The sequence below is a fragment of the Cinclus cinclus genome, chromosome 16, assembly GCF_963662255.1.
Source record: "Cinclus cinclus chromosome 16, bCinCin1.1, whole genome shotgun sequence".
Classification (NCBI taxonomy): domain Eukaryota; kingdom Metazoa; phylum Chordata; class Aves; order Passeriformes; family Cinclidae; genus Cinclus; species Cinclus cinclus.
Genome location: NC_085061.1, coordinates 9,865,676 through 10,009,854, shown reverse-complemented (window position 1 = coordinate 10,009,854; position 144,179 = coordinate 9,865,676). Strand labels below are relative to the sequence as shown.

The following is a 144,179-nucleotide window of genomic DNA, read 5'->3' as shown; positions in this document are numbered from 1 at the left end:
GCTCAGCTGACTATCAGCTCCCATCCCAGATTAATGAATCATGACATAATTTAGGCAAAAAATAGTCCACATTAAATCAAAATTGACTCATCATATTGTGGTAATGTTTTACTACATCATCATCATCCCTTTTTATTGATCAAAACCACAGCATGTATCAAAGAAGCTAAAAGGCTATTTAAAACAAATAGCAGAACAAAATATTAACAGCATGTGGTGGAAAGAAATTGAGAACAGAGTTAATTTGCAAAAATTGTCTCTTAAGGGAAATGGATAAGAAGCTGCATAAAAAGCCCTAATATGAGGCACCTTTATATTCAAAATGAATATATGACTCCTCTAGTAGGGCTACAGGTACTACAAATACTACCAGATCCTAATTTTCTTGATTACATACATGCAGCAAAATACATTAAAAAAAAGCCACACTAGAGAGGAAAAACACGAGTGGAAGTAATGCCTGGAGGTAAGGTACCTTTATAAAGCCAGTTGGAACATTACAAAAATAATCTTAAACTATTCAGTCTGTCCCTCCAGAGACTGTCTAAAGCATTACTGAGACAAAATCAGTATCTATGAAAAGAAATAGGGAGACCATCAGTTGGAAGCTGGGGTAGCTCAGAACTGATATAAACACCACTGTCTCTGTGCTGGATTGAAACATGAACAGCAAAACCTAAGGCACAGGATTAAAAATTTTGTGGTAGGTAACTGCCCAGCATCAATAGACTGAATTCCCATTTGGCTGATGGTAAGAGCCTTTGAGGGAGAAGAGTAGAAATCTGTGAGTGTTTGTTGTGTTATTTTGTTGCTTTGCTGGTGTTTTGTTTTTTTTTTCATTAGAATATGCATGAAGTTAAGAATGCAAATATGGAAATAAATTATTCTTTGGCTTTTTTCTCTATTAAGACACATAATCAGATAATTACTGCAGCTTAGTAAAATGAAAGTTAAAAATCCACAGGGAAAAGAATTACATTACCTCTGATGAGGAAAAAATAAAACGGTTGGGAGACGGTCTGTCATAAATTCCCAGGGAAGGTCATTTCGAGTGACATCAATTCTGTGAGGAAGAAACACACTGATGAAGAGAACAGACAGATGAACAATCTGCATTTTCTTACAAAATGCCATTTTAGGGATTGGGAAGAAGGAAATTTAAGTATCTGTGAAAGTAATTTCTGCCAGAAATACATTGTGTATATGAGTCAGCAGAATTAATTACCAATATTCAAGATGATGACTCTCAGTTTAACAAATATCTGTGCTGCTTTTTTCTCTAGAAAAATACATTCAATACTGCAATGGCTCTCAACCAGCAATTAAACCCCAGTCACTCACTGTGTACACACTGTGTATACACCTTCCTTCTGAGATAAGTATGCCAAACAAGAGACTAGTTATTTTTAGCCATTAATTTGTTCCTCAGTACATCTCTTAATACTGTCCTCTTGAGTAGTAAATTATTTTGCTTCTTCCAAGGACAAGCACATTCTTAAAGGTGCTTTTTTCCTAAAGCTATGAGTAGAAAAGAACACTTGGTTCAACTGTGTGTTATTGTTTTCTTCAGCTTTTAAGGGCTTCTTTTTATATATTAAATTCTTAATAATTACAAATTATTATAGAACAAAACAGACAATGCCATCAGTATCACTGCTGTGAAAATAATGGAATAAAGGAGAGAACTTCAAAATCAGGCAGGAGAATGGGTGTAGCCTTGGGAATAGCGTCAACTGTGGCAATAAAGCCACAATTATAAACAGGGATGAAAATCCAGATTTTTAATTGATTTATTTTTTCTCTACATCCCATGCTGTCTCCTGGTGTAAGGTCAGTCAGAATCAAATAAAGATGCAATCAGAGCAAATGTTTCAAGTATTTATGCATTAGTATCACGCACATGAACAAAAATGTTTCAGTTGCACAGAAACATTAATAACCCTGGAAACACCAAAGAAAACAATATATTTTTACACATAAAATAAACATATATATTAAAATACATATTACACACATGCATATATAAATCTATTTCTATAAACTGGTTTGGCTGGGATAGAGTTAATTTTCTTTATCATAGGATGTAGGTTGCCGTTTTAGATTTGTGATAAAAATGGTGTTGCTAACATACATATATATATGTATATATATATATATATATATACACACACACATATACACACAAATAGCATATTACTATTTGCTACAAATCATCACAAAGTTATGGATTCACTTCCTGAAATTAGGAAGTTTCAAGGTTAATTGCACAGCTTAAAAATTATTTTAATGAAAGTGGATAACTACTGCAGTGAGTATATATTTGGAAACCACCAAATATATACAAAGGAATACATATATACATTGTTTCATATATATACAAAACAATGCATGCAAAGAGAAATTAAGCAGATGACATTCACATCTATATTGCACAGTTGTAGAGAGAACTAGGCTGATAACCTCAGTGATCTTACATTATTCTGGAAAGATGAAATTAGAATATTTTTACCTTGCCACAGTGAAACTGTTGGGAGGCAAAAGCCGAGCAAGTTGAATAAAGATGTGATTAAGAGAAGCACAGAATCCACACCACTGTGCATAATACAGCAGCAAGACGTTCTGGAAAGTGAAATGGAGGAGAGTTTGATTACTTATTGGAGGTAATCTGTAGAAAGGACTAGCTTTCACACCATCTAGCATGGGAACTCTTGCAATATGAAAGCATTTTTTTTTCCTAATATTAATGAAATATAATGAAGTTTATTGTAAGTTATTCACCGCTGCTCTCTGACTACTGAGTTAACACACACAAAAATTCTTGGGGAATTCTCTTTCCATGAAGTCAAAGTGAAAAGATTATTTAGCTTAGGATCATTCTCTTCAAGTGAAAATGCACCAAACTTTACTACACTTCCCAAGATTCTTTTGCAATCTTAAATTTCTATATATCTAACACTGACTGTACACTTCATATGGGGGGAAAATGATGTCCAGACTTCAGCTTTCTGCCTCTAACTGGCAAAGCAGGGGTTGGGTCTGCTGGAAACCAACTGGAGATGAAGACATTTCCTGCAGACTCGAATGACAATGGATATTCCTTATTATCACATATTTTACAAAATCAAGGTAATTTAACTGTACTCAGGATGACATCTGTTGTCATGGCACGCAATTAGAAAGCTTCTGAATTCTTACAAAACACCGTATTTTATGTTACAAGTAAGAAAAGCATATCAATATTAAACACCCTCCCCTTAAAATCTGTGCCATTATCAGTGAGAAAGCTGTTGAGGGACGAGGTGTTACCTTGGCACTCAGGAACACGGTCTCGTGGAAGGTGTTTGTAGTCACTTCAGCGACCACATGCTCTTCATGAAAATGGACCGAAGGGTCATCAACCAGATGCCTTTTCAAAGGACTGTAGAGAACACTGAAATTTTTAATGAAGTTCTCTGAAATGAAATTGATACACAACAAAGTTATTTCAGTTTTGAAGAGGTGATTTTGGCACTTTTTGCTTTAGAATTCAGAAGAACTTACAGAGGAAATACAAACTGAAATCTGGTTTCATGTCATTAAAATTTCTGACAGTTTGGTATCAACTCTTGAATAACCACAACTGATCTGAAAACTTCAGGATAGAACTGGATAAAACGTCACTTTTTTTTTTTTTAAATTTTGCTCACTGCAGTATTGTCACTAGCCACATCAGACTTTAATCTTGTGTCAATATGCCATAATAATAGTAATAATAATAATAATAATAATAATAATAATAATAATAATAATAATAATAATATTCTATTCTCCTAGCCACACACCTCCTAAGTCATAAATAGTAACCTCTCCACTTTTTAACTTCTACATTATATTGAAAGGCTCCACTTAGTTCCACATTTATTTGCATTTTTTCTTCCATTTTAAATTACTTTCTCTGCAATTCTTTTCTTTTGACCTTTAAATATATGCTATTCCCATGCCAGTATGACCAATCCCCTTCTGTCTATCAGAGACCACCTTCCTCTTTGTTCTACTTTCTCCTTAATTTTAAGATATTTAACAAGTAGTCAGCCACTGGTAAAAATTTAAAAATAAGCTCCAAACCCCTCAACTACCTTCAGCTACACTACTCTGAGCCTGAATTACATTCTCTAAATTGCTGCAAGGTATCAGCAATATCCTTCTTTTGAACTTGGATAGAGAAGTATTATTCTGTGCATGAAAAAATAAAGAGTATTTAATAATCAAGACACAAGGTAAAATATTAAAAATAATAAAAATAATTGTTAGATCAACCATAAACAGCTTTGTCCTTGTATTTCCAGCATAAAAACTAGGCCCAAGTAAAACTGCCACTTTTATACAAAGTACCAGATCATCAAGTTTATCTCTGAAATGTGAACAGCAGTACATTTAACTCCTTATTTACTATTCAGCATTTCATTTAATTCTCACACCAGGCAAAAAGAGGCTTTTTTCTTTTCAGATCTCCAGATTTGGAATATAAATGCACAATTAAATAGTAACTGAAAGGAAGGGGTTATATTCCTGAATTTCTAGAAACCATCTGTAAAGACTAATATCTGAAAAGGGTATAAAGCACCAATCTGTTTTGATATTATGAAATACTAAGTTAAGATCTTGTGGAATTAAAACAAAATTAAAATAAAAAGCACAAATCCCAATCATAAATCAGAGACTCCTTGATAAAATATGTAGGAGCAAAAGTTTTCTGGGTGTTCAAATGACAGAACAGAAATGTACTGAGTCTTACTCTGCAGAGAAACCCTCATCATGCCCAGGAAATCCTGTGACCTAAAAGTGTTTGAGACAAAAAGTACGGGAAGCACAAAGGGAAAGAAAATTTTTATGTCCTCATTCTGATCTTAGTATTTCCTAAGTATCCTTTTATGGTCACTAAGGTTTTTGTTTGTTTTTCCAGAGTCTTTTCCTGGGGGTTGGGAAAGAGACAGGATACAGGGATCCTTAAAAAGAACATGGCTATTATTCTATGTTGTACATATTTTTGTACTTAGATTTATGGCAAAAAGGAAATGCAATTGGTGCTATAAGAATTATAGTGATATGTTATTGAGCAATTTATTTTAATAGCTGAAATTTCTTCCATATTTACTTGCTTACCTAAGATTAGGAAACCCAGTATTTTCTGAAGGTAGACTCAGTTTTGCACATCAGCATGACAAGCAAATGTACACAGTTAGGAATATTTTGTCTTATTCAAAAACTTGAAAATAAATCAGAACTGCAATCCTTGAGTTGTTTTGTCAGGGTTTTTTTTGTTGTTTGTTTTACTGGGTTTGGTTTTTTTTTCTCCTCCATTTCGGACAGGAAATAACAATAACTGGCAGATTTGGCCATAACCACTTCAGAGCTCTACCTTGTTACCTTGAAAAGACATTTTTCAAAATAAATTTAAATCAATTTAAGCTGGTTTCAGAGGACAAGAGGATGGGGAAGTCTCTGCTGCTAATTATCTCCCAAATTTCTGTGATATTTTAGTACACAGAACAGCTGAGCAACAACTACACCGCCAGTAATATACAAACGTCTTCTGTAATCAGGTATTCTAGATGAACAGAAATTTTTGTCCACACACAAGTTAATTTAGATTTTACCAATTCCACCATGGCATCAGGAAGTCAAGAATAACACATTTTAAGGTTCACTTGTTATAAAGCAAACTACTTAGGGTATAAGGAACTTAGTTCTTATGTCACCTAGAACATGATTTTGTTCTAGCCAACAGAATCATTCATAAATGCTTGGTTAACTACTAAATAGAATAGAATAAATTACAATTCACAGTGTCAACTTCACAAAGTAGTCTCTCTTTTCAAAATGAATTAGGCTTTCCGGTCCTGCTTGGAAACACAATTTTCTGAATGCAAGCATTTGTATAATGAATACTGTACCCAGGGTAGGTCCAACAAGTGACTGATTCTGGTCCAAGACATAGTGCACTTCCTCCTTCAGGTCAACAATGGCAGCAAATTCCTTAAAATGAGTAGATCTTGATGCTCCTAGTCTCTCTGCATATATCCAAAAAAGATTTGAATCCAGTAGATAGAGATTCAAGGTTTTGTTGGTCCTGCAGCTCAGACCAGTAATGTTTGTGCTACTAATATTAAGGTCAGGAATAAAACAATTCCTATCCTCAATGTGAGGAATAGAAAATTGAGTGTTATCTTTCTTCCCATGGGAAGAAAATGCTACTTTGGGGGTCTGAAAGATGGTCTTCTCAGAACTAATGAGACTTAAAAAATGCCTGTTTACTGTCCTGCAACATGCAGTGTAATAGCTAAAGGGACTATAGAAACTTAAGAAATTGCTGCATTCTATGGTATCTGATATTACTTGAAAAAAGGTATGTTCCTGGAGGTAGAAAGAGTCCAAAGCTGCTTCTATCTCTAAAAAGTTACAGTGTGGCACATGGACTTTATTTGGTTTGACACCAAGAGTCTGGTTAACACAGAGCTCACAGACATTGTGAGTTCTGGAGATGGAGTGCCACTGTGGAAGCACCACCGTGTTACAGCACGGGTACTTGGCTATGGGAAATGTTTCGGAGAACTTCAGATGTGCATCTGTTACTGAGGAATCAAAAGCTGGTGAATCAGAGTCTCCTACATGCTGAAGGTCTGGCTCAGCAACCTGGCTTTTATTACACTTGTGGTATTCCAAGGCCACTTTGGTAATCTATGGAGGAACATAAAAGAGAGAGAAAAAAAATAAAGATTACTGTATATAGTTCACCCAAATGCAGTTTATCTGTTGCAGGTTTAACAATACTACATGCAACTAGAGATGGAATTTCAGAAACACGAAGCTGACTAATCTCTGTTCTTTCGAAAAATTACAGGGGGCTCTGACTTGACAACAAAGTTAAATTTTCAGATATTTCAGCATATAAACACTGAATATACAGAACAAAGTCACTTTAAAATATTATTCAGTCCACCATACTGATTGCAAGGTCTTCTATGTAATATATTTTACAGTGCAATTACACTACATTTTATGGCTAAACCTCACTACATGAAGCATTACTAAGCAGAGGTTCCTGAATTTCCCTCATTTTCTAATAGGAGGAGAAAATAAATGAAAGCATTCCCATATGAAAACGAAATAGAGATTTATTCTGGCATAGGTGGTGCACAGATTTTTTTTACAATCACCAAGAGTATTGAAGCAATGTTTGCATTCTCCCAAGCACAGGCATTTAGCTGCAATACTCCAAATATACCCTGCACATTGTAACTTATCAGGAGAAGAAAGAAAACAGGAAAAAAAAAACAACCTGTCCCTCCATGCAAACACTCCCACGCTACATCACCAGTTTGCTTTTCATAACCAAGGGTAAACAAGCAGAGAAAAAGGCACCTGTATGGACCATACAAGGAATTCCCTTTTTGGGAGACAAGTAACAAAACATGCAAGGAAGAAAAGCAAAAGAGGAAGTTTCCTATCATCCTTATTAACACACTAAAGGAAATACAGATCATATACACACTGCTTACAGAAGAACACTCTGATAGAAACAGTTAAAATTATCAAAGGGATGTTGAAATGTCACATCCAGGAAGGTTGTTGTGTCACAGGACCCTCAGTGTTAACATGTGGTCTACAGCAATACTTTGTAACAGTCTTTTAGAATTAGTTGTTAGAAGTTTTCATCCTGAAAAGGCTCAATTGAATACTTGAAAAAAACTTAGCCCCTCATACTACAACCTAACCTGGAGATTTGAACTACCTAGAGAAACTTGAAAAGAGATTATGAACTGAAAACAGAAAAGAAATTATGAACAGACGTGCAGTAAAAGCCTGATTTCAGTGAGCTGTGATCAGAAAAAAAATTGCTATGAGATCTTTCAACATTCCACTTGAGAGCCTTATTCTCTGCAACTGCCTTAAGTGATTTCATTGCTTGATGAAACCCACAGGCTGGTTGCAGTAAACAGCTTTTCCCAGAGTAAACAAGTTGCATAATATCTCTCTGTCAAAGTGAAGCTATACAAGGAAAACTGGAATATTTTGTATCTTATTTCACATTTTGATAAACACTGTTATTTAGTAGAATGACATTTGAAATGGAACATCCACCTTATGCTGCACTGATTTGATAGAAATAAGTGGTACCTGTTACCATAATGTTTCATCTGTGACAAGCACCACTGAATAAAGCCTGCCAAACAGAAGACAGGTTACTACAAGAGTAATGGCAGTTCTTTTCCAGCCATAGCTTTCTCCAACCCCATTTCACAGCCTCCAATGGACCTTTTATTGTGTCTATTTAGTTTGGTTAAATATTGTATAATAAGTTACTTTCATTTTTTCCTTATTGTTTCAGATACTGCAATATTAATTAGGCCTCCTTGTGGAAACTACATATTGCAGGACACAGATGTCATGTAAGTAAGTCAGCACTGTCAGAAAAACTCAGCCCCGCTTTTGGTCTTTCACAGATGCCTGTCTGTTCCACACTGCTTAGAGCTACATGATCACACTGGGATGTGCAGCTTTGTGTTAGACTAAATGGGATGATGGGTTCCAGCTGAAAAATAGCCCAGGGGCAAAAAACTAGTTTTCAGCCAAGTCAGTTTCCCTATTTCATTTCTGCACAGCTCCATGAACTCCTGTCCTAGGCAGTTCAGAGGAAGAGAAAATTGGAAGGTGGCTAAGGAACACACAGGATATAAAAAATCAGATCGGCTCTGAGTAATTTGATTGGGCTGTATTTCAAGTAACACTGTCTGGTTTTACAAAACATCCATTCTTCCTTGCACAAGCACCTCTGGAAAGACAGGAGAGGAGAAACAGAATGGGGTGGACAAAACACAGGTCTTCAGTTCCAGCTGGCAAAGATCTGCATCTATTACACTGCACCCACCACAAAAAGGAGGAGGTCAAGGAAGAGTTAGATGCTTGTTCTAAACAGCTGTTGAGTGAGACAAAGGCACGTTGTGTGAGATGCAAACCAGTGTAAGGGAGTTGTGATAATATGGCTTGAGAAAGTGGTTTAGAACAAAACCAGATACTTGGAACAGTGACATAAAATGAGGTATCTGTCACAATTAAACTCAGACTACTGACTACAGCTCTCAAGTTTTAGCATTTTTGAAGTAAAAAAAAAAAATTTCACTTACTTCATCTAAGAGAGGATGAATTTCTGCTAAGGGATTATAAGGTATAAATATGAGAAGTGCTGGTCCTTTCTTCAGCTCATTGTTTAGAAGAAGGCTTTTCCCACCATGTGGTCTCAGCCAGCGTATGAGCATTTCCCGATTTTCCAGAGCCCACTTGCAAATGTTCTCAGCAGTGAAGTTCATGATGTCTTTTGGATAGATCTTGGAGGGGGAAAAAGAGCTGTTCTCACTTCATTTCGTAACAAATGCAGTTCTTCAGTACGGCACGCATTGTTACTGTAGTGACTAGAACTCTCTTTCTAAATGCAATGAGTGTCAGCAAACTTCAGCATTCATTTCCTATACCTTTTCCCTTTGGGAAAGCTTTCAAAATGCTCATCAGGTTATAGTAACATCCACAAGCAAAAAGGATTCTACCAGGGAAGCTTCTCTTTCTTTTACTACATCTTTATAATCCTGACTTTTCTCAATAATACAATTTTTCTTTGCAAGTGAATGAGCTCTAAGCTGGTATCATCACATATTTTAATATATGGAATGTCAGAACATTTTTTCCACTATTCAGTCACCATATTAACTCATTTTAAATTAGCTTTTTAAGATTCAAACATCAAGGCTACGCTTAAAACTGATATTTCTCATTCCTGAATGCGAAGAAAATATATCATAAAAGATGCTCACAGGTTCTAGGATCAATTTTAACATATTAAGGTAAATTTATCTTAAATAATTAGCATTAAAAAGTAATTTTAATGTATTTTATGTTATTTCACCCAAAATATCCCTGCTTTCCTTAGTCTCAATTGAATAAAATACACATCACAATATCTAACTTCACAGAGTTTACACTCATGGTGCCCGCGCGTATAGGCAGTGTCTCTATGCCAAATAGTAACTCCAAAAGTTAGTATTTTCAGCCTTAACTTTTCAAAAAGCAGGGCACCTGGATTAAGAGCTATTATAAATTCAATTAATTTAATTTGTGTGATTTTTCTAATCAGTACCATGTTATACATTTAAGCCAAAATGGAAGTTTTCACTGTTCCTACTATCGCCCCACAAAATCTTTGTCAAGATCATCATTCAAGCAGTTTTCTATTCTGATCCCTGAGCATCCCTGTACCAAATCAGAGTCCCTAGAGCACAGAGCAATACTCACAAGAGATGTGTTAGCATGTCTGTGCAAATACACAGTGCCAGAGTGCACCAGGGAGATCTCCTCTGCCACACGTTTGTCTGTGACCACTCCAAAGCGGATTGTCCCAAGGTAATCTGAAAGGGCACATTTGCAATCTTTGAATACAATTACACACACTGAGCTCCCCTGGAACACCACCCTCGAACCAGAACACACAACAGTGCTGTGTAAAGGCACAGAAATCTGTGAAGAGCAACTGCCAACACTGCTGATTAAGGCAGAAGAAAGATGGCAAGAAGCACAAATGTGCTCCCCTTCTGCACTTGAGGCATACAGTCCTGTCTGTGTGACCTCAATTGTCTAAATTATCCATTTTCTTAGGAAATACAGAATCTAGTATCACAGATGCACCTTGCTGTGGTTTATGGAATATCAAAAGCCAAGATGATGCACATAAAGCAAAGGCATGAACATTGTTTACATGATGTACATTTACAGTAAACATATTATTTATAAACCCCACACTTATAAATATGTACACGTAAAGATAGACTGCTTATCTTTATGTTGTAAAGAACTAATACAACATACAAATATGAAAATCACAGAACAAAATATAGAACAGGTTCTTTATCACATCAGTGGCACAGTAAAAAATTAGTATGAATAAGAAAAAATAAGTATTAATCTCCTTCATTTGCTGACAGGAAGGACTATTCACACAACATGTTAATTTTTAACTTTAAGAATGGCCTATCCCAAATTCATGACCCAAAAAGAAGGTATTAATCATCACAAAGGTTGCTTGTTTAAACACTAACAGTAGTGTTTGTATTTTAGATTACCAGTGCAAAACAAGAGTTGTTGCACTGCTGTCCTTGCAGCAGCTCTGTAACTCCACCCAAGACAGCATCACTGAATTCAGTTACCAAGGGCTGACACAGCCCAGCCCATCCTATCCCAGTGACACTGGACATCCTATCCCTCTGACACTGCACAGGAAAAAGACTCCTGGATTCACTTTAAACAACTGTGAGTCTGATTAGGATCCTGGATGGGCTGCAGCTACACATGTGGGGGTTTGAGGGAACTCTATCCTGGTGTATCCAGCCTGATCACATCATAAGCTTTTCATGTAAGCAGTCCTCAACTGTAATGAGACAGTCTCACAGTTACATCAACACCAAGAAACACTCAGAAGGGATTAACTCCTAAGTTACAAAATACTGCAAAAAACTACTGAAGCACTTAGACGTAATTCACAGACACCTTAAATTATGAAAATGGAGCTTTTACCTTTCTTTAATGAATGTAATGCTGATGTGAAGAATGTTAAATAACCAGGCGGTTGAGGTGAAGCATTGAACTCAAAAAATCCCACAACTCCAGGCTGAAACAATAAGAATTAGAGTTAATTAAGCTATTTTCAAGTATAAATAAATGGGACTACAGTAAACACAAAAGACAACATTTACTGAAGAGCAGTCACTTTATGCTGCAACAAAAATTTTAATATTAAAAGACTGAATCGAAATCAGTTCTCATTCAAACAATGAAACTGTCATTCAAAAGCTTATGTAAGAGAAAGGGGCTTTATGGATGCTACATTTCTAATGGTGTTTCCCATGTTGAAGTTCACAAAAAACAATTAATATTTGCTTTGCAACTATATTTTGAATCGGTTTCAGCACCAAGATAAAAACCATACGACTCATAAAGATTTATTTTAGAATTGGAATATCAATTATAATTTTTTCAGAGTATAAAGGGCTTAAGCAGTAACGCTTTGTTTATGTTGCACACAATTAGTATTTACATATGAATTCACACACTTTGTGTGTGAACATTTGAATTGCTAAGGTAAGTGATCATCCCATCTTTAAGCTACAGTCACCATAAATTCTTTCATTATATCCTGCAAGAGCCAGTGAGAGACTAACTGCACAAAAATCTGGAGAACTCCATATCCCACTTGCATATTCATAAAGCTCTTCAAATTGCCAGACAGACACTTCCAAATTTAAAAGACTCATCCCAGAACAGGCCTACTGATTTTTCCAGGTGAATGACTTCCTATTAAATTCAGGAGAGAACCTGGGAGAAGCTGACTTGAAAAAAGAGGTACACACTCTAGATTTTTCTTGTTCCAATATTTCAGTTAAGCTTTGATTTTAAATTTTTAAAAATATAATCCATTAAAAATTACTATTAATTATGTTTTTGATTGATCACTCAAACTGGCTTAATAAACTTTCATGACAGAATAAGTAATGGCATTTGGTGTTGTTTCTCAGTTCCACCAGTGCACACAGAAGGCATTTGTTACACAAAGCAAGAGCACTCCAGGGACTGCTGTGGAACAGAAGATTCCAGACTCACCTAGCACCCATCTGTGTGGCAAATACATCCTCACATGAGGATTTTCATTTGGTACCTCAGAGGCTGCATTTTGGGTTTGGTTTTTTTTTTTTTTTTTTTTTTTGGCTCTACATATAATTTTTAAAATTTCTTTTTAAAACATGAACATACATTTTACCTGTTATTATTAATAATATGAATTCAGTTATTCATATCAGCCTAACACACTGATCTAATTCCGTATGAATTAGCAATCTAAAGATGTTCACCAATAACAACACTGCCCATTCCAGCTCATGAATTCTCTTTTTAGGCAGGAATTCTCTTTCATGAATGAATGCTAAGTATAAAATCCTTGTTCATAAAGATTCTTCATGAGGTACCCCAAGAAAATTATCAATAATAAAAATGAGTTACAAGCAATTAGGGAATTTCCACAAGAATAATTACCAAGAAAAAAACAAAAATAGAAATAAAATAGTAGCAAAAAACCAGAGCAAAATAATATCAGTCAGTGTTCTTTTTTAAACAACATACAGGTTAGTAATTAATGTTGATCTTTTTCTCTTAGTTCCAAACTAAGACAGTAAAAAGAAACAATCCCGTCTAAAAAAACTTCGAATGCATCCAACTGAACCAAAATACGGAGACAGGTAAGATAATAAAAATTTTAGCTTCCCATTTCCTAGGACCATTTTCGAATAGTAATCCTGTACCAAGCGAATTTAGGACACCAAACTGTGAATGAAAGGAGAGTCAAAATGACAGTAAAATGTGACAGGAAGCCAGAAGTCAGATGCAGAACTATTTATAACATGATTTAAACTGTAACATTCTGATTCAGACTACCAGTTCTGCTTTACACTGATAGAAGCTTAAGATTTCCAGATTGTGAATTGTATTTACCAAAGATAATTTTTGTAAAGGGTTTTTTCAATTTAAAAAATTGTAGTTGGAGAATATATGCTACTATACACTAATATATACTACACTATTATATATACTAGTATTTACTAATGTTCTATGCCTAATCAGTAATCTAGTTAATTAATGTCCCTTTAATCATCATCCCAGACCAGTTAAAAGTTTTTGCCCTGTTACAGGGTGCAATTATACACATGAGGAAAGGGACTAAAATACTGTATTTCTTCCCAAGTGCCAAGAACGTTTTCCTGTCTGTAAGAATGAAGTTTTTAACAAGACTGAGGTCTTCCAGGTATTACAACTAATGACAATTCTTGCTCTGTACAAAGTGATGTTCAAGTCTCACAGAAGAGGTACCTCAATGTGAACAAGAGGTTCTTGGTTTGGAATACAAGTAGGCCAAGAAGAGCTGGACAGCAACAACTCCAACCTTCTTTCATGTAAGACCCTCCAAAACTCAGTAACAGCTGCCAGCAAACAGTTTAGGAGGACATCTACAACCAATCTGTTACTGCTGAGCAGCTGCTTGCAGGCACCCACTGGTGTGCAGTTCTGGGTACCCATCTTCATGTGGGCACTTAGGAGTAATCGGCTAAACCTGCTGCTGTCTGAAGTCAGAGGAATAAACACTGACAGATGGCACAGGGGTGCTTAGGAGCATTAGGAGCATGGGCATTGCTAGAGTGGAGTTTGCTGGAGCTTTTCTTTCCATGAAACAATTTCCAGCCCCTGTCTGAAACCAAATGTCAAACCAAGTGTCTGCAGGAAGGGCTTTGGAGCAAACCTGAGGATGTCAGTGAAGACTTCTTAGTGCTATCTCCTAATGAAACTCATATATAGAAATACAAAATCATTAACTGTAGTGAAGCCTATTTCTTGCTTGGTCTCTACACCACAGCAATGGAAAGTGATGTGGGATGCAATTAAATCAAATAACAGACTTACCAAGCATTTCAACAATTACCAAACTGCAAGTTCATGGGAACTTTAAGAATGAATGAGATTTTCAGATTAGTAATTTCTATTGGAAAAAAGTAAGCAGTTTTATTACTGAACCATACCTCAAACCTATCACAGATGTTGGAAGAAATAAGCAAGCATGTGGATGACTCAACACAGCTTGTTGTAATTCCCTGAAGTCTAGAAGAAGTTACCAACCACTCTTGAAGAAACTAAGAAAAGAAATAATATGGAAAGCCCTTTTCCAGATTACTAGGGAAGACAAAACACAGTTAGAAATTAATGTTTTTCAGCTGCCAAAGACAGCTAGCCAGGATGTGTACTGATACTCAAGTAGCTCAATATTTCTATAAGCACGGGAGGAAAGGGAGGAAAGGGAGAGAAACAAAATTTGCAAAGGTTAGTGGAAGTCACTGAAACTATAGCTGATTTGAAGAGTTGTACAAAGGCAGCATTAAATGACTGCAATGAAAAAGCTTTGAAATTTAAAGGCCAAAAAAAAGTGAAATAATGGGAACGGAAGATAGGAAAAATCCCAAAGCTACTGATTAGTTTACAATTGGATAAACAGTTTTAATATTCCAGTTACTTCTATCCCAATTTGTAATTTTAAAAAAAATGTTTTGGCAATATTGCATTGAAATAAGGGAGGTGATTTTTTCAGACTCTTAGACTTGTGCAGGCAGGGAATTCCTGCCTCATTTTATCTGTGAACATGGGAAGGAAAACAGCAAGAAGAAAGGAACATGTCTTCTCTGGGGAAGAGAAGAACCAATATTACATACTACTAAATCTGGACTGTAGAAATGCAAAGAAATTGTTGACTGATACTAGATTAAATTCACATTTAACATAATTTTCCAATTATGTTAAAATCATTGTGAACCCAGACCTGAACGCAAATTTTCACACCACCATTTAACACAGGACCACACAAGAGCCAGCTGAATCTCTGTCTGTGTCTACCCAGCTGGCTGATGCTCAGGAAGCACTCCTGCACAAAGAGAGCAAAGCAGAAAGCTGACCTCATGTTAAGAGACACAGCAGCCACCTCTTAGAGAGACTAGCTCCTCTCCTACTGCTCCTGAAGCCAGAAAATTATTAATTTCCTGAGCACATTTAACTTTCAGAAACGAGTGAAGCTTTTTGTCTTACTACACTGGTTTCCTGTTTCTTCCTCTGTGCCTCAGGAGGCCAAGGACATTTCCAGCAGCTAGGGCAGTCAGATGAGGATTGAGAGATGGCAGTTGGGATTAAAATGAAGCTGTTATATCTCTGCAGCTAAGAAAACAAAATAAATCTGATCACAGGTATTCACAGGTACTTCAAGATATGGAAGGAACTGCACATCTTTATGCTCATTTAACTTAGATGTTCCTTAGCATTCCAAGATTTTAAGTGCTTTCCAAATGGCACATTTTCCTTGCTCTCAAAAATTAATTCTTATCAATTTCTAGTTTTACACTAGTATCATTCCACAACCCCAACGAAAACAACCTCAAATAGTATCAGAGACTGCCAGATCGAGTCTTCAAACAGATTTTTTTCTTGGGATTGACCGCCCTCTAGTGAGAGCAACACAGCATGTCACGACAGTCCTAATGAGGTCGAGGAACGAACAAAGACCAAGTAAATGTAAGAACAGGAGGTGTTTGTTATCTGGATTCTGTTCATCAGCAGTTCTTCTAGTTTGCAGAACCCATTTGCTACCAGAACACAGGACTGAAAATTAGACAGTGATAATACAAATCTTTCAAATTATTTCGAGCTTGAAATTAATTAGCTTTTAAGTGAAATCACAAAACCATGATCCACCAGCAGACAGTGGCCAAAGTGCCCAACAGCAATCCTTGACAGTCTTCTGTCCTTTCCCTTCCGCTAAAAATTAATATTTTTTATACAGCGAAGATCAAAAGTCAGAGGAAGACACTAACCAAGTGTCTAGGAGAACACTAGTCTCAAAATAGCAACTAGTTTGTGCCACAGATGTCCTAATTTCCCATAATCTACTCTATTCCCCAAACTTTCTCACTTCTTAAACACAGGACTAACTCCTGGATTGTGTCTTGTCCTACAAAACGTATCGATTTCCCAACTTGCATAGAAAATACTGTAAAAGTTCATATTTCTGACTGAAGTGATGGAACAACCTATTTCTAGTTTAAAACTAACTTTTCCTTTGTGTCTATGGTTTTCTCTGCATCCATCTTCATAAACAATTCTGTTTCTTTCATCTTATCTGTATCTGTTACTTTTGTATCCCCTCCTTTCCCTCTTGCATAACCTTACAGAGACAAGAAAGACACTGAGCACCTGGAGCCAGGGTCTGGGACAGAACCTCAAGCATGAATGACTGCGAGGCAACATGGCAGAACAGCCTCTGTTCTTGGGTCATTTCAGAAAAAAAAAAAAAGAAAAAAAGACCCAACAAATGCCGAACATAAACAGCAGCTCAGCACTTGGAGCCACAGTATTTCAAGCACAGGAAGGGGGGAAGTCTGAATGAAGAAACAAAAATATCTGTTCAACTGCTAAGCACTATTTTAAAATACTTATTGTTGCCCCCTAAATTTGTCTTTTATCTTAGTCTTTTTCCAGTGGAAGTAAAGCAAATTTGAGCTTATGACAATATGCTCATTAGTTACCTTCTGCAGTCTACTAAGAAATAACAGAAACCAAAAACCAAGCACGGTTTTCTTCAAATCTCTGTAAGAGGCAAAGGAATGTTTTAGAATTTTAGAATAGCAAAACTGAAGCAGTGGAAGGACAGCAGCATTGCTTGTGATCACAGAAAATATCAGCACCAGAGACAGCCCACAACTCACTAGTCCCAACTCACAGTCCCCACTTAAAACACTGGAAAACCAAACCCAGCAATAGTTCCTGGCATCAACAGCACAGCCCCTACCCAGGAGAATTCCCAGTGTGTGTCCCCTACCCTGAACAGCTCCAGTCATGCTCCATCCTGCAGCAGAACCAGGCACTGACTGTGCATCATTCACACAGGATCTGCCCAGGTCCCAGACACTGGAGGGTCCCTCCCATATTGTGCCTACTGCCACAGCACTGATTTGTTGATCAGGTTTTCCACAGTACTCTACCAGCTTGGGCTTTAATAAGATTATGGTACTTCTGCACTGTGCACTTAGAAGAATCAACAGTCATAAAGGGATTTTAAATGGCTCTATTGTAAGCACATTTTGTCCAGCTAGAAGTTATTATTCCACCAGTATTGCTATCAATCTTGACACCCCTGAACGCAAGAGACCAAAATGAAAAAAACACCATGTACCAGTGGATTAAAATCATCAAGTTACTGCATACAAAGTGATTAGGCGTCCTTGTTTCAACTGGTTTCACATTTGTTTTCACTTAAAAGACTTCTCCTATTAGAAAAGCCTACAATTCTTTAAAAGTTAAAGTAATGTTTATATAATTCTCAAATGCTGTCCAAACTTGGACTGCAAGATTTTTGTGAAAAGATTTCTCCCTTCTTTTTTGTTTGCATGTAACAGTTTAGTGAAGTAATAACTTTGAATGTTGTCTCTACATACTAACGTAAAGTCAGAGCATCACTAAAGCATAATGGCAACTACACAGGGAACCAACATGATGAATCTGTCATTTCATACTCTTGTGATTTTAACAAATTTATAGGGAACTGATTTCAGGATCCTGAAAATAAACTAGTACTTTGGAGCAGATCAAATTTAATCCTTGAACAAGTCAAACTCTTTCTGAACCACAGTGGTAAAGCTAGAGAAGAGAGACAAGTACCTCATAATTTGAGAGGAAATCTAGTAATTTTGATCGAGACGAGATGTAGAGTAGTGGTGTCATCACCCGGCGAACAAACTTTTCAATATAAACAGCACTCATAGGGCCTTTGTATTCAATTGGTCCAAAACTAGTACCAAAAAAAATAATAGAACATTAAGACTTAAATTAACAGTAGAGAGTCCCTCCTGGGGGTGGTAGATAGGAGTTACATACAGCATGCTCAGCCTCTGGGGAACTGTTCTCTGTGTTTTACCCGTGGCTTCTGTAACTGATGAGGGAGGTGTGTTACCAGAGGAAAGCACCAGAGTAGCTGTGGAAGGGGCAGTGCTGGTGAGCATGGAGGGATAGAGACCACTTCTGAGTCCCACTGAAGAACTTGGTAAAACTCAAGTATAACTTACATAACCATATATGTATCTTTCTACTTTTTCTGAAGTAAACACACATGACTTAAAAACACAGATCTGAAAAAGTTACTGTTTTCCCTTGTTTTTTCAGTGTTTCAAACACATTCAATCTGAAAAGGGCTAATATTTTTACACAGGCTTTTATGAGCAGCAATCAGTAAAGCAGGGACAAATTCAGCTGCACTGTTGTTGAACAGACTCAGCAAAGCTCCAGCTTCCCCCCAGCCATCAGATAAAACAGCTCACACAATGTTAGGCAGTGCTAAAACATAAGGTGGGCTGGGGCTTGCAGCTGCAAATTCCAGAGGTTCTCCTCCTAATTATCACTGGATTGGACAAAGCATCGTTGTCCCAAATGAAATCAAACATAATGAGCATAAAGAATTAGTCCATTTCCACTGAAGAATTCCATGTGATGCATTTTCAATACAGCTTGTACATACAGACACACTGGAAAATACCCAACTCACACTGACATACCTGTATTGAGGTGCTTCAAAATGAGGTGATTCCTAGAGCCCACAAGATCATTCTACATTCTACATCAGTTTATTACAAACCTCTGTCTTCACAGCAACACTCACTGCTCAACATGTCACATGCCCAGGGCACCACATGTGAGGTTTAGTACCTCAGGCCTGAGAGGTGCACTGCCCCTCAGGATTTTATGAAATACCATTAGGAATTTACATCTCATCTTGTTATAACTCTGTTTAAGGTTATTGATGACACCAAGTGCATCCATCTACTGTGTTGTAATTTCAAGGTCAAGTAAGTTTCAGTCAATGTCCAAGTGGGACTGTAGGGTACTTTCATTACAGTTCAAATTATGCCAGTGTCTCATGTCTATTACAAGTACAGCTAACAAAGACCAGGACTGTTCCTCCTCAATGCATAAATTCCTCCAAAAAACAAAATCAGCCTCTGTAATGAAAGAGAGCTGTAGTTCAAGATTAGCAAAACAAAAAGTAAAATACAAGGGATAGATGCTTTTATGTAGTGTTAGAAACTGTGTTTCATTACCTTCTGTTCCACACAGAGAAAAAAAAAAGGATAATACATACAAATACTAAAAAAATTAAAATGAGAGTGTATATATATATATATATATATATATATATAATTTTATACAATGATATTGTAGCTTTGGGGGAATAAAATAATTTGGGGGAATAAAAAAGTGAGTGCAAAGTTCAAAATTAGAACAAGGTCCTCTGCATGTACTGCAATTTAAATAGGCACTTAAATTTCAATAACTTCAACAACCCTTAGGTACATTCTTTAATGCTGTCATAACTTAGGACCAGTGGTTACAATCCATCCACAGAGCAAGCAGACATCTGAAATTAATATGTAACTCTGAATTATTTTCACTGAAAGCAGCACTTACAAAAGAGGAAGAGGCAACCCAAAATTTCCATAAGGATGAAGAATTGCCCAGCATGTCATTTAACTGACAGTTACAGCCCTACCTGGCACTTGAGTAGCATACAGGATGAGCTCACCTAGAATCTACCTAAAAACTTTTTACTGAAGCCAGAAATGTAACATTTTCAAAATGCAGCACTTTATATGATACCTCTGTTTCCCTAAACAACAATAAAAAGCCTAGACTGCACATATGAAATCTTACCTCCGATGGTACAAGTGTATCACGGGAAAATAAAAGAAATGCTTCTGCTTCCTGCATTTCCCTTGGTTCCACCAGCAATTTACAGCCACAAACAGCACCTGCAAAGCAAGTAAAAATTCACAGCTAACAAAGTATATTACTGTGACCTACTTTATCCAAGATGTACTTGATGTACTTTTTCCAATCCATTTAATCTGATATTTTCAGGGCCTTTTCAACTCAGTATTCCATATCTGTCACAGACAAGACCTTTTTTTTAATTCTTTTTTGTCATTTTGCAACAACAATCCTTTTGGTCACTATTCTTTCTAGCTTTTACACTTCTTAATCTAAATCCTTCAAATTTATTAATTTAATCATAACCCACATTAATTACTTTTTCTGCAGAGTGGAGCTCAACAAATGGAGGTTGAGGACAGCTGTGCCTGTGAAGTGCTCACAGACACCCAACTGTTTGAAAGCACTGCTGTAGTTACAGGTTTTGTATGATTACCAGTGTCTCCAAGGATCCCAGAACTGGAAGCAAATTCTGTAGAATTTCTGTCTGAAGGCAAGTGAATAAATCTGAAAACACTTTACAACAAGAAACTTGTAGGCTTCTCCATTCAAAAGCAGAAATAACAGACAACTGAGCAGGAATCACATGCTGTCTCCATTTATTCTACCACTGTGTATTGCTTAATTAAAATTAAGGTAACTGATGAGTTTCCCTAAAATGTGAGCATTCAAGTCCTACTGTTTCTCATGAGAAGACAGAAATCAGCATCAGCTTGAACACTGAAAAGCTATCAGGTCATATTTAAGACTGGTATCTTCTCTGGAGTTACCTGGTCTGACAATCTGCTGGCCACATGTTCTATTTCTTCTCTTGCTGCAATGGACTGCCCGCACCACGGAGCATAGAAGAAATACAGCACGATTTCTGAATCCTGCCGGAGCTGATCTGCATAGTCTAACTGCCCCCGAAAAAGATCAATGACTGGAGATCTTGTGGAGAAAAAATTCACTGGAAGCTTCGCTGGCATTGTTACATCTTTTGCTCGGCTGCAGGAAGAAAATGAAGAGTGCTTATTGAGACTGTACAGCAGCAGTTTAAAAAGTGTGCCCAAAGCCCTAAGTGTTATTCTTAGCAAAACTGTCACGCAATGACAAAACTCTAGAAACTTATACAAAACAACTACAATTTATGTTATCTGAGTTAGTTTCACAAAATACTTAAAAAATCTAAAGATGACCTTTCACAAGCTTTAGAAAGTCACACATTGATACCATGCACTGTCTTCATGGCTATGTTAGCTCACACTCTTATGGTTGGTTGCTGTAGAGCTTAAAATTACCAGGAAGAGTGATTTCTTTTGACTTCTTCCCTGGCCTTATCCTCTTTTAACACCTGTACTTTAGGTAACAGCACCTTGATAAGAAAAGAGATATTGTCATAAAATTTAGTGATGTGTTGTTTATATAAACAGAGCCTATTATCCTGCCTTACGCTTTGTTCTGCAGTATTCTATACTTCTGTGCTTTTATATTATCGTAGGAAAAGATATCTAACTGTGCACTGGTTTATTTTACTGATCAGAGCAGGGACTGCAAACTGTTCAGGGCAAAACAATGTTTAAGGACAGTATCAACTAATAGAGAGTCTACATTTAAAGAGATTACGACAGATGAAGTTTTAAAAGAGAAATTAGATTTGCCAGTAAGTAAGAACATAAACCAAATATTCAAGAAACCCCTTCTATCCAATCAGCAATCAAACAACCCAGAGTTTGGGACTTCCAAGGTGTTCAGAAGTTTCTATGGCATAATCTGCCCTAAATGAAAGTGAATGATCATACTCTCTTTTTATATTGTCTTAACTTTACAATTTTTCATTCGCTATATTTACACTAGAGTAAGCCAAACAGAAAACTGGACAACACTGTCATGCTCAATTTTGCCACGGTTCATAATGGGACTAGAAGTTTTAGGAAAGACTGTGCATTTCCTTTATTGCAATAAAAAACTAATACAAAAATTTTCTTATCTGATATTTGATCCTTCTCAGGTTAAAATTTTAGTAATTGGGATAAAACTATTGAGCTCTGAATACTGTCAAACTCATGTATTAAGCAACCTCCTAAAAACTCTGCCACAGCTTCAAACTTTACAATCTATCTAGTTTTTAAGAAGTACCTTTGTCTTTATAATACAGCAAAAAACTGTACTGTAGTTTTTCTCTCATTTCCAGGCTACTCACTTAAGCTTTAACATTTTAGAATTGTCCCCCGTTTACATCACAAGTTATAGAAATTAAGAATTTATATATAAGAGAAAGTTGCTTCAAAATCAAATCTGCAAAATCAAATTTTTGAAAATATTAAATGGTTCCTCCTGTTTATAATTCATTAATTCCTCCACTCGCAACATTATGTTTTTACACACACCATCAAAAATCTACTTTCTTCTATGGACTTCTACCTGCATTCCTTCCCTTTTCCCCCAACCACCAACCCAGCACCTCCTTCCCAACCCTTAAGTTCTTCAGTCAACTCACAACCAACACCTCTGGCTCCCTGCCATTCCTGCACCCCATGCTTCTCCAAACTGCAGCTTCTTGCCATGATTTCTGCCTGCCAGCTGGACAGGACACAGTTCCAGCATGAGCTCTGGCACACACAGGCTGATCAGCTGCTGAAAGCACACTTCTTCAGACAGCAGCTCGAATTTCTCCTCTCCATCTAGTTTAATGAAAACAGACAACCTCAATATTTTTTAAAACCTCTGCTTCCTCTACTGAGAGGATGATTGATTCCAGAATTACAGCGTAAGACTTAAAAATTAGATAATGAATTGACTCCAAATTGCAAGAAGGGGTAGACCACATCAGCAGAAGCCCCATGACATGAATGAGTCACAAACTACATAACTACCCTCAAATAAGATAAAAACTCCAGGAATTATTAAAACCCAAAACATAATAAATGAATAGCTAACAGCTGTTAAGGAGATTTGCTGAGCAGTGTCTTCCTCTGCAATACCAAACATATAATAGAGGATCTTGACTGATTTCCTTAAGAAAACCCCTACAATTTAGACGCATATAAACTGAGGATCACGTAAGAAACGATTACACAAACATAACAATCACAAACTGTTTATTAAAACACTGATTGTGTTATTTAGCTGCTGCCAGAGCCTACAGAAACTTTAATTTTCCAGGAGAACACCCCGGTAATAAAGGGAAGCACATGCAAGTGCTGACAGGACCAGCAGCCCCTTTGATTGCACAGTCCTGAGAGTGGGGTTGTCTCAAAGACATTTGCATAGTGCCATAAATAATTCTGGTTCTAGATCACAGGCTTTCCATAACAACCCATGCTAGGTCAGGTCTCATTTGGCTACTCCTTGAGTCCCTATAAACCCACAAGACTTCAAATCCCACTAATGGACTGCCTCTTCCAGTACAGGAATTCTTCCTTTCCGTACTTCCCATCCATTTACCTCAAAAGTTATATATTGTAAGAGCAGTGGTAGTACATACACCCGGGTGCTGTGTCTTGCTAGTAAATCACCCTGACATGTGGTGAGAAACTATGTCCTGTATTTATAGTTAACGCGTGGAATTAACCATGCTCCAAATTGCACAAGGAATTTTTACACCCGAATTTTCTGAATTTCTGACAGCAACCAAACAGGGAACACCTACTTGGTATTAGTTTGTCTATTTAACTACAATCTGAAGAGCCGAACCCCTTTAATCAAACTTGTAGATTACAGGGTGGTGAGAACCACATTCCAATCACATTCCATCTGTGAGCTTTCAAACACAGCTAGCAGTAAAATGAGAGGAATATGCACATTTTAAATAAAGGAGAGCAGGAAGCATCATTGTATGTATTAAAAAAAGTATTAGTTTCTTAGCAGTTTAACACCAGGGATGTGATTACATCCAGAAATCCTTCACCATACATTCTGAAATATGGCAAGAGCTTTACAATTTCATCTGCATTATCTGGTCACTGTGAAATAGTCTCCTGGAATGGAGACACAGCTACTCAGAGGCACTCATTCATAGACTTAAAATTCACTCTGATTCAAGCAATACACCCTTTGTGGATAGGTAGCAAAGAAGGCCTTAGCATTTTTCAGCATTCTCGTGCATCAAGTATTTCATGGAACAAAAATTTGTCAGATGTTGTGGAACAGCGACATAATCAGTACCTTGTAGCCTTCTCCTAATCTCAAAATTAGGAGGTGTTCTTAATATAGTATGACCAGGAGCACATAACAGTCACCTTGACCTAAAACCCACCCAGAAGGTTTAGACCCTGGTTTAGGCTCTAGAACCAAGCAGCCTGTGCTCACCTTTCATTGCCGTCCCTCCCAGCCCCTCCAGTACAAACATCTGCTGGTTCCACGTACACCAGCTCTGGGTAAACAGGAACTGGAGAGCCTTTCGCAAAGAAGGAAGTCCCAGCTCCCAAGAGGAACGCCACCAGACTGGCAGGGAAAACCACGGAACATCTTTCTGTCCTAAGCAGGTGCAGGCAAAGGGGGTGATGACATCAACACACGAGCCAGGCACACTGGTTTGGCCCCCACCGACACCGAGGGCAGGGCTGCAGCCCAGAGCCGCCTCGGCCCTTCTGCGGCAGCACGAGGCCACAGTTATCTCTGGAGATGAGCAAAAGCAGCTCCATCCCAACAACGTGCCTGTCACAGGGCCACAGAATGGCTCAGGCTGGAAGGGACCACAGTAGATCCTTCGGTCCCAGCTCCCCGGTCAGGCAGGGTCATCCCAGAGCACACGGCACAGGATTGTCCAGATGGTTCTGGAATACCTCCAGCGAGGGAGACTCCACAGCCCCTCTGGACATTCTGTCCCAGTGCTCCGTCCCTGACAGGGAAGTTCTTCCTCGTGCTCAGGTGGAACTTCCTGGGCATCAGCTCCTGCCCGTTCCTCCTGACCCAGGGAGCAGAGCCTGGTTCACCCTCAGACACTGCCCTGTATATCTTGATACTGCCCTCAGGACCGGGTAGCCCCGCGAATCTGCAGCCACAGCACGACACCCCCGGTGGGGCAGATGTCTTTTCAAAACACTCCGCTCCCTCCCCACCCACGCTCTTATCGCCCCTGCCCGCCCTGCTGCCATCCCGCTGAGAGGGACACGGCGCCCTCCGACACGCGGCCGGTCGCAGCTGCCCTGGGGACCGCACGCGGTGGGGCCCGGGAGGAGGGTCCGTGCCCCAGCCCGGGGATGCCCGCGCCCGACGCGGCCCGGCCTCAGCGGGTACAGGGCGCCACGGGGCGACCCCGGCCCGCCGGGCCCCGCCGGCGGCTCTGCCCCAGGCCCCGGAGCAGCACCGCTTCTGGGAACGGCGGCGGGCCGGCGGCCGCTCCCCCCTGGCCGAGCCCGACCCCTCCCCCGCCGGTACCTGCAGGTGACTTTGAGGGCGACGAGGAAGGCGCAGCCCAGCACGATGGCCGCGCCGCACAGCAGCTCGGGCCGCCGCGCCATCAGGGCAGCGCGGGGCCGCAGCCGCGGGGCCGCCGCGTCGCCGGGGCCGCCGCACACCGACATGGCCCGGCCGAGGGGGGCAGGGCCGCGGGCCCCTGGCCGCTCCCGGTCGCACACGTCTGCCACCGCCCGCCCGTGAGGCGCGCCGGGCCGGGCGGGGCGGCCGCTCCGTCCGCCAACCCGCCGCCGCCACGTCCGCCCGCCCGAGCAGGCGCACGGCCGGCCCGGAGCTCCGCGTCCTGCCCGCGGCACCGGGGACGCCGCGAGCGGGAGTGCTGTGCTCGCCTCCTGCGCTCGGCACCGTTACCAGTCTCGTGGCCGGGATCAGCGGGTGAATAATCCCCGAGCCCGCCCCCACCCCGGCACCCCAACAGCCCCACCCCGCAGCCAGGAAAGATTTCACACCGGCCTTACAGAACAAGGATGTCGTGTTTTGTCTAGAATTACTTCGAATGATTTACAGAGCACTTACATTAAACAGTGAAAGCATAAAATTGAGAAAACAATTCAGAAAGGCACACGATACAATCAGGTTTTGTCACACAAATAACAGTGTCCATAGTACTCTTGTCTCATGCTCACTTTATTACAAACACTGTAAAAAATCAGCACTGCAGCAGGTGGCATTTCAAGCACCAAGCTAGTTTCGTACTCCAGCTTACTGCAGCCCAGCCTGGGAGGAGCAGTCACTTCGCAAGAGCCCCAAGCTATGGCTGAAGCACACATAAAGTGTTGGTTCCAAATTTGTTGTGCTTCTGTAAAGTAAAAGGGACACAGCATCCATGGCGTCCATGGGTATCATTGAACTTTGGTTCAACACTTTTTACATACACAATGTATGCCCAATGACTACATTCGAACTACTGAGGTCATTGTTAAAGCTCTTCTAATTATGTAAAGTCAGCCAGGAACAAATAAAAGTACCCGGGGTGGGGGAGAAGAGCGGGGAAGAAAAAACCTAGTTTTAGTTATTTTGCATGAATGTCTGAAAGAAACTTAGTTGGAAAGAAGGAAATAAGCAAACACAAAGAAAGCTGAAAGCAAGATCTGCAGAGAAGCCAAAACACAACAGAAGCTCCAGTGACTGGAAAGCCCAAAGGCCCAGCAGTCAGGAATCACCTCAGCCCACAAATTGTGTTCCATTTCCCGTTGCTCTGCAGGAAAGGCAATGAGAAGCACCATCTACCATGCAGCTGAGGCAGTGGTTCATGTCCATGTCCAAGGCTGAAAAGTCTCCCAGCACCACACAGCTCCAAAGTGCTTGTCTGTATCACAACTTACTGGCCCTTTCTGTTACTTCAGTGATGCCATGAGCTAATGACAATACAGAAAACTGCAAACGAGCCACTAGCGACACAAATACCAACTCAGTAAATGTTAGATACAGGTACTCAAGCTTCTGCTAACTGGCAAATCATTGTTTTTACAAAATCTCAGTCCTGAGAGGCTACATGCAGAAAACAGCTTCATGTAAAGTTCTCTTTATTACAGGCAACATTAGTCCATACAATACACAATACTGACATACAAGTGTAATCTTTCAAAATCATTATTTAAACAGTAAAGACCAATAAACGGAATTTTAACTACTTCATTTTCAAAAATTAATACTTTTTTCCTCCCAAGATCCTTTTTCAGTAAATTATATTGAAACATACAAATAGAGAAAAAATACCCATTCAACGTATATTGTAGTTAAATGGTTATTTTGTTTAAAATCTTTAATAAGAAAATCCTTTTTAGCAACCTACATATAGATAAGTAGCAAACTTTGTTTTAAACAAATCCTCTCCATTAAAAGATCCGAAGAATTTTCATCCATCATTTTCTTAGCCCACTAACACTCTTTTGCAATACCTTGATACCTTAAAGTTTTTCAACTGAAGGTTTGAAACTAGGGGGCTTCCTAGATACTGTAACCACTCTTCCCCCCTTCTATTTCCTAACTTTCTGTCCAGCAGGAGGTGAGTAAGCACATAATACCTCAGATTTTTTTTAATCACCACTCTGTTTCATGAGAGCATAGACAGGTCTGCTCAATCCCCCTAAATCTACCATACTTTGCTGTTCAGGAGGAACAATGTATGCCAATAAAAGCAGAAAACCTGCAGCTTTTCTGTCACATGCTTTTGATTATTGTCAAATTTTCTGGTTTATGCTTCCAGCTGATAACATGTATGTGTCATCTCAGTATTAGTTTAAATCTTTAAACAAAAAACTATATTTTCCAAAGTCATTATCACTGGGAGCAATCAAGTGGTCTTTTCTTGCTTTGCTGAGCTTCATTCTTAAAACTTGTCTTCGTTCTTCCCACTCACGGAGTTCAGCATTTCCATGGGCAAATTTACAGTTGTTTCCTTCAGTGCAAGTACCAGCCATATATCTGTTAAGACAGATTTTGAACAGTGTTTTCACAGAATTACCATAATCACTACTACTGTGTCTATATTTTCTTCGGGTCATGTTTTTTGAATACACTACATAGTAAGGACTTAAAAAAACCTGGAAGAATATAGAACATTTGAAGTTAGATGACACTAACTCTGTTTAGCATTTGGTTGCATTTTTCTTTCCCAGATGTCAAATATTTACACAGGGGACAAATGATGGCTCATTCCTTTCTATTCTTCATGTTCTTACTTAGACTGAGACACAATGCTTGAAACCATCAAGCTCATGTTAATGAATACCTTATCATTTAACTCACCAAGCTAAAGAACTACTATTGTTTAAAAATTGCAACTAATTACCCTTGTTAACTAAATTTGAGGTTAGAATACTCATACCAGTTTGTACTCGCTTTATGCTGCATATCCAGGGTCTTATGTTCAAAATAAATACATTTAGAAGGCTACTTAAAAATTTTGTAAAGGGAAACATGTAAGTTTCCATGCAAAGACTGCAAATGAAAACTAACTTGCTTTCTCTACTACGCAATTTCTCAAGATCTCCAAGCCACTCAAAATCTTCAACTGAAAACAGAGTAACAAAGGTATCTGCACCACGCAAACTGAACCTTAAACTCCAGAATACTTGACTCCAAAGATTTTAGCCTTTCAAAAAGATTCCAACATTGTAAGGAATTTTCAACAACTTTATTAAAAAAAAAAATAATCTAATGAAGCTGGGTTAGGTAAAATAGGCTGCACTTAATTAAAGGGAGCAGTAAAACATATAACCAGTGCTGGGGAAAACCAACAGATCTTGAAAGTTCTCTTCAACATGTTCAGAAATAATTTCTGGTAACAAATACTCAATTTTACCAAATTTGGGTTGATGCTAACAACATTTCTACTTGCCTTAAAGCTACAGTATGACTGTCCAGCTAGGTACTGCTCTTGGGCTCTAATTAATACGCAGATGCCAAAGTAAACTTGTAATAGCACCAACAATATTCACCTAACACAGCTGCAATGAACTTGCTACCATTGATTAACATCAAACAGGCAGTTAATCTGGCTTCAAAATCAGGCACTTTGTCACTCCCCGAGTTCTAACATGTTAAAATACTGTTAATTACTTAATTTCATGTTGAAAGACATATGCAAATCAAGAAATACTAGAAACTTTGTCAGAACTATTAACTGCATTAACTATTTAAACTATGAACTGTAATTTTTCAGCATTTCTGCCATCTTAAAAAAGACATACCTATCACAAATGCTAAAATATCCAGTTGGAAAGCGATACTGCCAGCAGTTCTGATCATCTTCAGTGTGGAAAACCTTCTCCTTATGCTTTTCAGAAGAAATGTGACCTTGCCATTGCTTCTCACTATTACAGTTCTTCCCACACATCCAGCAATGAAAATCCACCTGTTTTACAAGGAATTTGAAAATGTAACAATGTGAATTTAATGCTGTAAGGACAGAACTTCTAATACATTTTGAATGCTTTCTTTATGTTGGCCTGCAGGATACTGTTTACCTAAACAGACATAATTATTTAAACAATCACCTAAAGTTTATGATCCTCACTAGCTTTAGAAAAACTGATGTACAGTGTCAGTTACATTTACTATAGCTATCTATGGTCTAAGGAAGCACCAAGAAAATAAGGAAAACAACCTAAGTAACTGACTGGGGAAAAAAAAAACGCCCAACCAACACCCAGATGCTTGGATTTAGGATTATACCTATGATTACTTACTGTAACTTCAGCATAGTCAGTTGGCATGTGAATTTGCTTCCCATTTTCTTTGTTTGCCTGAGCAGCTGCATCATCTCCTTTTTCTGGTTTCTGAGATTTTAGCCATATGTCATATAACTGCTCCAAGTCTTGAACTAATGAGAGCAGAAGCTAAAATAAGTAATTAGCAATTAAAGCAAGAGTTTGAGAATACTAGATAAATGACTGAGTCTGTGAGCATAATTCAGTCCCCACATATTCTAAGAAGAAAAAGGGAAGGAAACAAATATAGACAGTTACACAGCTCAGAGATTAAGAGCCAAGGGGAAGAGGCATCTCTGGCTACTCACCAAGAGCCCTCTGTGCCTCTTGAGGGGACAGCCAGAGGTTACAAGTTTCTGAATGGGCACCCACAGTACACACAGCAACTTGCTGCTGCATATCAATACCTGAATTTCAAAGAACTAATCTCATGTGTGCTACAGCTTTTGGTAAATTTAAGTTTGCTTTCTTGCAGACTATGATCTGATAATTTATGTCAGTTATTACTCCTCATTTTTGATGCTTTCTCCCCAGTAACAGTGATGGGACAGTAAAGTCAGCAACAGAAAGTGAATGGTTATTCCCAGTAAATACACTGGGGGGGATTGTTCTGCAAATAGTTTCCCCCACATGTAATTCCATGAATCCATGTGTGTGCATATGGCAGTACAGAGTACAAACACCAACTAATGTTGCTGCAAGGATCAATATTTCTAAGACACCTAAAAAAGCAATACAAACTATTGTTAGAAAACTTATCAAGCAACAAATACACAATACATCTATTTTTATTTAATTCTATTTCTGAAGGTCTGGTCTGGGTGTACTTAAATTCAAAGACAAGGGCACCTGCAAGGTTTACTACAAAAGATAAAGAAAGAAATTAAGATTAAAAAGTAACTGAAGTACAAGAATGAAAAGCAGAACAGTTAGATTTACAACACGTTAGATTTACTCTGGTACATACTGCTGTTCTCCTTCATATAGGTCCACATCTCTCTCTCCTCAGGACTGTGAGCAAATGAGCAGTTTCCATCATATTGACATTTCTTGCCTGAAGCAATATGATTGCACAACTGGAACATGAATTTTAAAAATATCCTTAAGAATACAAAGCAGAATGGATGTAGTATGATTTTTAACTTTTTTTCAGTCTTGGGTAGTGTTTCCCCTCCCAATCAAACATTTATATAATGTGAAAAATAAAAATGTTTATTTTTACATAAAACTCTAACTAGAAAAAGAGAACTGCTGGAAGCCAGTGCTGTGAGTACTTTTTGCCTCCTACCACATTACCAGACCCCAGGTAGGTATAAATTATTTCAGAAATAATGACTTCCACTGGCAATTAATCACTTCAGTAGTAAGATGAGATCAGTGCTTTTCTAAGGCTGAAAGTTGTAGAAACAATATGAACATTTTCCTACCAACTCCCACAGGAATTTCTGTAGAACTGATGAAACTAGCCCAATTACTAGTATTTTCCAATGACTTTTATCTGTTTTCTTAACCAGAGCATTAGTTTTAGGTTAACATACATCAAACTGCAGAGGCACTTGTTTCTTTGCAGGAAGAGGACGAATGGTCATCCACTTCTTACGTTCATTAGACATTACCAGCACCACACGGCGATCTTTGCTCCATCTGGAAACAAGCATTCAATGAAAGAAAACACTATTAAAAAAAAAAAATCACAATTTCTGCACAGAAGAACCAGGAAAGCTCAAGAGATTTTATTTTTAAAGCTTTTGCTAGATATTTAAGATTTAATGAAGTTCTATTGAAACTTGACCAAAATTCTTAATATAAAAAGCCCTCCAAAACTAAAACACAAACACTTTGGTAGCCATTGAAGTGTTTCTCAGTACCAATTATTAGCATACTCCAAAGAGATAACTCTGTCCTACTTCAGTACGTTTGGGGGTTTTTAATTCCTTGTATGACTCTTTCCTAAGAAGCAACAGTTTCCCAAAGGAGGTTTTAAATTGCTGACAAAACAGTAGAATTTTCACTGTCTACTTACGGGTGTCTTGCCTTTGCACTACAATATTTTTTGTTTCTGTCTGGCTCACTAACTTGACCATTTCTCCAGCACTGCCCACAAACAAATTTCATCTTCAAATTAAGTGATCCATATTTCATTTGGTTCCCAAGAATCTTAAGGAAAAAAGAAACCAACAACAATAAAAGGTATTTTTTTATCTGCAAAGAAATCCATACGTAATTATTAATTACCCCATATGGCAGAGATCTCAACACACGTTGGGAAGCAGATATTACACTGCATGCCTTGTAATAGTCAGCTTGTCATTTCAAACTAGACATTTCTTAACAAATGCAGTTTTTTATTGAACCTACTTCTGATTTAGGTGTATGTACCCTGAAGCTGCGATAGTATGTACAAACTAAACACACAAAAGCACTACATATTGAAAAGATAATTAATTGCCCTAGAGCAGCTGACTTTGAACTTCTATTTACATTTTATATTCCACCTGAGACAGAACAAGCAAAGCAATAAAGGAGTTGCATAGCCACCAAGCAGGCATTTTAGTCTAAGTGAGCAAGCTGAATACACTGAAATACAGTGTAAGAGATTATTTGGAGATCATTAAAAAAGTAATTTCTAAAATAAGCTACGTTATATACACACATAAAAAAGTATTATCACCACAGTCACTGCAGAATTAGTTGAATGGAAAAATTAAAACACCTGCGATCCATGTGCACTAGCTTCCATGTTCTGCCAGTACTTCTTTGATTCTTGAACTATAGTATCATGTGAAATACCTGTAAAGGAAGGCAAACAGTCTTTGAGTACTTATGACTGAAGCAGCCTTACAGACTTGCTCAAACTGGAATACTACTGAAGCCCCAAAGCTTTTATCCATTTTTCTTTTTGTACATTGTGTAAGTATTCACATACGTGTGATATACATGATATACATTTACATCATGGTTGTGTCCATACACACACACACAAATACATACACACACTTAAGAATATCATGAGGGCATCCAAAACAGAAATATTGTCTGTATCATCCCAGTGGAAAGCATACAAGGTTTTTAAATTAGAGATTGCTCACAAAAGTTAAGGTGCTTCTTTCAGTATTTGAACATTATGTACTAGAACCCTAATATGCCAATGTAATTATAAAATCTACACTGTATGTACCACAGAAAACCCCTCCAAAATGCAAGCTGAGAGGCACCAGGCTGCTTTTGCTTGCTTCCCACACTGATCCCAAGCTGCTAATTTCAGAGGGAGTCAAGAAAAGGAAGGAGTGACAATACAATGAAGAGCAACGTGAGTCTTTTACTAAACATACCTGATTCCTTTTGCATAATCCAGACTTTAAGCTCTACCAGACTGTGAGCATAAAAGCATTTATCCTCTCGTAAGCAGCCATAATGCACCTCATGTCTGCACAGGTCAAGCTGACACCGAACTTGGAAAGGGCGGATTTTGGAATACTTCACCATAGTCTCTCGCAAAATGTGGACAAGGCACCTGTTTTGAAAACAGTCAGTTTTAGATATTCTTTAAAATAACCAACCTTTACCACAGCTTGTTCAAATATCCTTTGAACACTTTTTACTTGAAATCAGAAAGTCAGGAGAGTTCCCAGAAGGAGGTTATGTCTGAGCATCGTTTCTAGGCTGAGTAAACTGCACTAAACAGTACCCTTGGGAATACAGAGTGCCTCTTCTGCAAAGAATTACTGAATTCAATCCAGATGGATCACTGGTTTCCAAGAAGGAAAGCAGATCATGTGCACTTTCAAGTATATATCCCAATCTAATTACTAACCCACGTACTTATTCCTTTATAGAGCACCATTTAAGGAAGGGGTGATGCAGAACAGTAGCAGTCTAGCTCTTGCAGTAGCAGTGCTTCCTCAATACAGGGAACTGGAATACAAACAAAGCAATTCCAGTGCTCCCACTTACTTTCACATCATATAAAGACAGAAGTCTCTTAATTCTCCAAAACTTATTTTATACTATTGCAACAATAAAAACTTTTTTTAACTTTCCAAGAATAATTAGACACTCCTCACACTGTTTTCTAATCAACTGAGTTAATAAGGACTATGGTCTATCTTATGTACCATAGTTAAGGTAAAACTGAGTTAAAACTACACCAAAATAAGCAAAATATATAAAAGAAGTAGCAACTTGGAAGTTCGTGTTTTAACATTACACATCTATTTACAGCAATACAGCTCATCAGATAGGTAAACTATTAACAACCTGACTCCAAATCCCATAAGATTCAAAAAAGAGGGTAGACACAACTAATTTTGAATGACTGATAAAGAAATAGCTCGCTTTAATTTAGTTACATCTGTCAAACCTTGCTCTTTAAGTCTGTCTTGCCTATACTGCCAAAGCCTAACAGTCAGCAGGGAAGAGAAGTTGACCAACAAGTAAGAAAGGAAACTGCCTTTGCTTCTAAATTACAACTTATAGAGATGGTATTTCAAACATACTTGTTATCTTCAAAGTCATGCATAGCAGGGTGAGAACAAGAAGATGAGTTATCCTTATTCCTTTTGCTTATTATTCTGGGCTTGTGATCAAAACATTTCTGGAATATAAAAACAAGTAATTGTACAGTATATATTTTAGACAATTAAAAATATACCATACCTTAAAGATTTTAACAGATACTTCATTTAGTCTCTAATCTAAAGGAAGCCAGATAATTACTGAAAATCTGTTTCAAAAGTTACAAAACAGTCATGCAAGAACCAAAGCATTTCTTTCCACATGGTTTAAATTTAATCTATTACCCTCTTTATTGTATTACAAGAAATAAAGCAGCACCTCACAAAGAAACATAAATAATCCATGGTATTCTTGAAGAAGTTGGGACACAGTCAAGTTGATCTTTCCAGGTCCTCCAAAAAGAGCTTCTCGACTGAAGGCTCCTTTGCGCTCCAGGGTCCACACATCGATCTCCTCTTGGCAGTAGGCAAAGGTGCAATGGCCTGGGTACCTGCATTCCTCCTCAGCAGCCACATCTCAAAGGACAGCATCCAACACGACATTGCTTTTACACAACTTTTTTTGGAAATTAATCTTAAAACTTCCACTATATCTATTCCAAATATTTTTAATAAAGAAGTTACCGAGATGTGTTGTAAATTTGTCACTTAAATCTAACAGAAGCAAAACCTTATGCTAAATGACTTGGTGAAAATGTAAAACTCCTCCAAACAGCTAATGCAAACCTCCATCAACTATCCTGCACTAATCTAGAGCAACAATGCTGAAAACCCAGAATACCCTCTGTTCAAACAAAGCTGCTAATTAATCCACAAATCATCTTGTTTACATCACAAGTAAAGGTTCATATTGCAAAAGTCTAACAAAAATGCTTTGTTGCTGTTTTTAACAGTAATCATCCAACACTCAAAAGCACAATTATTCCTGACAGAGAACAGTAGAGAAGTACACTGCCTGTTCTCTAAATAATATTAGTGGTCACAATATGGCTCTCCTTATAGCCTTTGAAATTATAAACAACCCAGAACTTCCTTCTCCACCTCCCATCAGCATAAATAAAAATTCCTTCTCTACTTCACTATGGAAAAGGTAAATGGTATTACTCTGAGTGTAGGCATTACCATTTTACTCTCTGTAACACCTACCTTTACATATATGGTATGGTCCCACATACTGTGTCTTTGTTGGTCTTGGACGTATTTTTTTCCATGATTTATCTTCAGAGTTTTTTATTCTGCCAATTAAAATATCCTTCTTACATTTATGTTCTAAACTGGGATGGTAAGCGTAATCCAATAATTTAGGACCTGAAACAATCACAGAAAATTGCTGTATTTGCATAAATTGCATCAAACATGAACATGTCTATACAAAGACTGGCACAGAAGCCCAAAAGCAAAGTACACAAACACACTGTATAGAATTCCTACTTGCACCAGCAGCTCTGAAGAACCAAAAGTCATTAACCACCTTGTTAAGCAAAATTTTAAAAAAAACCAAAAACACAACAAATACTTATAAAAGACAGTCTCAGCAAGAAAAAACCAACAAGTATTTTAAATCTGGGGAGGGATGCTGTGTTATAGCCTTAAGGTTGCTTTGGGGCAGCAAACTGCCGTGTTTTTTCAAATTTCAAGTCCATTCTAATAAGACTAGTTTAAAACTAAAATTGATTATCTACAGTAAGTCAATGCAGGTGATTCCAGTGATCAGTAAATGGCTCTCTTAACCTACAACATTTATTTTATTAGGAGAGATACTATATTCAGAGACAAAACACACTTGGTAAGAACTTCACACGTTTCAAAAAGATAAATGCCAATCCCGGAAGTTTTTGATTTTGGAAACAAAAATACACCTAACTTCAAACTCTGTCTTTAGGATGGTACTAAATGAAGACATCAGGAAGAGCAACTGAAGATGAGCAATGCTCAGTGAATTTTGCTATTCACAAGACTGAAAAATAAGAGCGTGACCCAGTTTTCTGTGGACAAGATGATGATGGAACAGTGCAATTTCAAAAGGTACTAAAGGCAGGAGACAAAGGCTTTGATAGAGGTGGAGGGAAACAGAGGAAGTAGATGCATTGACACAAAAAGTGAAGCTAGGAACATAAGTACTCTCACCAGTATGTTATAGCTCCAGCTTTAGCAAAACATGTTCTATGGTTTTTCAAACTACCCTTTGTGATTTTCTCATAAAAATAATTTTAAACTAGTACAGAAGCTCTTAAGGGTACAGTAGTCATCCCCTAAAGGTCTCAATACAGTTCTTTATTAGTATATCACTGTCAGTGATACCTGTAACTTTAAACACAATGCTTATTTTTAAGATTAGTTTTAATAGAAGCTGTTGCCTTTAGAATATGGCTTTGTTTAAAAGCAACAGCCCAGGTCTAAAAGATTAGTTATATTAATGACCAATACTGGTTAAGCTCCTTTAAGTCAATACAGTGGAGTTAATTATTACTAAGGTTTGGAAGCCTAAGGATTATGATTTAGAATTAGTTTGAAAGAACAATAAAACAGATGGGATGTGAAGGTTACCAGGTACTTTGAACTGCAGTTCAATTCCCCATGGCCAATCAGAGAGAGTATTGCAAGTTTTATTTAGTCTTGAGCAAAGGTGTCATTCTTCACAGTACCCTGGGGTTTGGGAGGAAAGCGGATACAGAATGTGAATGACCTAACACACAGGGAAAGCATGTGATGATTTGTGCTGGGTTTAGAAATCAAGAATCTATTAGGACAAGATATAAAGACAAGAGGAAAGAAGATAAAATAGTGGTTGAAATATTTCACCAATCATAAGATCATGCTACATCTGCGAAGAACAAGTCAGGATTAACATGGTTTAGAAGCCAAGGGTGTTAAATTATGAACATGAAGATTTTAAATGTATGCATTTTAATTTAAAAAAATAAACCCCATAATCCAATAGCTCCTTACCTTTTTTGACAAAACATAACTGGCAGGCCTGTCTTAGCTCATGCGTGCCTTCCAGTGGGTTCCTTCCCGCCAGTGCCGGAGATACTGGTATGTTAGCAGTTGTACTGCTAAAAATATTGGAAAAGTCATTTCTAGTTTGGCCTGCAATTCCCATGTAATTTTCGGACCCAAACAAACTACTAGGACCATTTATCTGTAGAAAGAAAGCGTATTTTACCTGATACATAGAACTTTTTTATCTACAATTAAAATGCAACCTACTGAAATTTTTCTGCAAAGGCATGGACATGGAGATTTTACAAAGGCCATATACACAGCACAACCCAAGCCTAAATCAAGAGCCAACAAGCTACAGGCAGAACAGCAGCCTCTGTCAGGCTAATTATTACTCCCTCTTGGCTCCTGAGGATGTATTCCTTCATGCCACCCTTCCCCATGCAATCAATGCCAGCAGCGTGACTGAAAATGCACAGCATGACTGCAATACAGAGAGCAGACAGGTCCTCAGACACATGGTGGCATCTGCTCTGTTCCTGTACTTCAGGATACCTAGTGTTTGGTACTCAGATCATAAGGGATTTAGATTGGTTATTTTACAATTCAACAGTGTTTTACAGCAAGTTCCTCAAAATGGAATAACGGTTGAGACATCTGTCAAAATTTGCATACATAAAACAACCTCCATAATTTTTTTATTTTGTTACTATTCCTGTAAGTCCCACAGCCAGAACACACTTTTAATGGTAGAAGTGCTATTTTTATAAAAATAGAAACTTTAGCTGCAAAAGTTCAGATCTGTGTAAAGCCTCCAAGGTGTTCACATTTGAACTGGTGGGAAAAAAAACCACGAAAAATACGTACAAACAATGGGGAATTACTGCTGTTAAGTGTTGGTGTTCCATCTCTAGAAGCTGAACTTGAGATATCTAAAGGAATAAAAAGATATTTTAATTAAATGAGTTCTCCAGAATATCCCATGCAAAAAATAATTTATCATTCCTGAGAAATATCAGAGATTTGGGTCCCTTGACAAACATCAAAGTTCTATTTTTTTGTGTTTGCTACAATAACTTTGGGGTTCTTTTGTTAATTATGTAAAAGCCCTTTGTAAACATCTGGGCTGAAAAGTTATTAGGCAATCATCTTCAAAATATACACCTGGTTACCACCAGCAGTACTGGCAGATACTGAAGGCAGATTCATAGGCTGATACTGAAACAACATGAAAATACTTGTGCAGTGCAAAAAGGGTGGAAAGATAAACAATATCTGACTATGAAAAAATGAGGAGATGAAAGAGGGGTTAGAGGATTCTTTAATTTTTGATTTTATTTTGTAAATCTGGGTTTGTTCCTAAGAGAGCATAATCCTGTAACACTGGTAATTAAAGACAAAACTCAATTTTATCTTTTGTAATTCATTATTTGTATCTTGTTATTTCACATACTTGATTACACTACATAATTATAGTCTGTGCAGTTTGAATCCAAACATGTAATACTGGTACCTTCACAGTGTACACAGATACATTACCCTTTTAGAATTCTTGTTTATTGCCAAATCATGACAAATGGTTTAAGCTGTAAGAGCAAGTTTGTTTAAAAAAAAAAAAAAACAGTTTGAGGAAACAGTGTTTCTTCTTTAATCTTATTCACCTGAAACAAATAGATACAGAAAAACCACAGAGGGAGCTTGGAGCATGCTTATGCAGACCCCAAGTAAACAAAAGCTTATTTATGAATTCTTGTATACAACCAACACTCAAGAACTATTAGCAAAGCTCAAATGTTATGTGTTAAATGGAATTAATAGTTGTGAAAACTAATTTGTTAAAAAGGAAAGCCACTTGGCTCATGCACAACTCTCATCATAAAAGGTTAAATATTAAGACTAATTTCTTACCTCTTTTTGGGTCACTGATTGAAAAGGTGCTTAATGGTGAACAAAAGTTTTCCAGTGAAGGAGCCAAAGGCTGTGAAAAGATTTCTGAAAGAGAAGCTGAAGGAACAAATCCTGCAGTAACTGGCAGTGTCCCCAGCAAAGAGGCAGAGAAAGGTACACTAGGAGCTACACTCCCTCCAGGAATAGGTCCTCTGGCTCCTGTAGTTTGCTGGGGAAAATGAAAAAGAATGTTCAGACCAAGCAAGAACGGCCTCAAGAACCAATCTGCCACAGCATTTCTTTTAGTCACGTTTCTGCAAAGTTTTTATAAACCTACTAAGAAACATCAGTGACAGGTACACCACGGTCCTGCACAGAGCTGCAGTAACCAAACCCTAAACAATGCCCCAGGTGGAAGGCAATATCCACTGATCAAACACTTTAAAGGCTCAGTTACCAGACACTTACTAAGTTAGTAAGATATTTGGATTTTTTTATCCATCGGATCATTTTCAAATTATGTTAAAAACACAGACACCAGGGAAGAGTAGAAGGAGTTCTGTATCAACAATATTTGTTTCTCAATAAAGAGAACGTAATCCAAAATGTAGTACAGAAAAGAGGTAGGAGTTGGCTTTGAGGTAAATTCTGAGATCCAATCAAATGATAACATGTTCTGCAAAGGACAGGTTGCATTCCTTCCTCTCCTGAAAAGTCACACATCCTTCTGTACACTTTTGTTAAGGGAATACCAAGTGCGGGAGTTTCCCCTCCCTTTTTCCTGTCATCCCAACGAGCTCCCTCCTTGTTTGGATGTTGAGTGAGTAGGTCTGCACAGAGTCTGCCCAATGGGAAACTCCATGTTCCCCCAGTCACCAGTCTGCAATCCACTCAGGGGAGCTGTACAGCTCACTCAATTCGACACTCCATGAGACTGCAGTCTCTCTTGGAAGACTACATTTCCTCCAGGCTTTCACTATGGCAAACATCCTAGGATCTCTTAAAAATAATTACTTTCTCCATTTCTGACTTATTTTCTAAAATTCGAAGTGCACAAAATAAAAAATCAGAAACCCAAGCATTTTTGATCTAAAGACTTGCAACTGTGAATCAGTGTTGAATGAGGAATTAAAATCACAACTAACTGAAGAACTGAATGTGCCACAGCCTCATTTAACACTGCAACACTAATGCAATACAAAATAAATACTCCAAATGCTTGGCAGGGCCAGGGCAGGGAGTCAGTAACCTTGGTAATAAATTGACACATCTCTGCTCATCAATCAGAGCTCTTGTTTTGACCAACAACTGAGGAACTCTGGAGGCTTCACAGTCTGCTCCAGATCATGTATAATGGTGTTAAGCAGGAACAACACTTCATAGAACTACATTTTTATAATACCTCTTTTAAAAATACAAAACACAATGGTCTATTTCTGTTCAACCAGGTGGTGGATCTGGAAAAAGTTCTGCTTGCAGAGACACCAGTGAGCATCCTAGAAGGCCACAGCCCAAGTACTACTCTGCTGCAAAGCTTTTAGGTTATGTTTAACTATAGTTTCTACAGCTAGATGGTGAGCATTCCAACACACTGTTCATGTTCTAAGAGGGTTTATTTGCACAAAAAAAACCCAAAAAACCACACTAGCCCAGACTTCAAACATCCAATTCACTTTCCACACTGCTTCCTGCAAGTAGCATTGGTAGTAGCAGAACATTATTTCTAAAGTTGTAGTAGTCCTATCTTTACAGCCACATTTACAAGAACCTGAATCTAAAAAAAAAATAACCTATGCCCAAAGACAGCTCAATGTAACTAGGAAAAGTAACACAAACTTCACCACTAGCCCACCTGACAAAAATATGAGATCCCACTCATAAAGAGAGTCTTTCAAGAACAAAAACAGACAAAAAAGTCTTACCATTACACTTTCATCTGGATCAGGCACAGAATCAAGTAACTCATCAAGTTCCTCTCCAATAATTATATCTCCATCTCCACAATCTAAACATGCTTCTGGCATAGAGAAAGAAACATTCCCTCCATTTGCCAACACTGTAGAAGGCAAAGGAACCTTTTCCATCTGAAGAGGCATAACTGTAGGTAAAGGTGGTACAGGTACTGGTGGCACTTTAGACCCTTCAGAAACAAAGTTTGATGAAGAAGCAGCAGAAACCATCTCTTTTTTCTGGTCAGATAAATCTGAAATAGGTAAGATGGGAATGACTGGAACCTTTGTTCAAAGATATGAGGAGTTCTTGCATAACTTTTACCCTGACAACATGGAAGGTGAGGGAGCGAAGAAATGTGAAGAACATTTAAGCAAAAACACATTAAATGTTTTCAGCTTCCATCAGATTCCAAATGATGTGTGTCTTCGTCTCAATATGTATTTATTACTCAAGCTAAAAGAGACAGAAAAAGTTACAGATCTGATCCTTCACTAAATCTTTGGCATATTCTCCCCTCCCTATTTTTTTAAGCTGAGGAGGACAGTATGGAGATGATCACTACAGGAGCAGTTACAATCATATCAAGCTGAGGAGGCCAAAGTAAAATCTGCTCAGCTACTAAAATATGCAGTTTTAGAGAGAAACAGATCACTTTTACCCCACTACTTTCAAATGACCAAATGCATTTTCTTCTGAATTTTCCTAATACAATGATGTATGTAAGGCTATCTAGCTCCATGGAATTAGTAATGTAAAACAAGACTCACCTAACTCAATATCTTCTACAGAAGAATTCTGTAAATGAGAAAAAAATACCTCTCAGCCACAAGAGCCATTAAAATTTTTCAAATACATATTTACAGACAAAGAACGTAAGCCCTCTCAAATTTAGGTTTTATAAAATCTCAAATTTACGAATTCTAATGTAATGTAAAGGTAATTTTTTTTTTGATAAAGCATCCATTTGCAGACTGAAATCCACTCATGGTATCACTAAAAATTTCCAACCAACCAAAGTGTGAGCAACAACTTCAGGGAACAAAGAGCCTAAATGATATCTTAAATGACCTGTTCATACATTTCCTCATTCCTTTACAGCTAAATTGTCCATATTCCTATGAAAGAAGTCTAAGATAAACTCTTCACTACTGCTATTCAGACAAATTACAAAGAGCAAGAAAAATGCAAGTTCAGCTGCTAATGATGATCAAACTTGGACAAACGAATACAAGTAAAAGGGATTCTATCCCAGCACCTTTCATTTTGATAATTATCAACAAAATAAAATAAAAAATAAACTATCTTAACTTTACTCTTGCCTCAGGACATGAAAAATAAATACATGCATTGCACTGGATTTAATCTTTTAGCTAACATTCATGCAACAAAGATAACTTGAATAATAATCTTACATCCTAGTCTGCTATGCATATACAGCAAAACTGAACATAAGAGAACCCTAAAGACCCAAATAACCTCTATAATAACCTCTATAGCCTCTAATATAAAATGTGAATTGCACCACTGTCCCTTTATCATCATGAAATTATGAAATAATTATTCCCTGTAGTTTATAGTAAGCTTGCACTTGGAACATGTAAAACCTTACCTGAGTTGATACATCACTAGAAACTGAATTTGAGGAGGGTGGCTACAAAGAAAAGATACTTTAATTAAACACAGATTTGATATCAGAAGAGGGAAACTTTAACATAAAATGTTGAAATAAAATCTTACCTTTGCTCTAACATATGCTTTTCTTATTTTTAACCCTAGTTTTTGAGCTAGTTCTTGGGTAAGCTTAATCACACTTTCATCCTAAAAGACATAAAAAAAATTTCATAATTTATATGTACTGTCATCAAGCAAAGACATCTGTTTATATCTCAGTCTGTAGTATGCAAGATCCCTACATGCAGAATGCCTCAAAATGCAGCTTTATTCTTTCAAAAAGACAGAACTGAAACCTTTATCTGAAAATACAGCTACCCTCAAGCAAAAATTATTTTGACAGAAAACGGACAGTATCCTCCTTCTATCTAGATTTAAAATAATATAAAGGCTTTCCAAAACCAGAGAAATTCAGATAAGTAGTTTTTTGGGGTTTTTCTGTCGGTGTTTTTGTTTTTGGTTTTTTTTTTTTTGTGGGTGGGCATTTGTTCTTTAAGGGGCTGGGGGTTTATTTTATTGTTTTGCTTTTACACAAATTGAGGGCCTGATATTCCTGATAGGAGCCACTATGTGACACTGATGAATATTTAATGAGCACTCTGTATTTTGGGAGGCATTGCATCTGTGTTGGGTTGCAATGCAGGATGTAAAACCAGAGGTATGTTTTGCATCACCATCTGTTCAAACCAGGTTAGAACCAGAAGCAGTGCTCTTTACCTTTTCCATGACCCATCCTCTCTCCAGGGAAGTATCCTCTGTTAATGGGCCATTGAGTCCCACTGCACGACTGATAAAATTCCATCATCCCATTGGGAGATGCTCCACCCAGGGGGGTAGCCAAACTTTTCCTACCTAGATAAAATCTGAATCTGGAACATCAGAGCAGCCTTTTCCCACTGGATTCCAGAGGAAAACCAGACCCTTCTACATCATCACTGGACCTTCAGAGGAAACTGCACCTTCTGTAGGAGCACTGCTCCAACAGAACCACATCTGTCACTGCAGCAGGGCAGCAGCCACCATTTAATGGGACTGCTGCCAACACCCTGACTGATGGGATGTCAGGATGTGTTCTGGCTCTGTCAGTGTTTTCTGTTTTTTTTTTTTTTTGTATTACTGTATTTTCATTTTAATTTTCCTAATAAAACAACAAGTTATTCCTATTTCCATATCTTTGCCTGAGAGCTCCCTAATTTCAAAATTACAATGATTTGGAGGGAGGGGATTTACATTTTCCATTTTAAGAGAAGCTCCTACCTTCCTTAACAAACACCTATCTTTCAAACCAAGACAGCATCATACAACTGGAATTAAAAATGCCAGCATATTTCCCTCTGTCCTCCAGTTATAACTATCAATTTAAATTATTTTAAGATTTAGTATTCAGGTCACGTCCTACAACTAGAAAAAGTTATTTATAAAACTTGCATAAAGGCATATTAACCTTAAGCAAAAACATTCAGATCTAGAGTTGCAAAGTGAGGCTCCAAAGTCCAAAGTTACACATTCAGATGAACTTTTTATGTCTCTGGAAACAAAACTGAAACTTTCTTTCCATCAAGAGACAAACCTATGCCCCAACTTTGTCTAGTGTCTCAATGTAGCTTTGATGCACCAAGGTGAATATGCAGCAAGTTGGTATTTTATCCTGTGATCAGTCTACTTCGAGCAAAGCACATAAAGATTCCATCATCATGTAACTTCAAATCAGGAATGCATTATTGAAGTGAAATCTCTTAATCATCCTCACTCACAGCATTTTAGCTTGCATTATGAAGGGTCCCAGAGAACACAATTTAGTGTGGATGTAACTAAAGCTCTGCAAGAATGCCCTTGATGCACTCCAGCTCTTAAAAAACCCAAACAAATAAAAAACCACAACCCAACCACACAAACAATCATGGAAAGCAGATTCTCAGGACCAGCATTTCAGTCTACAGATCACCACCTACACCACACAATGCCTGCTAACACAGACTGAGCCCAAGATTCAGTGTGCACAGCAAGTGATTCACAGCAAGGACAATGCACTAGTAGCAATGGCTAAAATGCAGTTATCAAAAGAATAAATGTACATTATAATTATGGTGGGGTTCTTTTCATGTCATATAGAATTCTAAACAATTAATTCAGTGGTTCTAGTGCTTATTGCAAACATTCATGGCACTTGACCCCTACTGCATTTCTTCTGCTGAAAGTTAACACAACAAACTGAGCTTGGGGACTGTAATCTCTGCATTCAGTCTGCAATTCCACAATAAAAAATTATGCCTAGAGGAATAAAAAAATATTTTATTGCGTTAAAAAATCCAAAACCAGAAGAATCAACCTTGGTCTTGAAATAAGTGTATGTTTCAAAACTTTAAAAATAATCACCAACATACAATTTACTCACCTGTGGCACAGCAAGAGAACATTTTGCTACAGCATCATAAGCCTTCTTATAGCTTCCCAGTTCATTCAAAGCTTTTGCTTTGCGATAGAGAGCTCTGAAATTGTTTTCATTCAATCTTAATGCTATCTCACAGTCCTCTAGAACTTTATCATGCAATCCCTAGGAGGAAAAAAAAGAAAAAAAAGCCACAAATCAGAACTATTATCATGGAACCAGTGAATTGGAGCTGTGTTGGGCAGAGGTATTGAGACACTATCCAACATTGACCAAGGCCACAGCACAGAGCATTTTAAAGTTTTCCCAAGTCACCAAATTAGGCAACTAAAAACAAGCAGGGCCATCATTATGTAAAATCCAGTAACAGCCACAAAGAAAATTTAGCTCTTTCACAAGAGCCATCTTGTTCCACAGAAAAAGCAGCCAACTCAGTGCAGTCAGCAGTGTAAATGCATAAAAATACTGTTCCATCAAATTCCAAGCCTAGTATGACTCTCTTACATTAATGCTAGTATTAATAACTAAAATACCCCAATTATACATGTAAAAAGCTTCTCACGAATGTGCCAAAGCGATGATTTGAAACACATCAATCCTCAAACTGCAACAAAGAGCTTTTCACTCACTAGACTTTGTGTCTTCATACCCTGTGTGCATCCTGTTCTGGAGAAATCCTAGTTTAAATAGAAGCTTACCATATTTGAAAAACATGCGATCCTGTTCACATGCAGCTTCTCTAGAACATCATCAGAAACGTGGATTTCTTCTGAATTAGCATAATCAGCTATGTTTATAGCTTCAGTATAATGACTCAGTGATCCTCTCCAATCACCTTCTCGATATACATCATTTCCTTCATGAAAAAGATTTCTAACAAGATCTCGTATAAATAACTGAAACAAAGAAAAGAAAAATTCATCAACAACAGTTGCTTGCTTATCTTCCACACTTCCAAGGAAAATTTAAAATAGAAGATTTATACTTGTAACTCCATGGAATCAGAGTGAAATGCAAGACTTTTGTGTACATTACTGTTTTTCTTCTGACATTTTTCCAAGACAATCTCAAAGATATATATATATATATGTTCTATATATTCTTTCAGCAAGCAGCAGTCATAGCAAATGACAAAGCAGAACACAAAAGCTGTTTTGCAAAAATGTTTTTTTCATCAAAATGTCAATGACGGCATTTTTATCTAATGTGTTCTCAAATCCAATGAAACCACCTACCACTGGAAAAAGAACTAAAAAGACAAGTCTGAAAATACAAGCCAAAATTATGCAAAATCATAACCATACAGAAGCAAAATATGTTCTGAAGGTTTCTGTTACTGAAGTCCTTTTATCTTACTTTTGTTGTGCTACTCTGAGTTTCACTCAGAATAGCACATTGTTTTATTCAATTAGTGCCCCAAATTCATCCACAATACCAGCAGGGAAAGACAGACTTCATCTCAACTGCTGTATGAGTAAATTCAGGACACCTAAATATCTGTATACCCGTATCATCATGTTAGTAGTTTCCCAGTTCCAATACTGAGACTTTAAAAATTACCATTCATATTATATAATCACCTAAGTGATGAATAAAATCAAGATTAACTATAATAATATAGGTCTATTCAAAAACCCTTTTGGAAATTAAAGTAATTTCATTACCTCATATTGTTCTTGCGTCCCTGGATAGGGCAAAGTGGATCTAGGAAAAAAGAAATCACAAGCTTCACTTATTATATATACTGCTTAAAAGACAATCACACTGAGGAATGCTGGCTCTTAGTAAAAGCAGCCTGGCTTCTGCATCAGGCAAATCTCCGAATTTTGCCCATAGCCTTCACTAATCAGGGAAAGTGTTGTAGATGAGTTTTGATTTAAATACTGAATTTTCTTATTACTAATGGCTTACTTTCTTTTGAAGCTACATGGTCAATGTGAACTCTGTTGTTCAAAATGTATTAAGGTTTTGAATGCTTTGAGAGTTTTAGACATCACTGTTTTTTGTTTAAAAGCAATTTCCTTCCTCTCCTTCCCTGGCCAGAACAATGTTATAAATGAGGATAACTGCAATCTTCTAGTAAGCACTATAAAATGACAAATTATCTATCAAAAACCCACGCAATTTTCATTAAGTCATACCAATGACATACAGGAATTTTAAGAGTTCTTTCATATGACATGCAACAGAGATTTTCTCTAGGGCAGGAAAGAGGTCATTATTTCTACCTTTTCAGGAAGAAAAGCAGGAATCCTTTCCTTTTTCATACAGGTTAACAGACTGTTTTTAAATGGTCGGGGTTTTTTGGGAACAAGGTTTTGTTGTTTTTTTTTGTTGGTTGGTTGATTCTTGTTTTTGCTTTCTAAGAATGCCATATATGAGCAGTGAACAAGTATGAAATTTCAAAATTATTTTAAGATAGCCAGGATCCTCAAAAGGATTTAGCATTGATCCAAATGAAAATTAAATATTCAGATGATTTCTCAATAGCTTAAATTTTAGCTCCAGAGAGTTAAAACATTTGGGTAGTGGTGAGCAAACCCATCCCTTTCAGTAGCAACCTAGTTTTAGGTGTAACTAGTGTTATCAGGCTAGCAACATTTTCTACCCACAAAAAAAAAATAGTTTTTCTCAAAGGCAGGAAAGGAATAACCTTTCACCTTCGATTTGCACTGTTTAGGAACAAAGAGAAGTGCTGTATTTTCTTTAAAGCTGCTCCTTGTTTAACACGTTAGTGCTAGCAAATATTCTACAGAAAAACACCAAAGGCCTTTCCCAGAGCCATCCATCTCATAGAAATATATATACACGTGTGAATGAACATACAAGAATAAAAACCACAAAATCATACTCTATAAACTGGAGTCCTTTCTTAATGTCTTGTTGTCTAGTGCTTCTCTCTTCCGACACATTGGACATGTTATCCTGAACATCCACTTTTCGGATATGTCACTCCTCAAAAAGGAAGAGAGATAAATGGCTGTTATAATACATTTCAGTGTGCATCTGGCCCAGAAGGATCCACTCTCACATCAACACATTGTACAAAGATGATTCTGCACCAAGCTCCAGAGACCACTGCAGAAACTCCTGACACAGCTGAAGCACCCGGTGACAGAGGGAGAAGCCCCAGGTCACAACCAACACCCCAATAGTGCCCAGCTACACATTATTTCTGCAGAGAACCTTTCTTCCAATCTCTAATTTATCTTTGGTTTCCACTCACTTCCTCCAGAGGATGCACAGTCCTGTCAGTGTAACAGCACCAAAGCTACAAGCTTTACAGGGATTACTGCTAAACAGAGCTGAAGTTCCACACAGTCCCCTTTTAAGAGCTTTACACTTCTTTTATTTGCTTGTTGAAGTGGAAATAAACTCAAGATCCTGGTATGTTTAGTAATAAAAACCAAGCTGATGAGAAAGCTGCCATGAAATCCAGTTCTACAGCATCTCGTCATGCCCCAAGCACTAAGGGGAAATTAAGAAGCAAACACTACTGCTTTATTAATATCTACCAGTAGGCCAAGGGGAAAACCTTGGACACTTTACCAGCAGCAAAGACTACCTACTTCACTTTAAAAACTAAATTACTTCAAAGTTATTCCACATGATCAGCTCGAAATGTCAATTCAACTTGTCTCTATCAGTGATTTTATTTTTTTTACTCTGCGTCTTTAATTGACTGGATTTACAAATGCTCAAGTTAAACAAGCTAAAATGATCTGCATAACCTTCAAGGTAAGGCTATTGGAAGTATGCTGTCATAATTGTACATGTTTATTCCCAATTGTGATGTAAGAATACAATTTATTTTTCAAAAAAAGGACCAGTAGGACAAAGTTTTATGCTGAAAATACTCACATTCAGACAAAGGCTTTTAGTTAGAGGAAATGCATATGTTTTGTGGAGAAAACTACCTTTTATACGAATTTATAGTTTAAAGAAATTGAACTACATGCAGCACGTTTCTGTTAGTCCTGAAACTAAGTTTTAAAAAAATTGTATTTTTGTGCCAGGTTGCCATTTCACATCAATGGTGGAAGAATGAAAACAAACTAAAATGAAAAACAAACTAATCCCCAGCAAACTCTACTAAATCCCAACTGAGGACAGAAACAGACTGCAGAAGATACCCTACTTTCTCTGAATGATTTGGATTAAGAAACAAACTGAAGAATTTTCAGCTCTAATAGTGTTTACAAACTTTTTCAAAGTCGCTTAAATGAACGTATGACGTCTAGACTACTTCAGGAGATTACGAGTTATTCCTATTGTAATACATTCCTAAAATGAGCATAAACATGAGTAATTTTCTTAAGGTCACTAAAATTATTGGAAGCATTTCAAGGTCCCCATTTCACCTCAATTCTCACTGTGACCTCAGTAAGAGCAAGCTTTATAAAAAATATGAGAATAAAACTCAGCCTTTAGATAAATATCATGGACAGCTGTGTAGTTCACTAACAGGAATTTCTCAGCTATTGCTTGCTTGGGTATATAAATAGCTCTCTGTAATGTACTCTCCAGAGAGGAACTAACTGTTTTTCATATCATTTTATGCATCACCTTTTCTTCCATAAGTTAGTAATACATACTGTGCTTTTGCTATATGATAAAGGTTTTCATAAACAACAGCGTATCCACAAAGCAATCAAAATACAAATGTCTAAAGGATATTTTATTTGGCATCTTAAATAGTTTTTGTTTACTCGCTCATGGATTAGATTTTAGAATCCAAACAAAGTCTTGGAAGAATAAGAAATTCTCACACTAACCAAAGAAAGTAGGAATATTAGCACATTTTCCCTCAGAAGTAAGCTTTGAAATACACACTTTAGTCCTGCGAATTAATAGCTGACAATGTAATACCTTGCCACATAAGAGTCTTGAATATGCCACAATCTGGGCAGATATTAAAATCATCTTTACTAATTCTAAGAAATCCCAGTATTCCCCCCTAACTTGCAAAGACACAAGAAAAGTCCAACACAGTAACACCTGAATTTATTTATCACCACTAACATAATATTAAAGAAAGATACATTGAACTTGAGGATGTTCAGATCCAGTTTCTCCACAACAATAAAGTTAATGGAAATGTTACAAACTAGCATAGCATATATAAGAGTAGCTAGCAAATGATGAACATATGTGAGTGCTGAAATTTATTATTCAAAGCAGCCTTCTATTTTTTTCCCTACTCATTTGCATCCACAAGATAGTCAGGCAAAAGTTATCTTTTCTTCGAATATTCTGACAATCAAATTGCCCCAATATTTAATGATTTCGCAGAGGATTTAAAATTGTTTCACATAGCACATTTAACAGTAGCTCTTCCACCCAAATTTTCCTTATATCCTTTGAAGCAACCAGAAACACGTTAAGACTCAGTTATATACAAGGTAAATAACAATCATGTCTTGCCTTTAAATGTCATCCATCCATTTTCCAAGATGAAAAAACACCCGCCTATGTAGGAACAGCTCTTTCTCCATTTGCAGGGAGAGAAATTAAAGAAAAATAAACCTATATATTTAAACAGTCTAAATGTTGCTTTGTTGCTTGAAAAATTACAAGACAAGCAAAGCCCATACTGTTGTTTTACTCTTTGTGCAATTCACTGAGAGAAACAATCTAAAATAAAGAAAAAAATAATACAGGAGCTGAAAAAAAAGCAGATTAATGTATCACTAATTAGCATTATGCAGAATTAATTGTTGCGTTAAATACAGTTTTTCTACAGCTGCTGCTATGAGACCAATACAAGCTCAATTTACTAAATGTAGTAAAGAAGAAAAAAAGCTGCCTAGACATTTTAAAGAACAATTTATACTGTTTTATCTTCTTCACAGGCTTTAACTCATCCTGTTTCCCAGAAGCAGAAGCCAAGTGACAGAAAGGACTCTGCCAGGAGCCAGTGACACCTCTTCTGACAGAGGCTGGTCCACCCATACAAACAGGAGATGGAAGGACACCAGGGCTGTGCCAGGGCAGGCAGGCAGGAGCACCTCCACTTCTCTCTTATACAAAGCCACTGACACCTCTTACTGGTTATTTTCCTTCCTTCCAGCACATGGCATGACAGGGGTTTTTTATTTTCTATATTTTAGCACTTCTAAGGCATTCAAGATACACTTTAAAGGACATTCCCATTATCTAGCATGTACCATGTGCCATATTCAGGCACAAGGGCTTTGAGTACAATTACTAAACAATCTTTGCAAAGCAAATCTCTGGAAGACAAGTGCATAAATTCATACAGCATGTAGAAATTGAGTTTTTCTGTAGAAAGAATATAGGCCTCGGCTACTGTAAAAAGGAAGGTCTCACTGAGTAAAACTATAGAGAGTTGAGCCTTTCCATTTCTAAACTGCAGGACCAGAGAGCCACTATTTGCAGTTTGCCAAGCACACAAGTTCCCCCAGTTGAAAATTCAGTCCCACAGGACAGGGAACTCATCCTTTTTCCTCTTGCACAGAGTTTTGCACATTGCTTCTTCAGACATGAATGGAGAATGCTGTGAAAATGCATAACATCATTTAGGGACCAGAACTACTCCCCCTGGGAATTAATGCCCTCCAGCTGACCAAATAATTCCGCTATTGTTTGTTATAGATACTTATGGCTCTGGCTCTTATAAATTCTTCAAGTAAGTATTCTCTGTATCTTCAGGCCTAAATGCTGAAAACAACTGGGAGTCAGTCATCCTTGTTGCACTTCTCTCTCCACAGAACTACAACTTACAAAGTAAGGATAGAGTATTGATGTGTTCTTTTAAATTACAGGAGCACATCCTCCTGCCATATATCACCGAGTTCATTATTAACACATTTACTGGGTTACAGGAATCTCAAATTAGGTCTCTGTACAGTACAAAGAACATTGAAAATTTTATCATTCCTGCAGTTGATAGATATCTACTAGCCTCAATGCTTCAGTTGAATTACAGAATAAAATCATGCCAAGTGAAGAGACCCCTTCTGTATTCTAGCATCAGCCTTCTCCTCAATTCTGGCAGAAATTAACCCATCATCTACACCATCATATATCAAAACTTTGGTCAGAATCGGTGAAAACAGAAGCCTGTGTATAAAACACCACCACACACAGTTCACCAATGTTTCCATATAGGAAAACTACTCCAGAGAAAAGAAGTTACACCCTAGAATAAAGGGAATACTGCAAAGAGAAGAGCAAGTCTGAAACAGAACAGCAGGAGTGAAGATATGACTAAGAGGCAGGCAATATAAATCCCTCTCTATCTAAATATAAATATTAAAAGCAAAGCCTATGCCTGCTGCTACCTCCCGCACCATTACCAGCAGCAACAAGCACAATACATTCACGCATTTGAATCCAAAATCCACACACGTGTAATTCCCACCCCAGGGGCACAGGAAAGCAGAACTCTGCCTTGACAGAGCCAAATGAGAAGCGGCACACATGCAGCTACACCCAAATCCACTGAGATGCCCACTGACACAAACATCTCCACTATCCCCAGCTCCAACCTGGCCAAGGATCCAAGTGGATATGGAGCACATGCCATCACAGAATAAGCCTTGCCCAAAAGCAGACTTGTCAAAGCCATTTATTGCCCAACCAACCAATAGATTAAAAGCACAATTACAGATAACAAACTGCAGTGCAAACTCAAGCGTGCCTTACAGAGATTGTAAACTGCTCATCCGACTTGGACCAGCATCCAAATAAGGAAGGGAAATAGAAATCTTAATACAAAATCTGTACAAAACAAATGTGCTCCTCAGACAGCTAAAGCACAAAAGATTTCAGGTTCATGCATAATTGAGCTGTTATATGAGACATTTCAAAAATGCGAGGTGCTGTAGAGAAACAGGAAACACTTGACACAACACATTTCAATAGTTCGAGTTAACTCCTCTGCTTAATCTAGTACTTCTGGCCAAATCACGGAATGCTCTTATGTCAGCTCAAAAAAACACCTAACAAAGACATAATGCAGTTCTACTTTTTATTTCTAAAAAGTGAACTTGACTGTAGTCAAAACGAAACATCTGAATAAAAGTAAACAGAACCTACAGCAGTAATTTAAGACCTATTCATTTCCCACTCTTTACTTACCTTCGGTATTTAGTTGCATCTCCTCCCACTTCTTCCCTATCCACAAAATAATAAGATAGTTTTCAAGATTTATTTTCTATTTTCGCGGCTCTGCTTTGTTCTCTCCAGAACAAAGACGTTTTGTGAAGTCATGTCATTTTCCCAGGAAATTAAGAAGCAGGGCTGTAAGACTTCGGTTTATGGTTCTCTCAGATATTTCAGTGAAGAACAGATCCAAAAACCTAACTGAAGGAGGAGCATCTCACCAATAAATCTAGCCTTATCAATAGGATTTAAACCAAGATAAACTTTGATACTCGATTTTGGTGGCTACAACCGACAATATCTGAGTTGCTGGATTTGGTTCTGGGGTTGGTTTGGGGTTTCTTTCCCACATCCTCTAAGACACTTCTGACTTTCCCTAACAAAACATTTCCAGCGCTGCCTGCCGGAGCTGCCCGGGCGCACCGAGGAACGACAGAAGTCACCGCGCACCTGTTAGCGCGGAAAGCCCCAGAAACTCGTCCCGAGGGGACGCGCGGGCAGAGACGGGCCCCGGCCCGGCCACTGTCTGCGCTCTCCGGGGTTTGTTCCAGTCACGGCGCAACAGGAGAGCTCCTAACCCGGCGGCGGTGCTGCCCCGGCGCGCCGCGCCCGCCCGCCGTCTTTGTTAGCGCCGAGAGGCTCCGGCCGCCGGGGAGATCCCTCCGGGGGCCCGGTCCGGCCGCGGCTCCGGCGGGACCGATAGCGGCCCCGGCCGGGAGGACACACGACCGCCCGCGGGAGGGGCGCGGCGACCCCGCGGCTCCACCTCGGCGGGGAGCGGCGGCCCCGCGGAGCGGGAAGGGACGGGTGGGACCGGCTCCCAACGCCCAAAGCGGGGCGGAACGGCAACGGGGCCTGCCGCGTCCGGGCGCTCCTTGCGTGGGCGGAGGGTGCCGCGGGGACACCGGCATGCGGCATGTCCGCCCCTCCCCCAGCCCGTACCTGCTGTGAGGCCGCGGGAGCGCAGCGGGAGGCGGGGCCGGCGGGACGGGCGCGACAGCGGCGACGGCGATAACGATACCGAGAGCGGCGGCAGCGCCTCCTCCGCGCCGCCCGCACAGCGCCGCCGCCCCCGCGCGCCCCCTGCTGCCGGGAGGCCGCGGGCACTGCCCGGGGCCGGCCTGAGCCCAGCGCGAGCAGCGCGGGCTTCCCATTGGCTCGCCATGATTGTTTTGGGAACCGATGTTTCTGATTGGGGGCGGCTGGGAGGCTCTTAGCTGCTGATTGGTTGTCTGCCTGCGGCCCCGCCCCGCGCACCTTTCGCTTCAGTGGGCCGGAGCCCGCCCCGGCCGGTCCGTGGCTATGTGAGAACGGTGCCGTGTGACCGGTTGTAGAGATATCGGTACGACCGAGTCCCCGGCCGCCACCGCCCGGAGCCGCTGCGGCCCTTTAAGTCTCCGGTTAGTTCTCCCGGAAGCCGCCTGACGGGAGCAACTCGCGGGATTCCTTCCGCTCAGTGACGTCACGCCAGGCCGAGGGGGCTCTGCGCGTGCGCCTCGTGCCGCGCGCGCCCCCTGCCCTGAGGGTGGTGAGGCGGCGGCGCCGCGCTCAGCCGAGAGGGACTCCGTGGGCCTTGGGGTTTCTCATGGCGGAACGCACAAAATGAAAACGCTTTTGCTCGATAAAAGCCTCTGAGCGAGCACGAGACCCAAGGGGCGCTGTGCTGTCATTCGTTTAAGCGATGGCCGTGGCCAGTCTGACCGGCGGCAGCTGCAGGCGGGGACGCCTTCCCTGAGCCAGGAAATGACACCATCCCTGGGCCGGGCAGGTAGCACGCACCCCCTGCCCACGGAACAGTTGGATTAGAGCTCTCTTCAGTGCCCTCTCAAATGAGAGGAACTGGGTTTTCCCTTCTGACTATGGACATAATTGTGTTCTGATAGCATCATGATGACCATGGTGAAGGGTCTGGAGGGGAAGCCGTTGGAGCACTGAGGTCACTTGGCTCGTTCAGCCTGGAGGAGATTGAAGTCAGACATCATTGTTGTCTTGGAGCTTTCTCATGAGGGCCAGTGGAGGGGCATAGACTGATCTCTGCTTTGGTGACCAGTGACAACACTCGAGGGAATGGCTGAAGTTGTGTTTGGGGAAGTTTAGGTTGGATATAAGGAAAAGGTTCTTCACCAGAGAGTGGCTGGGCACTGAAGAGGCTCCCCAAGGAAGTCCTTACAGCACCAAACCTGATAGAGCTCGAGGAATGTTGAACAGGGCTCTCAGGCACATGGTGGGATTCTTCAGGCTGTCTTGTGTGTGACCAGGAGCTGGACTCAGTAATTTTTGTGGCTCCTTTACAACTAAGGATATTGTGATTCCATTTCCTTTTTTTCAGCAACATTAATGATGGCAGTGCCAGTAGTGCAGTTGACCAGTCTTGTACAGATGCTCCCACAAATACTGCGATAACTGATGTGACCAATATGATAGGACTTCATAAAGAAATCTTTGGAAGTTCCAACCAGTATAGTATGAAGATTAAACTACCACTAATCAAAACGGGAAGGAATGCAGCCAGTTAGCAGTTTATCAGGTAAAATTATGCTGATGGAAAGTTCCTTGACCTGGTGAGGCCTAAAACATTAATTATTAATAAATTAATGTATTAAACATTGTTCCAGTCCAATCACCCTAGAGGGACTGTGTCTAAATTGTTGAAGCTTTGCCTTGAGGTTTTCCCAGCTCCAAAGCCTGAATTACCTCCTGCTCATCTCAGCCCTGTGATTCTTGAGCCTAAGTGTGACATTCAATCGGAACAGTCATATATTAAATAGTCAGTGGGGGTGTATGGTATGGCATTTAATGGATCCCTAAGAGTCATGGTGAAATTGGGCCTGTGCTTACTGCAGGAGCTAAAGGGACATGAGAGAAAAAGAAAAAAAAATCATGCATGGAGCAATAGTTATATCCATGGATTGTAAACCATGAAGTAGACCATAAAAGTGGTAGGAAGGCTTATCCAATTCCAAATTACTGTTGTTTGAACACTAAGCAGCTTAAGAAAGTAAGCATTATGATCATTCTCATTCACTGCTGAGGTAAAACCTTTTGGCTGGTAGTAACACAATGAAAATATTAATCTTAGCTGTTAATCCTTTTGATTTATAGGTATTACATAAATTGTGATGCTGACTTTTCCAAGCCTGCTGCAAGGATTTGCTGCATGCAGTTCACCTGGAGAGAATGGCCTGTTGGGAATTCCTGACTACTTTGGGAATACTTCAGATGTAATACAGACTGCAAATGTGAACTTGAAAATTGCATCAGGTAAAGTTAAATTACTAAAATGTCTAAATACATACGCTGCCTTCAAACTGTTAGAGAAGAAAATAAATTTTGGATTAGAATTAGGAGGTTATTGAACAAGTACCTGACTTTAAAAGTTACATTCCTATAAAATTTGGAATAAATTTATAAAAAAAAGCAAGCAAAGGGACATCTCCTGAACGCTAAACAAACTTTTTGGAAGGAGAAAAAAAACAATCTGACTCTTTATAATTCAAGTGTTATAAAGTAAATTGTTTTGGAACCTATCTTTATTATGTGCCCACTGATCAAGAGGATTACATGGATGTGAATAATAGTTCCAGATGAGTGGAAGACAAGTAGGTTTTTCTAGTGTATTCCTTAATCTGCAGCATCTGAAGTCCTTATCATGCAAGACTTTCTACATGAGGATTATAGTTCACTGGAATTTCTGATGTGGATAAGTTATTTGTGTGTGGAGATAATTCAAGGAATGTACTCTCTTCAATGCACTTTTGATTTTGCTGTTTTAAGTATTTTTTAATTTGAATCAAGTTCTTGATCTTTCCCAGGTTCAGAATTACATAATAAATATATGGATGGTTACATTGCTCTCTTTCCTCAAACAGTGGTTGTGGAATATATGGTTATTCAAGCTCTGCATATGACATGGGAAGGAAAAAAAATCTCCTTGAATAATTAAACCAGCAAATTTCCATTTTTTTCCTTTAAACATCTGTAAAAAGAGTCATCAGTGATCAGACATGAATATGTTATAACTACTAGCCAAGGAAATACTCCACAACAAAGAATGTATACAGTCTATAAAATTTCACCAAGAAAAAGCTTTAAACAAAACAAGAGTATGAAAAGGAGAATCCCTTTGGTGAAATCGTATTTGGGGATATTGACCTAAATTAACAAAACTGAAATACTTAAACCATATTAGAACTTTGTGAGAAGAGAAATCTGCAGAATTAAACTGAACTAAATTAGAATATGAACAATTCTCTTCCAAAGGTGACTTAACCAAAATACTGCTGTTTAGTCAAAATAATCATGTGTAAATTAAATATAGTCTAGTGTAATCCATTCTAAAAGTCAATTTGCAGTTAGTGGCTTTTGTTCAACTTGCTGCCACCCTTGGCACAGCTCTTTTGCTTAGGATGCCCAGAGGTGAATGAACATTTCCCTGGCCAGAACAGGAAGATCTATGGCATATTCTTGTAGCTGGCCAGCATATGGAGGAGGACTCCCACTAAAGGTATTGTCAGTATTCGGTTTTCTTTCTGCTTTTTTGTTGGTAATGATGGATTCTTAATTAACTCTGTGATAAAAAATTGATTATTGCATGCAAGTTATACTCTTTGTGGTATTTTATTTGTTCTCTCGTGTGTACCATGCTTTTGACAGCCCTGACCCACTGTATCACTGAAACAGCAACACCTTTTCCGTTTTAAATGTTAATGAAATTATACATCATAATTCCCAGCACTTACCAGTTGAATTACGGGTTTGAGCTATGAAAATAGGGTGACTTTTACTTTAGCAGAAATTACATCCATACGTATGGTTTTTATAATCCATGCTTGAAAAAATATCCTGTAGCAGACCACACTTAGCTGTGTATGAATGAAGAGGTTGTGGTGGGCTTTTTTTACTTCTTTGCTTATTCTTAAACATCTATATATTATAACTTGATTACCTTCAGACTTGAGCTAAATAATGTATCAGTATCTTCCAACCACACAAATGTGATCTTGCAAAGCTGTGTTTGTGACTTGTCAGTCTAACAACCATTGAAGCTCAGTTGTTTTTTGCATGCCATTCTTTCTCTGGCAGAGATGTGATTTCTGCAATCGCTGGGAGATTCACCGTGGTGGAGGGGCAGCAGAGTATTTGACAACAGTCACAGGGCAAGTTACACTGTAACTTTTGTGGTGTGAGCCGGATGTTGCCGATGCATCTTTAGTGTCCTTGGGAAACTATTTAGAGTTTTAAAAATTAATTTCAAATTTCTTGCATGTTAAAATTTTGTTGGAATTGGTGGAAGGCAGTGAAACACCTGTAGGATTTTTACAGCAGACAATGGTTCGATTTCTCAATGTCTCTAATCGTAATCCGCGGTAAAAATTAAACGCCGGTAAACAGCCGCTCCGTCCCGCCTCGCCGGGAATTGTCCTCCTCGATCCGAGGGGAATTTCGGTGGCACGGGCCAGCAGGGGGAGCGAGTCCCTCCCGGGGCGTGTCTGACCCGGCCCACGGCAGGTGAGGAACAGCGACTCCTCTGCCGTGGAAGGTGAAACGTTAAAAAGGATTGCTTGAATTAAAAAATAATTAAAAAAAAAGTTTTAAAAAAGTCAAGCCGTTTCAGTGCAGTGTTTGAGCACACAGAAAGCAGACATACTAAGCGGGGCTAAGCTGGAATGTGAATGCCAGCCACCATCAGGAGCATTAGCTTCAGGCCTCAGGATAGCCTCAGAGGAGAGTCATGTGTAAAATATGTTGCATTGTGACAAAGTCATGGATGACTGCACTAATGAGGATGTGAGCAGAAAAGCACAAAACCATTTTTCAAATGGCTGACTGTTTAGAGATCTTCTGTTAGCCAGAAATAAAACAAAAAGGCTGTGGGGTACTGCCAGTCTATGTGTGTAACCTTCTCTAAAGGGTGGTAACAGTTATAATGGGCAGGTGGGAGGTGAATCCAGGTTTTTTCCTCAGCTAGCTTTATTCCCTGAAGTATCTAAGTTCCTCAAATCTCTGAGTATGTTTGGCAACAAATCAAACTACACCATCTTGCTTTGGCAGGGGAGAAGATAAGAAACAATCATTTTTCTGTGGGTGGTGTTACAGCTTAGACTGTCTCCTGATGGTGACACACACACTTAGACAGGAAGAGTGGCAAAAGTGAAGCCATTCCTGAAAACGTCTCTACAGCAAATACCCAAACCCTCTTTTCAAGCACAATGTTCTAAAAACGCAGTAGTTAATATTTTAATCATTACAATCAATGTGCCTAGCTAAGACAGCCTTCCTAAGCATTAGTTGTCCAAAGTATGTAAAAATTTGCAAATAAAGCTTTTTGCTAGGCTACGAAATTCAAGATTCGTTTGCAGAGCCACACAGACACACAGAACTTTGAAAATGTGGTTTAAAAATGAAATGGAAGATTCTGTATTAATTCAAACAAGGAGTACTAAAGAGTAAATGAATTTGAGAGACTGATACAAATTAAAGTTCTGCTCTGCAGACTTTCAGATTAAATTCAGCCTTACTGAGCCTGGACACTGAATATTCTTAAGATCTGTAAATCTTTTAAGGTGCTTTACTGTTTGCTTAAGAGAGTCATACAGTTGCAGAATTTCTTACAATTGAAGAAATGTATCTGTGTGGACAAAAAGGCTATATTTTAATAAGAACTATATATACATTGCTTCAATTCTTAATTTAACAATAACTTATTTATCCTAGCTGATTATAGGTAATGAATAGTCAGAAGTTTGGATAGTTCTATGAGCCGTTCTCACGTCATGTACTGTGAGATAAGGATCCTTTCTGAAAGTTCAGGATGAGCACATAATGAAGCTTTTAGTTTGTCAACTCTTCTTTCAGAGACACTTCTCATTTTGTTAATATTATGTCAGTCTTTCAGTTTCTCTAAAAAAACCCCAAACTTTTCCTTCCCTTTAAAAAGAATCCTTATTTTCCTTGTTATTTATCATAGCTAGGAATGATTAAATGTAGCAATCTATGTCCTATGCTATTTGATTATTTTATTCTATTCCATTTTCTCAGAAGTGCTGTCTTATTTGTATGTAATAAACAGGCTTTGGAGATTAAGGTGAGGAAAATTACACCTATTTTCTGACCTGTTTGCTAATATAATATTTATCTCACTGTTGTAACTAGCTAACCCATTATCATGAGCTTCAGCTGTTTACATCACATCTCAGTTTTATCATTTGCTTTTCTGTAACTCTGGCTGCACTGACTAATTTAGCAATATAAGGCGTGTCTGATTACTTCCTTTGGAAGAAAAAGACTGCCACTGCATCCACTGCTAGCATGAAACTCAGGAAGTGTTTTATTCAATGCATAATACTTGTTGTAGCTGTACTTTAGAGCTGTGTTTTAGTTACCTTCAATATCTTGATTTTGCACCGGACCTTGTCCATATTTACTTTGCTTTCCATTTAGAGATTAACTACAACAAGTCTTTAATGCTAGAGAACTCTGCTATAACTGGAAAGATGGAACAGGGGTAAAGTGAATTGATCTCTTTTTCTATCACAGGTTATATATATGAGGTTTAAATCTGCCTATAAAGAAGATGGAGGAGGGGGAAACAATAGTTTGTTGTCTAATTCAGTTAAAGAATGGTGCTTTACTAAGTAACACAGTAGAACTGAGGAATATCTCTTTCCACAGGGGGTTTCCTGCCAGAATAAACCTTTGTTTTTTAGTTTTGCCAATCTCTAGAAGACCTCAATCTCCTGGTAATGTCAAATGCAAATTAATGTGCCTTTTGGGAGTGTATATTTAGTACAAGCTGTCCAAGAGAGACCAGAGAGGAAGGTGTGTGCTGGTGCTGCTGGCTTTGCATGTGCTCATGGCTTTGTGCAAGCAGGCTCACCCAAATGAAGTCCTTTCATAATGCAAATGTTGTGTAGCTGTGGAGTGCTCAGCCTCGATGCACATTTCAGGGGTTAACTTTGGAATAGCTTTAGTCTGAACACACAGATTGAATGTCATGGTGGGAGCACACCTTCCAGTCCTATTCCCCAAAGGAGTCCTGTGCTGCGAGACAGCTCTTTCAAATGAACCAAAGCACAGTGCATGGGGACAATCAGTTTGGCTCAGTTTTGAGCCATGATGAGGTGCTAAATCACATACTTGGTGAGTTAGATTGCTCTGATCAGGAATGATCTCTCCAAAGCAAGTTTTGCAGGAGACTGCTAAGGGTTGCTTACAATCCTCTTGAAGCTGGCAATCAGATTATCCTTTTCGTAGGTGAGCTAAGTAGGTTAAACATCTTCAAAGCCTCTAAACTGTTTCTCTCATATCCTGAAAGCTATTAACACATCAGCACTGAGTCTGCTTCCCTGCAGTCTGAGGTCAAAGGGGCTAAATGTTACACCTCTCTGCCTTGCTTAACTGTATCCATGTGGGTAAAACAGAGGTTCCTCAATGGTCATACTGGCTCTTACGAATTCTCAACTCTCTCCAGCTGCTATGGAGGAAGCTCAGGCCCTCTGTAGAAAATGCCACCATGATGCTCAGTTATAGACCAATACCCTAATTCCTGTAAACAGGATAAGCATTTCTTCATCAGCTTATCTTAACTGTCATACTTATTCCAAAAGGTCAAGGAGTCATCCAAAACTCAGGTTTATGAGCACTAGTAAAAATGGCAAAGTATCTTCAAGCTGTCTGTGTATAAAAAAACATACTTAACGAATTCTTCAGCTTCATCTCTGACACTTGTCAAGCAATTGGAGTTTCATGTCCCTGACAGTAATGTTTGCTTTTTGTTTTCTATCATTCTGCTTCATGTTGCAGAAAATAGTGAAACAAAAAGTTTAATAATGTCTCCTGAAATGTCGTGAAACAAAGGCATGTCACAAAACTAACATTCTTATACTGACACATATATAACACTGAATATTTCTGAAGCAAATAAAACTTTAAATAAGGAATGGCCAGACTTGACTAGGGTCTTTCAAAGAAAATACCTCTGCAGAAACTCAAGAAGAATGAAGTTAGCTGATGCATTCAATGTACTTACTTCTGGTTTTATATTGCTGAGCATCAAACTGATAAGAGTTTTTTGTTTTCTTTACAATCATTACCAAAATACAGCATTCAAAATACCTCTTCTTCTGAGGGCAGGGGAGAAAAGAGTCTTCCCACCCTCCTAAAACACTCACACTTTTCCAGATGAAATTTCTTTTAGAATTCACCTTTCATTCCTTACTGGAAATCTTCACTTCAATTCTTGACTTTTCTTGGGCATTATGTGGGTATAGAATAAATATATAATATATTTATAATATAAAAATAATCTTGGGTATTAAAATTTAAAAAGGGTAAATAGTATTTTAATTGTTGTTGTCAAACTAGAAGGATTCGCATTTTAAGGAAATCATACAACTAGAGCAGGAAAGCATGAGAATTCTTTGAATGCATCCCTAAAGCAACCTGTGTTAGTGGAGTGTGTCCTTGCCTGTGACAGAGGGGGTTGGAACAAGATAATCTTTAAAGTTCTTTCCAACCCAATCCATTCCATGACCCTATGAATGCTGCCATAGATACCCTAGGCAAGTATTTTCCTTATAGAAATGTGCATTTGTGCAATTGTGCATCCCTCTGTCCTGCATTCAAACCAATGTGATCCTAGAATTACAAAATCTCAGGCTAAAATTGTTTTGCCATATAAGCAACACAATGCTTGGAAATTAGTGCTTCCTCAGAGTTATTCTGAATAAATTAATATATCTAAAAATAAGGTCAGCACATTTTTTTCTTCCTTGAAAGAATTCCCTAGTAAGTATTCAGTATTCCCTAGTAAGCACACTGCTCAAGGTTTTTGGGAAACAAGTATGAACTACTATTTTAGCACTGCCTAATTTAGTAGTGCTGACATAACTGCAGCTGTCAGCTGGATCAGAAGCATCCCAGTATATACAGATTACTCCTACAAGCAGGCAATATTAGAAGTGATGAGTGTTCCATGGCAGTGGAATAATAGACTAACAGTATCCTTGGCTTCATGGAGCTCTAAGTCTGAAATATGGAAGAGAATCCAGAAGAACACACAGTTTACAGTAGCCATTACAGATAATGGTACCGATGGAGCAGCAAGACCTTTCACACAGTCCACACAGGTATTGCAAGGTAGGACATAGATACATGGAGTCACGTTTTTAGGAAACAGTTGCAATTGCAACAGAATTGCACTGCCGTTAAGATTGAAGTTGCTACAACAGGCAGAGTCCTGTTTCTCGTACTTCACTCTAATCAACTTTTCACTCCTTACATGCTTTTGAAATCTGTTTTATAAATCCATTTTTTATGTTTCTAACAATATAGGCTTTCACAAAATTTGAGGTTTGAGTATGTGTGCTGTAAGACTCAAAACAAACCTTGGATGACTGAGGTTTTAATTTGAATGCTGCACTCTCAAATGTGGCACCCCACCCGGTGGCTGCATACAGAAGTAGGGAGAGTTAACATTCTTCCAAACCTCATGTATAATTATGCTAAAGCATTGTTAGAAGCTATTTTAAAAGGAAATGTTGCCTGCCTTCTGAGGTTTTTCTATATTCATGTAGTCTGGGTGTGTCAACCTTTCTTTAAAACTACAGCATTGTTCTTCTTGAGCAATAAGCAGCACTAGCACATTTCAGTACAGAAAATGACAAGCAGCTGGGCTCTTCAAATTTGCAGCTTGCCACTAACTTTGTAGAGAGCTTCAGTTATCCTGAGTCTCACTACTTAAATTTGTAAAATGGGACTTAGGCAGCTGTGAATATTTATTCACTAAAAAATGTATTTTCGTCTATAAACTGCTGAATCTCAGGCATTAGATAATTTTATACATTTTTGTTACTTTTTAGGTATGTACTGGTTTAACTGAGGTCAGAACCTAACCTGTAACAAATGCTGTTTATATGTTATTTATATTTTCTGAAGACTAAACATTCTCTGGCTGTCAGTTGAAACATTTTTGTATTGAACTACTACCATTCCTTCCTTTTCTTAAAGGTCCAAATTGTTGCTTATAACAAATACTTCAATTAACAGCCCACCTTTTCTTCTGAGGGGTTAAAATGTTGTGTTTATTAAATTTTGTTTTTACTATAAAAATATGACACACTCCAAATCTCTGTAGTCCCATTTTACTGTAAGTCAATCAGTATTAAATGAATTCTTCCCTAATTAGGTTGTCTTGCCTCACCTCTGATGCCTACTCCATTCAGCTTTTTTCCAGACATAGGCTCCTTACAAGATGCTCTTTTGATAACAGAACAGGAAGTTCTTTATTTTCTAATATTATGTGAGTCCAAATTTATTTATATACTTTAAGGAGGTAGAAAATATACCTTGCTCAAAAGGGAAATTACTGGGGCTGGTGCAAGAAATTTCGGGGCCTATGGCATACAAGTCAGATCAGATGATCTGTCCTTCAGCTCCTTGAACAAATGACAAGTGACTTAAGAAACCGAAGATAAGAAGGTGGTGGGCAGAGGCCAGAAAAAAGTGATGAAAACCAAAATTCAAAGACCAAAATCTTGAAAGCACCAGCACAGCAGGAAGCAGTGACACTTGTGAGGTCAACCCTTCTCCAAGGGATTGTGATGCTTGGTGTTCTCACATACGTTTCTAAGTCCAGTATTTCAAGTGAAATTAGGACTGCTGCAGCTCATCCTCTTCCTTCAACTTGCTGTCATAAATGATCATAAAAGGACCCACCTAGTTCCAGCCCTTCCAGTTGTGCAGTAATCAGCTAACTATGCAGATTGCAGAAAACTGAGGAGAGAGGGGGGGATGCAATATATTTGCTATAGTAGAAAATGTTTCTGTCCTTACATGAAAAAGTGATAATTTAGTGCTTGTATTATTTAGATCTCAGGATGGATTTTCTCCCTTAGGAACAGGAATGAAGTCATTACAGAGAATTAACTACTTGACATTGCTTTACATTTGAAATTTACTTTATTGTATGAGTTTGCAAAATGTGTTTGCACGCATCCATAGACAAACTATGTGTTGCTTCAACAAAAATAAGTAAATGAAAAAGGCCAGTTGATGGGAAGAAAATGGATGTTTAGCAGCATCTCTGCACACAATTATCCATGAATGTCCATGCATTTGGAAGAGTGATGTGCAGAATTGGCTGTTGGGTTTTTTGATAAAAACTATACAAGCTCTTTGTTTTGTTTGGGTTTTTTTGTTTGTTTGTTTGTTTTTTGGGGTTTTTTTTGTGGCTGTCAGAAAGCACCAATTCAAACAAAAATTCAATCTAGTATTTTACAGAATAAAAATTAGGCCTGCTTATGTAATTAAGTTGACCCTCCATTCTAAATAAGACTTCAGCACAAGTGAAGATTATCTGTCCCAGGCAAATCCTTCCTAGGGATTACATGGTGCATAAACTAATAAGGGCTTATCTTTTCTTCCTTCTGAGAGGGAGATAACTAAAGGAACATTAAAACATTAATGTGGTATTAAAGAAGTGCAAACAGAATTAGGAAATTAGGTGATTGTGAGTCTCACAGCACCATTAAATCACCATTAAGTTTCAGTATGCAGGTCCTGTGTGGAGACACAAAATCCTATGTGCAGACACACAAAATTTTAAATACTTCATGTGCGCAGAACTGTTTTTCTCTGTGAAGTAAAAATATCAAGTATGCATAAGGTGTTTATTTTAAAAGGTAATCTGAATATGGTTAGCCTAAAATTTTGAATGCACCATTTTACTCCTATTTTTGGGGTATCACAGTCACAAAAAGAAGATAGACAAAATTTTTATAATTCGGCATAATTTAGATGATACTTTAGGCAGAGTAACTGATGGTTTACACCCTGAAAAGGTAAAAAATATATTTAGTAGCTACCATCTGAAAAACTTTCATGAAGACTGTAATATGGCTATTTTGGAAACTGTTTATTCAAAAGGCAAATCAGTGAAAGCTATAACCTAGACTTGAAACTAGAAAGCTACCAAAGAAGGAGTCAGAGAAATGAGCTACTTTACTTTGTTCCCAGTAACTTTTTGTCTGCTGGTTTGAGATCACCCTTGATTGGATACTACATATATGTATTGTAGGATAAGTACTCAGAATAATGTCAATCTGTTTAGTAAGATTTAGTCACACCTCTAAAGCTTAAGATGAATCTATTAATTTTAAAGCTTTACTGGGACTGGTTTCCTCACTCCCTTTTTTCCTTTCTGTTTTGCACATCCTGATGTCAGTTAGCAAGGCCTGGTACACACAGTACAGCAAACTCTCGTTCTGTATCGGAAATTCAAAGAGAATGGTGGTTCCATCACTGCTTGTACAAGTGCAGTAGTTCATGGCATTTGGTCTCTTCATTTTATGATGGCATTTCATATGCAATTAAAACCTTTTCTCCTTTATATGTAGGAACAACATGTTCTTCATTCATGTTATTTTAAAGAATACAGCTCTACTTGTTTTGGATGGTATGAACCTTATTAGTCACAGGATCTGTAGGTAAGAGTTTGTCTAGATGGCTTGTGATGAAATTCTGTAAATATAGTATTGCCATGAGGAATTTGTTTTATATTAAACCAAGGAAGCAATTTATGTATTTGGATCAGGTCAGAGAATCACAGAATGAGTAAAGTTGGAGGGGATTGCAGTGGGACATCCAGTCTAGCTCCCCTGCTCAAGCAGGGTCATCCTAGAGCACATGGCACAGGATTGCATCCAGCTGGTTCTGGAATATCTCCAGTGAGGAAAACTCTGCAACTACTCTGGGCAATCTGTTCTGGTGCTCAGTCACCCAATGATTATCCTCCTTGTATTAAAATAAAATCAAAAAGAATTATGAAGTCTGAAGACTGCCAAACCCATTGGTGTGCTAGTTTTCAATCTGTACTATGGAAATTATGCAACAGTTTTATTTGTCATTGAAGTCATTGAACTCTGTAAGAGTTAAATATCATCTTCCCTAAGCACTGTCCCATGTACAAGGTACTAGGATTTCAATTCAGCAGATTCCTTCACACTCCACTGTTTCCTTAGCTCTTTGGGGCAATGAGTCTACAACTCTTATGCTCATAATTGTCCTGAATATGTCTTCTTTTGGCCATAACTGATCTTTTTAAAGGAAGTATAAAGTCTATAGAATTATAAAATCTTTCTTACTTTTAGGAAAATGTATTCTTAAGACAGTAATTGATACTCCAAAGAAGCATAAACTTAACTCGTTATAATTATAGGTTATATAAGTTGTTCTAATTTGTTTTTATTGTATAGTACCCATGGTATTTGTTGCCTTCCAATGCAGTGGAAAATAGGTCTACATAGAAAACATAATATGTTTGTCATGTTGCCCCAGATTTGAGAATGCATTTAAATTCTTACCTTCTATTGAGTCTCCACTTCTCACTAAAAATCAAACAGCTGCTGGTGCCTAAACAACATTTTATTGAGCAGCCTTCCTGTTGTGCACTGGCACTCTGTGCATGCTCTGAGCAAATGACTCTTGCATCTTTTGGCTGATTTGAAGTATCTGATTTATTTCAGGTATAGCAAATCATGATGTTAGTGCTGACAGTTCTCTGGTTCAATTACTTCTCATCCCAACCACTCTGGAAAAACAAAGTATAAAAGTAGGTGCCCATCCCACAGAGACTTGGAGATGAGAGATTCAGAACGGACTTGACAAGTGACACATACTCAGCACTTCAGCACTGTTTAGCACCTTTTTGATCTTACATGTCTTAAGATACAAGTTTTCCTATACTCACTTTTTTCCTACTCCTAAATTCTCTAGCTAATCCCCATGTTCCCTACCCCTCAGTAGAGAAATCTACTTCTAGGGATTTTTTTTGACCTTCAACAGTAAATTCAATAACTTCCCAGTTCCCAAAGCAGTCTGGATGGTGTTTAAAGACAGAGGGCCGTTGTGCAGATTAGCCTGGAACAATCAAGGGCTACATTCTACTCACCTTTCCTTTGATGGATGTATTACTTAGGGATTTTATCCTGATGGGTTCAGTTGCCATAAAATTGCACAGCTGTGGGAGCACAAGAAAGACAGGTCCTGAAAGAAAGCTGCAAGACAAGCAGACCAGACCAATAGCGTGTTCACTGTTGACAGGGTGAAGAGCAAAACAACTAAGAGGTGAACAAATAAACAGGTAACAAATAAACCTTCATTTTATTTTCAAGCAATTTAAAACATTTAGAGACAATGAAAAACATGGTAAAAATTACACAAAACCGTGAATTTCTTCTTCTTCTCTCTTAAGTGAAATATAGTCTGCAGTCTCTATAAATCCATGTTCTGTCTCCACCCCAGATGCTGCATTCATTTCTGCAGCCTCCCCCCATTCTCAGTAAAAACAGAACTGGAAGATGATTCAGAAATGGTCAACAAGGACAAAGGCATAGAAATAGAATTTCATAACAGTGAGTTAAAATGGTAGGAAAGTATGAACAGGGCACTGCTTCTGTTTGTGACAAAATTGTCTAGGTAATAAAAGCAGGCAAAATCTCAAGTCTCTTTGAATTTAGTACAGATGATCCCAGTGCATTTGCATCTTTTTACTTGGTGATATGTGGAAAAAAAATATTAGCAATTAATTTATTATTGCAGAACAGACCTACTGCCTTCCCTGCCTACAAGCCATGATTTCATAAAAACCTTTTGGCAAAAGGAGGTGATATTGGAGTCTCCTTCCCTGTCAGGGTGGAGCTGCTAATTTGAAGGTACCTGCTATCACATCACAATATCAGAATCGTGTAGGTGGCGAGGGACTTCTGCAAGTTTTGTAGTCCAATTTTCTCCTCATGGCAGGTCCCGTTAAAGCAGGTTGCTTTTAGTCATGTTCAATTGAGTTATGGATATCTCAAAGGATGGAGCTGCCATACCCTTTCAGGGCAAATGGTTTCAGTATTTGATCCTTAAAAAAGATTAAAAGAATTGTTTCTTATCTTGAATTGCTGGAGGTCGTGCCCATTGCTTCTTGAGCACCTCTGGGAAAAATGTGGCTGCATCTCTTCTACGCCCTTCCATTATGAAGTGCTTCACAGCATGATCATCTCCACTCATCATCTGCTTTAAACCTGGGCAAATTCAGCTCTCTCATCTTCTTGTATGTCATGAACTGCTGCTGCCTGAGCAGTTTGGTAGCCTAGCTTTAGTGTGTTAATGGCTTTCTTAAAATGACACCACAGATGGGGTGTCACAAGTGTCAGATGGAGGAGAAGAATCAGTTCCCTCCAGACCTACCAGTGGTACTCAGCCCAGTTTGCAGCTGGGCAGATTAGCTCCAAGAGCACATGGTTGACTCACATTCAGCTTGTCCATCACAACCCTCAGCTCCTTTTCTACAAAGCTGTTCTCTATCCAGTCAGTTCCCAGTCTGTCCCACTTGGGGGTTATGCCAACCCAGTTGCAGGTCTTTGCATTTGCCTTTGCTGAACTTCATGAGGTCCCCAAGAGCTCATTTTTCCAGTCTGACTAGGTCTGTCTGAGTAGCAGCTCTGCCTTCCAGTGTATCAGCCACTCCCCCAAATTTGGTGTCACCCACAAATGTGCTGAGAGGTCATTCTATCCCATCATCCTGGTCATTACATCAGCCAATTCAAGAATCCAAGTTGATGTAACCTATATAAAGAAAGCAAGTCAAATATCCTTCCAAAGATATGCTGGAGACTTCAAATTTTGTTTTAGAAACATTCACACATAGCGTTGCTAAGTCTTTTTTTCTCAAGCTATACAAATAAGTAGCCCTGGGTTCCACAAGAAGCAGGCCATGAGTGTTTTTTTGGCTACAAATGCCAAATGCAGAATTTGACTTGGAGGGTGCAAATCTTCTGAAGGCAGAGATGACTGTCAGAACCTAAGAGCTAAGCAAGCTGGAAGTTATTTATAGAACCCTTCCCCACCATCTCCACTGTGTGCCTTTGCTCAAAGGCAGGCAGTGTATTTCCATGCCATAAAAATGGAAATTTACCCACCCTACATGGGTAAATACACGGTGCTCTGAGAACGTTCTTGCAATCTTGTTACTTGTCTGGGTGGTTGTACGGACAGAATGGACTCTGTGCTAGCAGCTGTTGTACTAAAGGAGCAGAGGGGAGAATGGGGAGCAGCAAAAAAGACAAAATTAGAAGGAAGAGAAAACTGTAGGAGTAATTCAACTGCTCTGCAAATGTTATAGCAGTTTCAAGAACATTTCTGTAATAACAACTGTTCCAGCACACAACTGTCTTTTATGGACAGTGACACATTACATGGTGTTTTTGCAGCATGGACAGAGTGACATTGCTGCCAAAGGGCATGGAAAGGACAGTGCTACAGACATGAACCCCAAAATTCTCTTGACATATTATGCTACTCAGAGATTTACTATTACCAGAGACATTACACATTATGCTATAGGCTGGTATGGTCTTAAAGTTGGATTTTGTTGTGTGTGTTAGAACTGGATTTGAGATAATACATGTACATTGCAAAATACTATAAAATGGCTTAGCAGAATGTTTTCTAATCTTCCACATGGAGCTTGTCTCTCCAAACTTGGCTTTATAACTCTTGTACACTTTGGGACAACATCTCCAATAACATGAGCTGAAGAAAACATTGTAAACAGGAAGCATTGGTTGTGAAAAGGAATTAAGAGAAGATGGACATGAAAGTGAGGAAAACCAGCCAGACCTCCAAAAATAGGAACAAAGGCACTGAATGTTTCCAAACAAATTCTCAGATAATTAAGGCTGTTTGGCTTGGTATTTTTATGAAGACAACAATGAGAAAGAAGTTGTGTACTATGTGGACATTCAGTATCTGAAGGAACATATACTTGTAAAGGTTCTATTCCAAGCAGAACCTGTGTCCCAATCCAATGTTTAAGAAGATGTGGGGTAACTCAGAGACATTTATCAAGTATAGCAACAAGTAAACACAGTCATTTGACTTAACTTCTGGGAAGCAACTCTTCAGTTCTAATTATTCTGATATCCTCACAGTAAGGCATGTGCTTCTTTCCTTATCTTCCTCCAGGAGACAGTGCCACAGAAGAACCAAACCTGGGGCTTAACCTGGGACGCAAAACATCAAATTCTTGTTTTCCACCTCTCCTACAGCCATCATAAAGCACCTTAAGCAAATCATCCTGCCTCCATAGCCATCTCTAACAATGGGGAAACAATTTCTTTCATCATTCTTTATTAGTTCATTAATTCAGTAGGGCAGCAAGCATGCCCTATGGCTTAAATGCCACATGCCTAATGCTGTAGGCATTTTTAGGACTTTGCTTAGACACCTACAGACCCTATTACCTCTGTACTCAGCAGCAGCAACACTACATTGGTTCACAACAGCTAAATGCAGAGTATATATATAAATTTGAACAAGGTAGGTGCCATGCTTTTTCATTTCTCAGGAAAAATAACTGATCTTACTAAATGAAAAATTTTAATGGAACTATTATTACTACAAAAATACAGCTTTTCAGCTGCTAAGACAGCAGGAAATCTACTGTTACACTTCTCTTAAGATCACTACCTTCATCTGATCACAGAGTAGTGGATAACTTGCACTTACATTAACTATATTTTAGACCATTCTAGCACTTTCCATAAACATTTTAACATTTTGGTTTATCATACTCTGTCATTTTCCTGCATGTACATAATCCTGGACCCTGAGAAATGAGACTTTTAGAACTCATTTAACAAGTTTGCTAGTAATAGTGTTGGGCTTATGTGAGAATATTCCTCAGTACAGCCATGTGTCTCAATTACATTAGTCTATTTCTCAGATTTAAAAGCAAAGCAATCATAAGGTACATCCTGCCTTGTTTGAGAAAGTATACTTGAAAAGCAAATGGTTCTCTCCACTCCTGCACAGCTCCAATTGACAGACAGAAGCAATTCATCAGTAAGAGGGAAAATGCCATTTGTCACATACGACTTAGGCCAGTCTCCAAGTGCTTCAAATAGAAGAAAAGAAACACTACAAAAAGAAATATGACAGGTCTACTCTGCCACGTAAGTTTTCAATTAAGAAATTTAAAGGGAACCAAATTTAATTTTAAAAAATATGACTTTATCATTTCAATCCATATGAACTTCCAGTCTATTTTAGCCACATGCCTGGCAATTAACTGGACAATCTAGCCTTGCCTCAATTGAAGTATTTCCTTTTATCAGGTTTCCTCCCCTCTCACCAATTTCACTGGATGTTCTCCTTTGAACTTTTACTACACTCATAGGAATCATAACTCAAGACTTGCATTCCTTATATCATCACTATATACAGTTTCTGTCCCTACACATATTTGTGTACTTTCTGATAGAAGCAGCTGTAGTCTGAGAATTCCAGTCTCACTTGATTTTTCAGTGGTTATAAGGTTATTTTCCTTACTTCAGAGAAAAACATAGCAGCTGCACTAACAGATTGCATCAGTTAGTGTCCTGAAGAACAACACGAAATGTAATTCATCTTGCTCCCTTGGATACTGTTCTCATTGTCATATGCAATGGTATGCTGGATGGGATAGTGTTCAACTGAAGTTTCATTAAGCAGCTCTCGGACACCATTAAAGTGTTCTAATAGGTGTGACTTATTGACCGGAAGAGTCGGTAAACAAATGAAGTATAAGTGACAGTACAAGACCAGAGTAACAGTAATTAGCAATGTGACTCCATGAGTAATAGGAAAATTGCCCTGACCCAGTTGATGGTAGTAGCAATGAAATCTTAAAAAATTAAAAAAAAAAAAAAATCAATCCCCAATAGATGGATTTTCTACCAACACTTATAAGGGTCATGAGCAACCTTTCTGATTGCCACACAATGCACGTCACTGGTGTTCTACTCCAGCTGTGTTGGGACACACCATGGCAGTTGTGCTCCCCATGCTGGCCACAGCCAGGCACAGGGGTGAACGAGAAGGACAGATGGCAGCATTATCCCAGCACACCGCACCTGTGGCTGCTTGGTACACATCTGCCAGGCATCGGGGCTTCTCAGCAAGCTCCAGAAACCTTCCCCTCTCTGCAGAACACCAGCACCTGGGTGGGAGCCCTGCTTATTTCTGCTGTGTGGAGTTCACACTGGCACCCTCTGCCTTGCCACAGTCCTGGCTGAGCTGCCACACCTCTCCTGGTGTTCTGCAAGCGGTTGCACAAAGGCCTACCAGGTGTACAATGGCATATCAATATCCTGCCTCCAATTGATGTTCCACATTTATCCCACGCTGCCCTCACTTCAGTGTTAACGCAAACATTTCAGAGAGCTTGGATTAATGAGAGCATAACAGAAACAAATCTGATCTGTCTGTGCATGCTTTTTGTCCTTGGAATCACATCACATCTCATTTTGTACCTCTCCTGAAAGAGGAATGTTATAACACAGAAATCAGAGCATTTTAATGCAAAAATAGAATTATTACTCAGTATGTGCATGAAAAAACAATTTTATTCCTTTGATGAAAAAACCATTCACAAAACCCCCTCCACCAAATTACCAGCTACTCTCCAATAGCAAGGTGACATGAGCAAGAAAAAGTTCTTGGTAAGTTCCACAAATAAAACTAGTTTTATTTGTCTTTCCATACCTAGCAGTGTAGGCCTCAATGGGATCCTAAGAGGGTAATATCTTGGAATATAATAATGCCAAAAAAAAAGTATGAACACCACAAGACAAAACACATGCACACAAAATCAACAGTCTAAATTTCAGGGCTCCTAATTGCTCAAACAACTGACAGGAAATGCACAGGTTTCAGTGCTTTAATACAAGGTCTGAAGAAATACCTGGGAAGTATGAGCACAGAAAACATTACATAAAAGCAAGTGGTATTGTCTGTGTGGTGTTGAGAGAGGCAATTAAACTGATTGTAATAAGACACCTAGTTGTATGTTTTACAAAATAATACAAGAGTTGGAAAGGGAATGGAAAAATATGCAAATACAATACAATGTACAAAAAAAATACTGACTCTGAGAGTCGATTTTGTTTGAGGTACAATTAAAAAGTTTTTATCAAGCTACAGATACCTGTAACTGGTTTAGGAGTTGGTTGTCCTTTAGTCATCCAAGGAAAGGAACAATCAGTTGATGAAGTCTGGCTGATGCAGACTCCAGATACAGCACGTCTTCAGCACTGGTTATAATTAACCACTAGACTAACAACACAGTTCCTGCTTTCCTCTTCAGATCTAAATTAAATTACCTAGGAATTGCTGTAATTCAAAAAGAAAATATAGCTGCCAGAGCAGGAAGGTGTGGAGGAGCGGAGAGGCGGCCCCCATGGCAGACCCGCGGGGTGTGACCCCCTGTGCCTGCACTGCGCTCCGCTGCCCGAGTGACAGGTCCGAGCTCTCGCCGGCTCTTCCAGCGGCAGCTCCTCCCTTCTGGCCAGATGGACAGCACAGCTTGGACTTGGGCTCCGGCTCCGGGGGACCTGGCTCGGGGTAGAAAGCAGCCTTTTATAGCCGGCACACCGCCACTGCGGTTCACACCTACACACTCCGCTGCCGAGCACAGCGCTGCTGCCGGGACCCGCACCCCTGCCCGCCGCTGCCCATGGCGCCGCTGCCCCCGCTCCTGCTGCTGCTGCTGCCGGCCGGTGAGTAGAGCAGGGCCCCGGGCCGGGGCTCGGCATCCACATGGTCCTTCCCGGCAGGGAAGCGGCCCCGTCCAGCGGCGCCTCCGCGGGCTCTGTTGGACGCGCTCCCTTGCCCGGACCCGGCCGCATGGGGCTTGGCAGCGTCGGGGGGCGGGTGGGAAGAGGGGTAAAGAAAGGGGTGTTAGGAGAAACACTCACGGGAAGTGCCTGTCTTCCCACGCCGGGGACCAGTCCCTGTTACAGGTGGCCAGCGCTCGGGCACAGCTGGCTGGGACTCGCCCACGGGAGCTCCCGGTCACGGAAAGCAGCGGCGGCTGCAGCTGCCCCGACAGCGCGGCCGCTGCTCAGACCGTACCTGCACACGGGAGGGGGGCTGGAGGGACGCACATTACTTCTGTAAAGTTCAGCACTAATGTACAACTCTGCTAACGAAGTTCCGCGTTTTAAATCGGTTTGCAGCTTGCACGTGCAGTAACAACCTTTCCATAAAGCCAGTAGCTTTACCCCCACTCTTCTCTAGGCATTGGAGTGAGCTGTCGAGGAGCACTTGAGTTACTAAGTAGTTCAGGAGCAGGAATTGCTAGAACTGAGATTGCCTACAAAACCCTAACTGGGTTATTCTGAAAAATGAATCAGTCTTCATAAGTTATGATGTGAGAATGTAATAAAGGACTCCTGCCTCACACCTTCACACAGCCAATTACTCACTTTGCAAATATTTAATTTTTTTTTGGTCTCCTACCTCCTATTTATTAATCAGTGTTAAAGACCAGTTGTAACAATTCACAGTCCATTTCCTCACAGGTTTTCTGAGGTACTCATCAGTATAGTATCTGATTGTACTCATGTTTTCTGAAACCGTGTTATCATCCCTCTTTTTCAGATAGGTAGGTGGGCTGCCACAAAAAAAGCATCCTCTAATTTTAGGTTCCCATGGTGATATGATAGAACCCAATTTTACCTACAACTACATAAAATTATGTGGAACTGCTCAAAGCCTGGTTCTCACCGAGTGCTGTGGTAGCTTGGTATTCCAACCCCAGGATATTCAGCAGTCTGGGAGCCTACTATTTGTAAACATCAATAGGCATTGTTTTAGAGTGATTAAATTAACCTCATGCTGAACCTTTGTGACAGCTGTAAGGATAAAATCCTATCTTCCAGAATAGCAATCAGCTGCCTTAAGTAAAAGATTCTCTTTCTTACACATTCCTACACAGCTTGCAATTTCACCACACCAAATCTTGCAAATAGCAGAATCCTAAAGAAAAGAGCCTCAGTTCATTCCTAGAACAGATTCTGGGCACAGGATGGAGCAGGGTCTGGGGGAAGGCAGTTGTGTGATTAAAGCCCATAAGGTAAGGTGCTTGCATAATGGGGCCGACTTAGAGCCCCATGAAGCTCCCTGCCCCAATTCTACTTCCTGACCTCAGATGGCCCCTATGATTCCTTCTGCATTTTCAGCATCCTCCAGACTTCATCCTTTGCATGGCACAAACCTCAGCAAGAACATTAAGGAAAGCAATGAAATCATTGCTTCTGCCAGCTTGGAGTGCTCATTACAGAGCCTGGCTGCGCTCCGATAGCTCTGAGTCAGGCACCTCAGTCACCCACTCCGTGGGCAGTGAGGAGCATAGGAAATGCAATTTACCTATTTCCTAATTGCTCCAAAGTATCAAAACAGGCAAATTTAACCATTCAAAAATTTACACGTGACCAGAGTTTGTGCAGATAGCATGTAAGTTGTCTGAGCAATAAAATGAGGTGAAAAAGGCCACTCCTGATGACTTATGAAACAAGAGGTAAAAATCTAAGCAAAAAGTAAGGTTTCTATAAGGCAAGCTCTTTTTTGCAAGATCTTGGAAATGCATCAGAAAGTCTGCTTATTCCCAGGTTTCAAATTCTGAACTATGGGAGCACTATGACTGCATAGAGATATCCCTCAAGGGAATTTTACACATATTTAACATCAAAAAATGTTTCTGTACCCTCAGTCTTTGAAAGAATGCCTTAAAAATTATTTTTAAACCCACACAACATCATACATTGTGCTAGATGTGAATAATGTAGTTAGGGATCATAATAATGCAAAGTGGTACATCTCAATAAAAATGTAAGTATCTATCTGGAAAAATAATCATTATCTTTGCATTGAGCCCATTGAAAAGAGTAAAACATTATAGGAAATATGACCTTTCACAAAAAATTAATGTATGTGTATTTTTTCCCTCTTTGCATATTGAAATTTAAGGGAATTAATTTTTAAATACCTTATAAAGCAATGAAATTAAAATAAATCCAATCTGGCTCACTCCCTTTTTCTCCACTTACAAGGTTGTGTTTGACACAGCTGCACACAATCTGCATGACAAAACCCAGAAACAGACTAGACATCAAGGGACAATACTTCTCTTTCAGGAATGCATAATCAAACCTCTCATTCACACTGTCTTCATAAAAACAAACAAAATCACACAGATTTCAAAAACTTAATCATAAAATATTTGGAAATACACAGAATGTCAATTCACTCTCTAACTGTATTCCACAACATTTCTGATAAAACACTTTAAAGATTTTGTTATATGACAAACATAACAATGCTATTATCATCATCATCATCTTGAAACTCTGAGTGTTTCCACAGTTCTGTGCATTCTCAGATGGTATTGCATTGCTTTTATTAACTCAGCTCATAAAGTTGTTGTGACAGAGCATCATATTCATAGTATCTATGCCGTGTTGGTCCACAACTGGATGTTCAGATGCTGTAACACAAATATATTACAAGGACAAAAAGTTTATGTCCTTGTCTTTAAGACATATGGCATATTATATTTGAGCTCTTCAGATACCAGATAGTTTATCACTTCTACTTGTCATGGATTTAAATAAAGGAACTGGGAATTCTCCCAAGTTATAAAACAATTCTTGATGAAACCAGGAATATGACTTGGAAATTCTTATTTTCTTCTTCCTGACTTGTATCTCTCCTTCACCACCCTTCCCCAGCTGCCAGGAACTGAGGCACAAAGTAAAATTTCTTCACTTTTTTCAGAATCTCCAAGGTCATGCAGAGCAAACCCAGCTTTGCCATTAACCATGGTTCCAGCCAGTAATGACTGGCTGTTTACAAGAGGAACCACTACTAAACACTGAAGAGCATAACCAGTTGTCACTTGTAATGCTGCAGCCTTATTGCAGGGTTTTCAGCTCGGAATTTACTGAACGTGGACTGATATGAAGATAACACTTTCAATGCTATCATATAACTAACCTGTTAATAACCAAATGGATGCTCCTGTTACCCAGAACCAGAATTTCACACTAACCAGGTAATGTTCTGGAACAGGAGCAATGCACAACAGATACTGCTCACTATCTTAGTGAGGAAGTTTAGTGCCAACTCAGCAGTTTTGAAATGAAACTGCAATCGACTACCTTAATTCCTCAGGATCTTGTTTCTTTTAATCAATGGCCAAAGCTGCATATATAAGTTCAAACACCCTTGTTTCAACACTTCTGCCCCTAGATCACAAGCCCAAAAAGCAGGAGGGACAAAATGGGAATGGTCACCAGTAAGGAAAGTACTAAATACTGCCTCAGGATTCTTCCTAAAATTGTTTGATTGTTTGTTTGTTTTTACCATTCTCACACAGAAACCAACTTAATTTCTTACTGAGGTGATTTCATGAGGTGTTTAAATTCCATTGTTTCAGGACATTACAAGTGCCAGAGGTCACCAGCATCCCACACATTTCAAGTTACTCAACTGTGCTGGGACTGGTATTTTTTCTGTCAGATTTTCCATTAACTGATTACAGTTAATCATATAATCTATTGTGATATAATCTATTACAAAAGATTTCTCTATTATGCTATTATACTAGATTATGTGATTATGCAGATTATATTAAAACTGCATAATCATAGTTATTTTGTAGAAAAGTAAATGTCTTTTGGAATCTGTAACCAGTACTGGCGTTTCAGTTTATAAACTGTTCTCATACCAAAATAAGTAATTAGTTTAATAAGAAACTCTACTCAGAAGCCTTCTAAAACTAATTTCTTTTGTAGTCATTCAGCTTCTTAAAATCTGCTGTGAATACCTTGAAGCCTGCACTGCAAGGAGAGGCTGTCCATTACAATCAGGGTCTTAAGTGTGTTAGTTCAACCTCTCAGGATGACATGAACCCCTAAAAATGTCACCCAGAGTTTCAACAGTTTTCTGCTGCTTGGGACCTCCTGCTTTAGTACTGATACGGGATGGTTAAAATATAGTTCCTAAAGTAAGTTTTGTTCTGGACAAATAATAGTGAGAATCAGCTAAATAACAAAAACCCCAAACAGAAGTAAACAGGAAAATAACCAAACCCCACCTTTCTAATTTGCCTGGAGAACACCCCAAGCACCCACCCATTTCCCTGCCTTACATCCACCACACCATCCCCACCAGTTATTTGGTTGCTTTGTCTAAAAATGAGGAAAACCAAAACCCTATAATAAAGGACTTATTTGTTCTAATGTAAAGCACTACATTCTACAAAATAACATGGGGAAAATTGCATGTTATGTTAAAGAGAAAACACTGCAACCCTGGAGCAGCTAATCTTAGCAACTGGGTGGGCCTGGGCCACAGAACACACACTGGCCCTCACCAGCTGGAAGACTGGAAATGACTGGTCTGCCATTGTACACTGCCTCCGTGGGAGGAAACCACTGCAACTGTTCTCAGGGTTCAGTGTTCTGCTCACTATGGACTGGGAACAAAGGGATTGGGTCAAGCAGCACGGCCCCAAAGTGTCAAAAATAAAACCAGATTATTTTCAAGTACTGTCATTTATTATCAACGCTTTAAAAAACCCAAACAATCCCAACTATTCTATGTTTGCGTATTGGATTTGATAAACAGTTTTTCTTCCACAGTTTATAAAGGCACTTTTGGGGAAACCCATTTGAGAAATCGGAGAGGAATTCTGGAATTAGCTGGAGCCATCAGATGCACCACAGGGCGCTCTCCTTTTGCCTACCTACGCTATGGATGCTACTGTGGCCTGGGAGGAAAAGGATGGCCCAAGGACAGAGTAGACTGGTGAGACTAACTATTTATCTGTCTAATTAAGTGCTGAATACAGATGACAAATAAAAGGACTAAAATATAAAGTAGGCCGATTTGAGAGAGGGAACCAAGTTTAAACACAGCTCAGATTGCTAGGAAACTCTGGTATTCAAATTGTGTTTCTGTAGATCTACCTGATCTTGCCTTTGATTCAAATTCTCATTGCCTTAGTACAGGATTCACAGTACTACTGAGTTTCTTTGCTGTTGCTGTTTGGCAAAGAGCTAAATAACTAAAGTCTTGTTGGAGAAGCTTTAAAGTTCAAACATTGAAGCTATCTAGAGTAAAAATTAAAAAATAAAGGCAATAAAAATATTTTAATTTTACTATCTTCCATGTTATTAGTATTCAAAATAATACAGAAGAATTATGCAAAATTCAACCTGCTGAAAAATTATTCTAAAAACCAAACCTTTCCATTTGGTTCTAAATCTCAGCAGACAGACTTTCATCAATGTAATTTATAACTGAACATTAACTGGCAAGAAGATAATTGTCTGGGCTTTGTTCTGGTTTTGTTTTGTTGTTGTGTGGTTTGGGTTTTTAAAATTTTCTATGTATGAAATGGTGTTACTGAGCTGTATTGTTCAACTGTTACGTACCACAGGATCTTTACAGAGTGATTTGTGGGGAATGACCAAGTAATTACTTAATAAGCACAGGAAAAACAGTAATTGCAAAGTGAGAGCTTACAGCATTAACTTTTCCTATTGCAGACACAAATTTCTCAGGCAACCTTAACACCATTTACTTACTGTAATCTGATGGTTTTAGTCTACCAGGAGGAAACTGAATGAATGAATGAATGAATGAATGAATGAATGCTTGCTTGATTTGTGGATACACCCAGTTCTTCCAGCAAGTAAAAAAGGAAGGGTGTAATTAGTTTGCAGCAAAAACTTACAAGCTGCCTAATTTCAGGTCCTTGTTAACTCCTCTACTTGCTTTTCTGGGCTTGCAATGACTCCACATCAGAGACTCTACATCAGCATATTTTAATGCCTTTTTTAAGCATTAAAATGTCATTAATTCTTACCTATACTGTTCAGTTTCACAATGTCATAGAAAGCCTATGAATTCTTTGTGCCAATTATGACAAGAACAATTTTGAAACAATAATTTTGAGCAACTTTCCAAATTTTCTGATGATAATAATGATAATGATAACAGTTCATTTTGTGGAAGGCACAAGGAGAAAAGAATACACTCACATATAACTGAGAATGCTCTGAAGATTCAATTAGCTCAATATATGTTAGATATTTTTCTCATCACTTATTACATACAAAAGTAGTAATTTTTTGCAGGTGATCTATTAAACCAAACCTGCTTTGGTTCCAGAGCAAGTGATTTCTCATCAGTTTGTACACTCACTGATGTTGACTGTTTTATTATTTCACAGCTGTAGTAACCCAGTGATAAACCCCACCCAGACTGTGTGACCATCAATGACCATTTCTGTTCCTCTCAGGTGCTGCTTTCACCATGACTGCTGCTATGGGAGAGCAGAACAAGCAGGTTGTCAGCCAAAGACTGAAAGTTACCACTGGGAATGCAAAGACAATTCTGCTGTGTGTGGTGAGTGAGCACTCGGGAGTTTTTTGGTGTTGTGTTTTGGGGTTGGGTTATTTGTTTTGGTTGGTTGGTTTGGTTGTTTCTTATTTCTAATAGTTATCTCATTAGAAAGGTATTTTCTTAATTAACTGTAAAACTCTCAGTTTACCATCCTTCCTTTTGTGACTTTTTTGCCAGGATACACTGTGCCTCCAGAAAGCACAGCTAAACCATGAAATTTCTTCTTCTTAATCCTCCCCTACTGACTGACATGAGCAAACAAAACTGTTATCTAGACACAGCTATTACCTGTTCAGAAAACACAACCACAACCATCCTCCTTTTACTTAGCATTTACATTTGCTGAGAAATCCATGTTATGCTACTCCCTGCAAGTCTCCAGCTGGAGACCAACTACAAACAGGAGACAAGAAAACTGAAACAGTCTAAAAAGGGTATTTTCCATACTTAGTGGAAAATACTTCCCACTATTTGTAAGTTTATAATGGACATGTTTTTGGTATATTTATCTCTGATCAGTTGCCTACAGTTTACAGTTTCAAACAATGAGGTAATAAAATATTTGATTTGAATATTTGAGTATGTTTATTTCTGGAAGTTAAATTAACAAATATTAATTTGAAAATATTTACATAACACAAATGTACAAATTGCAACAGATTGCCGACCACGTCCTGATAAATTTTGTTTGATTGTTCCAAAATATACTTGCCATGCTGAGGTAAGGGAAGAACAAAGAGATCACAAAGAAAGACAAACCTAAAAAAATGGTTATCAGGAAAAAAGCCACTTTTCTTTTACATTATTTGTTCACAACCCCCAAAGTTTTAGGAAATGCTTTCCAATATAGTCAAAGATTCATTGAAACTGTACCTTCTCACAAGCCCCCAACATTTACAGGTTTTTTCCTTGTTGTTGTCACATTTTTATATTGGCTTTTTGTTTGCGTGTTGTTTGGGATTTTGTTTGCTAGTTCTGTTTTTAAAATCAGGTGTTCAGTCAGTTACTTTGCATATAACTCTATGCTTCTACCTAGAATGCAAATGAGCTTGAGAATTGGTTATTATTTGTACTACAGAAATGTAAAAACCCTTACATAAACTTGTTTAAAACAAGTTTGAGTTTCCGGCTACCCTAGTTTAAAGGCAACAGTTGACCATTCATAGAGAACACAAAACCTTCTCATTTCACAACTCAATTTAGAATTTGCCTGACATGAAAACAAATGAAAGTTAGGACATCACTTCCTTTCCTCCTTCATGTTTACTTACTACCTCATTCAGAATCTCTACTTGCTCATTTCTTCCCCTGCCCTTGATGTACAAAGCATCTTCTCTCTCACACTAATCAATCACATTACTGTCCACCCTTACTTGGCTGTAAAAATTCGGCTCCTGACAATATTCAAAATACTGGCCAAGACAGCAGGCATGGTGTCAGGAAACCAAGTCCCTGGTGTAGCATGGAGAAGATAAAAGTCTGGAGCAATACCAGAAGAAGGAATAGTGCTCAGTTAACATGTTTTAATTCTTTATCATATCATGTTGTTCATGCTACCCATGCTATTGAGTAGCTCTTAGGGCAGCTAGCTGCAGCATAAACATACATACATTAAGAACGCTTCCATTTCATGAAAGAATTTGCGTTCATTTACAAAACTGAACACTTGTTCTGCTCCTAGACAAATCTCAAGCAGAGATTTGGCTGAGCTTTTAAAATGGTAAATACACAGACAAAATGTAATCAAGGATTCTTCAGTTTACAGACAGTTACAGAGAGAAAAAAACCACACACTTCTGGGTTGGCACACTGAACCCAAAATACATTGCTGTAGAAGAAAATGTTCATGCCAAGAAGAAACACTCATGCCAAGAAATCTGTTAAATTACAACACTACAATTATAAAACAAACATGACAAGACATGGATTTTATCACACAAGCACAGTTTACCTAACTTCTTACTGAACACCGTCAGAAAAATGGTGGGCAGTTTAGGCTGGACATGGAACACCTTTGCATGCCGTGCATATATCCTATGTATTATTTTTAATGCTATAACCTATAGTTGATTATAAAGGGTATGTGAGTGGAATCTCTTCCCAAAGTTTCACTAGAGCAAGAGGGAAGGCAGGGAGGGTCCCATATCACTTTCTAAAGAGGGATCAGTTATCAGAGCTCCTGTATCAAAAAATTGGAAGACGAGTTTTGAAGTCTTTATCTGACTGTTGTATTTTCATCTGCCAAGATCAGTGACTACTGATGGATCCACAGGTTCTCATTCTTACCAAAGCTCAGCTCCCATTGCACTTAAAATGTAAGGCATTTGTATGGTAAATATGGAACACGAGGGAGCAATTCTTAGTATTCCATTTGTGATTTTTAATTTCTTCAGACTAATATCAAACTTACTGTGTTTTCTTTCAGACTCACTAGAAGATAAATGTCAAAAAATGGCATGTGAATGTGACCGTGAAGCTGCCAAATGTTTTTCTAAAGCTCCCTACCATAGAAAATACCTTTTGTGGCCAGACTTTCTGTGTGGTGAGATTCAACCTTTGTGTAGGTGTTAGATACATGACTCTTGCATATATTTAAATCGAAAATTACTTTTATTTTTTTTTGGCCACAGTAATAACAACAAATGATTTTCCCCTTTCTTGATAGTCCTTCATTCCACCTCAGCCTCTCCACCCCAAAATGGTCAAAGTAAACATTTTCCCTTTTATTTACCTTTTCCCATGCACTTTTACTGACTAAATAGAAATCTGAGTCAATCAGCTTAAGGAGAAACTGACAATGTTATTTTTTTTTGTTTATACTCAAATTCACAGATTTTTCAGATCGATAATATCATTTGCTGTGAACTTGTTTATCTCTCTCCACTGACTATAAGATACAAATCAAACTTCTCCTCTAACAAATCTTAGCATTTGTTAACTTTGAACTGACTGGAAAAAGTGCATGAAATGACAGTGTCAGCACAAAGAGCCCTTGCATCTACATTAAACACTTATTACAAAGCCTAATTTGGGTGTTGAATTTCATTCACCTGGAGTAATCCCACCTGCATTGAAGAAGGCCTAATATAATCATTTTAAAATAGAGTTTTCTGCACAGCTCCTTATTTGATATAGCTCAAACTCCTTACTCTTTGTACATCCTAAATTACCTGTAAGCAGAGGGAGGAATTCCACCCTTAAAACTTTAAAGCCAGGTTTAAAAATGCAAATGCAAACCATCACCAAAACAGAAAAATGAAAAATGTAGAAGTTGTTGGGACCAACTGGCTTTCCCACAAGTGTCTGATCTGCACAGCAAGAGCTCATGAAGCTCAGAAGTGAAGTGAAGTTTATATCTCTTCAGGATGTAAAGCTAGTTTTCGCTAAGGTCAATTCATAGATATTTTTAACCCTTTGGGAAGAGAAATCAGTATCCTGAACTGCTGAATAATACACATTTTTTTAAACTACTGATTTTAACAGCTATAGAGCCAGGCGTGTTTTATGTCTACTGTCCACCAACTTTCCACCTCAACTTACTCAAAGGTGCAGGGTTAAAGAACAGATTTGCACAACTCAAAGCTAATGACATGTACTTCAATATAAAAAAAAAGTCAAAACCCAAAAAAACCCCCACCTCTATAGGAATAGTGAATATTTCAAGAGACATCTTTAATCATGAAAAATATTCATAGCCAAATTTAGTTCACATTAGTGACAAAAATGAAATAAGCAAAACAACAAACCAATGCAGAATGCAAGGGGACAAAGTTCTTGAAAAAAATCTTACCTTTTGATTCAGTCGAAGGAATATATACATTAACAAATATCAATCCTGCCTACACAAAGTAACTTTCCTGTCAATACTTGCTCACAGACATAGATACACATATTATATTGCCATAAGTAATTACAGTGTCAGGTCACTTCTCCAAAATAATCCTTTTTAAGAGATAACCCTGAATTTAAGAATTAACATGAGAATTCAAGAAGAGAGAGTAAAAGGAGCTACTGATGAAGCCTAACTGATTGAAATAAAAAAAAATTCCATGATAATTCTCATATTTTTCCAAGACACAAAAGAATTCAAGTAGTCTTTGCCTTCAACTACAGGAATTTTGGAACAAACTCTAACTGTAAGGCTGTGTATAGGGCAGTCACAATGCTACATGTAAAGAAGACTGAAATAAATAAAGTTATTTCAACATCAAGCCTATCCAGGAAGAGCATTCCTTTGGCAAACTGAAGTTGAGGAACCCATTGCTGGCATGAAATGCTAAGTTTAAAAAGAAAAAGAAAGAAATCACTGTAGCAGTGCAGAAGACATTGGTTTTAAGGCAAGCTTGAAAATACACAGAATGCTCATGACAGAATAAAGTTTATCTGATACAAATGAGATGACTGTATGAGTTTTATATGGCTATACAGGAATGTGCTATTTTTTTTAACAGAAAATCCCTTTTTCCTTCATCCTCCAATTTGGAATCAGCTGGTTAAAGAATAACTTACCTTAAAATATTTTTGTATGTTTAAATTAACATAATCCAACATTTTCACTGCCACATAGATAATGAAGAAAAGCAAAGTTTATTCAAAATGTCCATTTTTAGAAGCTAAGCAGCTCATGAGTTCCAATGCCAATCACTGCACTTGTGTCTCCAGACGCCTGATCTCTGTGACCACAAGATCAATGTTTATAACTGGGTTAAAATATAAGGCCCAGTAAAACAAACAATTGCAGACAAACTGAGGAATAAAAGGCCAAAAAATGGCAACAAAAAGTCCCTGGGTTGAGACTTTCCAGAAATGTCTCCACATTCTGTGAGGAATAGTCCTGTGAAAAAGGAAAGGGAAAGGCTTAGAGGAACTTTCTGGTTTGTTTTCACCCAGCTCTAAGAAAAGCTAATAGGTGCTACAAATTTAAATTACTTAGCCCTTTTTCGGGTACCTGTAAAAAACACCATTTTGCACTCCTGGAAGAACCCTCCTAAAACCCAGTAGTACCAGATTTAAAGAGGAAGCAGTGAGTCAGGCCCCGAAGCCAAGCAGGTTCCAGTGGCACATCCCAGCTGTGCCTCAGGTTGCTCCATGTTCCCTGTGCTGTTCTGGGCACGCTCTGCCCTCTATTGGCTGGCAAAGGGAAAAACTCACTACACACCAAGAATTTCTCCCATACAACTTCCAAAGAGCACACCAACGATGAAAGTTAGTATGCTTGAATTAAGAATGAGGTAATAACAGAAAACAGAAATTCTGATAAATTATCAGAACTAGTATCAGTATAGCTAAATTATTTATGATTCTAAGGACTCATCCTGTAATAACTACAGTGTATCAAGACTACATTCTGATGTATTTACTTCTCAGCTGACAGCTAATACCAGGCACCATAAGAGGCAGTTCTCAAGGTAAATTTTAATATCTCCCAGTGGTTCAGAAGATGCTTGTTACTGTTTCTACATTTGCTACATCTGATCAGTAAAACCACCTCTAAAAAACCCTTGGAAACATGCACAGAAGTAAAGGTGTTCAAGAGCAAACAGCAGCACATGTGGGAATGCAGATTCATATGTTGTTATTAACCTCAGAGTTTGGGTTAGACACTCATTTCAGTGAGCAACTGTGAAATTGTAAGTCTGTTACTTTCTCTTTACATGGCCGTATTCTTCCTACCCTCTTCCACAAGCTTAGTAAAACTTACTTCAATTCTCTTCTTGACCAGAGCCTCCAAAAGGAGAATAATTCCAGAACAGAGAGCAACATGGCATTTACAATTATAAATCTTGATGTCCAGTAGTGCACATCTAGCCAATCCCAAGCAAATTCAGCTATCAGCTGGTATGGCAAAAATAAATACTTCACAGTGAATTCTCTCCATTGCCTCCAAGAAGGATCTTTAAGGTCCTGTAAATTAGGATTAAAAAAGACTGTTAATCGATTTTCTATTAAACTGACTTAATACTGGATTATTTCCAATAATCTTTTGTTGAAATTCCGGGGGTTTTATACATTGAAAGCAGTAATTTATCTTTATTATACTTGCTAGTAGATAATACTGTAATGCAGTAATTTCCATTAGATTACAACATCACTTTCTATAGTCACATGAACTTCAGAAGAATCAGTTTCACACATTTAAAGCCTTGAAAGCCTAAAATCAATCCTATTAAATGCAATGGTTGCAACACTGGTGATTGCATACAATAAACTCAAAGAACCACTTCCTCTGCAGGTCTGTTGTTTTTAAAGTCACAGTGCAAAGAGATGAAATGATGAATAATTACATCATGTGTTTTTATGCTGCTAGTCTTAAAATGCTTATAACTAAAGTAAGTATCAATGTTTTGAATACTTACAAGCAGTTTTGTGACAGTATCTTCATACTTGTCTTCTTGCATAGGACAAATAGTGTGGATGAAAGGTAGGAAAGCTTCTGTGTAATCAAACAAGTATAAGTATAACATACTGAGTCTTGGAGAACTCTTCAGTGCATACAGAAGAAAGAGTGATTTTCCTGGGTTTATGGCCTAAAATGTATCAAATTATCAAGTTTCAATCAGGGAAAAAATAAAATGAAAGGGACATGCCAGTTACTAGATTTTCTAACAATCATTTTTCAAAGGTTTGTTTTTCAAATAAAACAGCTCATTAAACTGAGCAGTTTTTACACAGGTAATTCCACTACTTTAACACTCCTCCTGGCTGTACGAGAATCTTCTTTTAAAGGTATTAATTTTAAAATAATTACTATACATGACATGATACACTTTATATAAAATTTACCTTATATTCCCAAAGGTTCTGTGGTGGTTTAACACCTAAAGTTTTCACACGTTCCAATTCTGCCATAATAGCTCTCCTGTGGTTACTGTTTGCTACAATGTAAGGCTCTTTGGTGAAATCCTCTTCAGTCAGTGTTAGGAGGAGTCTACAAAAGCAGAAGAATTAAAAAGGTAAACAGTGCCTATTCACTAAAAAAAGAAGACACAAATACACAGCTGCATACTGAAACAATAAGCTACTGATACAAGGTAGCACCTTTTGGGTTAAAGAATGGTAGAATACTTTGAGTTGGCAGGGACTTCAAAAGATCATCATTACATTGCATATCAAATGTTCTACACCAACTCTATCTCAGAGCCTGGGTTTTAGATTTCCTTCTTTACCAGTTTCCTCTTGCCTGCTTTCAGCATGGCTCTTGGGTAGAATACATATGCATATAGCCCATGCATATTTCCACAAGAAAGGAAAGATGGAAGGGGTGGATAACACATGAGTAGGATTTTACTCTCGGTCTCATTTCAGTCTGCACTGTCAGCATTTTAAAAAGTTCTTAGAAAATTTTCAGGTAGCTTGCTAAGTATCTACTACTAAAAGTTTTCAACAGCAATTATTAAAACTTCTTCTGAAATTTACTCCGATACATCAACAGAATACTCCCACAGTCTATGTAACACAGTACAGACATTTCACTATAAGCCAACCCTAAGGAATCTATCAGCAGTCACCTTCCATTTACTTTCTCCATTAAAAATCTTTCTTTGTAATGTGAAGCCCATGGGCCCAGTTGCTCCAGCCAGAATATCACTTCCTCAGCAGTCCACCTAGCAACAGGCTTGTGAACAAGAAGATCATCTTCAAATTCTCTGCTACTCCAGTGATAGCCAAGTAGAACTACCTACAGGTAGATTACAAACATAAATAAACAAAGATCCTTTACTTGCAAAGCACATACATGAATGATAAATAAACACCCAGTACGAGGCTTGACACATAGAGTCTTCCATTTCATGGAGACTAGAATATTCAGGTTATAAGAAAGTATTTGGAAGTTTTACCCACTAACTTCCGTTTGCTGTGCACTGCAATTGTAGCTCCTGGCAGACAGCTCTGAAGACCACTTTACTTACTCTGCCCAGCTGGAATCTCTTCTGTGCTGACAATCTTTTTACTGTGCATGTAATTTAAGAATATTTGATTGCATGCTTGAAGAAGCAAATACAGAAAACCAACCAGAGGAAACTTACTGCTACACAAGTTAAAGCCGTCAGAACGCCAGAGAAAAACCCTCCTCGAGGATTAATTCTTCCTGTGTTCGAAACTGTAGGCATCTGCTCATTCCCATATTTTTGGAAAGTTGCTAAACTGCGTGCTACATCACTGTTTTGTTGAATATCTTCTTTTCTTTGTTCAATGGCATCAGAAAATAGCTTTTCAATAACATCCCTAATAGGAAAAATATTCATCATTGTACTATAACTGTTGAGGCTTAATATTTAGAAAAGGGACTAATTTTTTGATTTCTGTTTTCTAGCCCTTACTGAAGACTATCATCTTCAAAAGCAAGAAAAAATAACTTATTAAAGCTTAGTAAATTTAGAATTTTATCAGTCACTGCCAAACAACATTTTTCTTAGCTTCTAAAGCTAAAATACCACATAACTCCCAAGTTACTTCTTATATAAAATTAGAATTCTGTGTGCCACTGGCAAGCCTCAATTATTAAAAAATGCTAAGCAAAAGACAACATAAAAGCCTACCATCAATCCTACCATCTATTTACGTAAATATTATTAACCCAGATAAAGTACTACTAACAAAACAATTTGTGGGGAATTCAAGACAGCAAATAGATATTTTTAGCTAAGTTCTGCAATGTGACCACATTTCTTCCAATAAATAATTCCTATTACAGAAATTACTACACTATTATCCAAGATCAATCTAACTTAGAATTATTAGAGAACAACCAGCTATAGTAGAAGATTGAGGATCCCGCCTCTCCATCTCTCAAAAAATTTAGAAGGGGGGGAAAGCCCTCCCCCCAAACAAACCTCCTCCCTCAAAACAAAACCAACCAACCCACCCCTTAATTCCATGTGCTTGAACAGTTCATTACAAGTGCACAAGCTGAAAGTCTTTGGGATTTAAATTTCTTTGTGAGAGATTACCAATTATCTAGAAATATCTGCAGCAAACTCAAGAAACCAGATAGCTAATTTCTGTTTAATTTATGTAAAAAAGACATTCACAACATAGTTCACTCACCTGAGGAGGATGTTGACTTTGGGGAATCCTTCCCATTTTTCTCTGCATTCAGGGCATTCATTCTTCTTGGACGACACCCACCACAAGGCCAAGCAATGCCTACAGAAGCTGTGCCCACAGTTCAGGGTGGTGGGATTGATCAGAATGTCATAGCAGCAGTGGCACAGGAACTCACTGACTGATATCTGCCGACCCAGACCAGGAGTAGCACACGATTCAACTTTTGCCCTCTCTGTTTCCCCTCCTAAAGTCTCATCTTCTTCCATTTTCCTTTATGCCTTACACAAGCAGAAAGCTCTCTTAGATCTTCAAACCAAATAAGGCATTACTTCTGCAAAGCAACACAAAAACAGCTGTTATAGAAGTTTAGTATTGTAAGCAATGTGATTCATCATTGCACCACTTTTGTCACTCAGTCTTAAATTTAACTAACTCAGCCCTCCCCAAAATGAAACATGATCTACTCTTTCAACTACAATCAAAACCAGATTCTCGATGTAAACAGGTGGGCTCAATCTCCCTATGCTTTCTTCTTCCCTGTTACAAAATACACGAAAGTGAAACAAAATAACTCACTATGATTCACCTAACTTTTCACAGTAGCTTTAAGCACGGTTTTAGAAGAAACCAGTCAAAGGAAATTTCATTAAAAAGTACCATCAGAGGATACAAACATAAAATACCAGTATAATGTAACAATCTAATTTACTTCATCCCTCTTTTTCTAAGAATATGAACTAAAACATTACTAACAGAGGTCTATGCTAGACATAGCTGGGCAATTAAAAAAAAATAAAAAAAAGAAAATTTCATCCAGCAAGTCATATGCTTCAGAATCATAAGCGATTGATCTGCACACCTTCTCAGCAAAGTTTTAAACTCCACATTAACTTTACTTGTAGTTACTTTGTTAGTATTACAGAAAATGCAGAGATAAAAAGAGTTTGAGTGGTTCCAAGCTTAAAAAAAATATAAATCTATTTCTTGATGTTCATACTCCATTCTCTTAGATTGCCATATGTAGTTTGTTAAGAAAAACACTGATCCAGATCACTCACTCATTACTCATGATATGTTAGAAATACCAAGAACCAGACAATTTTCTCCTCAGGCGCTACCAAACCAAAGTATGATTACATTCTCCACCATGTGGCTTCTGCTTACTGCTAACTAACCAACTTGCCATCCAGATCAAGCACAAAGAGGTAAGCACGCAAGCAGGTAAAGAACAGAAATTACAACACCCCTCCCCCCCCCAGTACAGAAACAGAAACCAATAGTGAAATTAGAATTCTTGACTTCCAAACCTGTATTTCCCTGGCAAAGCACAGGCTGCTGGCTTTCTAAAACAAACCTGAAACAGCACTTTTAAGAGAGGAAATAAAAAGATTTTGCACTCAAAAACATTCTTCCAGTTTTCCTGAATGGTAGAGGCAACAGGATTTCTGTGGAAAATACAGGAGAAATATTTCACCGCTCAGACTGCGCCAAGTAAGAGCCAGCAGCAGAACGACTGCGAGCTGCCCTCCCGTCTGTTCCCAGCTCCAGGCTCCTCCACTCCGCGCTGCTTCCTCAGGCGCAGCCCGGCCGGGCCGGGCGGGCGCGGGGCGGCCCCAGCCCGGTGCCGTGCCCGGGCTCGGAGCCGCGGAGCCCTGGCTGCAGCCCGGGCCGAGCAGGGCCCGAACCGCCCCGCCGCTTCCGCCCCGCAGGCCTCCCTCACCGCAGCCGCTCGCCTTTTCATTTCAAGCGTTTAAAATCACCAGACTTGAGCACTGCTGCACTCCCATCTCTGGGAATACAGGCATTTCCATATTCGTGAGAACTGAGGCACGCTTCTTACTGTACGCTACGCACCCGGGTAGCCTTCCTTCGCAGAAACTGCTCAAGGTTGATTTTAAAATAAAGATTCGAGGTGTAATCTTAGAAGTAAATGAGACTTTCAGGTGCTAGTTTGATTTACAGTGCTAATGCATCCTGCACAGAGACTATTCTTGCCACCTAAGAGTCTATCTCTCCACACATTCACAATTACTTCTAACAGTCTCTGTTCCCTTACTGAAATTCTTTTTGATTAGTCCAAAACAAAATTGATTCACTCTCTACAGCACCCTGACAGGAGGTTGTATCCAGGTGGGGAACAAGTGACAGGACATAGCTTTATTCTACACCAGGGCAGGTTTAGGTTGGACATTAGGAAAGGATGATCAGACATTGGAACGGGCTGCACAGGGAGGTGGTGGAATCACCATCCCTGGAGGCGCTCGAGGACCGGACATTGCACTGAGCACCACGGTCTGTGTGATATCGTGGTTGTTCGGTCACAGGTAGGACTCAATGATCCCAGAGGTTTTTTCCAACCTGACTGATGCTGTAAATTTTTAAAGTACCTCTAAGATGCATTATTTTATTCAACTGTTCAACACAGTGATATTTTCTTTTAAGATTTTGTTTGATACAAACTACAAATCTAGTTCAAATGACATTTCAATTAATTATTCCAACCTATTTCAAGAAAGAAAATAGTCTCTCCTTGTTTTCTCTCTCATATTATCTATTTTTTTTCTAGAGAACCAATCAGCAGATCTTTAAACTATTCAAGCATGAAAGAATTCAACCTCTTCTAGACCTGAATAAGTGCATCTAGATCTATCTTGGTATGCAAGGTGAAAATGTGGCCCAGAATACTTGCTCTAGAATAGTTTACTACTTTTTTGTATCATTTCACTAAGCTTCAATGTTCAGTAAAAGCACATACAAGTGCTTGATAGTCTGTGCAGTGGACTTGAATGATGTGAAAACATGGCCTTTCTGTTCGAGTTTATAAAACTTTTGACATATAAAAAGCCATGGAATTTTGAACTAACTGCTTGTATTGCCCTTTCCCACTTCATAGATGTTCCTTCTGCTTACATAACACATACATGTTGAAGTAAAAAATATCTAATCTGTAAGACATAGTACTTCAATCCTTACTGAAGCACTTTATTACAGTATCTTACTGTTTGACTTGCAGTTTATTGTGTGTGTGAGAGAAGCAGAGTTCCCAGATTTGTCAGCTACTTGGAGGAAATGTCACACTCCTAAAACAGCCACCAACCACTTTAAAGTTGTGGTTGATGAGCACTTTTAAGCAGAAACTGCAGAAACGCATCTTAAAAAACTGAGTAACATGAAAAAATTTGGCTTCAGCCAATTTAGTGCAAAATAAAAACATCTCTGCCATTTCAACTAACTTCTCACTGGGAACCATTTAATGATACTAGATGATTTGCTGGGCATGTCTATTGAACAAATTGCTTATACTGAAAAGGTGACACATAATATTGAAGAATCTTAAAAAGCCCTCTCCACTAAATCCTGCATAACCGTTTATCCTTTTTTTTTGTATGCAGAAATTACCCTCCACAATTTGAATTTTTCCTTTGTTTTCATTAGGCTGGAATTCTGGAAAAGATGCTTTGAGCCCTGTGGACCCCAGCCCTGCAGCACAAACTCTGAACTCTTCTGCCGCCCGTGCCCACAACTCCTGCCCTGTGCCCCTGTGCAGCACCTTCTCTCTGGGGCCGGCCTTCCTTCCACAGCGTTGCGGGCCCATCCTGCTGGGCGCTGCTCTGCCACAGCGACGCGTCCAAGTGCCGCTCGGAACAGGAAGACGCTCCCCTTGCAATACGCCAAGACGTCCAGTTCCCCTGGAATTATCATCATTAAGGCATCGTCGCTAGCAGCTCTCCACCATCCTCCTGGGGGTCACCTAGGCAGAGTCCCACGCCTTCTTCCTCACTGGCGCTAGTTACGCATTTCTGGCTTTGAGGGTGAGGCCCACATCCACATTTCACCACACCCCACAGAAGTACGGCTGGTGTAAGTCTTCCTTCCTCCCAGCAGCCCTGCTGCAGCCACTCCGGTCCCGCCGCCCCCTCGGAGCACACGGCAGGCAGCCCGACCGACCGCTCCGAGCCGGCGGCGCCAAGCCCGCGGGTGCACAGGGCGGGGCAGCCCTGAGGGCTCCGCCCCGGCAGGAAATGGCGGCGGCCCGGGCTCACGTGCGCGCTCACGTGCGGCGCGCGGGGCGGCCCCGGAAGCGCTCGGCGGCGGCGGGCGGTGCCGGGCGGTGCCGGGCCGAGCTCCGGCGGGCGGGGGCGCGGGATGGAGGTGATCAGGAGCAGTGAGTGATCGCCCGCCCCTGCGTCCCGAGCTCTGCGCCGCCGGCGCTGAGCTGTCCCGGCGTCCCCGCCCCGGGCTGACGGCCGCTCCGGCCTCAGCCGCTCCGTGGCGAAGGGGTCCCCGTTCCCCCGCTCACCCATGAGGCGCGACCCTGAGCGGGGAGTTGCGGCCCCGAGGCTGAGGGGGCGGCGGGCAGGTCCCGGCCGCCCCTGCCCGCCCGAGGGGCGCCGGGCTGCCGGAGGATGCGGTTCGTAGTCTCAAGTGTGTTTTAACCCTTTACCCACAGATTTTAAGGATAACCTAAACAAAGTGTACGAAGCCATTGAAGAGTCGGACTTCCTGGCCATCGATGGAGAGTTTTCAGGTAGAGTTGCACCTATTTTGTGATTGTGACCTGTTGGCAGTGTCTGAGGGGGGGTGGTTTGGCGTCGGTGCCCGAGTTCGCTTCTGTGATGTGTCTTAGGGCTGGCTTGAAAAAGCTGAAGCTGAGGCTACCACAAATGATCAACCAGTTGTTACACGTGCGATAGCAAGGCTTTGGTCCGAGGTGCGTGTCACGCTCATGCTGCTTGTGCTCCCACAGTAATCTTTCTGCACGGCAACTGATAGTTGTTGCAGCTCAGTGTGAAAATAACAGAAGGTGTTTATATGTGCCATGGAAGCAATGGATTGGGATAAGTGAGGGAGATCCTGCAAGTGTTTGGACAGGGAAAGGCACCATTAAGAACGTGTGTGTTTGTGAAACCCTGATGGTATGTGCAGCAGAGAGATGCTTCAGTAAGTACTTGGCTTTTGGGATGCAGAATTCCGTTCACCCATGGAATATAAATGTGAGCAAGATTAGGTTTTGTTACACGTGGCGTTTGTGGAAGTACAGTTGTTGCAGATGGCTTAAGGTGACTAAGTTATTCGATAAATCTCTGGGCAGCGCTCTTTCCATTTTTAGTTTGACTTTGATCCTGCATTGTGTTGTGAAGCCCATTTACATTAGGGTATTGGTAGGTCTTGGCCTGTTACTGACATGCTGAATAGGAGCCTGAATGACAAAGCTTTTGCAGAAAAGTATACCACTATTAAAATGAGTGGCTTATTGCAGTAGTGTTTTTTCTCAAGTTAAATAATTGTAACACATATTTTAAGTGAAAGTGTTTTTCTTAAATTGCCAGTAGCTGCATTTCTTTGCTGTGGTTAATTTTGGAAAGCTTACCCAAAGCAAAATATGTTCTGCTTTTTCAGGAATCAGTGATGGGCCTTCAGTTAGTGCATTAACAAATGGCTTTGACACTCCAGAAGAAAGGTATCAGAAACTTAAAAAGGTAAAGTGTTTACATGGACTAAAGTGAAAACTGAAGCTACTTTTGGTGCAGCATTTTGTGCGTGTGACCAACAGGAGGAAAGAGAGCTAGAACTTCCCTCAATTCTTGTCTCTTCATGGAAGGAGAGTGCATACTAAAGTAATCTTGGGCCAATAGAAAGATGATTATAGTGGGAAAACTGTGGTGTGTTTACTTTAAAATTACCAGCAGAACAAACATTGGTTAAGACTCACTTTACTTGATTTTGAAATTGAGAGAAATCTTATGAGGATGCACCCTGGTAATCTTTAAATGTGTACATGTTTTATTCTCATGCAACGTTTTCCCTTCCTTTCCAGCATTCCATGGATTTTTTGCTCTTTCAGTTTGGCCTTTGCACTTTTAAATATGATGACACAGAAGAAAAGTATGTTATTCTCTTATTTCTTGTTTTCTTAATTGAGGATTTTCTAAAGTAATACTGATAAACTGTATTGACATGCAACTCATCTTTTCTACAGGTATATAATGAAGTCATTTAACTTCTATATTTTTCCAAAACCCTTTAACAGAAATTCACCAGATGTCAAGTTTGTCTGTCAGGTTAGTAGAAAAAACAATTTAATTTCATTTGGTTAAGGTATACCTGAAACAAACTTCCGTTTAAAAGGTAGAAAAATGTAAATTTCTGGGTTGGGGGTTTTTTCTTATGACATAAATAAGCATCAGTTAAGAGCAATCCCAAAAATGAGCTTTAAGGGAATATCCCTGTCTTCAGTTTTTAAATCTTGTTACACATTACATTGTGTAGTTTCTGGAATTTGAGATAATGTTCCAAAATTGGCAAGATGATTCTAATTTTTTCTCATTGAACTTCCAGTTTCCTTGCTTTTTTTTTAATCCTTTATTCTCATCTGCTTATCTCACTTTTACTGCTTCCCAGGCTCTTGCCAACATTTTTCTGGTCTCAGATTTGTTCTCCTGAACCCCATTTTGCTTTCTTCAGTTTCCTCTCTTCGCAGTTTGTTCTGTCATCTCTATCCCTTACCATATTCGTTGTTCTTGTCCCTTATGGAAGTTCAAAATCATTTAGAAAAGTAGCATAACGTAAACTGTCAGTGGCTTCTTTAGGGTAACAAACTTGGTTGTTCTTGGCTTTGGACTTTGTATAATTTCTTTAAAAAAGTGAAAATAACTAATCTTTTATGCCACAGCCACTTTTGCCAATTGTAAAGCCTTTTTCTCTTGTTGCAGAGTTCAAGTATAGATTTTTTAGCAAACCAAGGATTTGATTTTAATAAAGTTTTTCGCAATGGTGAGTTGTTTTGGTTTTTTTTTTTCAATTTCTTTCAATGTCTGCAAAGTTTATCATGATGCCTTTCATTGTTTTCTGCAAAAAGAAAAAGGGCTGCCACCCATGATACTTGAAGTAATGAAGTTCTTGGATTATTCTTATCCAGTCTACTGTTGTGCTGATGGTAACTCCCTTTCCAAGAATTCATTGTGTAGTTCAGCAGAACAGAATTCCCCCTAACATGAGAGTTTGGTGGTTTGTTTTTTTGGGGTTTTTTTTTTTTTTTTTTTTTTTTTTTTGTTTGTTTTTTTTTTGTGTAGAGGCAAGGCATGAATAGAGAGAGTAACAAGGTGTGGAGCTGTGCAATGCATCAGTAGCAATGTGTAGGAAAGGGATCCCAGTGCAGTGTGGTTGGTGCTGCTGCAGTCTGTGACTTGTGATGCACAGAACAAGGACAGAAGTGCTCAGTACTTTTGTGGTTGTGATCTGGGGCTCATGCCTTGTGCAGAGGAGGCTCTGTGGTGCTGTGGTATCAGCTGAACTGGCACGTGCTGGGAGGCTGGACAGACACACATCTACAGCAGTTCACTGACAGGGAAGGGTTTGTTTTCAGCCTGCAAGGGTGTAACAGAGGCAAGTGCTTGAATCCTTATGCATCCCCAGTTTGTCTCTAATTATTATGATCTTTTACTTTTTTTTTTGTTAGGAATTCCATATTTAAATCAGGAAGAAGAGAGACAGCTAAGGGAACAGTATGATGAAAAACGTTCTCAAGCCAACGGTGCAGGATCTCTGTCATACATTTCTCCTAATTCCACAAAGTGCCCTGTAACAATTCCTGAAGATCAGAAAAAATTTGTTGAGAAAGTAGTGTAAGTAACATTGTTTAATATCCTCTGATGTTGTTAAAACTAAAATGTGAACACTAGTGATATTTTCATAAATTGAAGCCATTGTATTAATTCACTGTTTGTAAAATGCTGCTCTTTTTGATATTCAGTATTTTCTTGTCTTTTGGAGAGAGTTGTAAACTTAAAAAAAAAAAAAAGCCCAAAAAAACCAAAACAGTAGATATAGAGGCGAATAATCTGTTTCTTCCAGGGAACAAATAGAAGATTTATTAAAGAATGAAGAAAGTGAAAGTTTGGAACTGGAGCCATGTACAGGGTCAGTTTCTGAAATTGCATCTCTTCTAAATTTTTTTTTATTTTGGTGATAGAGAATTAGGACAGTGACAGGGAAGAATATGTTTGCTTGGATTAACTGAAGCAAAATCTACATTTGACTAATTTTTGAAAGTTGAGAAAACGTGGTTATGTATGCAGGTGTTGTAATTTATTTTGAGCTGTAATTTTCTGCATGTAGTGGCAAAATATTTAAATATAGCCAAGAAATGCCTTGTATGTGTGAGCTGCCTTTTGTTACTGCTGAAGTGATCCATAAGCCTTGGAGATGCACTGGATAAGTGTACCAGCATGTATCCATATGGAGTGACCATGACTACAGAATACGCTCTGATGAGAAGACTGGTAACTGTAAAACGTGGTGTAAATGCCTTTAGTTGGGCAGCAGAACATCAGAATTCAGTAAATCTCTTCCTAGCCCATAGGTCCGCTAGCAGTGACTCTTTCTTTAAATATCTTTCTACAAATGAACACTTAAGAGTCAGCTTAAACTGGAAATTATTACTAGGAGGCACTCTGTAGAAGTAGTATTAGTAACATGACTCTCTTTTGGTTTTAGATTTCAGAGGAAATTAATTTATCAGACCTTGAGCTGGAAGTAAGTTACTGGTAATACTGCCTTATTGTATATTTTTAGTACTTTTGATAAGAAATCTGGGTAAGATCTGATCTACTTAACCTTGGGGTGATTGATTTAGACTTTTTTTTTTCCCCTTAAAAGAAGAGTTTTGTAATATTCTGAAGATGAATTACATTACTTATTTGTGATGATTAATTTAGATATTGGAGCTTAGTGTTTGTTTTATCATTCCTATGTAAAATCTCTGAATAGAAAAGCAGAGCCTAGAATTACATAACAAATGCAGCATGCTAGGTTTTTAGTGAACAGAAAGTGCATGTGCTTATATGGATTGTGGGCTTTATGTGAAAAAAATAGTAGTTCTATAGTAGATACTGGTATGGGTATAGATTTCTGTGGGATGCTAAGCATAAGCATTTCTTGATAACTTAGTATATTGTGTAAATATATCCCTTAAGGCCTTAGGAGAAACTTTTAAGGCTTTAGAGGAACATTTTCATTGTTCTGAGTGCAGCAGTAAGATGTGGAAAATACAGAAGTCTTTTTTTGCATGTTGAGTTAATTCAGTTTTGCAGCACTGAATCAGGCACTCTGTTACTACTTACACTGGAAGCAGATAAAATAAAGCTTTTCTCTAGAAAATGGAATCTCAAGTGATCTTGAGAACTAAGCTGAAAAAAAGCAGATGTGTTTTCAACAATTTTTCAGTGTAATTTTTAACATAAGCTATAGATATTCTGTAGCTCATGTAGCATGTAGTTTTATGTTTGTCTGTTGCTTATTCTTCCCTCTTCTCTGAGTGGATGGAAGAATGTGTTCATGAGTTATGTTTTCTTAACATTCAGCAGTGTTGCTTTATGTGAGTACAGCTGTGTACACTGTGTGTGTGTTGGAGGGAGAAAGCCAAGCTGTGAAGGTGGCATGGAGCTAATTAAAGCAAAAGAGTGAAGTTATTGATTGCCCTTGTGTCCTCACCTCTTCACAGGTCGTTTTCTCTATTGAAGCATTCTCTTTTGCATCAGTGTTTTGATGCATCCAAGGTTTGTGGCATGAGGCAGCCTGTAAGTGAGATGGAGGCTCAAAACTGTGTGAGGAGTCAGGGTGGAAAGGACACAACAGTGTTTGGAGTGTGCTCTCCAGTACTAATTTTGGGAGTAGCTAGAGGACAAGGAAACTTGATGATTCTGCAGTGGTTGCACAGTTGTGGTTAGTTTATTGTAGTGAGATTATGAGAGTAATTGTTACTGGTTAAGCAGGCAAAGGGCAATATTCTCTTGCTATCAGTTGGGTGCTCTATGGCTCTGTGTCTGGTGTTATTTTGGAAATTAAATTTGATTGTGGTAGTTCCACCCTGATGCCACCATGTAGCAGAGGTGATCCCATTTGAGTTAATAATTCCTATTAAAATCTGCTGCTAGCAGAAAGTTCAGGGTTGTCAATAAATCCTCAAATAAGTGATGTATTGAAGAGATACAGTCTTCAAATAAGCTGTCGTGGGGCTGCAAGTAAATGAGAGCATTCTCACCAGCATTTTTGTTTTGGATTTCTTGAAAGCAAAGATTCTAGACTGTGATGAAATATCTAAATGATCTTTACTTAATATCACCAAAACAGGAAGTTACAGGTTCCACAACAACAGCATGGGAAATGGTGTAACTGCTAGTTACTGTTAGGTAATGTAAGGAAGCAAGTTAAGCTAGCCTATTGCTTCAAATTTTGCATTTTTAAAATTAAAAAGAAACTTGCAATAGTTCTTTTAGACCTAAGATTTCTAGAAATAATGAAACATGAAATTGCTAAATTACTGTTGTGGTTTCAACATGCTAAGTGCCTAGTGAATAGCTATTAATATTTACTTTTCGTTTGTTTTGATATAGATATCCAAAAGGTATCCACGTGGAAACTCTAGAGTCAGATAAGGTAATTAGGCCTGTTACTGCCTTTAATATTTTTTCTGTTGAAAGGAGATTGTATTTGTCAATTTTACCATCTCTTCTGATTTTTAGATCCAACTTGAGCTTTGTTATGCAAATGCAAAGCATTTTAAATGCAATAGAGTGAACTAGTTTTTAAACATTATATCTGACCAACATATGGAATGTGGGCATGTATTTGTGTGGCTTAATGTTACTCTTTAAACAGATATGAAAAAGTGTTCTAAAATACAGTGGATCTGATGTTAAGTGTAAGTGAAAAGCAGGCTGTGATCTTAGAGGAACAACAGCAGTGTGACGTGCTGTGTCCTCACTGCCCAGCACAGATCTCTGCTTCAAAATCTATTTGAAACGAACTATTTACAAGGAAATGCTGATAACATTTTTTAAAAAGTAAAAAGTGAGTTTAGGAAAAAATGGGTTTGGTGGATGAATCAAATACAGCCTTCTAAAGTAGGCTTCTGGGAGTAGGTGATAATATGGTGCCTTACAATAGAAACAGTTGTGTTGCCAAGTAACTACTGCTGAGGTATGACAGTTTTCTTTACAATGTAAATTTATAAAAACTTTGCAGCAACCTGAAATCTGAACGTCTCAGAGTCATTCCTCAAACTACATTTTTTGTTTTAGAAAGAGAGATATATTGTAATTACTAAGGTAGATGAAGAGGAACGAAAAAGAAGAGAGCAGCAAAAACAAGCAAAAGAACAGGTAAATAAATTAAATTCCATTTGTTTATGTGAGAGAGGAAGGGTGAGAATCTCTGACTTCGCTCAGCAATGCAAAGATGCAGGATAGGGTTTGGTATTGTTTACCTTTGGTTTGCTGTGGCTGGCAGAATTTGATTTTCTAAATTCTACCAGATAACTTAGGCTTTGCAACAGAGCTGAAGGAGTTGCAAGGCACTCTTTTAATTTTAAGAGTGGAATTTGTGGAATACTGAATGATATTCTGGAGTAGTGACTACCTCCTTTTGTGAGACTCTGCTGTCACAGATGTGTGGCCTAGTAGGAGGAACCATCATTTTCCTGCAGAAAGTCTTGAGCAAGTTGTTACATGGTTTGATTCAGTCTCTCCTTCTCTACAAAGCTTGCTTGCTCTTGGTTGTCTGAGTTAGTGTCCTGTAAAGTGAATGTGTCATTTCTCGATAGAACCTGACCAGGAGGTCACACTTGCTGTGTTCAGGCACTCTCACTATTTATTGGACTTTGTATTTTGATTACTGAGTGATGCAAATTTCAGGAGGTCATAAAACTTGAATTGTGGGAGCTCCTGATCAAACTCTTGTGATCTGTGCTTTCGTATATCAATATAAAGTCAGTTTGGGTGGAGCAAATAATATTTCTATGCAGAAAGCCTTTGAAGAGGGAAAGAGATATCTAAAGAGACATTAACTCATGTTAATGTTAATGACATCTCTTTTTCCAGAACGCAGGTCAGGAACAATTCACTATTCAATAGGGTTTTCTGAAGTGTTTTTAGTGGGGGTATTACTTGCTTGGACTATCAGCATTCAGAGCTGAACTAAAGTAACAGTGAATGTTTTTATTGAATTTTAGTTCAGGTTGAATAAAGACAGATAACACAAGGAAGAAATTGCTTCCCTAGACCTGAAAAAAAAAAATCTATTACAGAGCAGTCTGTGCTATAGGCAGAGCCCTCCAAGTTAATCAAAAGTCAGTTTATGCAACTGCAGTGTTATATAATGTGAGTCACACATTATAATGTTTCTCCTTGGTTTTGTTTATATGATAATGAAGAGTATTTCTTTCCCAGGCTGTGTTAGGATAAAAGTATGGTCTGATTTAATGAGAGTAACAATCAAGATTCAACCTGTTGCATATATAATAATCTATGTAAAAAGTACAGCTGAAGAGATGTAGGTTAATTTTGATACCTTCTGAGCTGTTTGCAGTGTCGCAGCTGCTGAGCGCTGTTGAAAGTCACGTGCTGACAGTGAACTGACTGCAGCTGTTACTGCTCTGGTTGGGGTGAAGTTACCCTTCTTTGTAGCAGCCTGTATTTTGCTGTGCTTTGCTTTGTGGCTAAAACACCATACAGTGATACCATCCATGTGTTTTGTCTACTGCTGAACAGCTCTTGCTCAGTGTCAAGGCTTTCTCTCCCACCCTCCCCCAAAAGCAAGGAGACTGGAGGGGAGGGACTGTCATTTTCCTTATCCACAAATCTTATTGTCTCTCTTTGAATTTCGGGTGAGTGGAGTGAGCAAAGGGCAGAGTGGCTGCTTGGTTTCTGGCCAGGGGCAACCCAGGACAGCAGCTTGTGACTCATCCTACTTGACAGTGAACTAGAGCTACATATAAAATGGGAGTTCTGTGAGCAGCATCCTACTTTTACCTCTTGTGTCTTCCAAATATTGACATTTCCTTTGTGGTCTGTTCTTGGCTATATCTGAGAAAAAGTTTGAGGCAAACTGGGGGCATCTGGCAGCTTGCAGGTACAGTTTTGGCTGTATTTGTATTTATGTCTCACTTATGTCAGAATCTTTGCTTACAGGAAGAATTGAATGATGCTGTAGGATTTTCCAGAGTTGTTCATGCCATTGCTAATTCTGTAAGTTAATGTGATTTTTTAACCTACCTTTGTTCATAAGAACAAACAAATAATTCAAAGAAAGGATTCTTTTGGTGTTCCATTATGAAATACAAGTTAAAGTGACATTCTATGTTGCTTCATGTTTTACTGTGGTTGAGAGTAGTAGGTTAAGTAAGCTAAAACTCAAGAATGACATGAAGAATCTTCCTATCTGTAAGAGTCAAGATTAGCAATTTCTTAGGGCTCTTAAGCTTTGTTGGCTTTTTTTTCTCTATTCTGAAAACACTGTGGGGTTTTTTTTCCTTTTTTTTTTTCCTGGCAGTTAAAGGCTCTCAAAGAAGGACTGTTGTAATGTCAAATGAATCAAAATTAACATTTAAAAAACTGCTTGAGCTTTTTTCAAGTAGCTTGCTTTTACAACATCTGGCATAAAAGGTTCTGCACTGTGAGGAGTCAGACCATGCCCTTAATAACTATTGTATATTACAACCATAAGGAATATATTGTGTGTTGTCATATAAGTAAATTAAAAGGTAATGAACTGAGAAATGCTTTGACTTCAATCTTAAATAGATTACATTTGGAAACCAAGTTGTAAGCAGCTGTTCTAGTGCATCTTCTCAACATATGAAGCTGTGGAAGCCTGTGATAAATGGGTGGGAGTTGAGGAAAGAGGAGTGGCTGCTCTGAGAGAACTGAGGAGTGTGTGAGCCAGGCAGAGAGTAAATGGGGAGGTTTGATGGGCATTTGTTCCCAGGTGCCCTTGGCTGGCATCTGGGATAGGGTTTTTCACAGATTCCATTTGCTATGGCCAGGCCTGTAAGTGTAACAGACATTTAATGTTATTTTCACAGGGCAAGCTTGTTATTGGGCACAACATGCTGCTGGATGTTATGCACACCATACATCAATTCTATTGTCCTCTACCTGATGTAAGTAATCCTTTTAGTGTTCAGATGATGAAATGAATGCCTTAATGTATTTGTCTTTTATCTCCACACTTTCTTCTAAATGGAAGATTGGTCAGTCTGTGAGGTAGAGAAAAGTATTTTTAAAAAATCCGTTTGTTACTTCTGGGCTGCTGCCTTAATGTTATAAATATTTATATAGAAAGTTTAGTCAGATTATTCTTCTTTGCATTTTTAAAATGTTCAAATCAGATAGTAGAGTTGGGATTTTGCTTATATTAGGTGTATTTAACTGACTGAAGTGTTATAAGACATTGGTGTGGAGTTTCAGCACAATTATGTGGCTGTTTTCCCCTTTGTAGTTTACAAAATGGGAATGTGTGTTTTTAAATAATATAGTGCACTTAATAAAATGATAAGCAGTCTTGTAGCAGGATGATGTTCACTGTGATGAAGAGTTGTAGTGTCAGAATAACTGGAGGGAGCACACTTTGACTGCAGCAGGGCAGCCTAACAGTTCATGACTGGGCAATTTAGTTAAACTAAGCAGTGTATTGGCACCAAAAACGTGTGAGGAAGCCTCACTGGAAGGATGGCTCACATGACGTTGTTACTTGCAGTCTTAAAGGGCTTGTGGGTGTTTGGGGAAAGACTTGATCGTAAGATGGGAAAAAGAAGTTTGGGACTGGTTTGGATGGTGTTGGAATGTAAGCAATTGTCAGTAGTTCCTGTGTTTTTAACCCTTAGCAGATCTAAACCTGTAGGCAGTCACTGCATACATGGAGTGACTGCTTATGTTCCATTGAAATACTAAATGTTGGGAGCACTTAAGAACTGTTAACTAGGTTGGAATCAGAAGTAGCCTAGGGTATAAAACAGGATAAGGTGTTGGCAGTGACAGAACATTTTATTACTAATGACAGACAAATCAGAAATACTGTACTCTATAGTTGTGTGTAATTGCAGGTGGTGTCTGGTAGTAAGACAAATACATCTCTTACAGTGAGAATTCATTTACTGTAGCTCACTTTTAGAGGCTGTCTGGATAATTGTAGCTACTGCTCTCTGTCCTCTCGAGACTGTAAACAGTTCACTGACTTGGATTTTATGTTCTGGTTTAATATTAAATTAGGACCTAAGTGAGTTCAAGGAAGTGACATCATGTGTCTTTCCCCGGTAAGTTCTTAGTTCAAACTTTTAACCATTTCAGTGTAGTTTTAGCAAGCTGATACTTTTTGTCCTAGCTTTGTACCCTAGCTGTTACTGCAAAAGAAATTGAAATCAAGTTAGATAAATACAGTCTTTAGAATAATTTTGAGCAGCTTTTTTTTTTCAGAAAAGCAGTGCTGTTGGTTCACTTCTTGGCAAAAGATGCATCCTTGCTTCTCCCCTCGGTTTTGCATGATTGATGTTTTGAATCTACACTTTATTTGGAACAAGGTTTATTTGTTACAAGTTGTTTGCATCTCTTGCCGTTCCATGGTTGTTGTCCTTTTTCATGCTGAACAAAGCCAAGGAATGTTTTGACTGTTCCAAATCCAACAGTAATTTTCAGTAGGGTTTATCTGCTGGTTCCCAGGTAGTACACTAAAACACTTTTTGGGAATTTGGCAAAATGGGCATTCTTTTGTTTCAACCTATTTAGCTCTTATTTTGTTTCTAGGTTACTGGATACTAAACTGATGGCAAGTACACAACCTTTTAAGGTAAATTAATGTTCTGGAATGATTTGAAGATAAAATTTGCATTCGTACATATGTATTGAAACAAATTGCATTTCTTTATAGAGAAAGATGTCTAATAATATTTTCTGTGATGCTCCTTTTATTGTAGAAGATTTTTCTTTACTCCTTATCTAAACTTACAGAATTGATAGAATGCAAATTTTTGCTTTCCTACTAGTGACTTTTGTGTTTGAAGTTTTATGGTAACATGGTAGCTTTAGATTCCAAACTATGCAGAGTTTTTGCTAGGTAAAATGTGATTAGTAGATTTTGTTCTTCTTGTTAAGCAGCATGTACCCTCAGGAGATAAAAAAGGTGCTCTTCATGAACAAATAGGATCTGGAAGCTGCTTGTATATTCAAAGCCTTAGACTGCTGTGAATGCTGACTTAGATTTGTTTGGAAAAATGCTTCATCATCATTTGGTTCTCCTGTGGCCTTTGCTTAGTGGGTAGTCAGTAGGAGGAAAAAAAATTACAGGTTTCTTTTAAAATCACAGCATGAGTTTTATTCCTCTTAAGAGGTATTGAGATAAGTGTTCATAAGTTCTTGTTTTCCCATGTGCCTTTGAACTAATTAAAGAACATGCTGTGGAAGCAGCATCTGTCTTTGTGAATAGCTCTGGGACTCCAGAGCATGGCATAAAGAAGTGCTGTTAAATACACTCATAGGTATTGTCAGGTTTGAGTTGCACACTGCTGTGTTAAGAAAAGAGGCTTTGGCATCCTGAAAAGTAAGAATCCTCCACAAGTTTTATGTTTGGTACAGCTATGTTGATATTTGTAATTCTGCAGGAGATGCTTAGGGTTTTAGGCTGTTGTTATGAAGTCCTGCTTTGGATTGCCAAATTAATTATGTGAGCTTGTTCATTGTACTTAGTTCTTGATAACTTTTCAGTCTGCAGACTTGAGGAGTGTAAACAGCTAAACTTGATTGAGAATCAAAGGAAATCTGGTCCTCATAGATCTCAGACAACTTTAAGAAAGATTGTGTGAGATCTCTTTGCTTTCTCTGGCTGTTGATTCTGCCTGTTCCCATTGCAATGATTGACAACATGTATTTGATTATGAACTTCAGCGAGGAATTAATCTGTAATGCATTTTTGTGGCTTTTTATTTTTTGCATATAATTTATCAGTAGATTCACTGATGCTACTCAACTTTAGTTGAAGTATAGGCGAAACTTTGATTGTCAGGCTTCTTTCACTGTCTCTGTATTACTTTAAATCAACAATATTTACACTTGTAAAACTATTCAAGAATGTCCAGTCAGCAAGCACATTTCAATACTCACCTTGAATGCCATTACCCATTATGATCAATATTTAGAATGTTTGCCTAGCTGTTTGTGATGCCTTTTTCCTTTCCACATGTACCCTGCATGAAAGCAGATTCAAATAGAAATATTACTTTGGCATAATCCCTCAGTAATTCTGAGCAGTATTAATAAATGCTTATGACTCATTATGATGCAAGTGCGGCAAGGCAACTGAAATTTTTCTTGACACACCTCTGTTGAAATAGGGCTGTGTCTAAATCCTTAGAGAACACAAGGTGGCAGCAGTAAATGTAACTTTAATCCTATTTGATTTTAGTTTCCAGGGAAAATGTGCTTGGCATTGGCAATTAATGATGGCTTTTCTTGCAGGAGATCATTAATAATACATCACTTGCAGAACTGGAAAAGCGTTTAAAAGAGGTTCCATTCAGCCCTCCTAAAGTTGGTAAGGACATATCAAAATGCTCTTATTTCTTTAATGTTTTCCTCTTTCAAAGGAAAAAAAATTATTACTTTTGTTCTTAGTCTGAAATATAAATTCCCCTGCTAATACTTAGTGTTTTGATATAGGGACTTTAAATGAGGGCACTGTACATATAGTGCAATTGTTTTTAGAAGTATACCTGGAACTTAATAGGAATCCAGCCAGTAAAAGAATGGATATGTTCAGTGAACAGCAGTTTCTTCCTCTTCTAATGATGGATTTTTTTTCTTTTAGGTTGATTTTTGGCGATTAATTTGAAATTTGTTTAAAACTTTCATTTGGTGCTTGTCCTTCAGATCAAAGCCAGAGCACTCCAAGAGGCACTTGGACAAAGCCAAGAAAACTTACACAGTAGTGATCAGTCATGTGTGTTCTAGAAATTACTAAAATTCTTCTAGTAGGAAAAGGGTTTTTTGCTTTAAGGTGAACACAAAGATATTTAATCAAAGGGCAAGCTTAGCTCAGGGTTCTGGCATTTTTATTAAGCTGCTGATTTAGAAATGGGAGAGCAGTACTGAAGAGTCGAGTATGTTGAAAGAGAAATTTTCAATGCTTGATCAAAATCAAGATGAGTAGTACTTTTTATGTTGCTGAAATGTGCAGACCATAAACACCAAATGCATTTGTCAATAAAAACATCCTTAAATTACTTAGTTTAGTCTTCATTTAAATATCTTGAAAAATCTGACTGTAGCTCAGTCAGATGGCTGGTAAACAGGTTAATAGTGAAGCTTTCAATTTGACTGAGTGTCTGTTGTCTTAAATGCAAGTCAGAAAAAAAGATCCTCTTTGTGGGGGATTCCACTGTCATTGTCTGACAATTAATACTCCATCTTAGGTCTGGTGGTTAAGGGCTTTTTATTAGGAAAGACTTTACAACTTGTGAACCTATTCTTATTTTAAAATTCCAAACACAACTGCTTTTCTAAGCAGTTATGCTTATGTTATGCTCTGGCAAAATAAGCCTGTGGGTAAGCATACAGGACTACCTGTTATAAATGTCTTTTTCCCCTCAGAAAGTGCAGAAGGATTTCCAAGTTATGATACAGCATCTGAACAGCTCCATGAAGCAGGATACGATGCTTACATTACTGGACTGTGCTTCATTTCCATGGCTAATTTCCTAGGTATGTGTGAAGTCTTTTCCAAACCTTCACCCTGGTGCTGTCTGTAGCTGCTTATTACATACTGAATTTATTCTTCATTCATCAGGTTCATTCCTCAGTCCTCCGAAAAACCATGTGTCTGCTAGATCAAAACTCATTGAACCTTTTTTTAACAAGTAAGTAGTTGCATAAACAACCTGCTAAGACATGGAAGTACATCACCAGCTTTAGCAGATCTACCTCTAGCCTTGGAATCAGTAGCTAACTGCATTTTTCTTTGAACTCAGCTTTTTTTTGCTTTCTGATTCATGCTGGTTATGCTGGAGGGGCTATGAAATAAATACCTTTTCTTTTGAGGAGGGTGGTTTACTTTCTGATGATGTGTGAAAGGACATTTAGAAGAGTACCTGGACTTCTTTAATGGCCTTGCCCATGCCACTGTTGAGGATATATTTACAATTTAGAAAATAATTTCTGGAGTAAGCTTTGGGAGTAGTGGAACTGAAGAAAAATTAGTCAGGTGTTCTTGATGTTGGAGGACCCTCAGTAACTGGTAGTAGTGAAAACTGACTTGCTCAGCAGTCTGGAAAAACTAAAATATCCCTGTGGTAATGTCAATCCAAATGACACAAAGTGTTGGTATTAACATTGTTGGGTAGCCCATTTTAAGATGGTGTAAGAATTTTACGTGTATGATTTACGGCATGATGCTGTGAGCAGTATTTTGCTTTTGAATTGGATCCTCGTGCAAATTCCTCAAACAAATTGAAGTAAGACTTGCTCTAGAAACCTTTATGCACAGAGTTGGTGCTTTACATAATTAATCTGTAGATTTTACCTTGGGAAACTTCTAAAGATGCTGCCATCTGTCATGTAAAGGAAAAGGAGTTGAAATTAAAAATATTCTAGTACTTACTGTGTTTAAATTCGGGAGAAAGTCCATCCTTTCAAACCTGTAATACAAGAATTGGCAAAATTAATTATTTTAGCTTCAGTGGGCCCACACAAATGAGGAAATCATTGTGATCAATGGCTTTCACCTTTTCATTGTTCTGAAAATCACATCACTATAGTGACAGCAGTTATGTGATTCTCTTGACACTGAAACATGCAAGGCAGTAGCTCCATATATTTTAGCAGATGTTACAAATATTCCTTAGATGAAACATGGACCCACAGTGACTGCTTGATTTGAATATAAGGTGAAGATAGAATTGATCAGCACAATTTCATTTTAAGATGGGATTTGTCACTTGGTGGTTTCCAGGAGCACCAACATACACATGCCAAGTAGTAGGTGCCAATTGAGCAGGTTAATATTTCAATCATTAGCCAGAATTCTTTCTAGAGATGCATATTTGCAACAATTACAAAGAGCAGCTTCTAGAGCTGTAACAATAGTACATTAAATTTAAGCTTTTCAAATTAATTTTATGCTTAAAATGTGGCATTCCTCTAGGAATGACATTTTGAAGTTGTGAGAGTGAGTGAGAGGAAGCCTGCTGTATCTGTTCTAAATTCAGGTTTAACACTGCCTGACTGTAAAGAAAGGAGGAGTTAATAAACTGTAGGGAGAGCAGCTTTCTTTTTTTTTTTTTTTTTTTTTTTTTTTTTTTTTTTTTTAATTTATTTTTGTTTAGCAAGAACTGAAAATTACTGTTTGCAAGAAAAGAATGTTTCTCCATACTGCCATTATTCAGAACTTGTAGCATCTTGTTTCAGAATAGCTATATATTTTTAAATCACGGAAACTTGGAAGACCTGCCATGTGTTACTTTCACATGATTTTAGAAGCTTTGCCACATTCTAATATCTGCCACATCACCTAAGTCAGAGCCTAGAGGTGAGACTATCTCACCTTTTCCTTACACTGAACAGGCCAAGGCTTGTATTTTTAAAGTTAGTTTTCTTTCTCATATAATGCAAACTAACAAACCAGAATAAGATAACTTTTTGTTGTTATTGGTTTTTTTATTATTATTTTTAAATAAAGAACATTTAAGTACATGTCAGAAGTCAGAGCTTGAGGTGTTTAAATGAATAAGTCTTTTACTCTGTTCATTCAGTCCTTGCAGGTCTCTGCAGCACGTGGTGTTTTTAGCACCTGTAGTAGCATCCAGGGCTCTGCAGTTCAGAGTTCCCTAAAGGTCCTTAGTGAGTGTGTTGCTTCTGGGGCTTTTTGGCAGGCATGCTCTGAGCAGCCAGCCAGCTTCATGCTACACCTATTTGTCTCTAGTTTGTGGTCTAGAATCTTCCCCTAGCTGAGCGTCCTCTCTTCCTGCTGGGAAGAAAAAAAATCTCTCTTCCTCCTTCCTCCAGAAGTTCTACCTGATCCTGTGGGCAGCAGTCAGAACAAGGAAACCTTTTCCTTTGTGCTGTAGTCATGTTCTTCAAGCAAAACACAAACTACAACATGCAAACAGTAAGCTAAACACATGAAAGTTATACCTTGTGTCACAAGTTTTTCCTGAAAGAAGCTGACAAGAGGAGTTTATTGTAGGGCAGCTATTTGAAGCAGTGCTCTCAGTTTGAGCTGTTACCCAGATAGTCTTGAAAATGTTCTTTAAAACAGACCATGATTATTTCAGTTGCTTATAAAGCCCTGATTTCAAGATCTCTGTATATTAGATGTTAATACTTAAATACAGTTTAGTGGTTAAACTTTCATGTCATCGCTAGGATTTTGGAATTGTTTCCTGTTTGCATGGGCTTGTCACTAATATGATTTAAATTAGTAAATTTAAATTAAAAAATCAGGTTTTGATTTTTATGAACTTTGATTTCAAATGAAGGCAATAATTCTTTCAAGAGTAATTTTGATGTTTTTCAAGTATGTCAGCAAAATGATGGAACTTCCTGACTGGCTGTTCAAGAGTGATGGCCAGGATATAGGTCAATGATGAACATAGGTAAAAATCCTCAGTTTTAGGGCTTTTGTGAGGGTGGAACTGATTAAAAACGGATTTTCCCTTAGGGCTGTTTGGCTCTTTTAGGCATAATGCAATAAGTTATATGATAAACAACTCAATAAGCCAGGAATTCCAGAGATGCATTTCTGTGATCTTTATTGTATATACAACATCTTTGAAAAATCTGTTTGTCTGCTGTAAGTAATCCCCAATTAACATTTATGAGTTGATATGATGGGACTCTTTATTGCAGTATCTAAACTCTTGTGTGTATAATTTGGAGACTGTTACTGTCTCTTACACTTTCGAGTTGGTTTGAAATTTTTTGGTTTAGGGCAACAGTTCTTCCATAACTTCCTGCCCCTGCCCACAAGCCCCTCACAAACTTTTAATGACAATGTTCTTTTGTATCTCCTTGGGTTGTTTGAATGTTTTTTATTCTTTTGATGTAGCTGGAGGCAGGGACTGGAAGAGATGTAGAGAAATGAGAACACCATGTTTTATTGAGCTGAACAGCATCATGGTCTGTAGAAATAGAAATGAGCTTAGAAATGTTTTTTATGCAATGGATATCAGAAACCAAAATCCATGCAAATCACTTGGGTTTATGCTATATTTGTAGAAAGTTTCTCATAGGGAGCTGTGTTCTCTGGCATGTATTGGAAATCTCTGAGCTTTTCTATATTAATTTACTTTTCTTTGCAAAATTACTGCCAAAGGTGATTGGTGTGCTTTTGTGCAGTTTGACCAATAACTTCTCACAGTGTAGGAGTAAACAGTTGTTCTTGTGCCTGCAGCCACATGTGGCTGAAGTAGTCACAGACCTGGACTGGTAAACTGAGCTGGGTTTAAAAAAATATCTTCTCTTTTTTCAGCTGGATCAGTTTCTCTGCACAGTTCACCACACATCTGTGAAAACTTTCATCCTAGCTCAGTGCAGAGGAGCAGTGTTGACTTCTTGAGACTAGTTATGCACTGCTGTGACTGGCACAATGATAGCCTTCCTCTCCTCATTTTATTTGACTTGCCCCAGAAACAATTGTCTTCCAAGTAGCTTCCTCAAAATACCTTACAGTTCTTCTTGAGAAATGGATCTCTGTCCTCTGACTGTGTGATCTGGCTGTAGTCCCTAAACAGTTTAGGAAAAAACATTTTTTTTGGCTTGGTCTCTTTAACTTCTAAAGAAATGTAGCCATGACAGTGATTTTCACAACATTAACTCACAACTTCATGAATCGAGCTAATTTAATATAGAGTTCATGCTGTCTTCCAGGAAAGTCTTATTGATTTAAATGTTCTGCAGATCGATGGGGAATCTTAGAACCATACTTATGGATACTTAATTATGGATTATGTTGGAACTCTGTGTTCATAATCCATGTGGTGTAAGTTAGTGCTACAAGATGCAGTTACTTCTGAAACACACCTGAAGTGTGCTTAATAATAAAATCAGTATTTGGACTACAGGGGGTGGTATGTGTGTTTGTGTGTGTATGTGCTGTTTAGTGACATAATTGTTTGGCAGACAAATAAATGTAGGATTTGTCTCGGGGAATAAAAAACTGATCCTAATTAATTTCAGGTGTGTGTTTTTTGGTTTTTTTTTTTTTTTTTCAGAAGTCTGTTCTTCCAGTTGGCCACTGTAATGCTTTCCTCAATATGATAAAACCTGGGGGAGGAGGGCTTAACTAGTCTTCTCCCCAGAAACTTTTGGTGTGTTATTAGTAGATTTAATCTTTATTTTTATGAAAACACACAAAACTTACTATTTGAATGCTTCAAAAAGTAGTAGGTTCCAAGAACTTGGCAGAGGTTTGTTCAGATAACTCAGCTTAAAAAAAAACCTGCTTGCTTTTTTTTTTTTTTTTTTTTTTTAAATAAAACCTCCCACTTTTGCTGTCCTGCATGGATGATGGACATCTATCCAGCAAAGACTAAACTGCTTTGACTGACTAGTAGGAAAACTGTATTTAGCTTGTTTAGGCTGTGCTTATCCCCTGCACTGGGGTCTGAAGAGGGCTCTATGTCTTACTAACTGTGGCACTGACATTTCAGATGAAGATGTGAGCAGACATCATAGGTAGTAAATCAAATTGAGCACTTTTTGGCAGTCTGCAGTCCAGCTTACTGGCAAAGCACAAATCCCAGTTCTTTTCTGCCCAGCTGGGTGCCATGTTATGGTGCTGTGATCCTGCTTAATGTCTTCCACTAGAGTCGGAATGTAGTCACATCCCTTCTGTTGCTCCTTGGAGGAGGTGTCCCATGCTCCCTCTTTCTTTTCCCTTTCCTTTATTTCCATAAAATATACCCTTCTGGTGTGATCTCTGTGCCTCCTTGTTTTCTGGGTGGAGCCACTCCTGTCCAGTTTAGACAGACAGCTGTGCTCAAGCCAAGTCCACAGGAGTGTGGCACCTAAGGGTAAACATAAAAAGAAACTCTGGCTTCCTTGTAGAATGTCTTCATTATTGAGTGCAGTGCTGGAACGGATGAAATTTCTGAAGTAAATTGGTGGAGATGTTTCTGATTTTTATTGATAAAGTTCCTTTCAGGTTCTGCAGTGTTCAGCAGGATGCAGTTCATATTAGACTGTACCTTTCCTGAGCCTCAGAAGATAAATTAGGTGGATCAGTGTGTGGCACAACTGGTGCCAGTTCTCACAGCCTGTGGCTCACACGTGAACCTTCCATACAACACATTTTACCTCAGTGTTTGGGTTTTTTCTTTGTCCTGTTTGTAGCAAAACCAGGTTAACAACAGCGTTCCAGTAGACTTATCAGTGATACAGGGAATCATAAGGGCATGATACTGAAAGTTCTTGGAACTGCTAGTGAGTGTGGTATGGTACAAAGAATCTCTAGGCAATTACAGATCAGTCTGTACACTTAAAAAACCTCAGCTGTTTACATCAGTTTGTACTTACAGTTGAATGCTGTAACTGCAATCTGATAAGCATTTTAGAAGCTTTTTAAAGTTATGATTAAAAGGTTGCTTATTTTAGCCTTCCAATGAACACTGTACGCAGCAAAAGTTTTGTAATATCAGTGTGGCATCTGTACCTCTGACAGGATTTTAAACTTCATCTTTGGAAGGAAATAGTTTTCAGAGCTGAATAAGAGCTTTTATTGAAAGCATTTCCTGAATGTTTGGAGGCACTCTTTGGCTACATGTTGAAGAGGAAAAGACATTCCAGTTATCTCCAAAGAAGTCATGATGGCTTTTGTTTTAAGATCCATTCTATGTAAAGCATGTTGGAGTGCTCAGAAAATTGGGAGATTTATGTGTATTTGGAATGATGGCAGCATTTGAACTACCCACTGTGCAAGGGGCTCTTACTGCACAGAATTGCCACTTCCTTGCTTGTCTTTACTGTTTTCAGCAGTAACAATTTAGGCCTTTTTTTGCCCTTGTTTTCTTGAATAAGTAAAATTCCTGGCATGATGCCAAGTAACTTTTGACTCTGATTGTTATATAAGAGATTGTCCTTAGAGGAATCTGCCTGTTTTAATATACCTTAAGATAAGTTTGGGATGGTTAATTCTGCTTCTTCAGAAAAAAAAGTGTAAACTATAAAAAGGAAAAGGTCTTCAGGCAGAAATTTGCTAATAGTTTCCTTTTTGCTTCTAGGCTATTTCTTATGAGAGTAATGGACATTCCGTATCTCAATTTGGAAGGACCAGACTGTAAGTAGCTTCTTTCATTCTAATCTTAGTACCATTCTGACAAACTTCCTGGAGGAGGAAGTATAAAGATGAATTATATATATCTAAAGCAAAGATATCACCATATTTATCAGCTGTGTTTAGGTTATTAGCTACTTACAAAATTATTTAAATGTGCCTGCTCCCTTGTTTTCCTTTAACAACATAGTAAACCCAGAAATTCTTCAACTTTGACCAGAGAATCTGCATTATAAAGGGCGCTGACAAGAACAAATTAAGTTAATGTTACTAAATGAGAGAGTTTGAAATTAACAGCTTTATTGTTATTTTGGGTTACTATTCTTATGTACTATATCACATAAAAAGTGGGATCTTTTTATGTCCTCTCACTCCAGCAGAAAATGCAAACTAGTGAATAGCAAATGATTGTGAAAATCTTGTGGCCACTTTGTTTCTCAGTTGTCATGCAGTAGTATTTCTCCTTAACTTCAGCCTAAACACCGGGATTCTTTTGCCACATGGGATTATGATAATGGAAAAATGCTACTTAAAACATTTATACCTTCCTGGTTATTTCAGTTTACATACCTGGAGTTGTAAACATTTGATAATATATTTAAATGAAAATAGATTCTACTAATGTAAATGTCCTTACTGTTATGGGATATTTCATTATGAGGGGGAAAACTTTGGATGAGGATTCCCATTGGTGCCTTGACTTAGGAAAGTGTGAAGCCTTGGAGATCAGTCTGGTCCTTGATTAGATAAAACCTTATTTTTATATTGTGGAGTCTTATACACAGTGTATTGGAAATTATACTCATTGCATTGGAAAGCCCAGACTGGAGTGTGACTATTAGATGCCAGTGTAATAGTAAGAGAATGCAGTTCTAGAGAGATGGAAGTAACCATTCGAGAGGAAAATACAAGTTTTAAGGGCATATATTTAATTTTAAATTCAGTTAGGTGGTCAGATCACTGAGCTCAGGCTCTGCTGGAAGGGTAATCTAATTATGTTGCATCTTCCTTCCCCAACTGTTTGATACTGAGTGGAAGAATGGGTAAATACTTTGGGTCATTGAGAGAGTGCCAAAGCTAATTTGTAAAGATGCTACTTCCATTTACTGGCCAACTTACAGGATTGTTTTGATACTTTGCCAAGAAGGGTTGCCAAAAAAGAGTCTGCCTCTGAAAGTCTGTCTCTTTTATCTGAAAGCCACTCCTGTAGAACAGACTGATGCAGGTGTTCCAGGAGAACCTGGGCCAAGGAGGCTTTCTAAGCCTCAAAACAGAAAGCATTGCAGGGGTGGCATGTCAGGCTGGCTGTTTTAGCCACTTTTGTTGCTGTTCTGAGGTACAAACACCACTGTAGGTTGAGGAAGCTGCCTGGTGGTTGTCTGTGGGGGACTGTTTTGCAGAGAAGCAAAACCACCTAAAGCGTACAGCCAGGTTTTTGTGGGAGGTGCACTTGGAGTCTGCGTTTTTGAAAGAGAGATGAGGCCCAGCTGACTGGGTGACTGTTGTGAGTTGTATGTTTCTGTTTGTCAGGTAGTGAAATAGCAGGCTAGTGCAATTTTTCCTGAAATAATGGATTTCAGTAACATATGCTAAGTAGTATTAAATATGTGAATGTGACTTTCATCATCTTTTATTACTGTGTGCTATAAACTCATTTAAAAGAATGGAAGTTGATGCACAAAATGACTGCAAAGCAAAAAAGAATCCAATACTTTTCACCCAAGTAGGGAGAAGTTAGAGATTTTAACAGCAGGTTCACTGGAATTTAAGAATAAACAGATACAAGAAGGTTAAGAATCGTTTGTTTTCTCTAATCAGTATAAAAAGGCTATAATATCTGAAGCTGGAGTTGTTCATGCTATGATTTTCTACTACTGAATCACAAATAATTAAACTTTGAGTTGTTCTCCTGTTCAGTAAGCTGTACAGCAATTAATTCATCTTCTGTTGCTTATGGAGTTTTTGTGTTTGACTTGTGTAGTGGAAAAAAAAAAGAATTTTAGTCCTTAAAAAATACTGTGTCCTTTTTGTTTAAGTAGTAGATTTAGGGAACAGGATTTCACCTGTGCTCATGAAGAAATTGCTTCCCTTAACTACTTGTGTCTCTGTCCAGCCTGAGCTCTCAGTGCTCATATACTCCTGTATATAGCAATGTGTTGTGCATAACAAAATAGATCTCTGCAGATACCCGTGGAAAGGCTTAATTAATGATCTTCAAATAGTTTCATGGGAAAAGGTAAAATATTTCTTTTTTTTTTGCCCCTGAAAATAAAGTATTCCACTTGTTTCTTTTAAAAATATGATAAGAATTCATAGGTTATAGAAGCTCACATCTGTAGTGAAAGGAACTTCAGGTAGGAGAAATGTGCAAAAGTAAGATATACAGTGATAATTTCTGCTGTATCTTACCTTTCCAGCAGTTTGATTTGGATTCTCTCTCTCAAATTCACAAACCTTAAAATGACTTTCAGTATGCACTATAGACTTCTATACTTCTTTAGATATAGGCCTAGATGAGCTGTCTTTTTTTCGTGCTGTGATTTTTAATAATAATAAATTCAGTGTGTATGTTCTAGCTTGTATCTAATATTATATGAAACTGAGTTGAACATTGCTTCACAGGAAGTTTTTTATTAACAGAAAACTGGCAAAAATTGAACAATCGCTAAGACTTTTTTAAAGGTGGAGCATGAAGAGGCTGTTGATATATATATATTTTTTTTTCTTTTTTTTCCCCTTCTCTCCTTGAACTTGGTTTGGTGCAAGGGATAGGAAGGACTACATTTATGGGCATTTCCCTCTGCAGGAGATGCTGTTTCATTTTCTTAACAGATGAGCTAGTAGGAATTAATATCTTCACATCTAAGCGCAGGCACATTCTTACTGTACCTGATGTAGCTTCATAAATCTTGCCCTGTTTTGTCTTTTAAAAAAGAAATGGAAGAAAAAAGCTACATGAGTACGTTATATGATTAAGATATTTTAAAGATAATAGCAGTGACTCTTATTTTAACAAAAGGATTTTTGTTTTGTAGTGCAGCCCAAACGAGATCATGTTCTTCATGTTACTTTTCCCAAAGAGTGGAAGACTAGTGACCTATACCAGCTTTTCAGTGCCTTTGGTGAGTGATATTCTCTCTTTTTGTTGTTATTGTTTTGTTGTTGTTTTTCTTATTAGCAGGTTAAACTTCTGGTTTGTTTTGTTATTTTTAGTCTATGGGTGGAGACTTATTCCTAGTGTAGGTAATGATGAATCTTTTTTTGTATTTTTTGAATGGGGTCCTGTGGTCTTTGTAATGATGTGTTGAAAATTACTGTTCTTAAAGGCTGCTTTTTAGAAGTCTTTATTTGGTGCTTGTTGAATATTGTGAGTATTTTATCCTTTTATTTACAACCTCTCCTGTAAGGATGCAAGGGTTTATATAGGTGGAAAAAGGGAATGGGGATTGGTGTGAGGCAGATTGAGGCTTTAGGAGCAAGGTTCATCCTGCAGTTGGTGTGAAGCCAAACTCCAGCACAGGCAAGCAAGCAAGCTTGAAAACAACCAATTTCGTTTTCCAGATTGTGAACACCATCCAAGTGAGAAGAAACAGTAAAAAGGGTGATTAATAACTGAGGACCAGTAGTTGCTCTACTAAGTAGAAATATAAAATGTAGATACTTGGACAGCTGAACTAATTGATGGTGGTCCCCTCCTTGTCTCTTGTGACTTGGTCCTCTGTCTGTGCAGGGTCTCTGGAGCTGTATCACAAACCCTCAGTTCCTTGTGAGCATTCGTTCTTCACTGCAGCAGGGGTCAGGGTACTGGATAGGACTTAGTAGCCCTGGCTGGGAAATGTACAACACAAGAGAGTAGAGATGGCAGCGTGTTCCTGGAGCTGCTGTTCAGGATCAGGACCATGGCTCAGAGCCACTTCCCAGCAGTTTTTGTCCTGCAGTTCCTGGTGCTGTTCATGGTCAGGACCATGGCTCAGACCCGGTTCCCAGCAGGTTTTATCCTGCAGTTCCTGGTGCTGTTCATGGTAAGGACCATGGCTCAGACCCGGTTCCCAGCAGGTTTTATCCTGCAGTTCCTGGTGCTGTTCATGGTCAGGACCATGGCTCAGACCCGGTTCCCAGCAGGTTTTATCCTGCAGTTCCTGGTGCTGTTCATGGTAAGGACCATGGCTCAGACCCGGTTCCCAGCAGGTTTTATCCTGCAGTTCCTGGTGCTGTTCATGGTAAGGACCATGGCTCAGACCCGGTTCCCAGCAGGTTTTATCCCGCAGTTCCTGGTGCTGTTCATGGTCAGGACCATGGCTCAGACCCGGTTCCCAGCAGGTTTTATCCTGCAGTTCCTGGTGCTGTTCATGGTCAGGACCATGGCTCAGACCCGGTTCCCAGCAGGTTTTATCCTGCAGTTCCTGGTGCTGTTCATGGTAAGGACCATGGCTCAGACCCGGTTCCCAGCAGGTTTTATCCTGCAGTTCCTGGTGCTGTTCATGGTCAGGACCATGGCTCAGACCCGGTTCCCAGCAGGTTTTATCCCGCAGTTCCTGGTGCTGTTCATGGTAAGGACCATGGCTCAGACCCGGTTCCCAGCAGGTTTTATCCTGCAGTTCCTGGTGCTGTTCATGGTCAGGACCATGGCTCAGACCCGGTTCCCAGCAGGTTTTATCCTGCAGTTCCTGGTGCTGTTCATGGTCAGGACCATGGCTCAGACCCGGTTCCCAGCAGGTTTTATCCTGCAGTTCCTGGTGCTGTTCATGGTCAGGACCATGGCTCAGACCCGGTTCCCAGCAGGTTTTATCCCGCAGTTCCTGGTGCTGTTCATGGTCAGGACCATGGCTCAGACCCGGTTCCCAGCAGGTTTTATCCCGCAGTTCCTGGCGCCGCTTTCCGTGCGTGGGGACGGCACCGCCGCCAGGGGGCGCGCTCACCCCCCCGCTCCATGCCCGCTTTGGGAATTGCCGATTCCTGCACTTGTCCGGGTTTTAGAGCTGGGTGTTTTCATATTTCGTTTTACAAACTCCCGGTTCGATTATAAATCTAGATATTTTTTTCAAGTCCTTTTGCCATGGTATCTCAAAACAAACTGCAGATTATTCCTTCCAAAATTCTGGAATAGAGAAGTACCCATGCTTTTCCTGTTGTAATTAGACTGGAGCAGAGTGGTGCAGCATGAGGTTGAGAGGTCTGCCAAAAGCAAAAAAAAATAAGTAGACAGTAACAGACACGAATTATCCTAATTTATTACATCAGTTAAAGCAAAGTGTCTTGAAATCAAACGGTATTAGTAGAATTTTACAGCACAAAAATTTTAGAATTAATTGAAGAAGAGTTATAATCTTCCATGAAGCTTCTAATGAAATATGGTGAAACAGCTGAAAGGGCTGCAGTGTCACACTTGGAACTCAATTACATTTGCTACTCTAGAAAGGGTGTTCATGATTCTGAAATCCTTCAGGACTGCCTGCCTACCAAGTAGACACCTGTTCATGCAGGATGTTTTTATAGTCTCAGGGGGGTGAATGTAGTTTCACTGTGCAAGTACATGCAGCACTCTGCAGTCTCGTGGAACACTTTTTATATTCTTAAATTTGCATTGTTTAGTTGGTCATGCTGATGTGAAATACCAAGTCATTAAAATGGGATTTTCTAGAATAGCACTTTAGTGTATAGCCTTAAGTTCTACTTAAGTTAATGTCTTTGGGCTTTTGATTAAAACTTATACTATCAAAGTATTATGAAAACTATTGCTTAATTTCCAGTAAAAGTCATGTAGGAAATGTATAAGAACAGAGTATAAAAAGGAAAATGTTTCAGTGATGTAATCCATCGGTATAATTTTATTCTGTGGATTTAGTCTTGTTTGCATGTTTGAGCTGATATATGGAGAACTTTTGAGTTTCTTTATAGAAGAAATACATGTTACTTTAACCTTCATGTCATAGTCCACCAGTGGCATTCTTCAAAGTGTTGAAGATTTGATGTGTTCTAGAAGTGCAGAGAGAGAAATTTCCTGGTTTATTTCTCTAGAGCTGGTGTTCATTACATTGCTGTCCATGGCTTATCTGCGCTGGCCTTGCAGTGAGCTGGCACGGGGCTCTGGTGATTTCCAAACCCTGTGCTGCAGCTGCATTTGCTTTCCAGGTCTTTATTTGCATTTCACCATGCTTTTGAAATGCACAGTATTTACTGAATGCTTAGCAGTATTGCTGAATGATTTAATTTATTAATCTTATCTCCCCTAAATTCTTACTTCTTAATAATGATGAAATGTGGCGTGATCTGAAGAGAGCATCTCTTAAGCCTGGAGACTTGCACGAGAGCATTTATTGTGGCTCACTTCAGATTGGAACTCAGTGTCTGCTATTTAATGTTTGACTTTCTTTAAATTCTGTACTTAAAATGTGTAAATTGAGTACAAAAGCAACATACATTGACTGGTATTGAAGCACTTTATTAGCCAAAAGTACAAAGTCAGAAGTCATATAGAGTGCAGCAGCATTTCTGCAATAATAAATAAGGATCTGACACTGAAATGCTGTGCCACCAATAGGTTGGATTTTTATTAATTTATTTTTATTAGCACTTAATGAAAATATGAACACTAAAGTCCATTTGAATAGTAGCTGAATTCCTTCAGGACATTTTTTTGTCTATCACTGATCCTCTTCCTTATTTTGTACTGAGGGCACAATTGCAGGATATTGAGGAGAATTTTTCTTTCTGCTCTGTCTTTCAGTCTGCTCAAGTAGATTGAAATTAATTAACTTCATATATATAGAAAAGGGACACAATCTGGCCAGCATTTCTGTGTTCCAGAGTTACAACAGAATGGGGTCCCAGATGTCTGAAATGAATGTTTAGAAAATTTTGTAACTAGTAATACAAAAATGGACAACTTGATACATGAATAGTTCTAGAGCAAAGACTTGTCAATGCATGTAGAGTATGAATTTGTACAGTAATGAATTTGTACAGTAATTTCTGTATTTTAAAGGAAAATCCATGTCAGGGTCCTACCAAATTCACTACAGTTCTGAGCTGCACTAATGTGTGAGCTTGGGCTTTTCTTGTGTTGTAAGATGTTAGTGTCCTGCCAAAAGGGTGTTCTCCCTACACCAAAGAGCCTTACCCATAGGCAGCAAAGCTCTATGTTCTTCAAAGAGAGAATTATTAGAAATTGAATTCATGTGCCCTGAAAAATGTTTAAAGAAATTCTAACTTCGTGGTGTAGGTTCATCTTAAAAGGCCTTAGCCCTTCACTACAGGGAGCTATCAGAAATCATACTGAATTAATTATGTTTTTGGCAATGATCAAAATGATTATAACTTAAACTGCTAAATAGCTGGCTACTCAAATGTATAGCATGCAAATGAAATCTATCTAGGCTTTTGTTTTTTATAATTAGAAAATCTGTTTATAATCTGGCTGGATTTTAGAAGACATTTCTATAACCTCGTAACCTGTAGACTAAATTAGATTTCAGTAGATTAAACAACTGAGAATAAATGTATTTTAAATCCTTTTGCATCATTGTTTTTAACCTTGTAATGTCTGAAGATTAAATGGTGGTGTAACATTATATATAACTTGATTTTCTAGTCTACATGAAAAAAAAGGCACCGATTTTGAGTATCTGAATTGTACTAACAATAAAGCACTTGGATAAGGACAGGAGATGTGAATGCATTTTAGACTATAATAAGACCTTGTGTCTGGAATGGGAATCCTTTCCTCTGCTTTTGCTTGATTATAAGTTCTTTTAGTGCTAATGTGACATTTTAAGCCATTCACATAGAAAATGCACTAACTGCTTGATGAATAGAGGAACTTATTCCCAGTCACTGTTCCATCGTAACAGCTTCCAAATGAGGTCCATGATTTTGTGCATTTGTCCTCATATTGACTTAAATTAAGTTTTTATTTCACATCCAGGAAATGATGTGTAGTGGGATTCAAACAAACCAGAGTATGAAAATTTTGTGTCCCAACAATGGAGTTCTCCATTGATATGATCAATCTTTTACCTACCCCCTTTGACTGGAATTTATCATCACTCAAAGAGCTGTTATTTATTTAAGTGAAGGGCTGAAATTCCCAGAAAATCACTTCAGTTTATTTTGTAGACTCATATAGAAGCCATGAAGGGAGGATGTGAAGGTCTGGGGGTGTACAGGATGCTCGTGCAGCCCTGGCTTTCTAAACAGTTCCAGGCCCTTGTGCAACTGGGTATGAACTACACACCTGTACAGTAGACAAAAGCCTTCTCAGGTGCAGTTACTCTTAATTGGCTTTTTTATGTCATGGCATATCAGATAAAAATCCATGACTGAGTCTAAAATAAAAACAGTCATAATAATTTCTTTTGCTTTTTCTAGGTAACATTCAGGTTTCATGGATTGATGATACATCAGCATTTGTATCATTGAGCCAGCCAGAGCAAGTACAAATAGGTAAGTGTTGTTGGATTTACTTCAGCATTAAAACTTTAACTAGCTCTTGCAAAATGCTCTGAGCCAGCAGGGTCTGTGATTGTAGTGGCAAAACAACTGACTTGCTTGGAGGAGCTGGGCTTCCATAGCAGCAACACATGTGGCAGCAAAGATAAGCCCAAATTGGACTTCCTTGAGTGTTTTGTGTTTCATTCCATGATCCTCTAAGTACCTAAACCTGTAGGTAGAGTAGTGCTGGTTTCTTCACTTCGTGAATTATTTATTGAGGCAATTTACTATTACTTTGCCCAGAGTATAGCTATCAAAGACTTTTGTGGTCTTTGCTCCCAAATACCCTTTGGACGGATACATATTTAGTTTGGCTTACATTTGAAAGGAACAAATGCAGTGAGAAGCTTTTTGGTGCATTGTTGAACATAAGCAAAATGATACTCTCTGAAGAGCCTGGACTGCTAATGTGTATGACTGTGTATGTGTATGTCTGTGTATGAATGATGTGCAGTCTTTCCAGACCTAAGTTTTTAAATTTTTGTTTGAACAATTGAAAATATTGCTTTTATGTGGGAAAACAATCTTCTTGGTGTGTTGGGTTTTAGGTTGGGGTTGTTTGTAGTTTGGGGATTTTATATTGTTTTGGAGTGGTTTTATTTGTGTTTTGGGGTGAGCTTTTTAAAAGATTTTTGATTTGCTGTAGTTGAATCCACAAGCTCTTAGTGTTTTCTCAGATTCCTTGGGCATGTACTTGAGTACTGACCCATACCCTTACTTCAGGCAACAGTGGCTGGAAGTAGCCATTATAGATGATAATTTGGGATATGTTCTGTTGGTGTCATCCCCATTTACTGAAACACTTGTGTCAAATGCTGTGGAGCCAGTGAGAGCAGCAGTATACGCAGCACTTTTGATTAACTGGCTTAAAATCTTGTTGCACTTAAGAGCTATCCAGGCAGAATTCCCACAATTAAGTTCTAAAAAGAAATAAAACAGATCAGAAAAACCCACTGAATTTGCCATCATCTATCCTTACTAAGCTTAAATAAAGAAGCTTTCAGGATCTGGATATATAATCAGTGCATCTCTCTAATTCCTTGTTAACATCCTGGGAGTGTTTATCATAATTCCTCATATATTCATAGCTCTGCAGAGGATTTTGAGGGCTCACCAGCAGCCTCCTTACAGCAATTGCCCCATAGCAGCAAGAGCCATTGTTTCTTTATCTGTATATAGATGTAAGAATGAAATAACTTCTAATGAGAAGTTCCAGATAAATAAATATGTCAAATAAATCCTTCTTAGATGCTGCTACAGTAAATTCCCCACTTCTGTCACCTCGGTTACTTACCCATTATCTGAATGCTTGGCATGTACATTATCACCACTACTTTTTGTTCTTGTTGTTCAGTTTGATTATGGGTTTTTTGTTCTGTTTTTGTTATAGCAACTACATATTTTGGAAAGAACTGAATGTCTGCAGAATATTGAAACTGAACCTTTCTGGCACTGCTCTGTTGTCTTTTTTTTTGTGCTTTGACAAATGGAGGCTTGTTCTGTGGCCTGCGTACTGGGAAACATTATTTGTTTGAAAGCTCAGGTGATTATATTGTTTCATAGATTTTTATGAAATATGGTTAGTAGAAATTCATATACTGAAAGCAGTCAGCCAACCAAGCTGATAAACTAAAGCAACCTCAATTACCAAAACCTGTGTGATTTTTACTGTAAAATTGCTTAAAATTATTGGTATTTCACATCTTTGGAGGGCAATATGAATACAAGGCAAGATGTTGCTACAGATACACTTCTGTACTTACCTCTTAGAGAGGTTTCTGACTTTGAGCTAGTATTAAGATGTACATATAGTTAAGGAAACACAAGTGCAACAAAAACATCTATGGGACATAAATGGATTGAGGACATTGAAAGTGTATGGAACTTTCCCCTAAAGTGTTCAGATTTCCATTACAGAGAAGTCTTAAGTACTGTAAAAACATCCAGACTTGCTTTGCATCTTTTTTAAAAAGGAAATTGTGTGTGCAAAAGTGATTAAAATGGGACTGGTTTTGTGATTATCTGCATGGAGTGTTAACTGATTTGGATCTATCAGATTCTGAAACCCTATTCATATCTGGGAGGTGTCTTTATTTTTCTGTTGCAGTAGTGGTTCAAGTATTGAATATTTGGCTGGACTAAGATGAAGTTAGAGGCTTGAACAGCAAATAATTCTGAGTGATCTGCCATTCTCCCTTGATGCACATGCTCAACATAACCAGTTGATGGATCTGCCTGGTTCCTTAACAATTTAGCTCCGGTGCCTTTTAATTTTAGTCAGCTTCATAGGTGTTGCAAGACAACTTGAAATATGATTTGTCTATATGACTAGTTTTGTGTAACTGTATCTAAGGGTAGTATTGAAATTTTGATACTTGTCTTTCATATTTCAAGTAATTAATTATCATGCTTAACCTTTACAAATGACAGACCTCTCAAAATGCGGCACTTTGCATAAGCTGTTGCTGCTATGCTGTGCTATTTTTGTTGTTTCTAACTCTCCTGGCTTTAGTATTTGAAATGGGCTGAAAACCTGTTCATCAGCATCCTGGGAATATGTCTGATTTTTCGCTGATTCAAAAATGTATTTTGAATATGTATAAATATAAATAAAATATACCTCTTCATCCCCAGTACTCTTTAAAACAATGTGCCTGAGTTAGGTAAATACCATGGATGGTAACCATTGAAACGTAGTCCAAAACTGATTGATAAAACATTGACCCATAAGATTTTCTGTTATAAAGTATACATTTGATTAGCTGAATTTAGCTGATAAGCAGCTCTTCAAATTTCCATTGCAATCAGGAGTGTTTATGTTGCCAGGGAGAATGTGCATTCCAATGTTTTAATTGTTGAAGTGTTACCCTGAAGGATGTATGAATCTTTGCATAATATACAAAGACTTGTTTCCTCTTCTACTTTATTTCCTCTGAAAAAATAAGTAGGGAAAAGGACAGTATTTTTATAGTCAATTTTGGAGCTGTTCCTAACTTTCCAACTGGATGTGGCACACTTTAAAACACACAAAACACAAATCTTGGGAAAGAAGAGTCAAATGCCTTAAACATCTCATTTTGCTGCTTATGATAATGTTCAAGAACCTTCACTTATTTGGGTATTTATGCGACTTGCACATTGGCAATCTCTCAGATTCATTATGAGTAGAAAAGCTTGTTCTTGTATAAAATGATATTGCTCTCTATAGCTGAAGTGGAAGCTGCAGCAGGACAGATGCTAGAGAACAGTTGCACAGTCACCCTGCCGTGCCTGTCTGTGCAAGCTGGACCTGACCCTTGCCAGGGGAAGGTTCTTGGCTTCCAGTGGACTCTGTGTCACTTAATGTTGGGCTTCCACAATGTCATCTTAAAGCAAATAACACGTGTATGAAAGCCCTGGTTTAGATGGCTCTGATTTGTCTTAACTTTTTGCAATATGCTGTGCTGTAAACTGATTTCCAGGCTACGAGCACCTGAAAATTCTAGCGGACATTAAACACAGTCTATGTTCTGCTGGGATTTGCTGTTCAAAGTAGGTAATTAATAAGAATTTGTTAAATGGTTAATATTCCTTTAGTTGGACATGTGGGAGACAAGAATCTCTGCTGCTAAGTTGCACTGCAAGTGGCATCAGCATTTCTGTCAAACATGGAGCACATAGTTGTTAAGTGTGTGGCAAAAGATAAACACTGTGCACTGTTAAAGTTGATAAACAGAAGAAATTCCAGAACTTACTTTTGGCATACAACTTCTGGCTCTTAAGATTTTTGATTGGCTAGATAAGTTTGCCTTTGGGTGCTCTTCAGCTTTGTGTTTTTATAAAGTTGGCTTTTCATTTGGAGAGGTTAGTATGGAATAAGTGCTGTTTCAATGATCCCATGACTTACAAGGGTCTAGACTCCATCCAGATAGTCTAGAAATGGTGGAGGGAAATGGGGGAGACTTCAGCTTGTCTTAACTGTCAAAGTAAACACAGTATTTTATTTTAATGAATAAATGGGTGTAACCTGAAGTATTTGTGTCTCAACCACTTCAGCCCCTCAAATGTTCTGTGCAGTTAACTTTGTGACTCCTCAGTTAATGCTTTGGGTTGATGTTAAGCTCATGGTTTCCTTGAATGTTGTCATCCAACTTTGACTGTTCAGGTTGCTGGTCTAAAAAGAAGGGTAGCTTGGGTTCTTTCAGTAATTAAATAACTTCATCTGTAAGGGAGTTAAAGTCCTTTATAACTGTCTACATTCATGTGCATAGCATGAAATATCTCAGTGAATTTACACTGTCATCTCTGTTCTCTGCTGAGGAAAATATTTTAAGCTTTGCATAAGGATCTTTCCTCTTTTTTGGCATGCTTTGTTCTTTGCACTTCATCTTCCTTCTGTAGAATCATCTTCTTTCAGATCACCTGTCCATTCTCCCCTGTTCTCCAACACAGAAGTTCAAACCTCATTTTGGTTTGCTCTCTTAACTTGCCATCCTCCTTTGCAAGCTGAAGAGCTGCTGTGCCTCTGCATTGATACTGCTCCTTGCTCTGCATTCAGATACCAGGAGAGAGGACAACCTTTGTACAATGCTCTTTTATTTAGAATTTGTATAGGCACTTTCTATCTTAAGCTGATGCAGGAGAGGAAAACAAAGGGATGGGCAGCATCATGTACAAATTTGTGTTATCAGTTTGGGTACAGCCTACAGATAGTTGCTGTTATCAAGTATACTTAAGAGACTGGTCCGGCTAATTAGTCATGTGTTAACATTTTGATGCCTTGCAGCAGAAGTTGTCCAGGTATGCTTGAAAGACTGAAAACCGTATATAGGCTAACAAAAGGTCCCATTAATGTTACATTGACAATTTCACTAATATTAACAAAATATAGTTGAATTCTGCTTGATAATGTCCATGGTTGCATGATCATGTACTGTTTCTTTAGGATTTATGGCTTCTCTGGCAATATGTTTGTACATTTGCTTTGGAAAAACTCAGCCCTGAATGTTCTGTAGGGGACAGTTTAATTCCATTTAGGTTAATTTAAAAAATGCCCTCTAATTTAGGATGTTGAATCTTTGCTTTCTGTTGATAAAATAGGCACACAGCACTGCTGCTTCCACTCCCGAGTTTTACTTTGAAATACTAGACTATGCTTGTGCACTTTGAGATCATGATAAACTTCTGTTGTTACATGTGGCATGAATAGCCCTAGTAGACAATAAGTAAAGCTGTGGAACCATATGGTGAGTATTGAGAATAAAACAAAATACTGACTTAGCTACTCACTAATTGCACACTATTGCTCTGGCTGAGGCAGTAGTCCCCTGTTTCAAGTAGAACATGATCAGCTAAGATTAATGCAGCATTGATACAGAGGTCACATAAAGGCTTCACAGGTGAAATTTTACCTCAGTATTTCATAAGCTTAAGTGTTTAGTACAGCAGCATTAATCTGTATAGCTCTGTGTGTTTATTGTATTTATATATTGTGGCTTTTCTTCTGCCTACACAGCTCACCAACATTATTTATTGTGACTTTTTATTAAGAGCTTTAATATTGTCAGTGGCCATCTGTCAGTATGTTGCTATGCATAAAAGCAACAACTTGACAAAGGAATATTTTTGTACGCATTCCTCTTGGACCCTCAGCCTGTTTGATGTCTTCCCTTATAATGAGAGAGGGTACCATCCTCTAGAAATGCTTTTCTAAAATAATTTGAAATTACTGTTGTTTTGCTGTGAGTCTGAAACTTTAGGGCTACTGTTAATGTGAAATGCAGTCACATGGTGTTGGTTACTAGGTCAGGTTTCTCACAGAAAGATTTGTCTCATCTTACAATTTATAGAAATAAGTAAATAGCCTCCCTGAGTTCCCTTCAGTTTTTTAGAATTCACAGAGCATTCTAGCAATGCATTTCTGCTGCTGTGAGTGCAGAGTGACGTAACTGTATTTGCTTTGTTCATCAATATGGACAGCATTCACCAAAAAAGCATCAGAGAAAATGTATGAAACTCTTTAACAGGAAGCTGCTCTTCAATTCAAGACTATGCAAGATTGTTTTATCTGTGTGGCTCCTTTGACTCCTCCATATGCCTTCATTTCAGTTTTTCCATGATGAAGCAATTTATTCAGCATGTAATATTTTACATTAAATAGACATGCTATATATGTATGTACATAAAAGTATTTGTGTGTGTTTGTGCCATATGAATGGATTGCTGTAAAATACACTCTTTATTTCAAGAAAGCGAAGTTGACTTTGTACAAAAATACTGACTCTTACACAGATTTATTTTAGAATTATCTTTAGGCCTCAAATGATTTCTTTTTCTTCTTTAAAATAGGGCTGAGTTTGTCAAGGAATTAAATGGCAGACCCATAACTTTGGTTCACAGCTTGTAGCAAAACAAATAATGTTACTGTGTTTTAACAAATGGGTATGTATCAGATGATCCATGGTTACTTTGTGCTGGATTTTAGCAAGTAAAAACATGCTTGAGTTTAACTAAACAAATTTTACCCCAAGGAATGTTGGCTGGCATGCAGTAAACTCCAGTGAGCCTTATTAATTCATTCATGATGCCTGCCCCATAACTTGATGGGCAATAAATATTGTCCTAATTCTTACAAATAGACCCTGTAACTTTGCAATTCAAAACAAATATAAGGGAGGTGAAAGGAGGTATGTCTGACACTTGTTGATTAGTGCAGCAATCTTATGGGGTTGTTAATCATAATTACTGCTATCTATACTTGGGATTAAAATTAGTCAACACTCTTTCCTGGTTTTATGTACGTTGCAACAGCAGCGTGTATATACCATGGCAGGTATTATAGATATCTCATTTCACTATTACACAGCAAATACACAGACAAAATGGATGATCCATCCTGAAAGAGGAGAAAAAAACACATCCACCCATCTTCCTCACCTTTTCTGAAATTTAATGTTGGAGCCTTCCATCTCAAGTGCTTGCACGAGAGGTAGCACAGAATACTTGTATTTAAAACAGCTTAGCTAGAATCCAGAAGTGGGTATGCATCTGAAACTGCTCTAAAGAATTGGAAGTACATAATAAAATCATGTTGTCTCCACCACAACTGTGGTGTTTTAAAATGTGCAGAAAAACAATCTGAGGTTGGGAGGAGGGAGGTTTTGTTTTGTTTTGTTTACATTTAAACTGGTTTACTGATTGGTTTACAATACTTTCTTTCAGAGAGTTAGCCTGAAAGCAGCAGAAGACACCAGTTGACAGTCAGTTTAATTTGCTGATTCATCTGTTACAGGGATGGCATCAGGCCAGAGCTTGGCTCACAGACTAAAGGCTGAGAGCTGTGAAGATGCTGGGACTTGTAGGAATGTTGTTAAATTGTTACTGAGTGGAGGCAGTGAAAGTTATTTTCTTTAGTTTTAAAGTGCTTCTAATTTTGCATTGGCAGAAATCTTTCTACCTTGAACTTCAAGTCTTTTTTTGGTTAAAGGGAAATCAGACATTAGAAAGATACCAGGATGGAACAGCTGGCTACTAGTTAAGTGCTTCTTCCATGGATATCTTGTGCAACCAAAAATGCAGCTCAAATAAGCTTATGTTTCACAGCAATCAAACAGAGTTTTGGCAAAGGCTTTGCAAATGTCGTCTTTTCCTGGCAGACTTGCAAAATAAACCTGCTGGGTTAAGTAATGAGACTAAAAAGGAAAAAATCCAGGAAATCTTTTCTTGCCAACAAGCAATCTGGAAGAGGGTTACAACTGAAGAATTGATAGTTTCTAATTTAAAAGAAATGTCTTAAGTAGATTTAACTCTTTTTGCACAAAGTCTGACTTTGAGAAGGGCATTGAGCATCTAGTCTAGACATTGTGACTTCTAGAGAATATGGTATTTTGGGTTTGTTTTGTTTTTTTTTTTAATTGCTAGCAATGGAACTAGAAATTGTTTTGTGAACAGAACAAATAGCTTGCAGCCTTCTGCTCTTCAAAATAAGCTATTTCAGTCGAGCGTATGACATCATTCAAGTGTTTTGTATATAATATCATTCTCCTTTCCACAGCTGTAAACACCAGCCAGTATGCTGAAAGTTATAGGATCCAGACATATGCAGAATATGTGGAGAAAAAACATGAAGAAAAACAGGCCAAGAGAAAATGTACAGAAGATAGTTGGAAGGAGATGGAGAGGAAGAGGTTAAAAACCCAGTGCGCACCTTACGTTTCCCAGAGTCGATACTACTGTGTTAACAGGTGAGGTGGCTGTGCTGCTAGCTCATGCTCTTACTGTATTTCTATCCAAAGTCTAGAAGTTTTCAGGTAGTTCTTAACTAATACAGTACATTCTTCTGTATGTATTTCTTTGCATATAAATCAGTAGTGGTACATCAGCTGTCACAAGATGATAGGTAAAGGACCAGAGGGAATTTAATCACGAATGTGATCAGACAGATTTTTAAATGCTGGGATCTTGAGGGTAGGTCACATCACAGCTTCTGAGCTTGATGTAGCAGCACCATTTCTTATAACCAAAATTTAAAAGTTATTTTCTTTATTCATATGACACTTGTGAATGGCTTGTGTCATGTGGATACTTAGTTGTCATCACATATCCTTGCAAAGACCATGTTGGTTTTGGGCTGACTTTCCGTGGTCATAATAGTGCCACAAAGAATGGCATGAACTCCCTTCTAGAGCAGTCCTGATGAAGTTGTCCTTACGCTTCAGAAATAGGATGGCAAATGATGATACTCACATGGCTTTAAGCTTTCAGTATAAAACTTGAAAAGGGCTTTAGTTCATTACTTAAGGATGAAATTAAATTAGGACATGCTGCTTTTGGTCCTGGTACATTGCTGTCTGGTGTGTTGCTGTGTGTATTTCTTGTTCCATATTTACTTACTGCTATTATTTTATTATTTATTTATTCTTTAATGTTTGTTATTATTATTATTAGGATATTATGGTAACAGGTAGCTTCTTTCTCAGTCATCTGTGTAGCTGAGCTTGTGAAGAGTTTTTAGTGTTAATATAATTCCATAAATAACCTATCAGATTATTGCTATTCTTCCCCCTCCCTTCTCCTGCACTGTCCCCCCAGTTCTATAAATTCTATATGAAAATAAATTTGAATGGAGTGTGGTAGTTACATTTCTCTAAGCAGATGTTTTGGTTTGTTTTTGGGGATTTTCTCTCCTTTTCCTTTCTGCCCCATGGTTACACAAACCAAATTTGGTGGTCATAAAACCAGTGCTGAGGTATTTCTGCTTTATCTATCTTGGAAATGCTACGTTAAGTTCTAGTCCTCGTTTTATCTTCCTGTAGATGTTCATCTGTTATATAACAAATTTGCTAAACTTGTTCTGTTCTTCCTGTGACATTACGATTTTGCAGGTGTGTGTTTTGGCAAGCTGTCAGATGTTCATGGCTTTTGTCATGGTGGGAATTCTAAATGCGTTATAGACATGTTTGATTCAAAAAAACATGTGGAGGAAGGTGATACAGTCTGTGTCAAATGAAGTTAGTTCAATGGAATTGTTCTACTCAGGAGTCCTGGGGAGACCATGCTGTGAGGAGATGAGGAGCTTCAAGGATTGTCCTGGCAGCAGCCTGCACATCGCTAAGGCTTAGCTCTGTAAATAATGTGGTAGACTATTAAGTAGTCTAATTAATTCATTATCTGGAAGTACTTACTACACCTTGACTTTGCTGCAAAGAAACACTAAGTCCTAGTTTTGTTTCTGCCAGAGGAAGTGTCTCCTCTCAAGGAATGTTGAACCTCACAGGCTCCACGCAGATGGTAACGGTGGCAGCTCATGAAGAACAGGAAGTGGAGAAAGCTGATTTGCTATTTTCTTGCAAATAAGTTTAAGATCCATCACAAATGTCTAATTTGGAAAATTGATTAACAAAATTTTCAGTAAATTCTTTCCCTAGAAGTCTAACATACCCCAATCAGTTGTTAGTCTAAGCACTTAATCTCCTTGAAAATTTTTAATACATTTTTTCAACTAGTGCTATAAAATGCTACAAGAAGTAGCTTTTTGCTTTCACATGGTCGGTATCTTGATAGCCTTGGACAACAGCCTTTATTTTGTTGACGCATCTGTTGTAACTGATGTTACATAATTTTTTGTTCTCTTATTATTCCATTAATGAAGTGATTTGGTTCTGTCCCAAATGCCCTCTCAAGCAGGTCTTTTGACATGTTTTTCTTCATTTGTTTTTATTTGCTACTAGTTATATTTAATTCTTCTGTCATTTTATAATTTTGTAAATGCTTCCTCTGAAGTGTTACATGGTTAGCTAGGGTGTGGACCTGCAAACTATGGTCTTTAATTTCACTCAAGACTAACACTTTTTTTTAATAAAGGTATATAAAAATATTTATATTTTATCTATTATATACAATAAATTTGATATAAAGTATAATATTAGTATTTATATAAACAATCAGGACAAATATGTATGCATGCATGTATATTTGTCCAGATTAGTTGAAGTCATATCTAGCTGAGCTTTCAGTACTGTGATGTATCCAGCAGCTGATCCCTTATAATAGCTTCATGTTACTACATCCTTTATTTATTTATTATTTAATAAGCTTGCTGCATCAGCTTCTGCCAAGGAGCACAGCTGCAGATTAGCTGTTTGTCTCCATGATGACAATGTGTCCTGGCTACTTTTTCATTCAGTAAGGAAGTTGTTGAATATTTCTTGTAAGGAACTTCTGTCTTAAACTGACAAATTGATAAATTTGTAACAAAGGTTCTTTAATTCTTAGCATGTTGATAAAACTGTAGTCCTATATTGTAGAGGAACTTCTCTTCAGGTAATAAAGTTTAGTAGTATTAATAGCAGTCACACGATAAAATTATTTATAATTAATATATATCACTTGCATATAACCTAATGCTACTGTTAAATAGAAAAAAATATTTCAGTGGAAATATGCCTAATTATTAATGTAAGGTGGAGAAGTAGAAGAAAGACTGCTGCATTTGACAAAACTTCAAGTAGTAAATAAGATCCCCTTGTCCAAATCTGTTGCTATTCAGAACACATTTAGGAAACAGATGGAACTGGCTGTGTTGTGCTTAGTAAATGACTGCCTGCTAGCTCTGCCATGACTGTTAAATGCATGGCTTTAAGAGCTTTTTCTTAGCCAAATAGTGTTAAACCATAGCAGGAAAAGTCAAATAGGGTATGCTCTATGGAAAACTAGGTACCCTACTCTATTAGTACTTACTTATTCTCCTGATCATCATCTGGAAGCAGTAAAATAGAATAAGAGCAATGGCTAAAGACTCATATGAAGTACAAGAGAGGGATGCATCACTTTGCCTTACAGATATTCTGCCTAAAACTGTGAGTGCTGCATCTCTGTCAAGTCAGGGTGCTGTTTGTAGCACCACTTCCCTGGATGTCTTCATTTTGCCAAAGATTATCTAATTTTTGAAATGTGCAAGTGTTTCTACTGATGACTCTTTTGGTTTATTACAGCAATGGTTGTTTACAGTGGTTTATTACTGACTAAAGAATAAGAATTGACAAAAGCTGAGGTATTAAGGGTATAGATTACAAATATTGCAAGTAAATTATTATAGTGTTTCAACATTGTAGTGTTATTTTAGGTGATTTCACCTGCTCTTCAGCTGAAATGACTATTTTTTATGGTGTATCAGTATCTACTCCCACCCCTCAATGTTGTTTCAAGACAACTTACATTTTTGTGTAAATTAAATTTATATGAAATTGTAGGTCCTTATATATCCAAACCTTCCAAATGCCTTGTTTTGATGAAGTGTTTCTTTTAAAACTCAGACATGCTTCTCCAAAACAGATAATTTTAAATGCTACGTCATCATAATTGTTTTCCTACCTTTTGTTCCCCTCCACTTGCTGATCCTTTCAATTTAATTGCCATGGTACTAGTTGGATTGCTGTTATTTAGTACCTCTGGAAATATATTCTCTAGAAAATAGATAGAGTTATTGCCTGGATAGCTGTTGTACAGGTGTCTTTTGAAACCCAAGTGTTACGTGGTTAGAGGATGGTGTAAATCTGTGTCTAAATGGTCATAAGGATCATAAAAGAAGTCTGTCTGCATTAGACAATGACTGAAAGCTAGTACTGTGTTTGAATCTTTAACTTTGTTCAGTTGTGTCTCAGCTGAATGAGGAAGCTGAGGCAGATGTGGACATATCCAAAATAACACTTATAATTAGAAAACTGAACTTTGAGTAGTACTCTAACTTGTATATGCAGCCATGCTTATTTACTACTAAGCACGTAAATAATGCTGCTGTAATCTTTAATCTTATTTAAGGCTAAAGAAGAACAAGATGTAAAAAAATTAACCCTGTTCCCTTCTGGGACCTATGCAGTCAATGAATGAATAAATATAAAATAACAATAATTTGGGAGAATGGAAGACAACTATTCTTCATTATAAAATCTATTTATTTTGTATCTTGTGCTGCCACTTTCTAGTAGTGGGTTTTTTTTCCCCTTAAGGTACCTGCAGGAGGACCATAAGGCCTAAAACTAATTTTTCCATTGTTCATTGGTACCCAGATAAATGTGCACTGAAGGTCAAGAACTTGTTTCTCTTTATTTGCAGTAACTTCACAGCAGCGTTAAGTTAGAAAACATTAAATTCAGCCATAAGACATTCAAGAAGGGATCTTCTTCCTACAATGAGTGCAAGTTCCCTTCTGAGAGCCAAGTGCTGAACAAATCCTGGGATCATAATTTATGGCTCCTGAGGTTGTTCTTCCTAATGTATTTTTCAGAATGGCTTTCCCCAAAGTAGAATTCTTACAAGCTTTTCTAAACTATATTTTAAAATAATAGTAGTTTTCATTTCCTAAATGCTCTTCCTTCCCTAGACTTTTTTCTTTACGACCCTAGTTTTTGCCTGTTTTGCAATATTGAAGTGTGTACATAGGATTAACAGTTCTATCCAGCTTTTTATTGGTGGTGGTTGTAGTATGACTCAAAATGATGATTTGTAAGAAATCATGCAAAAAAGCCCTTCTGTGTGTGAATGTTTGGAGGAAAAACCAGCTATTCATCAAAGTAAATGGTGTTTGTGCTCCTAAAGTGGAAGTAAGAGCATGAGATGTAATAATGTTTCATCTTTGTTTATTGCTTTTGGACATCCCAGACAGACTTTGTTTTAAGTTACAAAACCTTCAGCTGAAAAAATTCCATTTCAAAGCCAAAACTATACTGCAAAATTTAAGTTCTTCTTTAGCTGAAACCTTATTGAATCACAGTAATTCCCTGCTATTGATTAAAAAGAAAAAAAGAACCTTGTAAAGCTTTGTTTTATAACTTAGTATTAATACTTATTTAACTCACAGAACGTGGCTTAGGTGCATACAGCCATGTTGTGTAATTCTAATTAAAAAATAGAAGTTCATAAACATGAAACCACCCTTTTTAAAATCGGTTGTTCTAAAAGCATTAGATATTTAAGTAGCTGATGTTTACATATCTAGAAGTTCATAAGGGGAACTGTTTTTTAATTAGCCCCTTTGCTACTGCATTCTCTTTTATACTCAATGCTAATTTGATTTTAATATTGTCATTTGTCTTTTAAGGAAATTTAGCAATAGCATTTCAGTGGAATGAAAGCCTACGCAAGGTTATTTCAGAGTGCACTGAATAGAGTGGAGCTCTGAGTTCATCTTTATACTGTGTTAGTCAGACTTCATTCAAATGCTACTAATGAAATGAGTGTGCAGTTTTTTGTGCTTTTTATTTTACTGAACACTGAATTATTTTAATGAATAATAGGACTCTGCACTTGAAAGCTGGATTTAAAGTTTATATGTGGAGCTTGATGGTTTTCTCTACCTTTATACAGAAATGCTTTTAAACCTACCTGTAGTTCCAGGAGAGAGGTGAAGTTAGCATGTAGATTCCTTCAGTTTCAAGATATGGTTTTGAGGCTTCACTTGTGCATGATTTGTTGTCTACTGACAGTGCTTTAAAGAGCTTGCATGACTATGAGAATAAAATGTAAAACTGTGCCGGGATAGAGAACTAATTTGATTACATTTCAGATGAGTGATCTCAGAATAGCAGCTAAGTCTGAGACATCAGTAGTGCAAAGAACGAATACCTTGATCTACATAAGGTTGGATTAGATAGCAAATGTGTGGAATTTCATAGTTAAGCCAGATCTTTCAGATAATGTAACTGTATGGTACACCACTGACAACAGTTTAATTTTTACTTTCATAAGTGTTTAATAGATGTACAACATCATGTACCTATGTAGTAGTTACTCCTTTTCATAATCAACTTTATTCTATGTTCCAGTTTTACAGGTACCAGTACAGTAGGAAAGAGAAGCATGAGTCCTATTGAGGAAGAAACTGGTTCTGATGATATGGAAGAGGGAGAAGGCCAAAATCCAGAAAATGATCAGACAGATTCCTGTGCAGATTCCCTTCCAGATGTTAAGAAGAAACCCAAAAAGTTGAAGAAGATCAAGACAGAAAAAGTTCCAGCAGGTAAGTGCAATGTTTGTGTGCATGGTTTTCTGTTCTGTTTGAAAATGTTCTAGGTCTGAACAGAGCTGAAATTCTTTTCTTGAAAGTCTTCACTTCTAGCAGTAATGCTTGGGAAAAGACCATTTAACTTTGTCATCCCAGTAATTGCAAAACCAAAATTACCTAATTACTAGGGTTAAAAATACAGTATTTCCCATTTTTTTAAGAAACCTGAAATTAATCTTTATTTTTTCCCCTTTCTTTTTTTGTAAGTACCTATTCATAAACAGTCTCTTGGTTCCTCTTTGTAAATACTGACTTGCCAGTAATGTATCTAGAACCTTCCTCTATAGGAAAATATGTCTTAATATCCTCTGAAAGAACAAAAACAGAGAAAGATCTTGATGTAATTTTCATTCCATGATTCTGTCTTCTAGGAAGCCTCACAACTAGCTCCACTGGAATTTTTGAGGTCCCTGAAACATGGTAGGAAACAACTGCCTTAACACGTGGAATTGATTGAAAGCAGTTGAGAGAATACACCTCTTGGAAGCCATACTTTATTTAAATAAAGTGGTGTTAACAAAGCAGTATCTGTCCTGAACATCAGTTTAATTACTTTGAACTGTTTCTTGAACAATCACTGTCAGTTTTACTCGTGTGTATATCGCCTAGTATATGACTTGTTGTTGATCCTGTGAAATCCTTGTTGTTGTAACTGATGCTAGGTTTAAGAAGCAAGACTCTATGTCATTTGGTCACCTCCTTTGGCATGCTGGCTATGAACTGTACAAGAACTGGCATTCTGTGATTTTGTGCTAGGCTGTTTCCTTTGCTTGGGGACTTACCACCATGCTCCTAATATTTATCTGTTTTTTCAGGCAGCATCAGTATGCGTCAGCATTCTGGAAACAGGTAGAACTGCAGTTTCACTTACTGCTTTCTACCTCTTACCTTATCCAGGAACATTTTTTAAATTTCTGTTTCCTACCCCCACACCCAGTGCAGGTGGTATTCATCTAAATATCAGCCTTACACATACCTTACCCTTTCAAAAAACTGTAACTTTAAAGTTTCTCAAACATTCATTTCCTGGTGGGAGGTAGTTTTCTTTGTTTTCACATCCGTTGTTTCCACTTTTAAAACCTGACTTTGTAAAAAATGTTTTTGGTACCTGTGATAAACCTGCTAACTGCACCAGCCCTTTATTTGTTTAAAAAAGGATCTGCATTGGTAGATTTCAGAAAATGTTTGATATTTAAATTTTTGTATTATGGAAATAAAACCAAAATATGTATTTCCATACCATGAAAATTAAATACATTTTCTTAGGAACTGGTTTGTTTTTATTTATTAGCATATGAAATGGTTTGAGTGAAAGTTGGGGGGGTTTTCCCTTCTTCCTAATACAACAATTTTTTTGTCATCCTGTGAGTAGCAAACTCTTTTGTTCCATGGATGGTTTTCAAGATATTTGTGAAATGTAACCAAGAAAAGCAAGCCTTTTGTCGTAATATCTGAATTTCTATCTGTTTCCCTTGGAGGGGTGAAAACAAAGGAATTTTACAAATCAGCAAGTTCAGAACCATTTCTGTGGAAGAGTGGAATATTAAAAGGCTTCATCATATTATATTTACACTAGAGTGGGAACCACTGTCATTTAAGCATGGAATAACCTGTTTGAAGGTATGTCAAGATTCATGGGTTTTTAAGTTACTGTTAAGTTACTTTTTAAGAACTTGCATTGCAAAAGGAAAAATAATTTCAAGATATTAATTGTGAAATGTTGCATTTCTAACCTTAGAGTACTCCCAAAAGTACTATAATTTAATTGTTTAATAGCAGCTCTGTCATCACATTCTCACACTAAAATGTGGGAAAGAAGAGTTGGGAAAATTAGTAACTGAACTCTTCTGCTCTCAAGGATCCAGGGACTTTTCTTCCCAAAGACTCATGACCTTAGGACTAAATACTTAAATCACTTTCAGCTTGAGTTCCAAACCAATTGTAAATTGAGTTCTCAGAATATGTGCAGCACCTAATAGCAGTTGTAGGGAGTATTCATCTCTTGTTGAGGTGATTCAGGTGCATCACATGGTGTTTTAGCCAAATGTTAGAGTGAGTTATTAACTGTATATCCTAAAGAACTGACACAGCATGATTTGGGACAGAGCTTGAGTCATGATGACAAAAGGCATTTAAAGGGATTGTCAGAAGTACAGGTTAAGGGGCAAGGAGTTAGGTGCTCAAGAGACACAGGGCCACACTGTCACAGAGAATCCATCTGGAGTTGTACCCTGAGGCCACTCAGATCTTCTTTACTCTTGAGCAGCAATGCTTATGTACCTGCCCAAAGAGTATAAGTCTTAATTACATTATAATGCAATCCCTTGAAACTTGTCTACATACATACTTCTCTACACTACGGAGTTAACAGCTGTACCCACTATTTCTGTGTACCTCCTTTCAGGTGTTGAGAAGCTGGATGTTACCGATCTCTATCAGTAATTAATACCACTTATGGAAACAGGGTTCTTGCATGCTCTAGCCTTTGTGTCTTTGATTTTAGCAGTTGAAACCTGGCTAAGGTATTGAAGTGTGCGGGATTGGGGCTGTAGTATTCCTGTCGCTGCACTTGGGTGGATGAGTGTCAGAGGTCAGGCTGGCAGTGGTGTCCTAGGCAGGGACTGATGCCGCTCGTCCTGCGCCAAGCTCGCTCTGCCGTGGGCTTTGGTCCGCTTCCCCCCGCCTTAAATGAAATCATTAATTCTAGGAGGGAAAGAATGTAGCTTAAATTAGATCCACATTTATTTCATAATGTATGTTTAAAATACGTGCGTAGAATTTGTTTTGGGAAAGCAAAGCTGTCATCACTAGTTGTGATGACTGGGGCTTCCTGGTCGCTGGGGGTTTGTGCTGTTACTGACTCCAGAGTTCAGTGAATCACAGAATATCCTGAGGATCGTCGAGTCCGGCTGCTGGCCCTGCCCCTGGCCCAGCTCAGGGTTCCTTCCCCGTGTGCCGGGGAGCGTTGTCCCGGTCTGTCGCCCTCGGCTGCTCCGCTCCCCTCAGAGCGGCCCTAGGGCGGCGCGGCCGCTGCCTCTCCCCTCCCCGCCGGCCGTGTGGGGCTGGGGCTCCAGCCGCCCGGAGGGGTTGTGCTGTGCCTTCCGACTGTCTGGAGGAGCCGGCATGGCCTTGGTCGGTAGTGCTGACGTGGAACATTTTCCTCAGCAGCCGTGCAGCGGCACTGCTGTGGCGGTGGGTGCCCCGCGTTCCTGCTTGGGGCAGGGGCAGGGGCAGGGGCAGGAGCGGCCCAGTCCTCGCCGCTGGCTCTGGGGACCGGGCTGGGCGGGCGCTGAGGAGGGTGCAGGAAGCAACGAGCAACAGTGTATAGAAGTGCTGGAAGCAGGCGTTGAAGGAATTGAGGAATTGCCTTGAGAAAATTAGAGTGTTTTGTGAGGAGTGTCTAAAAAAAGAAAAAAAAAAAAAAAACGGGGGTAAGGCCACGTGGAAGTGTAGGCCTGAACATGGGAGTTTCTGATGAAATGGTGATGAGAAACATGAGAGAGGTCTGCCTCAGCAGCAAGTGAGGTAGGTGAGCTGAAACCCTGCTGCTGCATAGGAACGAGAATGGGCTTATTTGGCTGGAACTTAGACTTGACAGTGATGCTTTATCTGTGGTGATGGAGTACTTCACTGCTCACCTCAAAAAGCACACTAAAACTGCATTTGAAATAACAATTTTCAAATTAATCTCCAGTATTTATGGGTGAGAAGTGTTAATGAGTCAAAATGCCCAGGATTGCAGCACAGCATGTAGGAAGTTGCTGGTGAACAAGCATTAGAGATAATTGTGTAGTATAGACTAAGGGAAGAGTGTGAGTGTCCCTAAAGCATGGATTTGAATGGGGACAGACAAGAGACTAAATGAATCTTATATGAAATTAAGATTTCTGTGAGTGCAACAGCCTGTTCTTGGTCTCAGATTTGAGTTTATGGTTTGGAGCATAAAGTTAAAAGCTTCAGATGGTTTAGATGGAGATCTAAATTTTATTATGGAACCAGTGGTAAAACCAAGAGAGAGATAGAAAGCTAAATATTCTGGTGATTTTGGGGGAAAGTAAATGTTGTAATTCTTTCTTTCTTTAGAGTTCTGTCATGGTGCCCAGAAAATGTCTGGGACCCTGGGTGTGTTCACTGTCTTTAAATTATAGTACATGCAGTGCAGACAAAAATGTCCTCTGCAATTCAGTGTCAGAGCGTAAAGAAGACTCCTGACAATCAAAAGTTCTTGGCTTCTGACTACTGCCAGCTCAGCAGATGTGTACATTGAAGAATATTCCTCAAGTTACTCAACAGTACATTTAGTAAATGAATAAACATTTGCTTGTTTGTATTGTACTGTTATAGCTTTAAACTTACACTAAACTAACACTCCATGTGTGCTTTACAGATAAACTGCCACATGTTCATTGGATGAGGAGCAATAGATGGTGAGTTAGACTGAGTTTTATAGGGTCAATGTATTCATATTTAGGATGTTCTTTTTGCTTTAATAGGTATGCAGGAAGCTCAGTTTTAATTTTCTTTTCCATCAGAGTAATCACTGGCAGCCATGTGCTTCCATGAGTGCTATAGCAGATCATAAGTCAGTCCCAGCTCAAGGCAAACTCACATGGAACACATCTGTTCAGAAGTGCAGTATAGAAAACCTTATATAAACCTTCTATTAAACAAACTGGGAAAGGTTAGATTTCCCTGCACTTACAGTAATTTCTTAAAAGAGCTGATAGTTGTATATGAGCAGTCTACAGTCTGCAAATTTTGCAAATCATATTGTGGTTTATTACCAGAGTGACCCTCTGTGATGGGGTTGGTAGTGGTGTGCAGCTGAACTTGAAAGTCTGGAGGTTGTGGCTGTACTGAGCCACTTGAACCCTAATTTGTGACCTGTTTTCAACCCATCAAATGACTGAAAATACAATTGTATTAAAGCTGTTTAAAAAAAAATAAAAAACAAAACAAACTTTTGAAATTACCAATTCCTTTTATAAACCTCAAAAAGCTTTGCACTGTTACTGAGGTAAGAATGGCTATTTTATTTGATTCTAAATATGTATTATAACTTTGGAGATTTCTTTCAAATGGGATTAAAAACTTAGAATGTGTAAAGATGACTGAACGTGTTTAGTTCACATGTATACTCCGGGGTGGAGGGTTTTTTAATTTGTTCTTTTTTTTAATTAGCTCTTAGGTGACTTAATTGTAGGATGTTTTGTACT

General features: G+C 38.4%; 5 protein-coding genes across 19 annotated transcripts in view; 2 read left to right on the top strand and 3 right to left on the bottom strand.

Moving 5' to 3' along the window:
• TXNDC11 (thioredoxin domain containing 11) overlaps positions 1 to 25,928 on the bottom strand; it is a 30,187-nt gene extending 4,259 nt beyond the window's left edge. Inside the window, exons 1-11 of one of the 3 annotated variants that reach the window (XM_062503274.1) lie at positions 25,783 to 25,928; positions 21,192 to 21,408; positions 20,365 to 20,462; positions 18,322 to 18,451; positions 11,599 to 11,692; positions 10,324 to 10,436; positions 9,165 to 9,365; positions 5,934 to 6,717; positions 3,307 to 3,452; positions 2,510 to 2,619; positions 983 to 1,063 (exon numbers count right to left, since the gene is read on the bottom strand). In XM_062503274.1, the coding sequence (XP_062359258.1) occupies positions 983 to 1,063; positions 2,510 to 2,619; positions 3,307 to 3,452; positions 5,934 to 6,717; positions 9,165 to 9,365; positions 10,324 to 10,436; positions 11,599 to 11,692; positions 18,322 to 18,451; positions 20,365 to 20,462; positions 21,192 to 21,408; positions 25,783 to 25,928 (2,120 nt within the window). Of the gene's footprint in view, positions 1 to 982; positions 1,064 to 2,509; positions 2,620 to 3,306; positions 3,453 to 5,933; positions 6,718 to 9,164; positions 9,366 to 10,323; positions 10,437 to 11,598; positions 11,693 to 18,321; positions 18,452 to 20,364; positions 20,463 to 21,191; positions 21,409 to 22,824; positions 22,968 to 25,782 lie in introns of those variants that run through there. The other 2 variants (XM_062503275.1, XM_062503276.1) reach the window with 2 other exon arrangements.
• Positions 25,929 to 26,364: 436 nt separating this feature from the next.
• On the bottom strand, positions 26,365 to 54,673 carry ZC3H7A (zinc finger CCCH-type containing 7A). Of its 5 annotated transcripts, XM_062503294.1 has the most exons (23): positions 53,496 to 53,664; positions 48,244 to 48,347; positions 47,057 to 47,096; positions 46,091 to 46,288; positions 45,399 to 45,557; positions 43,070 to 43,150; positions 42,942 to 42,983; positions 42,100 to 42,127; positions 41,302 to 41,582; positions 39,401 to 39,608; positions 38,360 to 38,424; positions 37,499 to 37,691; positions 35,696 to 35,857; positions 34,869 to 35,065; positions 34,532 to 34,629; positions 33,368 to 33,549; positions 32,749 to 32,825; positions 32,059 to 32,192; positions 31,574 to 31,679; positions 31,003 to 31,111; positions 30,015 to 30,148; positions 29,517 to 29,680; positions 26,365 to 28,248 (listed from the first exon to the last, which is right to left on the bottom strand). In XM_062503294.1, exons 2-23 carry the CDS (start codon positions 48,309 to 48,311, stop codon positions 28,059 to 28,061), a joined length of 2,916 nt encoding a protein of 971 aa, XP_062359278.1. In that variant the 5' UTR covers positions 48,312 to 48,347; positions 53,496 to 53,664; the 3' UTR covers positions 26,365 to 28,058. The 5 variants fall into 5 exon arrangements, 2 of the variants coding, with proteins under 2 accessions (XP_062359278.1, XP_062359277.1); XM_062503293.1 differs by lacking the exons at positions 48,244 to 48,347; positions 53,496 to 53,664 and adding an exon at positions 54,462 to 54,673; XR_009933685.1 differs by lacking the exon at positions 26,365 to 28,248 and having other exon boundaries at positions 29,540 to 29,680; positions 30,015 to 30,164.
• Positions 54,674 to 75,057: 20,384 nt separating this feature from the next.
• PLA2G10 (phospholipase A2 group X) lies at positions 75,058 to 85,315 on the top strand. The gene is made up of 4 exons (XM_062503957.1): positions 75,058 to 75,100; positions 80,027 to 80,192; positions 81,691 to 81,797; positions 84,220 to 85,315. Exons 1-4 carry the CDS (start codon positions 75,058 to 75,060, stop codon positions 84,363 to 84,365), a joined length of 462 nt encoding a protein of 153 aa, XP_062359941.1. The 3' UTR covers positions 84,366 to 85,315.
• A 130-nt stretch (positions 85,316 to 85,445) lies between these two features.
• Positions 85,446 to 94,807, bottom strand: BFAR (bifunctional apoptosis regulator). 2 transcript variants are annotated; one of them, XM_062503956.1, is made up of 9 exons: positions 94,393 to 94,807; positions 92,197 to 92,287; positions 90,843 to 91,173; positions 89,822 to 90,020; positions 89,303 to 89,472; positions 88,578 to 88,722; positions 88,151 to 88,321; positions 87,496 to 87,698; positions 85,446 to 86,628 (listed from the first exon to the last, which is right to left on the bottom strand). In XM_062503956.1, exons 3-9 carry the CDS (start codon positions 91,106 to 91,108, stop codon positions 86,436 to 86,438), a joined length of 1,347 nt encoding a protein of 448 aa, XP_062359940.1. In that variant the 5' UTR covers positions 91,109 to 91,173; positions 92,197 to 92,287; positions 94,393 to 94,807; the 3' UTR covers positions 85,446 to 86,435. The 2 variants fall into 2 exon arrangements, with proteins under 2 accessions (XP_062359940.1, XP_062359939.1); XM_062503955.1 differs by lacking the exon at positions 92,197 to 92,287.
• Positions 94,808 to 94,958: 151 nt separating this feature from the next.
• Positions 94,959 to 140,283, top strand: PARN (poly(A)-specific ribonuclease). 8 transcript variants are annotated; one of them, XM_062503332.1, is made up of 24 exons: positions 94,959 to 95,007; positions 95,293 to 95,370; positions 96,243 to 96,322; positions 96,661 to 96,728; positions 96,823 to 96,904; positions 97,556 to 97,616; positions 98,302 to 98,467; positions 98,697 to 98,762; positions 99,339 to 99,377; positions 101,237 to 101,279; positions 101,924 to 102,004; positions 103,811 to 103,867; positions 104,704 to 104,781; positions 105,890 to 105,933; positions 106,421 to 106,463; positions 108,128 to 108,203; positions 109,259 to 109,369; positions 109,455 to 109,524; positions 115,882 to 115,937; positions 118,970 to 119,056; positions 124,302 to 124,376; positions 132,457 to 132,646; positions 138,725 to 138,918; positions 139,335 to 140,282. In XM_062503332.1, the coding sequence occupies exons 1-24, from the start codon at positions 94,989 to 94,991 to the stop codon at positions 139,385 to 139,387; spliced, it is 1,917 nt and encodes a 638-aa protein (XP_062359316.1). In that variant the 5' UTR covers positions 94,959 to 94,988; the 3' UTR covers positions 139,388 to 140,282. The 8 variants fall into 8 exon arrangements, with proteins under 8 accessions (XP_062359316.1, XP_062359317.1, XP_062359323.1 ...); XM_062503333.1 differs by having other exon boundaries at positions 94,968 to 95,007; positions 96,874 to 96,904; XM_062503337.1 differs by having other exon boundaries at positions 94,988 to 95,007; positions 95,293 to 95,553; positions 139,335 to 140,279.
• Positions 140,284 to 144,179: the final 3,896 nt, after the last annotated feature.

Excerpts from the sequence above, each read along its gene's own strand:
- ZC3H7A (XM_062503293.1), bottom strand. The coding sequence starts at position 54,673 with ATGGGAAGCCCGCGCTGCTCGCGCTGGGCTCAGGCCGGCCCCGGGCAG. Across the intron at positions 30,149-31,002 it reads CTATATGAAGGAGAACAGCA|TTCAAGACTTGGAGCAGTTA; the intron begins GTATGTACCAGA and ends TGCTCTCATTAG. Across the intron at positions 29,681-30,014 it reads CTGACTATGCTGAAGTTACA|GTGGATTTTCATTGCTGGAT; the intron begins GTAAGTAATCAT and ends CTTGTAAAACAG.
- PLA2G10 (XM_062503957.1), top strand. The coding sequence starts at position 75,058 with ATGGCGCCGCTGCCCCCGCTCCTGCTGCTGCTGCTGCCGGCCG. Across the intron at positions 80,193-81,690 it reads CCCAAGGACAGAGTAGACTG|GTGCTGCTTTCACCATGACT; the intron begins GTGAGACTAACT and ends TGTTCCTCTCAG. Across the intron at positions 81,798-84,219 it reads AGACAATTCTGCTGTGTGTG|ACTCACTAGAAGATAAATGT; the intron begins GTGAGTGAGCAC and ends GTTTTCTTTCAG.
- BFAR (XM_062503956.1), bottom strand. The coding sequence starts at position 91,108 with ATGGAAGAAGATGAGACTTTAGGAGGGGAAACAGAGAGGGCAAAAGTT. Across the intron at positions 89,473-89,821 it reads CGGCTTTAACTTGTGTAGCA|GTAGTTCTACTTGGCTATCA; the intron begins GTAAGTTTCCTC and ends ATCTACCTGTAG. Across the intron at positions 88,322-88,577 it reads AGAACCTTTGGGAATATAAG|GCCATAAACCCAGGAAAATC; the intron begins GTAAATTTTATA and ends GATACATTTTAG.
- PARN (XM_062503332.1), top strand. Across the intron at positions 99,378-101,236 it reads TATCAGACCTTGAGCTGGAA|ATATCCAAAAGGTATCCACG; the intron begins GTAAGTTACTGG and ends GTTTTGATATAG. Across the intron at positions 101,280-101,923 it reads AAACTCTAGAGTCAGATAAG|AAAGAGAGATATATTGTAAT; the intron begins GTAATTAGGCCT and ends TTTTTGTTTTAG.